General features: G+C 45.6%; 6 protein-coding genes and 1 non-coding gene across 8 annotated transcripts; 3 read left to right on the top strand and 4 right to left on the bottom strand.

Annotated features, from left to right (window-relative positions):
• Positions 1-28,363: 28,363 nt before the first annotated feature.
• Trnat-agu (transfer RNA threonine (anticodon AGU)) lies at positions 28,364-28,437 on the bottom strand. The gene has a single exon. It is a non-coding gene; the product is annotated as a tRNA-Thr (tRNA).
• A 28,183-nt stretch (positions 28,438-56,620) lies between these two features.
• LOC128710303 (transcription factor AP-2-epsilon) lies at positions 56,621-100,192 on the top strand. Of its 2 annotated transcripts, none has more exons than XM_053805354.1 (9): positions 56,621-56,665; positions 85,262-85,291; positions 91,694-91,927; positions 92,018-92,182; positions 95,347-95,554; positions 99,041-99,239; positions 99,448-99,712; positions 99,843-100,010; positions 100,082-100,192. In XM_053805354.1, the coding sequence occupies exons 1-9, from the start codon at positions 56,621-56,623 to the stop codon at positions 100,190-100,192; spliced, it is 1,425 nt and encodes a 474-aa protein (XP_053661329.1). The 2 variants fall into 2 exon arrangements, with proteins under 2 accessions (XP_053661329.1, XP_053661328.1); XM_053805353.1 differs by lacking the exon at positions 56,621-56,665 and adding an exon at positions 67,119-67,664.
• Positions 100,193-104,299: 4,107 nt separating this feature from the next.
• LOC128719878 (mediator of RNA polymerase II transcription subunit 19) lies at positions 104,300-106,021 on the top strand. Its single transcript, XM_053813518.1, has 4 exons — positions 104,300-104,516; positions 104,592-104,740; positions 105,531-105,638; positions 105,731-106,021. The coding sequence occupies exons 1-4, from the start codon at positions 104,300-104,302 to the stop codon at positions 106,019-106,021; spliced, it is 765 nt and encodes a 254-aa protein (XP_053669493.1).
• A 3,789-nt stretch (positions 106,022-109,810) lies between these two features.
• On the bottom strand, positions 109,811-115,325 carry LOC128718769 (polyadenylate-binding protein-interacting protein 1-like). The gene is made up of 8 exons (XM_053812386.1): positions 115,286-115,325; positions 113,315-113,577; positions 111,844-112,305; positions 110,881-111,051; positions 110,592-110,810; positions 110,407-110,511; positions 110,024-110,328; positions 109,811-109,940 (listed from the first exon to the last, which is right to left on the bottom strand). The coding sequence occupies exons 1-8, from the start codon at positions 115,323-115,325 to the stop codon at positions 109,811-109,813; spliced, it is 1,695 nt and encodes a 564-aa protein (XP_053668361.1).
• A 1,777-nt stretch (positions 115,326-117,102) lies between these two features.
• Positions 117,103-119,779, bottom strand: LOC128708408 (dihydrolipoyl dehydrogenase, mitochondrial). Its single transcript, XM_053803384.1, has 4 exons — positions 119,738-119,779; positions 119,276-119,425; positions 117,346-118,518; positions 117,103-117,272 (listed from the first exon to the last, which is right to left on the bottom strand). The coding sequence occupies exons 1-4, from the start codon at positions 119,777-119,779 to the stop codon at positions 117,117-117,119; spliced, it is 1,521 nt and encodes a 506-aa protein (XP_053659359.1). The 3' UTR covers positions 117,103-117,116.
• A 1,297-nt stretch (positions 119,780-121,076) lies between these two features.
• Positions 121,077-124,062, bottom strand: LOC128707672 (myb-like protein Q). Its single transcript, XM_053802630.1, has 5 exons — positions 124,008-124,062; positions 123,867-123,925; positions 123,507-123,792; positions 122,201-123,435; positions 121,077-122,117 (listed from the first exon to the last, which is right to left on the bottom strand). Exons 1-5 carry the CDS (start codon positions 124,060-124,062, stop codon positions 121,077-121,079), a joined length of 2,676 nt encoding a protein of 891 aa, XP_053658605.1.
• Positions 124,063-134,548: 10,486 nt separating this feature from the next.
• LOC128709537 (probable salivary secreted peptide) lies at positions 134,549-134,911 on the top strand. The gene has a single exon (XM_053804542.1). The coding sequence runs from the start codon at positions 134,549-134,551 to the stop codon at positions 134,909-134,911; it is 363 nt and encodes a 120-aa protein (XP_053660517.1).
• Positions 134,912-144,179: the final 9,268 nt, after the last annotated feature.

The raw sequence follows: 144,179 nt of genomic DNA, 5'->3' as shown, positions 1-144,179 counted from the left end.
AAACTCATTTAAAGAAAGCAACAACAAAAAAATACCTTGTTTTTGTGTTGCGCCATATGGTTTACTTCATGCACCTTTTTTTTTTTTTTTTGTTACTAATATTGCCATCGGGCATCGGACGGTGTGCGAATGCGGATGCGTTTTTGCAGATCTGGATTTTGTTTAGGTAGGTTTGCGGTGCTGTTGTATAGAGAAATATGTTTAAGTGCGTCCTATACCCTTCCGGCTACCGAACCGAGTGGCAAGCGAACCGAAGCGGCACTGCAATTTCGATCAACACCTTCGTGCCTTCCGGGGGTGGCTTGCATGGGATCAATTTCGTCTTATTAGTAGCGACCCCCTAATGAATTGGACAGTCGGCTCTTCCCTCTTTCCAGCTCGCTCTCTTTCTCTCCCATTTTCTGTGTTGCAACAAGGAACCTCTCATACTGGAGGCCTGGCGATACCTGACTGGTGACGATTATGACGCTGAAGCGGAGACATTCGATGGAAATCCGATTCTACCGAAATCCGCAGCAGCAGTAGCAAAACGCCCGTACACCGAGTCCTTCCCCGAGGGGTCCCAAAATGATAAAATGGCTATAATAACCAATAATCACTCTCTTAACCATCCCGTCAGACCACAACTGCCGCCGGGCGCTACTGCGAGAGCCGCATCCGAACGTTGGACGCAACCAGATTGCGTCCGTCAGCAACACCGGCATAAGGCTTGTGACGGAATGCCACAAATAATTTTCTAATTATATCACCACACACATACACACACACACACACTCGCTCCGGTGCGCGGGCGCGCGCGCGCCATCGCTACACTGAAACTCTGTTGCCAGTGCGTCGGGGCCGTTGTAAGCCCCCAGGGTGTGGGAGGCATCGCTCCATCGCAGAAGGTCCTGTGTCTACGCACCATCGATGCCAGCTGTCAAACGGCTGTCAAAGTCGACGTCCGCAATGGCGATCCAATTTTCCCACGTGAACCTTCGCAAACAATTAGCATGCCCGGAACGGACCTTCGAATCCTGCATATTTTCGGAACTCATCCCGTCCGAGTCGCCGCCAGTTGAGAAAAGGACTGTAGGCGATAAATTAATAAGTCGAAATCGAGTGGCCGTCATGTGGTAAGTGTTTTTCGGTACACGTCCCATTGACTTCCCGATCGCTTCCAAGAAGCTGATGCTGCGCTGCTATCGCCGATACGATTGCATGCGGTCAAACGCCTCAGGGTAAGGTGCTGGAGGCGCCACCACCGTACCACGCCATTTTCCGGCGACGAATTTAATAAACTCAAAAGTTTAACGAATTTCTGTCACGTGTCAAGGTTCTCTTATCACGTGCTGGTGTTTTTGTTTGGTGGTCGAGCACAAGTGGCCGATGGACATGTGCAGTCGTGTTTTTAACCGAACGCACAAAACAAACAAGGGCCGTTGAAAGGTAGTCCCGCACAATGGGATGTAGTCGATAATGGTAATTCTAGGATTTCGTTCAATTTAAAACGATTAAAATGCTCAAACTGTGCGAATAAAGCAAATGTATTTTTGGATGGTATCCTGGTCACGTCACCAACGATTAAATTAAGAGTCATTTGTCTGTGGACATACAACTCGTACAACAAATTGATCAACAACACAACTCAAATTTCCTTAACTGAGAAAAAAGTAAATCATTGGAATTATTATTAGAAAATCCGTGTTTGACACTAGTCTGTGTAGCAATTTCTAGTCAACCTCAGCATCAATTGGACTGTCATTTAGGACAGGCTGCAAATAAAAACAAAACCTTCCACGAAACACCTCACCTCACGTATAGTACGGCGTACAGCACACGCCATCGGCTTCAATAATTCAGAAGCACGGTCTCGGCCACAAAATTAGACATCAGTATCTTCTGCATATGCGTGTGTACGTCAAGCTGCATTCCAATCCGAAGGGTAGCATTGCTTGTACGGACAACTGTCTGACTGCAGGGAACAGAACTCTGAGCATCCTTTTACCCAAAAACTCAACTACGTCGGATCGACGATCGACAGTGGAAATTGCGTTTCTGATTGTTTTCGGTTCATCGTTCATCGCTCTGTTTTTTGCAGAAGTTATTTCCATTTTTTTGGCGTTTCTTCCTCGGTCGTTGGTGGGTCGTAGAGTTCGGGTTGGCGCTTTCGGGACTATAAGGGCATGGTGGCCAATTTGCAATCAGGTCCGCTTTTTCGGCCGGTTTCGTAGCAGACATCGTGGTGCTGTCCGCGAAGGTGCACAAAGTTCCTGGTTTAGCGGTGGGAGGGAACGGCCGAGCGAATTCTGATTCAACTGCAGTTTGTACGACGCGATCCGGGAAACGATGCGTGATGCTGTCTAGCTGGAAGGAATTTCATTTTAGCGAAGGCATACACTACTGAACCGTGGATTTTGCTACAGCTGCTGTTGCTGCTGCTGGAGGGAGCGCATGATGGAAATGACTGAAAATGACCGACATGACCTCGGTCAAACTTGACCGGAAGCGGTGAATGCTGTCTTTCCGCCATGGCTGCAAAACTGCAACCGTGCCTTGGTTCTCCGCAATCACGTACCACACAGCGCGTACGGTGTACTCGAAATTGGCCCAGACACAAAACCGGAACGGATGCCGCGCCATTCGCTAATGAATAGACACGAATGCTTACAGCGTTTCGCGGGAATCTACCGCCTAGGAACGCTCTCGTGCACGTTGCATCTTCGTCCGGCTGCTCCGGGGTTCGCATAAGGGCTCCGGCAGAGGTCGCCTAGCATAATTCGAGGCTCGCATGTCACGCCATCCACAGACGGTACCCGCTAAATCCGACTCACCGTAGTGCTCTTCACCAACCGACAGGTCAGGTCCGGAAGGAAACAGTTGTCTGCCAATTATTTGCTCAAACCTCGACTGACACCTCATTTGCCGCATCCGCGTCGACCACCGGACGTTGGTAAATTAATGCGAACGGGGCCCTAGATGGTGGTTCTCGGAAATACCACAAGAAATGCACCCAGCGCGAGGTCTCCGTGTTTTACCGGCGGGATGAAATGAACGGATGAGCAAGGCTTTCGATTTATGATATTCAATCAAAACTCAATCACCCAAAATCGGGCAACGTGCACCATAAATCATCTGATCTAGAAGCATGCTGATAATTGTAGGGCTATTTCGTTCGGCTGGAGCATCCTATTCGATGATTGCTCAGCTCCAGCATGGTGTGGAACAGGTGGTACAGCTGCTAGGGATACTAAGGCAATCGAGCTTTATGTCAAGAGATAGAACGAAGAAATTCTTCGAGAAATAAACTTCATTTCTTCGAACAAAACAACATATTCTAATAGCATTTTCGTATGCCATCAACTCCTGATTCCTTCATGTTTAAAATAATATGCTCAATATATCCTTCCCGTACCGCAAAGAGTGAGATTGTTCCCGAAATTTCAAATAAATCCCATTTCGTCGTTAATTTGATCCACCTGCGTTGAACCATCCCAACAAATTCCTCAACCCAAGAAAACATAATATTCGATTCGACATCCACAAATCTTCCCCGGTTTCCCCACGAACGCAATCGAAACAATTTAGTTGTCCATCACAAAATAATTGATTTATGTTTCTCGCCCCAAAAACCTCCGAAATCGCAAACGCATCAAGATCGACAGGGTTCGGTTGGCAAAGGGTTCGGTGCGCTCAACGATGACGACAACCCTCCCAGTCACCCCAGATCTTGCTCTGCAAGCATCTGTAGAGCCATGATCGACGGTTGGTACGTACGATTGGTTTGCGTCTTATGGTAAGATGGTCGAGCCCGTGCCGAGCATGATGATAATCATTATCGAATGGTGACAGCGATGAATGCAAGCGCGGTATGCAGCGCACCAACCGGCCAGCGCGATCTTTCTGCGATCGACGGGGTTATAATTTGTTGGCGAAGATTTAGTTTTAATAATAACGATAATCATTATAATAACGAACCGAACCCGGCAACAAGCGACCAGGGGCGACGATAATTTATCGATATCCAAATTGTTTGGCGTTGGCAATGAGGGGGAAATCGACCGACTGTCCAACCATTTTTTTTCCCGATCGACACTGACGGATGCCTCGGTGATCCGCGGTACACCACGTGGAAACTAAGACACGGAAAGCACGTATGATTTATGTGTCTTGTACCATTTTTCGGGTTTGGATGTTTGATGGCAACAGTGTTCGGTATAGCGGGGATGATTGGTTTCGTATCGTTGCACGCAACCATTGGATGATGTTAGACTTTATGACACATCAAAACCGATCATCGAAACGGATTAGAGACCGAGGGAACGTTTAACAGCCGTAGAATTTCGAAACGATTGCAACATAATAGTGGAGAAATTTGATTCCAAGTGGATAGGAGCTTTTAATACCATAATATAATTTCACATTATATAAAGAAATTGAACCTTTACATAGGAAAAAAGTTTATCTACTGCTCTGTTCATTATTCTATTAATAGGCTGGGTTTGCGTTAATAATTCTCTCAAAAATATTTCATACAATGTGAAGGAACGTGCCATGCTCAACTGTGATTGGGCTAACAAGAAGAATTTGGAGGAACTCAATTTTTATTACTTTGTCAAAATAGTTCTTCAAGGACTTCAGAAGAAAAAAAGGGCAATCAATAAAATAATCTTCAAGTATCTTCGTATCTACGTATCTTAAAGATCTCTCAATTATTATTACAATCCACAATCCTCCAGTAGAATCACTCAAAATTTAAATCGCATCAATACAATTTATATCAATTCTCATTGTTTACTGTTCCTCTCGAACAAACGAAGCTGAATTTATATGTTGACTTTCATATGCCAACAGAGCTGGTTAGACATGGCAAGGTATTCTTTCAAACAACTACTCACACACACGCGCGCTCGCCATAAACAAATGCGAAGAGTTAACTTATCTGCCGACACATTTTACAGCCGACAATATATGACCAATGCACGGTAAACTTGGTACCCCCATTCGATCCGGGGGGTCGTGATGATCGCAATAAAATTAATCAACAACAAAACCGAATGCACCCATTGCCGACCGGCACCGGTTCCGAAAGAGAAAAAGGGTCGCGCAACCTCCATAACGTCGTGATTAATTCGTTGCCCCAAAAGTATGACATTCGTGTCCCGGGGTCCCCTTTGGTCGGTTGGCTTTGGGGCAACTGCTTGGGGCAGATTTTAGCACATACTCACGGTGCGGTGGAAGACGGATAGACACGGGATGTAAACGGGAAATGCCGCCTGTTTGGAAGGTCATAAAGTCGCCTGTGGTGCGTTAAGAAAAACACATCCACACCGGTCCACCGGTAAAGGTCCGGACCTGCACAAAGTCGTGCGCGTGCCGACCCCTGCCGGTTGAGCTTAACTTACGAGTTGGGAGATCGTGGATTCTTCCCGAAAAGGACGACGAATTTAAGATACATCTCGCAGCAGGTCACACACCAGGCAGGTTTTTGGCATGCAAAAACCCATTCATGAGATTGTGAAACGAAATCTCCTTCCATGTGAATGTTTTTTCCACTTTCCCATCCGGTGATATGTTCATTAGTAAACAAGCGCATCTTCCTTTTCGCCAGCACTACACGCGTCGAAATGGAACATTTCATCAATTAAACCGTTCCCTGGCTCCAAACAATCGTACATCGCATTCTAAATCATGCGGTTTTTTAAGCTCCAATGCCAAGCAATAATCAGCCGAGAGGAACGGCATCCACAGACACATTCAAATTAGCCGTACGAATTCCGGTGGCAAAACACTAACAACCACCAAACACACCAATCAAACTGGCACTGAAAACTGAACCACGCACTGGGCGAGTTCCAACGTGCCGCGTGCAAATTATAGCTTTTTGGCATTTCATTTTTATTTCATATTTTAATTGATTTGAAGTGAGCCAACCTGCGTACTGCCCGGGACGGTTGGTGTTTTATTCATTAGTTCACCTAAATGATGAGCATAATGAAGGGGTTCCTGTCAGTCGCACCGTCGCCCTTCCCGCCCGACCCGGTTTGGTTCGGTCGAAAATCCTGCGGAACGCGGAGCCACGGTGCATTGTTACATCAATTGACGGTGCTGATTGCTGTTGCATAAATTATGCCCGAAAGCATGCATTTATTGATTTCTTTGTTTTGTTAGCAGCTTTTTTGCCTTACTTTCGGGTTTGCCCGTACGCACCCTCCAGATAGGTTTCTTAATCAAATTTAATGAAAACTATAGGCTTTGGGCTTTGGATTGTTGAAAACATGTACCGCATGACGATGACGGTATGATTGTCTTGGGCTACTGTTTTTGAGCAATAAGATGACTAATTGTGCGTTAGATTTTTGGTTGCTCAAGTCCTTCATATTCAAACTAACTTAAAAAAGCCGTTTAATAATGTTTTAAGGAACAAAATGGTTTAGAATTTCCTAGCAAAACTTCAAAATATGCTGTACTTCTATTAAAAGCTCACTAATTATAACTGTCTTACTCCTGCAAGTTTTAAACTACGCCCGCAGCATTTTAAGTTGCCGGAGCAACCAGAGCACAAACAATTACCGAAAATTGATACGATAAAATGTATGATTAGAGCGCTGCTCAGTGAATTTTAGCACTTGTTTACAAAAATGGCTGCGAGGCTCGAAGCTTCAACCCCGACAGCTCCGAAGAGCGTCCCCGTGGTGAAGATCGTTTCCTAAAAACTTCCGTTTACGGTCACCGGAACCGCGAAAACTGCTGGGTTTTCTTTCGCTATTTCTCTCTCTCTTTCTCTCTTCGAAAAATCGTCCAGTTTGTCGTGCGAAGCAGTTTTAAAACTTCTCCGAATCGCACCTCCACCGTGTGTCCCGGGGTTGGGGACGAGGTTTACAACTGCATGCGGTGGAAAAGCGCTCGCAGGAAACATCAGCTGGCTGGATAAATTATAGGATAAGCGGAGATTTTAAATTGATTTATCATGTTTCCTCGAATGACCGCCGCCCCCGGCAGCTTAAGCGCCCCAAACCGCCTGACGGAAGTGTCACTTCAGCAGTGGATCGATTCGCCGTTTTATCGCACCCGATGCCCCCAAACGCGACCAGCTTTCGAAGAAAGTTATTTCTCATCTTGGTTTCGCAAACCCCGTCACATTCGCCAGCATCAGCTTCCCAGGACTCTTAATTAGGAAATCGAGTGACGGCACAAAAGCACCTGAACGGAACACGAAGCTGTCAAGTAAAACGTGCCTTTGCCGTGGCGCAACTTCTGCTCGACGAGAGGACCAACATTATTTTGTAACAACAGCTACCAAGGGTGCCGCTTGTTTTGCGTCAACAAACGGGCGACGTCCGATGCTTATAACTCTCACCCCGAATGTCCTCTTCAGCAGCAGCAGCAGCAGCAGCACCAACCCACGGCCCTCGGTGCTTGACGGTTGATCCAATATCAACAAAACCACTTAATTACGGCATAATACGGTCGGCGAAGTTGATGGATTTCAACAAGCAACACGTGACGCACTGAAATCAATATCCATCCGACAGGGATAGTGTTACCGAAATGAAAAAGTAAAACTTCATTTCTTATTACGAAAGGCGCGTGTTAGCATCGTAAAAAAAACGGTGCGGACTGCTCTAAAAAGATAGCTAACAAGCTGATATAACCTGTAGAGTCTTTGGAACTTACTGTATTAGTAACCCTTATGGGTTTATCATCAAGAATTCAAAGCTCCACAGATTCTTGAAGACTACAAAACATCACAACTCAGTAAAAGATTTTGTCGACAATCACAGTTGAAACTCAACTCATCATCAATAATCAACAACTTGTTGAAATATTCGATGATGATCTTCTAACCCATTACTGCACTACTTCATTTTTTGACCAGTATTTCTATTGCTAAAACACCTCCATCATATACCTGTATTTTTTTTTACTATTCTCTCAAATCTTCCTCCTTCCCAACAAAACTCGTCTAAACCAGATCTCCTCGATAGTCTCCGTGTGCAAAACGAAACGTAACACTCCAAACAGCCACGAGTCAGGATATCAGCACTTCAAGCGTCCATCCGTAATGGCAGGCGTAATGTAAAGTATCATTACGTGGTATCGGTTGTTGAGAGTATTTTATGTTACTTCCCATCCGCCACGTGCCATGCTGGCAAAACATGGCCTGCGCAATATTGTGAGAAATGGGTTTGATATTTTTTTTTCTTTCTCAGATATCACGCCGGAGTACTTTTTTGGCTTGTTAACTGATCTGCCTAATTCTGATCCGTTTCTCACCGCTTGTTGGTATTTACTGCTGCTGGTGTTGCACCCACGAGACAGGGATATGATTTTCGCACTTGTTTTGGAAACATACTTATTTTTTACCAGGGAATTGATGCCCCTTTTTCTCGAGTGTGTCTCCTTGCAATAGCAGACCATTTTTTCAAGAGCTGTACATCCTGCTGGTGCTTTCCATTCGCAACAAAAACTGCATACAATACTGGGTCGTACGTTCATTGTATTAATCATTATAATAACCACCTCTCGAGTACTCATCGTGTGCTGCAAGTCCACGATTCAGGTAGTCGCGCACACGTCGATCGTGTGTGCAACACGTCTGTATAAATGGGAAAACTGTTTGAAAAGCAAAAGAAAAAAAACACATCGTACGCCATATACAACCATCGATTAGGTTCAGTTAGCACCAGTGTGGACGCACTCCGGGAGAGAAAAACTACCATGGAAGGATAACGATGGTTGGTAAAGAAAAAATCAACAACAAAAAGTACAGGAAACAGGTAAGCAACAAAAGGTACCGACATCGATTAGCCAATTAGTTTATGAAATTTAATTGGATACTTGCTCTCTTTATGCAATCGGCCGGCACCTAACCTAACCTTAGTTTGTTTCGCAACGTTTGCTTCTTTTAACACGTCTTGCCCAGCGCGTGTGCCTTCGATTAGGGACCCTTGAAGGCTCGGTGCGTTTGGTCAGTGGTGTCAGAACCCAGTTCCTACCCATTCGTGCATCAGTACGTACGTGCCCTTTCATCATCATCAACTCGCAGTCCCAGAATACGTGCACAAGAGCGTCAGCCTCTTGTACGCAGCAGCCTTTCAATGCACGTGATGTGGTAATTCCATGCCGTATCCTTCCATAGATTCTACCCCCAGCTAAGAAAACCGGTGTACAAGTGTAGAGTGAGCGTTTTGTACAATCGTTCGGTACGAAACAGACCGAAACGACCGAAATCGCATCGGTCTCATTTGCATGCGCAGATAAAACCATAAACGAATTCATCCCCTCGACGAATTTCGTCCCGAAATTGTCCCGAAAATCCCCTATCCAAAGGAACCAGTAACAAAGGCGCACCCCTTATTACTATCCCATCAGTGCCGGAACCAACCGGAACCAAATACCCGATTATGAACCCTGCACAATCATCTCTCGTCTGCGCGGCGCGACGTTTGATGGGTTTGCAATGAGATGCCGATGACTCGACCGGTCCACGCGATAAGATACGATAAACCTAATTAAGCACTTAAAAGACCATAAAACCTGTTCCGGGATGGCGTTCGCTTTGTACCAGCGGTACAGATCCACGGGGGCAGATAGGGTGGATTTAACGTTCGACGTGCGTTCTTGACTCCGGCACTATCTGGAGGCCACCATCTTGAATTGTGTGACTTTGTCTACTTTTTTCCTCTGGTGTAATACGGAGGATTTCATATTTAAAATTCTTATCTGGAAAAGCCTATTGTGTTCCGGAAAGCGTATTTTTTTATATGATAAAGATCCCAAAACAGATGCTTCCTAGTGGTTCATAGCTTTTTTAGTACATAATAATTTAGCCTCTTTCAGCGTAGAGTTTGTAAAACAAATTTTAAAACAACATGTGATTGCATGTGAAGAGTCTCAGAATGGTGCGGTTCTCGCTCGTCTAGCACTAATGAGCATTACATCTCAAGTGTTTCTAAATCCACACGGCGCTTTTAGTGCACAAAAAACCACCCTTGGTGTTGAAGCCTGCATTTCGCTTACATTCTATCCTTTTCCTCAGTAAATATCGTGCTGTGAAATACCATTTAACGCCTCGACCATACCATGTACCACCTACCGAGTGCTCCTGGAAGGGTCTTTCTATCTCCCCGGTACAATGCTCACTCCCTCGATGCAGTCAGTGCAATCCTTTTTTTTCCCCGACGTAGCCCTAATATCTGCCGAAGCTCTTCTCGTTCGTTTTTTCATCCCCCAAGCGCTGGGAAATGGTTTGGGAAAACAATTTGTTTTATTATTCATGCGTGAAAATAACTTTATTTACATTTTACGCTCGCGCAACAATGACACAACATTGCTCAAGGTGTGTGTGTGGCTGTATGTGCCCCCGGTGGTATGGCTAACTGTACCTATGTTCGAGGTGTCCATACACCTCTGACTGTCTACCTTTTGCTGAAGCAAATATAATGATGCAGAAAAGTTCGTTGAGTGTTGTTAAACACTGAGGCGGAAAAATAATAACTTGACAATATGGAAGTCGCATTCCAACGGGGCAGCTCCAATAGAAATTCTACGAAATTCTGACAATTTTACACTCATTCTTGTAGAAATAGCAACCAATTTACTTTCATACGTAAGCTGTAATAGCTTGGGTCTCCTCGGGAATACTCCATTTACTGCTCGACCTTATCCGATATCTGCCACACGTGGACAACATCGTAGTACAGGGTGAATACCATATATTATAATCATGGCCTCATGAGTTACCTCAGTGCCCAAAAATTCAATCATTGTATCTGATCACCTGCAAGACCTCCATTCTCCGAATCTGACCCCGGATTCTCAGAGGTATTCCGAGATTCTATTCAATGTGGATTTTCAGAAGTTGCTTGTCTGTTTAAATCCTCCGCGTGCTATAGGATGTCGCCAGAACCATCTGAGATTTAATGTGATGTGCTTGTACCTAACTTGATGAACATCTCATCAATTGATACGTAGAATCGAATAAATTGTGGCATTTCTGCCCGTTGTACAAGAATACCAAGAATATAAATCTGTTTAAATGTATTTACCCAACTCAGAACCCACATTATCAAGATATTTTGAGCATTAACCCCTAAACTGTAGTTCAGCCGGATTGTCTTTTTGTCCAAACTCCAGTTTTTCTTTACTTCAAATGATTTTTTTTAATCATCGAAACCAATTCCAAATATTGCCGAGAAAAAGTTCCTTCGGCTTTCCCTTACGTTCGCTTTCCCACAAACCCATGAAAAAAAAACCCGACATTAGACATCACCATGCATCCCCGCAGGGAGGCAGTGCGCAAATTTCTACGTGAAATTTATCCGCAATTAATGTAGTTCATGACCATTACCGCGTCCCAGTGTAATACCTTTCATTATCCTTGCGCCAGCCAGCGCAGTTTGTAAAATAAAAACTGGTTCAAATTATCCTCCGACTGGCACGACGGCTGAAGCTTGCAAATCTTCCACAATCAACCCATGGCCCTGGTTGGCATGTCGTCAGATCGTACCCTACCGATGGCAAAAACCAATGAACTAACGCTCGAACAAATCGGGTAAGATTGCAGCACCATGCGTCTCCTCCAGCCCTGCTCCCCAGCGGGGGTCAACCCCTACACAACCCGATAGTTAGACGTTTGGAGGCCATGTTTTCCTTCGTGATGGACGCGGTAGCGTGGTGGCTAGCTTCTGCACATGCCTGGGCACGCTCGGTATCCGCGGAGGCAAGCTCGGAGGCCATTTTTCTGGCATTTTTCTCGCACTCCCCCAAGCGCAACACGCAAACTCGTGCTGGTTTGGGGCGAATCGCGCCATCCAAATTGTAGTGCACGGTGCTGTAAACTGCGGACGACGATTGGCGTCGTGGTTCTGCAAACTCCAACGCGGTCATCATACGCACCCTGCTGGTGCTGCTGCTGCTAATGCCGCTCCCGCTATATACTTCACCGCACATCATTACGCACCAAGCGTCAGCTTGATCTATAGGGACCGAAGGATGCTTTCCTGGAATTCTTGCCTGGTTTTCTACTCCCAGTGCGTTCTGATGGCTGGGAAGCAATTCGCAAGTAGAAAGGATCAAAATATAACGAGAGCGTATTGCGCCATTTTAGTCGCACCCGAGGCTATCGCTTAATCGATATGCGTGGGGTTCCCGTGAGCGATTGGCGAAGATCGTCCGTGGTACACTGATCCGTCATACGCAAGGGCGCCCAGCAATCGATTGCACCGAACGGACAACAATGTTCAAGAAGCTAATCGTAGACGTCCATAAAAATGCTGCTGCGTGAGCTGGTGGAAAATTGCAAAACATGTACCACAAACTATCCGTATATTGCACACCAGCACGATCATTATCGTATCGAATGGTACGTCCGGAGAAGAGTCCGTCATTCCGCATCGATTGCAGCAATTAGTCTAGAAGACAAAGTTTAAAGTAATTGTTAGTCTGAACTCATGGTGAACTCACGCTTGCTTGCTGATCGTGGAGTTACATTTGAAATATTGTAGGTCTAAAAAAGGTAAAATAGCCTTACTGCTAAATATAATAAAAAATTGAACGTTGAAGATGACTTTATGCGAGTCTAGCATGTCCGTGCAACTCGCATTCGACTGAGAATATTTTGCATTTTTAAAGCTTCTACTTGATTTTTTAGCTCTACACAACATTTTTTTTACAAATTTCATAACAATGGCAAATGGACAATTTCCAATCGAGAACATATCCAACCATGTTCCAAACAATGTTTTTCCAATACAAAAACCACATAAAAAATTGAATTGATTTTAAATCAGAATATGCAACTGCTTTTGCTCTGGGCAATCGATTTAACATTTGTACGTAGCTGGGTGCACCATTTTTTGTGTGTAATCCCTGTTATTCCCTTGTATGATACGATAAATTATGCTTGCAAGCACCAAACTTGTGATTAATCCCGTAACCCGCAGCCCAAAGCGAGACAGAATTAAAAATATGCATTCGCTCGTCCAAAACCTAAACCATGCACACGGTGGAATGCATTCATTTTTGTTTGCTGCCCACAGCTGTCATCCTACTCGGGCCTCTTCTAGTGTCGGTTCGGCCCAACCAATGCCAACCGCTCGCCGATGATGGCCAACGGCTGTTTTTGGAGCATAACAAATCCATCTTCCCGCGGGACCTGATCTGTGACGAGTCGTTTGGTCCAGTGTCCAAGCGTGTTTGGGATCTGCATGATAGATACAGGCACCTACTCCAGTAGCACGCCACCACCAGGTTCGGGATGACTGTTTTTCTGGCCCCATGTATACCCGTAGGGTCCGTTCGAACAGTATATGTGAGGTAATGTAGCGAAACTCGTCACGTTCCCACGCAGTGATCTCCTACAACAACAACAAAAAACTTCTATCTTGCGGCATACATATTTTTGGGGAATCCGAATTCCGCACCACACCGAGACGGATTTGCCAAAAGCGACACGAACTTGAACCGAATCGGCATGCCATGGGCCCGTCCGATACGGAGGTAATACGGCAACGCTGGAAGGAAGAGATGGGAAAAAGCGAACTCCGGTAGCCTTATTACCGATTATTATACCTACCCTCGTCCTTGCATTTGCTTCCCGAGGAGTTCAAGTTCCTAGCTCTATACGACCGGCGCGTTGGTACGGCGATTCGTGCTGGACCATTATCGTCCGACGATGGAAACGGCTATCGGACGATGAGCATATTTAACGAAAATCACAGCAAATTTCTTCCTTCGCTACTCAGCAGAGGGTTAAACAATTATCTAAAAGTGTAGGAAGAGATTTAAAAATGCACGATTCAGATATTCTGGCGAATACTCACGGGAGAATCGGAATTTCTAACCCAATACCGAACAGGACAACCGTACGACACGGTCTTTGTGCAGCACGATATCTTTTGAGGATGTGTGCCCAGAAGAAGAATGTGATGAAATGTACAATGCCAAGGACTTTGCAAACCACTAACCCATAATTTCACTCGAGGACATTCGTCTAAAATCCCCACAAACCCACCCAAAGCCTGCTCGGATGGTTTGTTGACAAACAGTAACTGACGGGTATAAAACCGTACCGAGCTGTTTTCCCGCTTGGAACGAAAGCAAACGTCAGTTTTTCACCGCACAGTCTACTGCGATTCGTGGGAGAAAAGACCGATAATGCGTGTCTGCATGCGATACCGGGAAGCGTACACCTACAATTTGGCCGTTCTACACAGTCGAAACCGAAACATCAGCGTTACGCCCCGTTTCCCTTCGAGAGCGTTCAGTTGGCTGGCCGGAACGTCTGCTGGACTCGCTTTTTGCTCGGCGACTCGCGCCGGCTAGGTCTAAGCGACTAATGTCTGTCGTGTTGCCGTTTGCCACATACCACCAACCACAGTCCTGCGAACTGTTTGGATTCCCATCGGGTTCGCTCCTAAATTGTGGGATCGCTCGATCGGCGGTGGATCGGTTTCGTGACTTGGAAGCATTTTTGCGACGCGTACGTACAAAAAAAAAACGAACCCGAAACCAGGAATCGTACAAAACACCAGCCGATTTACAGTCCGTTCTGGTTCTGGTGGTCGTTCGATGGGGTAATCAGTGCAGAGTCCGAAAAACAAAACCTCTAAACCATACCAACCGACCTTTGCCGCCGTGCTTAGTGGAGCGAGCGAGCTTTAAGGTTTGATTCGTAACAGCGATCCCACGTCACCCACTGCAACAGGGATGTGTTTGCAAGAAACGAAGCAGACAGAGGGAACGGCGACATGGTCCTGCGCTGTGTTAGTTTCCCAGTTTCTTTTGATATCAAATTATACGTCTCCGAATGTAAAACGGTCCGGCACTGACACTCCCTCGCTTGTAGAATTGTTCCCAAACTCCTCCGTCCGTCAGGAGTCAATCGTTACTTCTGCTCACCGCACAACGAATAGTTGCCATTATTTATTAGCTTCGGTTTTTTTTTCTTTGCTCAGAACTCCGCAGGTACTTAACCAGACACTCCAACACTTCATTATTCGAAAGGTTCGTTATTCTTAACAAAATTCTCTTCCAGAATCGCAAAATCTTGTTCTTTCGCAAACCTTCGGCCGACCGCTTTGATTGGTAGCAATAAAATCATTAATTTAATTTAGCTTTCTCAAGAAGTCTATCATTTTATTGACGTCTCTCGCCGATTGCTCCCAAATGTAAAGTGCGGACTTGATCACGACGATAGTTTTCGGGCGGTATACACCTTCAAAGTTCGCCATTGAAAGAATCGGGCAACATAAAAAAACTGCCCAAAAATGCATCATCTCTCGCATATCGCTCGTTAGCCGATTTTGGCCGATGCCTCCCCTTTGGCACCGGTTCCAACTGCAACCGAAACGTGCGTGGCGTTCGGATGAATACTTTGTGAAGTTAAGAATGGCAATTTATGAGTTATTTGATTTAATTCGTCCGTTCTTCTAACCATTGATTCAATCGAACCCGTTGGAACACTGCGAGTCGAAGGATTTCTCTTGAATTTCGTTGGAATTTCCGATAATGTCTACTCTGAGGAAGGTGAAATGCTTTCTTCTAAACATTCCAAGAAGTCTTCCTTTGATCGTTATTAACCTCAAGGTTTGGAAAGAATAGCAAATATTATGCAAATTGCGTTGTACAAAAGCACAAGCTATTATATTGATTCTTCGGCGGTTTTATGTACTTCTTCAAATGGTAGATATTATTTAGGTATTTAATTATAAGAATCGGAAAGATATCGTAACATATTATTAGCCATTTAAAAAAGTTCATGGAATATCTTTAATAAACACATATTCCATAACAGATCTCGATGTTTTTTTTTTGTTTCCTTTGAAATCCCTTTCACCGCTTAGTCTATACAATTTCTCTTGTTGTATGTACCAAGATTTAGAATCTGACTTACGTAAGCGGTTTCAAAATTGTTGTCTCGTGCAACGAAGTATTCACAATGAACAAGAATTTCCAATAGAACGCATCATTACAAATTATCCAAGTAGAGGTCTCTAATAAACGTTTTCCTCTTTTAATTCCCCTTCTCAGCATCGTACCAAAAATTCAATTCGCGACAATGTTACACGTCGGTGCTTGACTGGTTGTGAAAGATTTGCGACGATGAACGCGAAATGATAGCGGAACATAAACGAGCCCCTCATTATCGTTCCGTCTGCAGCCAAAACACAGCCCAACCAAATGTTACCTTTTTTTTCTCGATCTTGTCCTACAATCAAACTATAAAACGCAACGAATTTCGAATCCTGTATCCATCCGTTGACCGCACTCTTTGATGTTTGCCTGCCCGGCCCGCCGTTACCAGCCGTAACCGATCTAATTATCCCGGCGGGAGGCACTAGCGAAAGGGGTTTCGTTTTTTTTTTTTCGCCGGTCGGTAAACATAAGCATAAAAGGGGTCATTCTTTGTTTTTCGCCTGATAGGGGAAGACATTTGAATTTAAAGTTTTCATTAGAGTTGGTACGGCGCCGGCAGAACAGATGTGGCCACGCGAGCATACGGCCACGGTGACGATAGCAATCAATCACCGGAACGGCGCCCGTAAGGCCGCGATGCAGGTTAAACTGTGCGGATGGGTAGAGAAATGTTTCAATCCCGGCCAGGCAGCTTTGAATTGGGCTCCCGCAGAAGTCATCAACGATCCCTTCACCCTCGGGGAGTGTTCGGAACCAACCGCTACAACGCTACAGCTCGGCCGTAAAATGGGGAGACACCACCAACACCCAAACAGGCCCAAGAAAGTCGTAAAAATCGAACATCACCAAACAACAAAACGCCACAGCATAAAAAGCAAAATCATTATTCATAATTCGAAACGATCACGTGCTAACATGTATAAATCACTACCAATTCCGTTTCGGAATGGTCGAGGGTAGTCGCGTTTCGTACTCCTAGAAGTCGTCATTTCGACGGCAAGCAAACATCCCAAACGCCTCCAGCGAACATGATCTCTTCACGGTTTACAGCTCGCACAGGATCCACCACGTGAAAAGGGGGCCTAGGCCTTCTGGCTGGCTTAATGTGATGGCCAAGAAGCGCCATCGTGCGAGGTCCTTCGGGGCAGAACCGAAACAACCGTTAGCATTAGGATCTGGAACCGTGCGTAGTGAATTAGGACCTTAAAGACAGGTTTCCTATAATCCTATTTCGCTCACAAGTCCCAGCGCCCAACTTCGCTCCGGACCGACAAAGAGTGGGTTACGACAAAAAAAAACAGAACAAACCCACCTTTGACGCATCGGAATGAAACGGTTCCGAATCACCCTAGAGCTAGCGGACAAATTATCGGTCGCCGGGACTCCTGTGTTTCTTTTGTTATTCCTGTGTTCGGTGGTTGTGTGTGTGCGCCTGTCCCTTTGGCTATGACTCGTGCTTGTTCAGTTTCAGCGCAGGGATGCACGTTGGAGATGGACCTATCGGCAGCAGAAGCAACCAAACAGCGAACGAACGACCAAGATACAACTAGCTTCCACGCGAACACACGGCCCCGACAGCGATTTATCATTTTATTTAGTAAATAAAGCCGCCGCCATGGCACGAAGTCGATGACCGAAAAATAAAATTAATTAAATCATGCAGTTCGGGAAAAACGGAACGGCAGTGGCACGTGGTCGCCATGGCTGTCGAGAGGTGGGTCCCACCAGTTGCCGCCGGCGACGTGGGGTCGTGTGCACTTTTTTCCACGCGTTGATTTTTTTTTTCTTTTTGTTTTGGTTTGTTTGCGAATGTGTTTGTGCGAATGATCCGTGCTGATCTGATGCTGCGCTGCACAGATTGACTTGATAGCTTGATGTCACATTTAGCTGATGGATGCAGGGCGAGCATGGAACATCCCGGGGCGGTGCTGGGTGTTGATAATGCTACACAGCGAGCAATTCTTCATCAGTTGGCGGGAAGTAGAACGACATAAACCTGTTGGTACAAAAGGTTAGTACAAAGATTCAGTTGTACCAAAAATGGCAGAATGACTGTGAACAACATTGTTCCGGGTCTGGAAGGTATAGGACTCGATGTTTCAAATAACTTCTGGTGGAACTCGTTGTTGGTTTTGAGTCATTTTTTTTCACTATTCAAGAGAGATGTTATAGACCAGAGCTCATAATAACTAACCTCTAGGTTCATCCCACCAAACATGCAGGTTGTATCCATTAACTAATCAGTCTGGATTGTGGTGCCTGTCGTAAAGCAATATCAGTTTGACCTTCTTTTCACATGAAGCTATGAGCAATGAGTGCTTCCCTCCAAACGCGTACAAATCTATGCAAATGATAGACTGTTCACTGGAACTACAGTTTCACGCTCCTTTTCTGCTTCCAGTCGCCTCTTATATTACCTCATGGAACATTCCGTTCCACTGCGCACATTTTGCATCATTATCAAGCATTCTTCTTTCACTCAGCAAAGCACAGGCTAATTTCCCTACGCGCTTAATCGCGCCATGCATCATGCAATCCACAGGATGGTGTCCAGCAAAACCCGAAAACAAGTCAAATTTACGGCCACACAATCTCCTCCCACGATGCTGGTCATTAGGCTACGGTCCCTTATCGGTCTGACCTCCCAAAACATGCACGCCAAGGCCTTCGATTGTGCCGAGATAAAGGCTTCAAGGATGGTGAGCGCGAGCGAAGAAGAACGTGGCTAATGTTGCACCCATCACACAACACGCACGAGACGCATAAAGCGAAGGCATCCCACAGCAGATCATCGACGCTGAAGGACGCGTGTTTCGGGATGAACAAAACAGAAAGCCTTCTCTTCCACCCAAAAAAAAAAATGTGTAAATGCAATAAACGCGCCGCCATACAACGACCAGTTGACGCGGTGTAGACGTTCGGCAGACGTGCCGTGGTTCACGAACGCCCACACCCTGGAGATCTTTAAACCCGGCCATCGTAGACGATGTACCCTCGTTATAGCCCTTCTACCGGCGCCATAAACATGCGCACACTGCGCGGGACGATAATTATAATGCAATGGACCAACGTTTTCGCTGATCTTTCCCCCCGGACGCTGGACCCTTTCGAACGCGACCCACCAAATGTACCAACGATGCATCCAACAGGTTAGGAGATCGACCCCCTCCCAAAAAAAGCACATGCCAAAACATCAGCAAATGTGCAACACACATTCCATCCACTTGGAACGGTCTCGATCGGCCCCTAATTGTGGGGGTGAATGCATTTTTGTTTTTTTGGGGAAAACCTTTGCACTACACCGAGATCGAGATGCTGTTGGGTTGGAAATTTATCATAGCGTTCATGCGGCTTGATCGCTCCCTCTCCCCGCTTGTTTGGTATTGCTGATATTCTTCGTAATCTGGATCGTTTATTCTAAGCTGACCTAACAGATATACTGCCGAACAGGCTCGTTTTCTGATGCGCATTCTTAAGGGTAATAATTATAGCCTCACTAATTTCTATCTTCAGATCGGTTGTTTAGTGTGATGTTTTGTATTCCCTTCTTCTATTCTTGAGGTCAATTATTCAAAGCAATTTTTGAGTCACACTAAGCGTGTAAAAAAATAAGAATCAGATAAAATTTAGGGACAGTTTTCATAACCTCAGATGATTAAGATACAAATGGTTTGTCATTCTATTCAGAACTTCAAAGCTTGCTGTTATCGAATAGAAGAATTACCTTGCACGATGACGTTATCTATTCGAAACATCATCTTTTCGATCACTCTGTTATCTCTCAAGGATTAGCAGGTTGGCGAAAAACGCATTCACGGTATTTAGCGCTCTGGTTCCGACCACAACTGGGAAAATATCGGGCGGTAACCTGAGCATATCGTACGCGATCCATCCGTGAAGATGCTGTTTGATTAATAGATTCAACCAAAACCGACCAAACGCCGAACCCTTACCGACCGTGTGCGTTTTGGGCTGTTTCGTGGAAATATGCCATAAAATTAGCACGAAAAAACCGCGCCACACGGACCACGAAGTTGTAATGATTGCGAGCTCACGTCGACGACCTCCAAAACCCCACACCGCAGTCCCGTGCTGGCGCTTGCGGGAATCAGGGATCGACCACTGGAAGTCGGGTGGTCCTAACCGTACCTGATTATGGATCCCGAAGACCCGAAGCGGGAAGAAAATCTCCACCGAGTTTCGATACCATTCTCATACCGCTGGCACCGCACCAGCACTAAAGTGTTGTTTGTTTGCCAGCACAACGCAACGAACAAAAAATGACTAAACCTAAACCATCGGATTCTAATTGTCCATCATTATTAAAGCATCATGTTCTGGGGCACGATTATTATTTTATGTCATTATAATGATGACGATTTTCGTGGCGAGTTCGGCTTGCGCGATGAACCCTCGCACGCAGCGCTTTTCTTTCACTTTGCTCAGGCGACGCGCTGATATCACATGCTCGGTTCGCGTTGAAGCGAAGGAGTTTAAGCCGAACCCACCGAATCGGTCTATAATCATGCTGTCTTGCGCACGGTCTAGTGTTTGACGATATCTGACGACGGTTTGCGATAGGATTGCGTGAGGCGCCCTGCATAGTGTACACGGTCCGGGGGTTTTGATACCTGTACATCATCATTCTCCAAAGGGTCAAGTGGGTTTGATTTGAATATACAAATTTAATGAATGAACAGGTAAGTTTTCTGAATGAAGTTCGATCCTAGACGAACGGGAAACACAGATTACACCCGACTTTTGAGATGGATTCGGAACACTTCAAATGGTTGGATGAAACAGTGCGTGATGGAAGCGGTTTCATAGCGTGATGTACCAGTAACAAGCCGCACAGGCTGTATCAATTAAAGGCAGGCAACAATAGAGCTATAAAAAATACACAATACAGGAAGAAGCTGTTGTGATACTCATTGAGCTACACTGTACATTTTTAACTTTATCTCACATACTTAAGTTATAAATGTTCTTAAAATTGTTTTATAAAAAAGATTAAATTTAGGAGTTTATATTCGCTAACTACAGCAATTTCTCGTGAAACCAATTACAGTATTTTCGGTAAGGTAATTTGTTTTTAAGGGCAGGGCGATTAATTTGTTTTTTGTCACCTTTGTCTCTAATCCGAGGTTTTTCACAACCAGCTCGATTCTCTGATAAGCATTCTGTATGTAAAAGTGACGAAAACTATGTCTAATTCCCAATAAACCATGGAAGTTCTTTGAAGAGAAAAGCATTTGCTCATAGAAACATATTAATTCGCATAACTTTTCAATTTCATTAACACCTCAAGAGACTCCCATTTCGATACACCGCTTGGTGTTGGATGTTCTCCAATAGCGTAAACCGTCACCGGAAGTTCGGCACATTAAAACATCTTATGCAAACAACAGCAAAACCCGGCCTCAATATTCATAAATACGCCGGAATATTGCCCTGTTCCACTGCAGAGACGAAAAACTTCATTACACTCATTAACTGCATCTCGTTCCGAGGGAAACGGTCGTGTAATAAAAATTGAAGATGAAACATTACCCATAAACCAATCGATGGTGCGGGAAACAGTAAACTTACAATCCGGACCGAACCGTGGCCGCCTTGGGCTAGAATCTCTTCGTTTTTTTTGGTAGCAACCATACCGACCGTAGGCGTATGTGAAAGAAAGAATTGGAGGTAAAAATATCCACCCTCCCATCACTAGCCCCCAGCACCTCCACAAGCGCCTGGGCAGAAAATCAAATGAGCATCTCCACACATGCACGCACAGAAACTCTGCATAAATTTTTATTTCCTCCCAAAAATCAATTCTGCATTCGTTGGTTTTATGCGAATGAAAATTTGAATCGGGAAAGGAACAGGGGGGTGAGTTTGCTTGTTGTTAGTCGCCCACCATCCGCCGAAGGGATGCTGCTGCGTTTATTTACTGTGCACCCGCAAGCACACCGTCCACCGTCGGACAGAAGACAAAGAGGCAACGGGTTGCATTTTATTAATGCTCCCCTCCGTTCCCTAGCTGTGTTTACAGCTTCTGCTTGTATTTCCTTTTTATCGATCCTTCTTCGCTTGATGCTTCTTTTTTTTCCTACTCCGTTACCATCCTTCCGGATCGCCAATCAGGGAACAAAACTGCAGCACATTACTTGCACATGCACCCGAAAAAACAAGAGCCCGCCCGATGGAAAGAGAGCCAACGGGGCCAACCGGTCATGTTCGATATCTTCCCGTACGGATCCCGCCGCAATCGAAAGCCGCGCCAAATGCGACCGATGCAACACGGTGCGCATAGTGCCGCGGAATGCAATCGCTCGCGGTCCTGCGCTTCGGTTCGCGGCTATTTGTGTATGTGTCCGCGTGCATTCGCAGGGATTGTTTCCACCTCTTCGGGGCCACCGTACGCACGGCCGGGCGCTGGCTCTCTTTCTATCAACGCGTCCCGGTACCCGGACGCCGCCCGGCGTACTGCCCGGCGACTTATGCGTTCGTCTCGCTCGCCGCGCTTAGCTTCCTTTGCTTTGCTTTCATTACTTCGTGTATGTGTGTCTGTGTACATGGAGCAGTTTCATGCTTATTACACCTTCTTATGTACACGCTGCGGAAGATGCGTCGCTACTGCCCTTTTTGTTTTTGTTCAATATCGGTTCAGTGTAGTTGTTTGGGATGGTTGTACACTGGTCGAGGGGATGATGATGATGATGATGACGGTTTGTAAAGCCAACGCTGCTGACGATGACGATTGAGCACCGCATTGGGATGCTGCTGTCGATATGCCGCATGCCGGGAACAAGGTGCGGAGTTGAATTGATTGGAAAATGGAGACGCACACACGGTAGTTTTTGGGCGGTCGATTTCTTTGACGGTCACGAACATCATGGTTTCTGTGATGAGTAAAGAGAGGATAATTTCAGTGTTTCGTTTATTTTTTTATCTTTCATCTCTAGCAAGTAATACTACAAAATGCTTAGAAAAACTCATTTGGCAATTGCAATAGGACTATATGACCCTGTAAATTTGAAAAAAAATTATGCTATTTAATCATTATCTCACATTAATTACCCAAGTTTGGTTAAAACAACGAGTATGCCAATTATATTCACATCATTTAATGAAATTTTTCAACATGGCGGGGAAGTTGTCAGTATTTTTTACAAATTTCTTTATTTTCCTGTTGAAAACGACTTCGACTATAAGCATGTAAAGTCTTTTATTTTACTTTAAAAAAATTACAATGGATAGTAACTTCTTCAAGTAACACAAGTTGTACGTTAAAAAAGGGAGTTTACCTTTGCTTCTTTAACACTCTTCTTTGGGCCTTTGGTTAACAATAATAAAGGTGGTGAAAATCTATTCCTTGTACGCCATTTTGTTGTCACACGCTTGCCACAGAAGACATTCGACCGTCTTCGTGCAGTTCCTTCCGGCACCATTGCAAGGGGTAGTTACAGTATATTTGACAGAATATATTCCCCGCAATGTATAACGCACTAGTAATGCTGGTCAAATTTTGTTGCTACCTTTGCGTCCATTCGCCCCGAGCCATTTTGCTGCAAAAAGCGCACGCGCTATCAATCCCATTTCATTTGCACCAATCCTTCGTAAAATGAGGAGCAAACTAACGGCAAGAATGTGAATTGATTGTCCGTTTTGAGTGTCACGCGCGGGAATGCCTGCAGCTATTTGGGCAAGATGCCTTGCGATTTGATGGTTGCAATAAGCGGATTTGGTTGAAGATGTATGAGCAGTAAAGTAACGATATGAATTCTTACATACTAATGTGGCCATTTATTTTTAAAACAATTAACACTTTGAATGGAATGTCAAACCTTTTATTGTTACCCTTGAATATTTACTGTTGGAATTGATAGTAGTGCTCAAATATCTGCAACACCACACCACCAAACAGCATACACCTCCTTGAATCACGAATAATTCAGTATCTCACCGATGGGACAGATCGTCGTGTGAAGTACACCACCGAAGGTAATTATTACTGGATATTAGAAATTACAACCATTCATGCATATCACAGCACCCAGCTCACGACTCCCACATTAGAAACATACCGTACCAAATGAGATACTCCTGGGAGTAGTTCAAAGTGTTCAAGAATGTAGCATTATAAGTTTTAAAATCCAATCACCCTCAATTGCTCGTGGTAATGATCAATCGTGCTTCGGAAAGAGACTCCCCGAAACTTCAGCTTCGCCGCATCATACATATGGTGAGCTTAACTTCATGTACACAATTTATCAACGAAACATAAACTTCACAATAAGTTAATCTCAACTAAGGCAAACATTCGCCTATACAGCCACTAAGACTCTGAAAGCTGACAGCAGTCAGTAGCACAAGCGTTCCCAGTCTCTAAACAGAGACTCACCACCCTTTTACAGTGGAAACTCCAACTTCAAGTGTACAGTCGTTGGTAATAAGGTATCAATTGCTTCCAATACCAATCGTTTTCCTAGCTTCCACTCCCTTTAGCACCCTTCCTCCCTTTCCCATCACAAGGGAAAATTACTTGCAATCGATTCGTCACTTCAAACAGCTCAAATGTCCAGATGCACTGCAATCAGCTTTGCCGGTTTCAGTAGTGTAAGTATAACCGTGAGCGAGAAAACTTGATCTCCAACTGGTGTTGGAGGCAGTCTGGTTCTAGGAAAAATCATATCCCATACACAAAACCCACCACTACCACTGAAACCCCTTCAGGGTGATGAGCTTATCACGACTTTTCGCGCTCATGCACTACTTTTGCCCTGTCGGTGCTCTGTCGACCGTAAATGGGGAGAATTGCAAGGCTTCGTAAACTATTCCTATCTGTAGTTCAGTTGCTAAACTTTATTTAATTATTTACTTAAACAAACTATTAAAAATAACACTGAACTCTCATATAATGCAATGCAATGTGTTCTCCTTACGATTGTCATTAAAACAGAAGGAAACCTCAAATTTGTATCCCCATATTGTGTACTAATATTTGAGAGGGCTCAGGTTAATTCTTCCCCTTCGCACTCCACTCCTAACCCCAACCCACTCCTCATCCGCAGGACCCACCGCTCATTGCAAAGCATTTAAACAGGATGGCGATCGGGCTATCGGAAGGATCATTAAAATTGATCCGTAATGTGTAATTTAGCAGCGATTGAGCTGTGCGCAGGTTGACTGCGGTCTGTGCCGCGGTAATTGCCGGTGTACCATTCGTTCCCTCCAACAATTTGCAAGTCACGACTCCCGCACCAAAGTGACTCGCCCATCCCACCACATCTTCCCTCCGTTCCTGCGCCACATTCAGCATCCATCCTGCAGGATGACTGCTTTTCAGGAAAAATCATACTCCATTCCGTTTGCTTTGCCCCTTTTTTCTACCGTTGTACCGGGTAGGCAACCGCGTGTGGCAAATTATTAGTCAACCTGCGCCTACCCGTCCTGGCTGCCGTCTCGTTTCTTCACCACCGTCGCACTAATCGCGCCAGTAATTACGGCCCGGCCACGGTATCGTGCACCGCGTGTGCTGGATGGACTTTTTCTAAATTATTGTTTCAGGATAACACAGCGCATCCATTTTGCACGATACGCGTACGCGTTTCGGGGTAAGGTTTCGCAGCCCATGCCACAGCTCTGATCTTGGCCGCCACCCGATTGGAGCATATGGGGTGCGGGATCGGGAGGGAAGTGGGCGGATGGAGGATAACTGATGGGGCAGGACGCTTATCTCTTGGGGCGGTGCTCGGGAACAAGGATCGCAAATAAATCGGCTCCAAACAGCCTCCAAGGCTAGCCAGCTGGTGTTCTCGTGACCGTTGCAGCGATCTTATTGGTTTGTGCTGTTAGTATCGGTGTAGTGAAGAGTTGCGTGTGACGAGGAGAAAATGGCGTCGATATGCTGGTTACACAGATGGGGAGTTTTTAAATAGTTCCCAACGGCACAGCAAACAATCTAAAATTAATATCCTAAAAAGAAATAAACACTACCGTAGAGTTCTTAAAGTCGTGTAATAAAACAATATATTGATTTATTAAAATATATTAGGAAAAAAAGAAAATATAACAGAACAATTATAAAAAGTACTAAAAATTATTAAACAATTTTTTGGTAACTTAGTTTCAACATAATAAACATGAATATCTACATTTATTCTATTTTTAATGGTTGATAGATGCATTTAAAAAAAAAATATTTTCAATTGAAACTTAATTTTTATTTTCCAAATCCACCCTTCTTGAGGAAGTATTTGTACGGGTTTTTATCCGTTTTATCATTGGCCTATTCCTTGTCGGTTCTGTCTAGTCTAAAAGCCCGCCGAACGCAATGGCGTCTGTACAGGAGAACTTTATTAGCGATCGCGGTTCCCGATTAACGATCAACCACGATCTCTAGTCGACACGGCAGACGGTAAAGCGAGCGAACTATGGCAGCAAAGCAACAATCTGCAAACAGATTAATGTGCAAGAAGCGCCAACCGTAGGGAAAGAACGAGAGCACCCTGATGCTGTACTTTATATCGCATTTTATTCTTCCCGCAGTACGCGTTCCGCACACACACGGCTGGGGAGCGTTTTAATTTGTGTAATTTTACTTCGCTTTACCGGTTTTCGTACCGTGCCAAGGATCATAACGTTGGTGGAAAGCAACGTCGGGAGGATCTGCTTGGTGCCATTTCGGTGGCCTATCTGCAGCTAACAAAAGGGAGACGCTAAAAATTTTAATGCCCACCCTCCGGTTCGTGGTCACTCTTCCTTGTGAGCGTCACCGATCACAAGTGTGCCCACCATCGTGAGATCTCCTCCTACGGGAGCATATACCATCTCGGGGCTGCTGTTGCTCCTGCCTAACGCTTTATTTGCTGTTCACCGCAGCCCGCGGTCCAACGCAATTGATGACTCGGCTATTGCTATTTCTCCCTAAAAAAAAAACACACACACACACACACAAAACAAAAAGAAGCAAAACAGGCAATGCACGGCTCAAACGGCCCAAGGAGCCTGATCGTACCAACGGCGCACATAAACGCACACGATTTCTGTTTTTCGCAAAGGGGCGGAATAAATCGGTAAAGACAAGTTCGCCATTTGTCGGACCAAACGGTTTATGCCTGCCGCCGATGAAACGGATTGCCTGTACCAGCCGGGACCGGTCGTACACAGAACAACAGCAACAACAACATCCACCCAAAGGGCAGATCAGCTAACAACGAACCCACTGTTAACTTGTTTTTTTTTTTATGCTGTTTCTTGCAACCAAGTACGACAGGGGACTTTATTTCTACCAATTTACAAGTAATTTTGGAATTTTATTCTAAAAGTTTCAGAATTCCAAAGTAAAAGTGTTTTCAAGATATCCTATACTATTTGCTTTAAAATAAACTACATCAGACATAAGAGAACAATAAATATAATTTAAAGAAGGAAAAATCATCTTCAATGTTTAATAAACTGACAAACAACATCAGTAAATAGAAGTAATTGAAGCGTTGGTGCTTGATGAGTAACCCTGCAATATAAAGCTAACCCCACCAACAGGGCAGCTGAAAAGGGACATAATGCAACGCAACATAAAATCGCCCCAAAACCCCGCTTGATTGCCCAGTGCCCAGATTGCCGTACCGAAACCAGCCCGCACACATGCCACCTTTATTTCCAGCCTAATAAGAGAAAACTAAAGCGAAAACGGAAAAATCATATTCACGAACAGCCCCTGGGGTAGTTTCTTATCCAGCTGAAATTTTTCCTCCCATAAAAAAAAACCCACCGTGTTTGTGCTGCACACATTTTGGGAACACATTCCGTACTGTCGTCTTCGTCCGTTTTGCTTCTCGCCGGTGTATGTCGTTGCCGTCATCAACATCCACTTCGGTCGTACGGTTCCTCCCCCCCATCGCTTCCATTCTGGCTGAGATGCATATTGTGCAGATGCACATTTGTTGCAGCATTAAAAACAAAAAAAAACGTGTGGCCAGGAAGCAAGGGGAAAGCCCCACACTGAGCTGCCCAGTCGAAGGTATCCGGCTACCATAGTGGCAAGGCTACCGCGAACCGGGCCATAAAAATATCGTAAGGACGCGGAGGACGCGAAGCAGCAAGGAAATTGCATATGCTTCGGTGTCGCATGTGAGGTTCGGGACGCATCATTCGATCTGTTGCATCGGCACAGGTAAGACTGTCGTTATCGGCACGTTTGCTTCATCGCCACATTGTGCAGGGTAGTTGCAATGCTACAAAAAGACAATTATTGGAGCGCAGATTTAAAACTTCGTTTTTCCATCGACAAGAAGGGACGTTTTATGAGGCTTGTTAGAAATACTGCTGAACATGCTTCTGCAACGATTAAAACTCACATGAAACATGATTTATTAAACACTTATTACCGGGTTTTTTTCGTTCACCACACCCGTTCTCATCAGTAGGAAAAAAACTTCTAGCGCAAAACTATCCTCTCTCTCGCGCATAATAGCAGGACGTAGTTTCGATCTACGGACCTCAGGGGTTACTAACCCATGCGCGCTACCACTGCGCCATCCTGCTTCTGGTGACAAAAACATGCAACTAATTGATATAAGAGTTTCTAACCAAATGATGCTGCTAAGTAAAATTTGAAACAAACTGAAACACATCACAATCCAAACTTCCTAATCATCCATTGTAGAATTAGATATAAATCTATTCGAAGTTAAAATAAATTGTAAATCTAGTACAAGTCCCTTATGCAATGTAAATGTAAAGGATGTAATTAACTCTTTTGTGAAGGATTTTTCATTACTTCTTATAGGACATGTTCTTCATTTACAACAAATCCACAGAACAACAACCATCGTTCTGATGCACTCTACTACGAATGTTAACATTTTTTTCTCAAACTTGCTAACATTATCATACAATCGTCAACCACTCATTCACACAAGCCTTTCCTTTGATGACTTTTAGTCGGTGGTGCCTTACCAGACTTTATCTCGTCTCCCGCAAAGCCATCCGTACAGTTCAGTCTAACTAGCTCCAGGGCAAAATGACCTGAAACGACAAGAGCAGCAGCAGCAGGTTTTTTATCTGCGCCAGAACATAACAAAAGTGCTGCAACCAAAGGTGCGCGTTGGGTGCAGTTTTGGATTCTTTTTCGTTTTTTTTTTTAGCTTCTCTCCATGGCTTTCGGGGGGACATTGGGAAAAGGACGGTGAAGGGTTTGAAAAATTGCCCCCCTCAAAAACGTTACGTGTATGCAAAAATATTCCTCAGCTTAGTAAACGTACAGAGCTGCAGAAGGAGATCCAAGGAAAGCGGGTGATTTGATTAAGAATGTCCGAGAATCCTTGAGCATCAAGAGGCGTGTACTTCTTTTTGCATTGAAGATCCATCACCGTTTGTATGACGATTTAAAGAAAATGTTTTAGAACTGGCAAATGTTAAGTGTATTGGCATGTCTGCTAAACAATTGAACCTCACTATTGAAAGATATTCTTTAAACAAGAATTATAAATCAACAAGCAAACGTCACATAATACTCTATTACAAATATTCAACAATAAAGAGGAAATTCTCTACAACTACTCGTATTTTATTCGTTTTAGTTACTGCACACATTCCAACATCCACCATCATCCACGTAAAATAACTCACGAGATGAAATATGTCCAAAGTCTTCCACTAAGCTGACGGAGTGAAAAACGGCCCTACCTTGACGCTTGCTTGTCCGTCCATACTTGGAACAGCGATTGGGCACGAGATTATTGCGAAATCTCCTGCTGCACAAGAAATTTCCATCGAAAGCGCACACAAAAATACGTTTTGATGCATATAATTTTGATTGATCATGCGTGCGAGAGGCCGGACATTGGCCAGCACCGTAAAATGTGGGGTCGCAGTAATTATCGTGATTTAGTATCGGCTGATGTTGCACGAGAGCAAGTGCATTGGCGGGGGGGGGGGTTTGAGCCATGATTACAAGGCAAGCGTAAGACAAGCGTGTAAGATAAATCGGCAGGATGTACGGGGTGCGTTTGGCGAACGCATCAAAGTCCGATCCATCCCGTACGCTGCATCCAGGATTAGAGGAGATTGATCGAACGCGACAGGTCCAATTTTCGTGGTTGTGCACCCCGTGGGGCATCGTTGTGACGTCCGTGCTGCAGCAATATGCAGCCGATGCACTTACGATAATGACGTTGGACGCAGAGTGGGGAACTGTCCTGGCGATCCACATCCCGAAACTGTACACTCTTGATTCGAACACCGAAAGCAGGACGTTTTCACCTGCAGGTGTGCTGCGTTCCATCGGTCGCTTTCCGTCACATACCGACTTAGACTTTTTTCCAAGCATCGTTTGCCTCGCCCTGGAAAGGAAATTGGGCATGAAATTGGAAATTTTCCACCTGATTTTCGGCCGCAGCACTGGCACTGATTGGTTTCGCGACCCTTCCTGCATTCGCCGGGTTAGAACAGTTTACCATTCACTGCACGCTAGCCTTCCCTGCCAAACCTCACTCGAAAGCCCAAGCAATGGCATGATCCTTTTTATCTATCCTTTCGCTTTCCCTTTGAGCGCCATTCATCCGTTGCGAGGCAGTTGAATGAGACGGAAGCGAAAAAAGGACAACAGCAAGCCGGCTTTTCGTTTTTCGAGAATGTGAAGCGTATGTGACCTAAAGAAGCCATTTAACGTTCTGGCCATTCGCTCCTTGTGCCCATTGACACGACACAATGCAAAATGCATCTATTAGAGCGGATGCCACAAGGGTGTCTTTTGCTGCTCAACATTGCATGAGCCAATTATGTGCCATTATGTGACAAAAGATCGTCCTGATGATTGCAACTAATAGATCCACGCAACAGATAATGTAAAGGTCGTGTTGAACACGGAACTAAGTGGTATGAACGCTACTGCTTCAAAAACATACATATTAATTTTCCAGTTCGATAAGCAATAAAGCATTATTTTTAAAAATCACACAACCATTTCTACAATGTTGTGTAGTAAAATCTACAATCAATATCTCATTCTCAGTAGCGCATCGATCCGCATCGAGAGGGAGAAAATACATTTCTATTCTATTTGTTTTTCACTCTTTCGCTCAACGTTTTCACACATTCCATTCAGTTTTGACCCTCGCAAGGAACCACATTCGCAACACGGCAAAAGGGGATTAAACAAATAAAAACCCGTAAGGATCAACAATCTGCAAGAAAGTCGGCAAAGTGAAGTGATTTTCGGCAACTATCGTTCGGTGCCGTTTGCAAGCACGCAAGTCTAACGCACCGGTTATGAATATTTATAACATGTTTACACATCCTTCAGCTTCACCATTCTTCCATCTTCCCGAAACTGGAACGGATTGTATCTACAATGGACCGAGACAAGGAATCGATTCCTGCTTGGTGCTCGGTTCAGCAAAATAAAGAATGGAAAGAAATGAAATTACAATCCCACGACGATTAGAAAGGATGAACTGGAGAAGTTTGTGCTGTTCCCTCGCACCCGTCACGGTTCAATTTCTTTAGTTTCGTTTGCAAATGGACTTATCCCGGACTTAGCCCTTCGCCTCCCTTGGTAAACACTTGACTTATTACGAGAACCATCACGACCACCAATCCACCAATGACGCAAACGAAAGCGACATGGTGATCCCGAAACGCTCGCAGGTACGGTTTCTATCTAACAAAAAAAATCCTCGCCATCGTACGCGGGGGGCAGAAGGCGCATTGGTTCGGGGTGGTGGATTTGGCGCAAGGAAATTGGATCATCCTCCCGCAATTATAATTAAAACCATTGTTCCAAAAGTAATTTTCCTTACAAACTTAATCAAAACAACAGACGAATAGAAGAAAAACTCTCCTTCGCACGACTCGCGGCTTCTTTTGAGCTGTGCTAAGAAATAAGCTTTCTTCTGGCCCATTCCTACCGTTTACGGCGTCCGTTTTCTGCTCTCCCGGACACACCGTCCCCACATCCGCAGCGGACAAAACAACAAAAACAAAGCTAGAGAGAAAAGAAAAAGCAAAACGACTATGGCGGACAGAAAACCGCTTCCTTCCGATTCTGGTGGCTACCAGCAAGAAAAGATGATCCCACTTTTCTCCTTGCTCGCCACATCTTGCCCTGCCGTGCGCGAAAACGCGGAAAGAAGCAAAAACCACAAAGCCCTATGATGTGCAACAAAGCAATGGGAGCGAGGAAAACGCACAGCCCCCGACCCCCGACCCACGTTCGTTGGGGTCGTCTCGGAATGGGCAGGTGGAAAATCTTGCGCACAAACAAACGGCTTCCCAGGATAGATAGGGAACTAATTAAATTTTCTCAAATGAAATGAATCGTTTTTCTCTTTCTGTGTTTTGTGTGCCTGCGTCTCAACGAAACTACCGCCATTTCCCCTTCATTCGCAGCGTGGCACAAGTAATTTTCTTCTTCTACCCACCGGTTGCTGAAGGATGTTGCAAAAACAAAACAACAGCACAAAAAAAAAGGCAACTTCACGAAAAGTCCATCGCCCTTTCTGCAAAATGGGGAAGATTTTCCAACCACGAAACATTCGTTACACTGGACGGCTCAGGCGTGATAGGTGCGCTTCTTGAATCGTCCCGCAGGCAACGATGATCTGATGCCCCCGCGTAATTCACCCGAACCTGAGCTACAAAAGTGCGTTGAAAGCAGCGCGCTCTCGGTACCAAAAGTTCTTACCTACCCTACTTACCCAACCGCGCCCAACAAAGCGCCTAACTTCATTTCGTTTCGTATTTGCGATTTTCCATTTCCAGTTTTCCAACGGCAGCCGATGTCCGGTCGTCGGTTATGATGTTTGTTGCACCGGCCAGCGGAAGGTGAAGCAGCTGGGAGCAATACGGCAGCGCTTTCATGTAATTTCTTTCTGCGGCAAAACTTTCCGAGGTGAAGCTTTGTCCCGTATTCTGTTTTTTTCCCTTCCTTGTTTTCCAGTGTTTCCAAAGGAGATGAAAACTTTTTCCCTGCCCGTTTCGATGGGCGAGTGTGAGATAATGCTCCCCCGGGAAGAGAAGGGAATCTTCCCCTTCACAACACCGAACCGCCCGGTAGCTGGGTGGTGTGTTTGTGTATTTGCGCGAGTAGCTTCAGCACATCCTTCGCCACAAGTTCTTCCTGATCCCAAGTTCTACAAATGTAAGAAAAACAGCTAAAACACACCGCATCAGCTTAACTTTTGTGTTTTTCCTTACCGACAACAAAACGCGCTTTTCAATCATTCTGATTTTATCCGGGACGCACGAAGGATGACGCCTCACCGGAAGGCTCGGTGAAAAGTGTGCAATTTAATTACACTTGCAAACTACGCCTGTGGGCAGTGCTTTGAAGATATTTTTGCGTGCGGGCGAACTTTTCATCTGCATCTGCTGGGTGGGAAAAACAATCTGTAAGCTGCGTGATAAGAGCACCGAAACCGAAAAAAAACGGCAACGCACAGAAGTAAATCAGAACAAATGAAGCACGCGTTTAATGTGATGTGGATGTAATCGAGGGAATCAATCGTCAGGTGAACGGGAGGAGCATTACTTACCTAAATTAAGCTGGGTTTACTATGGATTGAAAACAAACTTTTCATAATTACAACACTTCTGATAACGTGCAGATTAATAGATCGTCAACTGAGGGAAATTCCGATTGCTTCCTGTGGAACTGCATTTGTTTACATCGTTTCGTATGTTTACCTTTCCTTTCACTTTTGTAGTGTTCCGCGCTAATGTGTCAAACCGATAAGAGGTGAGGATTTATAATGATTAGTCAACAATAATTCAACTTTTTAATAGAAAAAGAATACCTTTCACTACTTCATTGAACGTACGAACAGATTATGTATAGAGTAGCTACTGTTTCTGGAATTCAAACACTTAAACAGGAATTCATTAGTTTAATCCTTTGCAATCGTATAGGCCAGCCACTCTCACACGACAGGAATGGAACCAAATCTAGCCCTCACCATTTCGATTGTTATTCCGGGCTTGTCCATTTTAAATGAATGTGTGTGAAATAATGTGTGAAAATGTGTGAAAATAAGAGCCAAAAATGTTCCATTTCTTCCGCCTGCTTCTCAAATTCTTTTTTATCTTCTTCAACTTACATTTACTGTTTATCAAATTGGGATTGGGTTGGGACTCCCAACATTATTAAATATACTCTAACTTCTTACAATAGATATTATCCTTAATAGTGGAGACTACTGCTAACACGTTGAACTCTAACGACGTGCAACAGAGATGTCCGAGATGATTTACCAGGAGATCTGCGAGGAAGCAAGCCTTCTCGGTCAGAATTCACTACACTCGATCTGTTCTTCTGAACATCCTAAATGAACTCCAAGTACGTGATTGTCCATATTGGCTCTCATGACATGTCCTTTCAAAGATTAGCCATTTTCAAGGCTCGGACACTTGGTTGTTGGGCACCAGACTCCAACTTGAACGTACTACAGGGATACTGGGATTCATCTTAAGTTATCCACCATCCGGCAACAACAAAAAAAAACTCCCAATTCCAATCGTTAAACTTAACTCGCAAAAGAAAACACATTCTTCCACCTCAACACATGTGTGCAAAGATCAAAACACACACACACACACAGACAAGAACAACCAAAGGCCCAAATCAAGAAGTTATGTTTTTAGCAAAAAGCGAATGCGCCAGATCGCCCCAAGCCGAAGAGGAATGCTCACCTGTTGCAAAAACAAGAACATAAAACGCACTCTTCAACAAAAGTGAAACGATCGCCGAGACGAACCAACCAGGCGCGGTGGGCACAGGAAGCACAAGGGAATGGTTTGGAATAACTTACAACGCGCACCAGCAATAACAAAAAAATGGGCACCCACCCTTGTTCTGCCCCATACGCACATACGGGTTTTTTTTTGCGCAAAAGAAAATGTACGCGTCTAGGAAGGTTGGGTGGATGCCTTCCGCAAACTCAAGTTCCTCGTTTATCGCTTGCGGGCGGGCAAAGACGTGTTAAGGCACGGGCAATCCCGATCCCGTCGACAGCAGGATATGATGGGGTCGTACTTCACCACCGGGCCGTTTTGTTTTCATTTCCGCCACCACCACCACATCACCGCGGCCGACAGATGCCCGGCTTCTTCGAGGTACTGCGAAGACACAATATCTGGGCAGGAAAATAGGGAGGTGGTTTGTGAAGAAGCAGAGTAAAAAATGCGGAATATTATTATTATGCACCTTGATTTTTATGCTGTGCTGGCCTATGTTTTTGTTTTCCCACTCTCCCGCCCCGCACACCCTTCCTAGCAGCCCTGTCTCTCCAAGGCCCTCGATGGAGGGCCGTAGCGCCCTCGCAAAACGCCTACTTTGCCGCTGTGCCTGCCACTAGCCAGTGAGGGTCGCTTCTTTTTCCTTCGCTTTCGCCTCATCGTGCGGTTCCACCGAAGACGAAGGACGCATTCATTAAAATGCGCGCGATTATCTATCAAAACAATGTGCAATGTGTGCGCTTCCAGAGATTCCGGCAAAGGATAAGCCGGCTGACGGTTCGGGTTTTGCTGTGCCACGGCAAAAGGGTGGGTCTCGGGCAACTCGGTGGACTTGCGGTCAGGTGGGCCAGGTACGGAACGGACACACTGGGTCGAACGATCACACCCACCCCGAGGGCTTCGGTTGGTCAGATCGTTCGAAGCTTGGGGTCCATTTTTCTTACCACCCCCTCCCAATGCCCTGCCCATGAGCGAGCAAAGGGTGAGCAAGAAAATCCAGTGTCCAGTTGGGATCTCCGCCTAAGTTGTCCTGACTCCACAGCAACAACAACAAAAAAGGCCATCCCTCCGACAAGGGGAGGATACAAAACGGAACGAAACCTGACTCGCGACCAACAACCGGCTCTTATTGCTATTATCGTTCATATTATTATTATTAAAAGTGTGCAATTTTTTTATGCAATTTCCTGAGTCCCTGTCGTCATCGTTGCAGCTGTATTGCCTCTCCAAAACCCCCGTACCGGCAGGCTAACTAACTTCAGGTTTTCGCCTCGCAAAAAGCCATGCAAAACGGGACGATTCACAAGACTCGCCTCGCCAAAGCGCAAGTAAGGGCAGTTCCTTCATTCGGGGCTCCTTATCGTTTACATATTCACTTCATTCTGCACATCCACAGTGAAATCGGTGGCTTATGCTTACGCTCCACCTCTAAGGGAGTAGGACGGTTCAGCTAATCTTTCGAGGCCAACATTTTTGCATATTTGTTAGTTCGGTTCTTCTTTTATCAAATCGTTTGCATAGCGATCAGGGGAAAAATAGAATAAAGAAGATATTTCCTTCGGAACATGGGCAAGGATCCTTACCGGCTGAAATATGTTGTGCAGGTGCAGCTCAACACGACGCGAAGCAAATCTGCCAGAGCGTTATTAGCTTGCAATTCGAATAAATAATATGCAAAATTGGTTCAAATTGATGCTCTACAAAAGAAAAAGATAATAGAGAAGCGAAAGGAAAGCGGTAATAAGATGTAAAAACCTTCAAACCAATAATTAGCTGTACAAAAAAAGCAATGGTAAAGTTGAACAAAGAAAAGTTAAAATATAAATAAAATTATAACCAAGAAGTTAACAAATCAAACAGAAGTTTAAAAACAATTCTTTCTTCTAGTGCAGTGTTGGAAAATTGGTCTACTCATCTTCATAAAGTTTAATAACCCTATCGGCGCTGTGGGTTCATAAAATAGCCCTTCTAATTGATTACGCCCATTCTCATACATTAGACGAATACATTACCCCGTGCAAACCTTTCGTTCAATCATTTTATACTCATGGCTTTACGGGCAGACACCATCAAGCATGGCAGAAACCTCCCAAACCTCCCGCGTTGTTAGCTAAGACTTTGGAAATTAATTTTCCAGCGCACTTGGCGGAATGTAATTATCTTCCAACAAAATGTATTACAAACATCATTGTTTACCGTTTCGTGGCAGGTTATAATGTATTCCACCTATATTCCTGCCATCCGTCGAAAGAAACATTGAACACGCTTTTCCCCGGAGATATAACCTTTCCTCGGGAAAAGGGGAAAAAAAACGACGTCCTTAAGGAAAACAGCCCCAGCGTGTGCCACCCATCGCGAGCGTTGTTTGGTACCCGAAGCACCGAAGCATCCGTTGCCGATCGGCGTTTCCAGCACGGCACCGGGCAACAATGTTGTTGCCGCTCATTGGTATGCTCTCGGCAGATGGGCTCATATGCCGACAGTCTCGTGGGTGTGGGTAATAAGTCGTTATCATTGCAAAGGTTCGTTGGGAAGCGTAGAAGAATCCGCACGGAACGATGCTGCTGCTGGCGAGCGAATTCCGTAATATTGTATTTATTATTTGACGGTGTGCATAATTTAGCCTTCCCCCCTTCCCCCGTGTAGCCGCGTGAGATGGTGCGGTCTAGGAAAACATTGGTTGGTTGTTTCACATGGGTCTCTGTGTGTGAGTGCACGGACGAGTTGAATAATCCTTCTTCCTAGGCGGGTTGAGCATATCACCGCAGCACAGTTGTCAGCAAAACCATGACGACAGCATCATAAATTAGAAACCTCCCATTTCCCCCACCGTGCCATGCATGGGTCCTGCTCCTGCCATTGCTGCTCGGTGGGAGTGTTGTCGCCCACTGGCATCATTTGTCCACCGCCACGCTATAATCCATAATGCATGCCGGCATGTATGCTTAATGCTCCAACGATTTCACCCCGCTCGCCTTCCAGCTCTCCTTCCAGCGCTAAGAATTACCATTCCTAGAAGATCCTTTCGAGATCCTTCGTTTCAAGACCCCCGGTCAGCCACGCGTGCACGTGTACACTAGTTGTCACTGGCAGAGGGTCGGTTTCGCGCTAGTACCCGGCAGGCATTTCGGTGGCGTTACGCGTTGGAATATGTTTATTAATTAAACCGATTATTATTACTATTCTTGCACGCTTTGTCCGTGTGCTGTTAGTAATTTTACCATAGCTGCCACAAGCGAGAACGCACACTGCTGGGTGGTAGCAGTATATTATGCTGCGCAATGTTTGCCATTGCAATACAAACGATAAATAGGAAGGATCGCAATCGTATCATTTAGAATATAGATTGAATTTGCTCTACAAACTCTTATATTAATATTAATATTAATTCTAACAAAATTATAAATAAAAAAATCATTCAAATGGCATCGAAAATTATTGCTCCTAAAGCATTGGTTTAAATATGAATTCCGCTTGAAATGGTTTCATTAAATATTTTATCGTTTCAATGATCAATACATTCTTGTCAAGATACACTTTTCCCCTTAACCCGGGTTCGTCTTCAATGCTTTACGGCATCCAGCATGGTTACGCAGCGCTCCAGCACCAACTCAATTTGCACTAAAATGTGACAAAATGGTTCCTCGAATCGGTACAACACATAAAACCAACCCGGGATCCCATTCCTCCATCTCCCGTCCCGTTAACGAACGATTCATTAAAGTGCAACCCTTGCAGGAGCATCAGCTAGAGCAAAATTGTGCCAAACGTCCGTGCCAGGGAGCACGGCAAGGACCAACCGACCAAGGAAAAGGGCTGTTTGTCTTTAATCAGCAGTAAAACCCGGTACGGAAACAACCACCCCTAAAGTGCTACCCGGTTAAGGGTGTCGTAAAGCGTCGCTTTAGACCGAACGGCACAAACTTTGCCTTTTCCTCTTGACTACCGCTACCGTGCCAGAAAGGAAGAAATTTTTATTGCTCCGTATTCTGCACAAAATGGAAGCCATAACAATATTTCATCCCCCGATCATCCCATCTCCGCACGAGGCGAATGCTCCGAATTTTCCATCCATGTAATGACACTCCCGTAACAGTGCCCTGTTACGGGGGGGGTGGTGTAGGAAAACCCTGCTGGGTGAAAGTGCAGCAGTAAATTCTGGCATTTTATAGCCTTGCAGATTCTGCCCGTACCGTCCCGCATCGATTGCGCCACTGGTGTGATGAAGATCCAGGGCAATCTAGGAGCTACGCGCACGGGAAGATGCCCGCGAGCACCCGAGCAGTAGAAAGGATGGCGGAAAAGTTTTATGTAACTTTAATAAATCCCCACCTCTTGCCCTCCTGCCCGTTCCGCTTCCCGGTTTATCACGAATACGTCGATCGTAACACTGCTTGGATGGGAAAAAAAAACGAGGAACTAAACCGGAAAATTCTTTCCCGGTAGCTACCATATCCTTACCCTAGCCCTAAATCTCGGCCACACTGCCATCACACACACACACGAATGGGCGCGCGAAGCATGAATTTTCCTCTGGCCGAAAGCCTGGCCATGGCCTCGGGAGTCGCTTTTCGCGCACCTCGGGCATAATGAAAGGGATAGCATGCGGCATCCGGGAAAGAGATCACTAGCGAGGACACGACTCGACTCCTTTGCGAGGGAACATAAGGAACGATATACCCTTCTCCCCGGAGGCTGGCGAGTGTCATCGCTCGGAGCGGTTGTACATAAGGCTCGGCGAGGAGTTCTTCAATGTATTTCCGCGATGCATCGAGTGGGTGAGTGGACGAGACGAATAAGAGGGACGATGAGAGAGAGAGGGATTGCGCATTTCCAGGATGTAAAAAGTAAGTTGCGATATGTTTGCTTCCACCTATGGGCTATATCACATAAGCTGTAACACATTTTTTCCGGGTTCTCAAATTCACGCAATTACTAATTCCTTAAGGAAATGTGTCGTCATATACACCATTAGCAGGATATTTTCTTCACGAATTTCCACGAATCCTCCCTCCTTTACAACAAACCAACGTGTGTAAAAACTCCATCATCACAACTATGGGGAGGTCAAGAATTGAACTCAAGACGGGTGCGTCGTGTGCAGCCGTGCTCTTACCAAGTACACCGCGGTACCGCTCCATCGCACCTAACGTTACACTGTGCCAAAATGGTGCAGGGAGCATTGCTGCTCGTGAGAGTGAGAGCCAACAATTGCGCTTATGGGCTTTTTGCTGCCGTTTGCTGCCACCGTGTGCAGTAGGGATTCGACCTTTTTTTGCCTCTGTTATGCTTCGTCCACCTTTTTTGCTCCCCACTGCCACCCCGTAATGGGTGGGGGTAGGGTGTAGGGAGCGAGCTGGACGCGGCAAAGGGACAGATAACTCGGAGATGATGATGCTCGCAGCATCCGGCGAGTGCAAAAAAGATGGGAAGGCGCATGAGTGAGATGGTGAGTCCGCTCCGAAGCGACAAATAGCCAATAGCCGCGTTTTGCTCCAAGCGATACGGGAAAGAGACGGCTGCGTGTACCATCGTCGAGTAGGCGTTTCCAGCTCGCGAACCGTGCGGTTCTCTCGTACGGTTCTCTCGCTCCCGCTCGCCCTACAGTGCCCGAGGATTTACGGCCCTTTCGGCGGGCGCGCGGCAACCCTGCAGCGAGTCATCCCGTGCAGCAAGGACACAAGGGGATGCTTGGATGGTGTGAGCGGGGGAAACGGCGCGGAGCGGGCGCGCGCTTGGGAGAGGAGCGCACAGCACAACAGCAGGGGGAAAAAAAGATACATACAGAAGGCGCCCGAGCATACCCTGCAGCTTCACCTGAGCACACACTTTCAATCGATCGATTGCGCAGAGCATTCGTGCTGCGCTTGCCGTTTCCGCGGGTTCGTTCCCTGAAGGAGAGTTGGTCCTAACTGTAGCCCTCGCTGCATCATCACAACGCTCGTGCGGCCTGTGCTGTGTGCTGGTGTCGTGCGTGTGCCGTTTGCGTTTGCTTCGTATCCGCGCGACCGCGTGTTGTGCGTTTGTCAGTTGACAGGGCCGGACACGGCGGACAGTTCGAATTGCGCCCTCCGTTCGGACAAACGCCACCAAACAAAACGCCAAAACCGAACGTGGTCGTACGCGGCCTACTACGCGGAAGCTACTATCGCTGGGCAGTAGAGTAACACTCGCGGGTGCTCTGGTTGAATGTAGTACCACGATACTACCGCAGGTGCCGATACATTCCACGGGTGTGTAGCATACTGGTGCTTTATAGTTCCCGGCGTGTGTTTGTGTGCCAAGTGAGAATGTTGCGAAAATCTGGGAATTAAGTGTCAAAATCACGAGGCCACTCTGGGTCATCCTGTTTTGCTGCTATAATAAAGGCATCCAAGTAGACTTACTACGTTTCCGTGCCAGAGAGCACTAGATTGAGTGAAGGAGGCATTAAAGGAAGGATACAAAAAGCTTCAACTTTCATATCACAAGAACCAAAGGTGTATTTTCTCACCAAAAACGGGGAGAGCTGGTGTGATAATCGCTTGCATATCTTGCCAACAAAACTAACCCGCCAAGTAGTGATCACGTGCATGAAAACAATAGTGACGAGCGTCAGAGAGTTGAAATAGCGTGCCAAAGTTTTATCTTAACCCCTTATTCCATCAAACCGTCAAGTGTCGTCTAGTGGACGGAACGCGCGATCTAGAGCATTAACCTCGCTTCTACGCCACTACTCTAGCCAATCTTCGTAATCTACCTTGCACAACCTTAATATCTCACATTTCCAAACTGCATTACTTAAGCGTGATACTTTAATGTGCCTTTTTCCCGAGCCCCCGGAAAACCAAGGGCGCGCAAACTTCAACAACCCATACACATATCCCGTAACGTGCACTGGGAAGACCACATCGGAGTGAATACGGTGCACACATTTTGCCGTATAGAGTGTTGGTGAGTGTTGTTCAGACAAGTACACAACAAATTTCCCACCAGTCAAATCCCCAGAACTACCGGATAGTGTGCCCCATTTACAAGACGTCCGATCGGTGAACGCGATTCTTCGGTTGATGTGGTACACACAGTGAGACTGTTCGGAAGATCTGTTGTAAAAACGAAGCTTTCGGCTGCTGGTTTCTAGCGCTTGAAACTAGCAACATCTCTGCCACGTGTACAGTGCGAGTGTGTTGTTTGTTCGGGCAAGAAGTGTGTGGTGTGCGTTGTGCTAGGGCAAGTGTTAAAGAACTATTCAGGAGTGTGCGTTCCTGAGTGTGCGTAAAAGAATTCGACGGCAGATTCGCCAGCGCAGCGACCTTTGGGCCAGAACGGAAGCCAGAAAATTTCCTGCGACATGATTATGGTATGAATAGTTCAGTGTTTTCACACACAAGTTTTCCACTAGCGCCTAAAGTTATGCTACTTCTCATCACACATGCACCTAAAACATCCAGTCAAATCATCACTTTCTGCTAACTTTGCCCTTGTTTTTAGTGCACATTTCAAGTATCCTGAACTTATATTTCTACACTCCGGAATTCCGTTCCCACGATACGCATAGTCCTTTTAAATCTAACACGAACATAGCTTCCCACGGATAATTATCATTCCAGAGCAATCAGGTATAAGCGGTACAGCACAAAAAAAAATCCACACACCACCACCACAAAAAAATCAATCAGAAAACTTAATATCGCTTCGCATGCAATCGTCAGCGTCCAATAACCGATAGATTGGATGAGCATTTGATCCTGGGATCGGTTGATGCCTTCTATAGCCCTTTTTTTGCTTTAGACTGTGTGCTACTTCAGAAAGATAAACTTACTGCTGAGCCATTGAGAGAGAAAAACGTTTGGAAACGGTTAAGCGTCTAGAAATTATTCAAATTGCTATCGCCCACGGTTATTCGGCATGGGTTTTTGGCAACGTGATGCATTCGTTCGTGCATGGTGTGGTTGGGTGTTGAAACAAATGAGAAGATCAGGGTTAAGAAACTAGCTGAAACAAGTTTATTAAAGGTTAGGTACATAAATTCGCAAAAATACCTTACAAATTGTGAAACGTTCATTCAACAAGAAGATTAATTGTGTCTTCCTTTTATTTTGAATAATGTTGTCAATAATGTTCTGGTTAGAATTGTAAATTTCAAACTGCTACACTGTTTCATTTGCAAGTTATGTGAATTCTCCGCAAACCTTCAGTTTATAGTTAACTATTTATAGCAAAGATAATCATGCTAAATGCTAAGGTTTGGCTCAGTGATGAGGCAACAAATCGTTCGTTAATGTTACTAACTGCATCACTTAGAGTGTCCACAGTAACTTGAAATAAATTGTTAAAATTCTTAAATATATTCTACAAACCTAGGAATTCCCATCAGTTCATACTCTTTCGCGGTTCAAATGTCGTTCGTTTTAGCATCACAAACATGAGCGAAATAAAAGTGATCATTAAAATCTTGTCTGCGATGATTACCGACCCAATGCACGCCATTACATTTTGCGTCCCGCTTCGTACACATACTTCTGGTATGAGTCACCCTCCCCCGAGCACAAGACACTTCCTGTTGCCCGATCAATTTCATACGTACGGATGCCAAACCGAAACATTGTAAGTCACCTCGCCTTGGAAGCGTCCATGTTGTCTGTTCATTTGTCTTCCTTTCATTCGTCGTTTCGAGTGCATCCGTGCAAGATACGTACGCGTCCGTACTTGTTTGCCTTACCCTGTCGGCTCCACCGTTCAATCGTTCAATTTATCACGCATCATCATCATCAGGCGGGCGGGCTCCAAGCTATCGCAGGCGTCATCCCCTGCCGTCGATCGATCCGATCTGAAACGAATTCCGGTTGGCTGTGGCCGTGTGTACAGACGGAGTCAACATTGTACCGTGCGGGCTCTAGCTCCCATTTTTGCAGGGTGCCGGTTATCGATTTGTTGCTTCCACGATTTTTCGGTATGACCGTACTTCGATCGCCATAACCACTTCCCGGCGACCAATCCGAAACCGTTTGCCGTCGTTCGTATATACCCGCTGGAAGGTTTCGCTTATATAATCACTTTGCAGACGTTTATGTTTCGGGCCGGTGGAAATTGGTGGTTGGTGACTACTTGCGGCAGCTCCGATAAAGCAAACACCGACAAACTCAGTCGCGCTGTGGCGCGTGAACATATCCGCAGGAACATGAATCGCCAAGAACTGGTATCGACCAGAGCGTGTCCAAAGTTTGCGGTTTCACCCCGAAAACGCACCACCCGACCCCACCAACGGTTTCCCCGAATGGTACCGAAATTGAGGCGAGGGTGCGTGAGCGTTTCCCTTCCGGTGAGTTAACCTTGCCGGTGGCGGGAAAAACTTCAACCATTCAGGCCCAAAACCCCCGAAACAGGTCTAGCGCAGTGGGCGCGGGTACCATCAATTAGTAGCTGCTGCCGGCGCTGGCGGTAAACTTTAACGAGAAAAACCAGTATCCGGTCTACGGGTCGAGGAAAGCTTTTTCTGTGTTGTTTGCGTACGCACACACGAGACGCAGGAGGCGGTGGGGTGTTGGGAGCATTGAGTGGTTTTAGCAACCCGAGATATGTAGCAGAGGGTTTCGTGGTTTGTAAGCGTAAGCTCTGCGTCGGGTTTGAAGATGAAACATAAACGAAAGCGTACATTTTCAAGTAGACGATTCTTTAATGAGCTCCAGCAGAGGCGTATCGTAGGGTTGTAAGATGTGTAGTACGAACGACACTGGATTCTATTTAACTTCCTTTTAAAGGGGCTTAGAATTTCTAGTCAAAATATGCAATTCATAGAACTCAAAAGAAATTTTTCGCTCATATGGTTTTGGATGTATTTCAATCATCAGCTTGAACTTACCCAAATATATGACGGCTAATTTTAAAGCAACAAAGTAACCATAGCCTAGTAGATCATCTGACAGCTGTGATAGCATCGCTTCGGTTTCTAGCATTCACTCCGGCGTTATAAACGCAAACAGCGTGAGCGTTTGTTCGTTGAGGCTGCTTCGATCGATATGTACATTTTCCGGTGCCGGCGGGTTTGTAGGGAATACCATTATTCCAGGAACTTGCTTCTCGTCTACTTCGTTGGCGCCTGGCGTCATGATGACATTTGCACTGCCGCACGGAACAATGTGCGTGCGAGCATAGTACACTCCTAGCAGTGTCATGGTGAAACAATCATCTAAAGGCAATGGAGTTAGGATTTTTTGTTGATTCTACTCACCGCTCCACATCATTTGCATACCCATCACCCGTCCCATGCTCGAGCCGAGTGTTATGTGTGCGTGCATTATGCGGCCCGGGAGATATCGATCTTACCGGGCTGGTTAGTGGTTGCAGCCGTCGGCAACGAGTTAGCTAGCAATTGTCGCACCGATTAGAGGACACTGCACAAACGCGGCAGACAGTGACGGTGGAACTAATCATACCGACACATGCAGGTGGACATGACAAATGAGTTTTGCTGTGGCGCTTGGAAATGGAAAGGTCACAGGCAGAAGCCTGGGACGCGAATGGCTACGGACACGAGCTGATTGTTTAGATAAATCACACACAACCGGATCACACTTTCCCACCAGCACCGAGCATATGAGGGACTGGATACGGTGCAACGTCATGGTGTAAAAATAATCACCGACACCGTTCGCCCCGTCCGCCATCTGGGACATTGTAACGTCACCGCCACGGAGCTCCATTTTACCACTCCATTATTTAATAGTTTGTTTCCATTGCCTCATTTCTTTCGGTGTAACAGCAAAAACTGCGAGCGTTGCGTACAAATTTAATCTAATCCAAACATGGAATCGCACCACACCACCACCCTGGAACGCACAATGCAAGGGGTCGCGGTGGGGTAATATGTTACACGCTGGGTAATGAACACATCATCCATAAACCACCGGACCAAACGGTACATGATTAATGTCGATCGATTTGTTTCGCCCCCGTGTGTAATAACTGCCGCAACATTTTCTGCCAGAGAAATTGGTTTCAATGTGCGGTGGGGATATTGTTGTGTTAGAGTGTGGTCCCACCAGCTGCCGTCGTCCTTTATTTTTTGCAGGCTCCGGGAGTTTGGCAACAGTGAACATTACACGTATCGATTGATGGGGAAGATCTGGCCTGTTTTTTTTTAACGCTCGTTAGCAGAGGAACTCTTCAATAGATCATCATTTTTTCGTGTGATTCATAGCGCTAGGCGCTGTGGGATGAAGCAGGTTAATAACTCTTTTACCCTTTTTCCGGTGATGAGCATACACCCGCTTTCAAGGCACGGTAATCTTCCGTAAATGTCCATTAGCTCGTACGTTGTTTTCATTCGAAAGCAACAACGTAAAAAAAAAAAGATTTAAGCCCACCTTCCTCCTTGATTGAGAAATAGGTGACCCATCTTCTAGAATGCGTGGTGCACTCGATTCTAATGATTGGTACTCCACCGACGCCGCCAACACCACCGCGGTATGATAAAGCTCATTTCCTGTTGTCAATCATGCGGCTGCGCGCAACTAATAATCAATCTAAAAATCGTTTCACCCTTTCGGGACGATCCCTACCTGCTGCAGCGATGGATTCAGGCGAATGAAAGAAGTGATTAGGGCAGGTCTATCATTGGGCTGAGCGTTTTTCTTTTTTTTCCCGTTTTGCCCTGATGTTATTTTCACCCATAGTGTAAACGATTAAAAGCATGAAACGAAACCCAGTGACATCTAAACCACGAACCGGTCGCAAGACTGGGCATAGTTCAAACGACATTAGGCCCGATCGGAAATGATCGCTCAGTCTCAGGAGGGGAAAAGTTCATTCATTATTAAGTATCGTTTAGGGGTGATCCAGCCAGGCACGATCAAGGAAATTTTAATTCTTTACTTGAGGATTGTCTTTCTACGTGAAAAATTATTACAATTATTATTATTAACAATTATTACAATTATTATTAAGAAAATTTAAGTATAATTAAAAATAGGGGAAAAACGCATTTAATTGTCAAGGAAATTTGAAGACTTAGTGCTTTTCCGATAGAGCAATAATTGACTTACTTCCATTCAAACTGTTTGATGTACTTAAAACATCGCTCGCAAAGTTTCCACCATGGAGTTGTTTTATTTAACGATTTTTATATAATTTTAATTTATTTAATTTCATTCATCGTTAAATGTTTCAATGGTCCAAGAAGGATTGATTGAATATCGTTGACCTATAGTTCATAATACTATTTATGAATGTAATTTTCAATTATGGATAATTTGATAAAATGTTTAATTAGTTATTAAAGTCAGTTAATTTGTTGGGGATTTCTATTGTTAAACATATTACATGTTTCATGTTATTGTTGTTTAAATTTTAATAACTATTTATTTGAAATAAAAAAATTACGTTAAAAATCCCAATTTTCATGCCTACTTTCAACGCTTAAGCTGGCATTCCTGTTAATGAAAACCGAAATATCACTTCAAATTGGCAACAAACCTTCCACTCGTAACACTCTCGCAAAAGAGCACCAAATTAAACCGATCATTAAAAGAAACCGTATCTTACTGTATGGCCCCGCTTTATGTTATCAATTATCAGTACCCTCTGTGTTTTTATTTCTCTTATTGCCCACGGAAAATGGTTGGTCTTTGATCAGCCAAAATCAAAGCCTGCCCAACAATGAGCGATAATTTACCCCGGAGTGGGCGATCGCACACTTTTTGTGGCGATTTTATGAGCCTGTTTTTTTTTTTTGGTTTCGTCCTCCCAACCTTCGATCATCCTTCAAATCTTGAAAGCTCAATCTTTTGGAATTGAAAAAAACAGCAACACACAGCTCAGGAAAAAGGCTTACAGCTTGGAGTGTGCCGAGGATGATGTGTTGGGATGGTTTTTTTTTCCTGTCTTACTGTGTTGCTGGTTTCCTTTTAGTTAGGCATCGTAAAAGCACACCACCAGCAACGCTGAAAAAAGATTGTTGCGTTTGTTGCGGCCTTTTCTCGCCACTTATGCCATCATCTCGCGCTGTCCATACCTTTTAGTCACGAAAGCCCGTCGAAGTGCGGCTCGTCCCTGTCCTGACCGGGGCTTCGAAACACGAACGCAACCGGTCGCAAAATTCCTAAACGCAGGTCCCTTTCTCGTGGTCGGAAATAATGCCAAAAAAGCGAACAAGCGCGCAGAAAAAAAAAACAAACTCACAGCATAAACGAAACACACGAACCATAAAGAAACATCGAAGGTACTATAAAAAAAAAAACCTTCGAACACGCATAGAAGAACCAGCCAGGAAGCACAGGATAAAGACGACGTGCAACAAGCAATTGACCCAAATTGTGTAATTATAAAATTCTTCAAATTCGTTGATGCGCTTCGACAGAATTTTCGTCGCCGGGGCTGCCCTTGCCCACCACGCGCGGCATGCGGAGATTGTACAATTCGCAATCGAAAGTCCGTCGAACCGAACCGGCGATCGGTCATCATCGTGAAGCAGTTGCGTTTCATGCACCACGATAATGTGCGCTTGTCAACAGTTGAGCAGAGTGCAGGCTCTAAGTGAATCATAATGCTGGTAAGTGCATCAAACGATTAGTTTACTTAACACATTACGAAGAGTGGGTAGTCTCCGGTATCCATCACCCTACCAGCGCGAGGAATTAAAAAACACACACACTCACGATTGAGATCACATCCGTGACGAAGACTTCTAATGTCAAACGGATAAAAGAAGATAACAGTGGTGACGCTGGTAGGCAAGCCCTATTCCCTGTCCAGCATATGATCGATAGCTAATTAGTGAGTTTGACTTGATTGCGGTCATTAGGATAATTAATGTGTGTCATTGCTGGTTCTGCAAATGGCGAAGGTAATGCCAACATTTATCATATGGTAAAAACAGTCACATTCGACAGAGATGTAAGATGATACTGGAGGAGTGAAATGAGCACTGAATGTCATTTATTACAGGGTAGTAAAGGGTTCTCCAGCAGTTCTTACGAGTGAGATTGGATCAGTACTTTAGATAGAACGTCATATTGAACGAATATTTCCTCGACAAACCTGATACGCTGATAGTCCATTAAAAATAGCTCAGTTGTCTGTTTTGCCCAGCAATTCTTGAATCTAGAAGATTTTACTTTTTATAGGCTAACCAACCAGTATTACTGTCTATGGCGTGAAAAAGAATCTTAGTACAATAATATTAGCTCATTGAAGTCAGACGAATGAGATAAAGCGTTGGCATGAATAAGACATTGATCTACAGAAAAGATGTGTGGCCATGGCACTGATCGCATTGACTTCGGGGCAACCTGGTGGCATGATGGTACGGCGCCGGTCTTCACACGAACGGACTATACCAAAATCTCATCCGGACCTCATCTCCCGTACTTGATTATCCAGCTAAGGGTAAATAAAGTCACAGAGTGTCAGAAATGGCGCAGGCCAGGCCTCTCTCTGGACCTGTTGAGGTTGTTGTTGTGCCGATAAAGAAGAAGAAGATAGCATTGATTCCATTTTTAATATTAAAATTGTTAAACCTTCACATCTTGACGAATCCACGTTATAAATTCCATTTATCCATTTGTGGAGTTCCGAATGAAGGCTCCACTTAAAAAATCTCGCCAACGTCCAATGATCACCGGTAAAGCTATTCCAAACGCCAGTTAGTAGTAGTAAGGCGATGCCACTACCGTTCATTATCATCAATGGATAACCGATCCGGGGTAGCGACAACACTCCCCACCGTCTATCAATTCCGACAAGACATGTGCCGGGGGAGATGGGGTTCAACTCTCGAATCAATCATTCCAGCTGGAGTCAAAAAACCGATACACACTGACAGGCGGCAACGATCTTGATCCTTGCGTTGACCCCGTTGTCCGGATTCCGACTGACCGTAAAGCAACACCATTCGCTTTCGCTCACAACGTTATTTGTTATACCATAATTATATCGTTAAAGGAAGGCGAGTATGTTTTGGGAACGCAGTCATATTCCAGGCGCTCAAAAGTGAACTCAAAAATAGTTCCAAACGCCCGGGTACAGTTTGACCGTGCAGGAGATGGCGATAGGACGTAAAGCCGACATAGAATCGGTATCATTAAAATGTTATTAGTTTTTGTGCCTTCCACTAGCGATGCTCCAGCGTTAAGCAGAATGCGCAACCGTCTGCGTCCTAGGCGTCGGTGGATGAGCGTGCCACGTGATTGTGGTGGCACCACCCCATAAAACCACAAACTAATAGCAACCGTGTGGTCAACAACAGCAAAAAAATCCATAATTCGTCTAGAATGAAATTGTAACGGCTTGGATGGATGGGGCTCGGAAAGAAGTTTAACGAAAAAAAACCCTCTCCTGGCGTCCATCGAACTCCGAATCGGGGCAACAGAAAAAAAAACACGTAAAACACCCAGCGTGAGCCTCACCGCACCGGTTTGTGGTCATATTCTACAAGGGAATATTCTACAACAAAACAACGAAAACCCGAACCCGATGCTACAACTGTCTCAGCGCAGCACCGGGGGCCGGGGCGAAAGATAAATAAATTAAGTTACATCACGCTCTTTGGCGTGATTCCAGCCGCAACCGCAAAAAGGTCCCATTCAAATTCAACCTCCGCCCGTTCGCTGGGTCTGCCGGCGAACCGTTTGGCCGTGTTACAATTATCCAGCAAGCACCCTGAGCAGTTTTCGTTCAAACGGGCTTAATTCGATTCTTTCATTGCATCCATTAGCACTCTCGGGTCGTGGTCCGTTGCAGCTGGTAGAAAATCATTCCCAGTTTTTCCTCCCGGCCGCGATGTGTAATAATCGTCCGTTCTAGGACTGAACCTGCCAGGCTGTGAATGCCTAATGCGAAGATCACTCTCGGTGCTTTTACATAGAAATTACGAAGCACGAGACATTGCGGTGCATAGATGCACCATTGCAGCACATTGAAAAAAAAACAGCTCATTACGGTCCTCCACGTGCATTCATCGCCAGCGGAATGACCCCAAGCAAAAAGGGCGTCAACCACATCTAGACGGCGTGGTTGCATTGTCGCGCGCGCACAAGAGACGCCCCAAGCGTGACAAATTGAATATTACTCGACGATTTCATTGTAAGCTGCAGTCCCGTCAGGCGAGATAGATCGCTTGGCAAACACCGGTTAGAAGAAGTTTGATAAGAATAAAACCCATTTTGCAATCGGTTCGAACCGGTACCGGGGCCCCGTGTAATGCTAAACGATTTGACCCGTGCTCAACCTTCCCGAACCTAACCTCCATCAGCGCCCGTTAGAAGGTGTTCAGTACACCGAATGATTTATGTGGCTCCCGAGCAATAAACTTTGGCAATCAATCCAACAACTCCGGGGATAAGTAACATATTTGTTTTACCGCTTCGAGCGTAAGTGTGTGGTTTTGCCTCTTTGCTTGATGATTTCTTGCACCGATTCCCGCTGTACCCAATGCATGTTCTGCATTCTTAACCGAGGCCGGAGCATAAATCATGGCATTTCTTGCTGGTACACCAAGCACCAGGCTTTCGTATGTGCTCATCTTCGCCCAACAAATCCATCCCTTCGACCGGTTGTGTTTGTCATCGATGGAAGGCCAGGCCATCTGCCAAGCAGAAGAAGAGGTTCTTGGATAAGCCGTAGCACAATGCTATCCCCTCTTGGGGGCTCTTCAAACTGTTGGTGGTCATCAGGAGATCAGGAAGTTATGGATCATGGCTTGCGTTTTTTGTTTCCTTAACCATTCCTCTTACACAGTGGAAGTCGAAAGTGGAAGCATTTATTTGCACCATTAACTACTGCTGTGTGCCGGACCGGTATGCCTCCCGTATGATGATGATATGCCGGCCCCCAGTTGGCTTCTGGTTGTCTGTTTACTTTGAGATGGATTTTCTTGAAGATTGCAAACAGAGAAAGAGATAGAGATGGAAAATAATTGTAAGGATTTTGGTACGAAGCATTATGAAAAATATTTGTGTAAAATAGTGTAATTGATGAAGAAAAAAGCTCGTGTACATCTAAGAAAGGGGGAAGCTTCATTACAGAGACTCTAACGCAACCTCTTGATAAAATTCCAATTCTATGAAGAAGACGGGAGGACTTGAACTTACAATCTGTCAGACAGAACCCAAGCCACCTTAACCACTGTACTTTTGCGCTCTTCAGGACATTATCGTTCATTTCTCAACAAAAGTCACGGTTCGTCTTAATCCAGAGCTGTGCCCTTTTTTCCAGTACTTGAGCGTTGTGTTGTGTTTTTCCTTCTGTCTCTTGAGAGTTTTGCAATCCTTTTATGTGCCGTCGAACCTTGTATTTATGCAAAAAAGGTAAACTTGTTACAAGCTTTATGTTGGTTTTTTTTTCTTATTTTCTCTCTCCCTTTTCTGTACATAATTAATTTAAAAAAGCGATAACAAAAATGTATTCCATTGCTTCAGGGATTGGCTGAAACGCGGGAGAGAGAAAAAACACATATCGCCAAGGTGAAAACAATAAAACAGGATCAAGCAAATCAGTTTTGCTACCACCATCAACTGTAGAAAGCGTTGTTTGTCAGAACGACAGTCCTTCAACTACGCAACCGTCAAGATGGCAGTAAGAAGCACAACGCTGTAAAACTATTTCGCTTACAAAAAAATACAATTTCCTGTGTTTTGCGTGTTGCGGAGCCCTAGCCTTTGCGGTGCCCACCAATGTTTTGGTGCCATGTTTTGAGCCGGAGCCCTGTCCTTGGCTCGCCAGTGTGACCATCTGGTTTTGGGTCTGGGCCCCGGTCGAAGGCACGGGCCAAACCACACCCGGGAACAGTCCGTGGTCCGAGCGGTGCAAAAGTTATTAAATTGTGAAGTACGAAATTAATGACTTTTTTATTTTGCCTCGCTACATTCGGTGCGCAAAACAAAACTAAACGCAAACGAATGGCAAGCGTTTCGCGTGGAAGTGAACCATCGCTGAACCGAACAGCTGAGCTTCCGCCAGCTCCGAAGACGTTCGACGACGACGATGTGCACGCGGAATGAAATGAAATGGACAACGAACGGAACGAATTGTGCGCGGGATGAATGCAGTTTTTAAAAGACAATCCGTTTAATGGTCGAACCGGGGCAGAAAATGGAAACTCATTAAAATATAGATTAGAGGAATACCACCATTTCGAACCGCACTTCGCGCAATGCCAAATTGGCGCGAGTTTCTGCGATTTAATATTTTTACGTTTTCGCTTTGCGTTTGGAGTTTTACTACCGAATATTATTTTACCCTGGGATTAGATTTCCAAAAAAAAAAAAATGGAACGACCTGAAGCGAGCCCTTTTGCTTTCAACGACCATTGTGAGGCTGTACGGGGAGCATCTTCAGCCGTGCAGCGAACATTTTACAGATATATGATTTATGTGCTCCAGCCAGCGTCCATCCCCGTGCTCCTCCTTCGCCTCCTCATTACAGCATCCTTTCGCTTCCCCGACCGTGGACGGAAATACAAAACAATCAAATTTAAATTTACGAGCTCATTTAAGCACGAAAAATCATTAGTTGACCCACAAACAGAAACCAGAAGGATTCAAATGGTCACCTTCACCCTTATGCTGCTGTCGTTGTTCCAATTTTGCTGCAGTTGGTTTTAATAGCTCTAGCTTGGAATGTTTTGCCCATAAAAAATCTCGGCCCGGCAGAAGCACCATCCCCGTGTCCGTGTATGAATGACATGCGCACCTAGCTTTGGCGAAATAGGAGCAACCACTTAAAACGCTTACAAGCGCAAGCGATCGCTGCAATTGCTTGACGGTCGCGTCGCGTTTTGTCCGTACCGGATTTTCGCATTTTATCTTTAATTTTTACTCCCGTGTCTTTTGTTTTTTTAACTGCTGGTGCATTTTTAATCTCCATAAATTATACCTCGCATACGTCATTGCAGTGCAGCCAGGCAGTCGGACGGTTTCGGCTCGCTCATTGCGAAGCTCCTGCTGCTTTTGCCTTTACGGCCGCTCAATGCGCAGCTCCCAATCATAATTCCCTGGGCGCAGGTTTTGGCGAAAGAAACAAAAGGGATAAGGGCACGCAAAACGCGAAAACAAAACACTCGCATCCCGAGCTGGCAGTCACTCCGGTCTGTCTGGGTGGAATGCAGCAAACATGAAACCGTGAATGAAACGACGGGGTGCAATTATGATTTCCGCACAACACTGGCGCGCACACCTGAGCGCAAAACCTTCAGGAGGTCTTGTGCAGTGGATATCCGCCGAAGTTTCTCTCTCCTTTCCGTTTTCCGCTATCCTTCCGCAGCACCCGCGCGATCCCGATCCGGACTCGACACGATCTCGGCACAAGGGCTAACCACCAACCCTGGCGTTGTTCCCGGGCGTAGTGTAAGCTCGGTAGCATGCTACCACTAATATGTTAGTTGAAAATTACACCCTGCCCAGGTGGTTCCAGGTCGGCCCAGGTTAAAGCGAACGTCCGCGTTCGAATTCCGGTGGCCAAGGATTGCCTGGTTTTGCTCGCCAAAGCTCGAGACAGGCGAATTACATACCACGGCACCATACGTACGGCACGTACCAAAACAAATCGGAAGCACCGCAGCACCGCAGCGGGAGAACTACCGCGAGATAAAACAATTTATATCGAGGCCTGGTTTGCAATTTAACGGAAGCACACGGTGGGCAAACGGTTTAAGGATGGACTTTCCACCCTTCCTAATTCGATCGAACGATGATTTGGGGGTCTCGTTAATTGAGCTGTACGATCGATTTACTGATCTCATCAACATTCCAAAAACCCCGTGGAGCATTCGCGCAAGGTACCGGGCGCGTAATTACGATACTCGTGTCGATTGTTGCACTGGAATGAATTAGTCATACTTAAGATGGGCCTTTAAAACGAAGCTGAAGCACAATGGAAAAATGCAAACATCAGTGGAGGATGATGCGCGAAGATTGAAAATTAATCGTGCACACGCGTAATTTCTTTCAATTAAAACTGTCAACGAACCAAACAAACTGTTTTCAAAACTAGCTGGCTTGTTGATGACAAAGAGGTACCAAACAATGTTGAGGTTTGTTTTAGGATCTCGTCCTGTTTTCGTCTCATTTTAGTCTGATTGGCTGCTTTCGATGACGTGTGCTATTTTGCTTAAGATAATCAAGATAACAGTTAAATTTTTCACGGGTCAGGACGAGTGATAAGTCCATTGTGGAAATCTTCCTAAGCTTTCGGTGCATATTAAACAGTAAATCAAATTTAGAAATAAAATGCCAAGGTCTCTGAGATTGTAGTACAACTGAGCAGCGGCAGTACAAGTCCTGAAAATCTACTAAGTCACATCAACAAGAATACTTGCACGCTGGACCCTATACAGTCCATGGCCTGTTAGACGACAAATCAGACGACTGTTCAAGTTAGATAGTGGATAAACTGGCGAAAAGACTGAGGCCCTACTCAAGGCTATAATCTGTGACAGGTATACCCACTTCCTCCAGTGATAATGTTTAGCCCTTTGGACAAACTTATTAGATGCAAATGATCTGATGAGAGTTCTAAAGGCGATGCCTCCAAAACACAACCAACAGTCTCATTACAATCTTGGTTTACCTTGAAAACAGAGCATTCGTCTGCAGGATGTCTAGGCTCTTGTCTAGTCATTCTGCGTTCCACGTGACGCTCACCTCCAGAAGTCAAAGTCCAGACTCCAACGAAGTTTCACAGTTGTTAAGACAGATACCACCAAAGAAAAAAGCAGACTTTGATCACACCACGAGTTGTTGCTGACAAGATCTTCAATTCCCCGGCAACCGGCTGTCCCAATCAAAGACATACTGGCCGATACTGGTCTCGTTAGAGGCATACTGACATGACATGAGACATGTCTCCCATTTCCTTAGTAATTCAAGTACTACATGATAAACCGTCTATTTGTTTTTATGCATGTGGCATTTCGAGTCAGAAGTTGGACATGAGACAGAAGTCCTAGACTTCTATCCTGAAACGGCAATGAGATCTCATCAGCCGATGGATAAGGGAGGGGATAAGGCAGTTCGTTAGGCCTGCTAAACAACTTCACACCACGACATTCACCACCAAGCTTATGAAAGTGCCCTTCCATATGTTGAGTTTTCCTGTAAATGTATGTACCAAGAGTCCTCAAAATCTCAGAATGATATTGTAATTAATCTATGTATAACAGCTTATGGTGCATGGCGAACTTAAGCGATAGTAATTACTCAGTTTTCTGTTATACTCAGCTACTACTCAGCATTCTGTTATACAAACTAGCGATTAATCACCTTTTTCTCCTTTAAAATCTTGGCACATTTATTCGACCGCTAATCATTCTCTCCATGTTAAGCACCCATAGTTGTAAGCTCAGAACTTGTTACATGCTAACTAAGTGTTTTGTTTGTTCTAGGTAAGCCGGCAATGAAAGCATAATTCACGCACCTGACCAATACCTTTCCCCACGGCGTATGTAACTGCATTGAGCCGATGCGTGATTGGAAACTCGTGCCGCGTGTAAAGTGAGATAGAATATAACATATCCCGCCTTGCATGCGTCATCTTAAAGAGCGTACATCGTTTGGGTCCGATTAAAGTAAAACCAAAGTGTCGGTTAAAGGTGCGTGCGCCATCGGAAACGGAGGCGAAACGCGGGCAGAAAAATCGTGCGCCAAAGAGGAAGGATAAGGAACAAATTGAAACGAACCGGGTAAAGCCAAACGTGTGCGAAGACCACTTCGGGTAATCACTGTAATCGACGCGTGGATTAATGTGTCCAAAACACGTGCGTTTGGAAGAATTCCAACATGCACCGGTGTAGTGAGCGAAGAGTTCATTCCACACATACCACCGTCAGTACCTTTAGCGTTTGAAGCACAATTATCGGCTTCCCAACCAAACCACCAACCGACTGCAAAAAAAAAACACAAAAGTAAGCCCAAACCGCGACTTAACTCTCTCGGGCAGCACGTGACAACAGCATAACTGCCGCGCCCAGCATAAACCGTAGCGGCCGTAACAGCCGCCATCGGTTTGGCCGCCCCACAGGAGTATGACATTTCGCTGCGTTCCTCCGTACGACGCTAGCGCACAATGGGTAAGACATTTAGTGTTTGTGTTAATCAATACTGCTTTCGGGATGTATATTACAGAGATGTTTGCAAAAAAGGAATGCATTAAAGTGTTGTTGTCCTTAGACGATAAAGGGTTTCTTGTCATGTTTTACGATCCCTACCCCTTGACCGGAACATGCAGAGACGTCAGATGAGAGACGCCACAGAAAATAGCATTGCCAATCAAAGAGATTAAAAATATGTTGCTCCCATAGAAAACCCTTTAATCCGCTAATTTAATCAACAAATATCAGCCGACGTTGTGCACGGAACTGTGCGGTTTAGGGCGGCCAAAACGTAACAGACCGGATTGGACGAACCGACGTCTGCGACCCTCCCTCTTTGTGGCAGGGTGATAAAATGTTTTCTTCCCGAAACCGCCGTCAAATCTTGGTTTTTTTCTTTTATCCTAGCGCAGTTTTCACGGCGTCATCTAGCGTTTGATAGTCTACCAACCAGTGATGCTAGCGTCATCTGTACACTGCTAGCGGCAATACGCATTGCTCCTATTGTATGCAATTTGCGTGCCACTGTTCCTGGCGCGGTACGCGAATGATTCAATCTGGAATTTATTTTACTTTCTGATGGCTTTTCCCTCAGGTAAACGGGAGGTGACTGCTACTAAGCATCTCCGAGCGTAAATTAATCATCAAATGCATCAAATGGATTTAGTATCCGATACAAAGTTGAAACTCTTTCCTGATTTCGAGTGATCACCAAGCTACTTCGATCAGCACTATTAGAGATCCCATTCGTTAATGTACTTGTGACGTTGGCTACTAGATAAGGATTGGGAATAGAAAACGATCATATCGAAGAACTTCTAACGGAGCACATGCTAGTTACGGATACCAAATAAAAAAAATAAAAAGCTCCTGCGGCAGGAGAAAGAACCAACCCTCAGTCTCCCGAAGATATTCTAAAGGTGGTGAAAGCAAGAGATGTTATTTCCTTATATAATATCAAACATCTGACGAAGTAGTGGTTCTACGAATGATATATGGTTGGAAGTTAAATCCTCTTTCAATGTATGTATAGATACTTCATGAAAAAGTACCTCAACGACCATTGTATAACAACTAGAATACTGAAAACGATGAAATTTCTTTCAAGAAGATTGACAATAATTCTTGTAGAAAAAAGGATTTTTATTTTTTATAAAAATATAACTGTCATGGGAACTGTCAATGTGATTTAACTATAACATTAAATGAGTTTTGAAATCATTATCAGTTTGTATCTACCTTCTGTTTTATTGAGTCTTTAAAGACGCTCCAGTGTATTGCAGAAGATTGCCGACCTTTCAGCTAAAGAAAAAAAAACAAAATGAAGCTATGAGTTTAAATATTCTCTCCAAATTAGTTCCAACATTAAGACATTCACCCTTTGGCTGGAGCACAATAAAAAAAAACACACACATCCATCCATATAAAGCCATTCTGCTCTTTTGTCACCCGCTTACAAAACTGTCACCAGAGCATGTGCCATAAAATCCATTCCGATTGAACCCACCTCCAGTGCTAGAGAATGCGAAAGTAGCAGGAAAGAAATGTTCCCACCGTGACAGAGAATTCTCTTCCGGTCCTGTGTCTTCGCGTTGAGGAACCAATCTCAAACAAGATGCTACCCGTCGATCTCCAGAATTCCCCAAAAGACAAGCGCGTGTGTGTGTGCGTGTTTTTGTGCGATTTCATGTCGTTGCCGATTGTTGGTGAAATTTTTACGAGAATGACCACCTCGTTAAGATGGTGCCCAGACCAGACCCCGAGAATTGAAACGTTCGCCGGAACGCACCAGGGTTCCGGAATGTATCCCGGGTGCGGTTTTGTGTGTCCGGTCCGTTGGCTCTACGCACCGCAGGCAAGGGTTGGAGCGACGGCGAAGAAGAAGAAGCAGGGGAAAAGCAGCTAAAAGATCTTCATCAGAACCACTTGAAAAGAAAGTTCCGGGAGACCCGGGCACCTACACGTTACCGGAGACCTGCTGCTGTTAGCATTACTGCCTGGGTAACATGAATTTTCGCATCACCACCCTTAATTCCACGAGCGAACGGCCCAATAAAAGCTAATTTACTGGCACATTCGAAATTATTTACAGTGCTCCACTGGCAGTGTCGGTGGCAGTTTCTTCCCACACCCTCTGCGGGGCCGTGGTCCCGCACTGCCGAACCACAACCGAGCAGGTTTTTTTTGTTTGTTTGGATGTCGCGCAAAAACTGTCCAAAAATAACGAATCGGACCTGGGGCCTGGTCGCGGTGTGGATTGTTTTGACATTTCTGATTGTTTCGATCGCTCGTTTGGAAGGAAATAAAGTGAGATAAATGGTCGAGAGTGACTTCTTCCTCACCGTGGTACAATCTGGTCAATTATCATCTCCATTCACCGGGGAAGAAATTCCCTTTTTTGAGAAAACGAACAGGGCAGCTAACTGTTGTTAGCAATAATAGGTACAAACACACACACACACAGCGACACACGTGCGTATATTGCAAATCGCGACCATGCCCAACCATACCGTCGGAAGGAACACACCAAAGATTATATCGCGCACACTTGATCTCGGGGCAATCAAAAGTCCGCCCCGAATGCTCGAAAAGCGAACAAACGAAAAAAAAAACTCACCCAAATCAAACTCCCATCGCGCCCCGGTGTTGGCATCCCTGCTGGGTTTGATGGACCGCCGGTTTCTGGTTTAAGTGTCGTTGTTTTCTGTTGCAGATTGATTGCCAGTCCGCCGGCCGGGTACGGGTTGGATATTGTAGGTTCCAATTTTTTTGGCAGTCAATAAATCACGCATCGATCCGGCCATTCCCTGCCCCATGCGGAAGTAGGGTGGAGGGCGGTTTTATTTGACAGCGACGGAAACATGGCCTGCGAAAAAAACATTCTCATGTCGCGCGACGCTTGTAATTACCTACGTGTTTACTATTTTTCTTTGGGCCCTGCTCGTTCGTCTAAAAATCCTGGCTTGACATTTTGGCGAGCGTGAAGTGGTTACCGGGTCGGGTACTGTTTTGCAGCACGTTTGTACATTGTTGCGCCTAGTGGCACGGTTTCAGGGGGGCAGTTCCTTCTGGGGTTTGGGTGTGTGAGAAGGCTTGAAACCCAGGCATGTCTTGTTAGAGTGAGCCCGAGCAGGAAAAGGTTAGGTGTGCTGGAATAACGCGCGTTCACGACACTAAAAACGCTCATTGTATGAAGAATATGACATAAACAGGTATCGCCGCATCTAGGTTGGATCTGCAAATGGGAAGGTGTGAAGATATTGTACACATAAAACACTTCCAGCGTACTCTTTTCTGAGCTACTTACACATTAAAACGCTACTTACACAACACCTTACAGCTTTGTTTCAACTGAACAAATCCTGAAATACAGGAAAAGGTTGTGGAATTGAAGCTGGTAAAGTGAGCTATTCTAGTGCTTGTTGCTTTTTTATTTTCTGAAGTGTTTAGACATTAATTTTTATAATTTAAATACTAATTTAATGATTACTTACTGAATATATTTTCAATTCATTTTTATCTACTGCAGAACGCCAACAGGGCCACATATTTTAATCTTTCTATTTAATTCGTTATTGAATTTGTTTTGCAAAGTTAAAAAATAATCCAAATGCAACTTCAACTCCTATTATTCGAACTCCAGTTATCCACAAATTAATACTAAATCACATCGTTCCAAAATCGATAGAGTCTGATGATGAAGTACGTGCCTGGAAATTGGTCGCAACGTACGCTCAAGGTATAAAAAATGAATGAACACAAAATAAACGGTATGTACACGGTCGTGCGAATCGCCAAGGTAGCAATGATTCAGGAGTGCTCCAGCAAAACCCTCCAATTGATTGTGGTCACCGTTTCACACCTTCCCAGTTGGTGCCGCCCGAAACGAAATAATAATTTAACATGACTTGTTTTTAAGAGTTCGACCATTGCACCATTAGAGAAAACTGATTTTCCGACCGAGTTAAGCATTGATGAGGGCGAGTCGGTTTGCTGGTTAAACCCCATTCGATGAAGTTACAAAACCATACCGTAACGACAAATTCTTCCACACCATGGGGCAACAACGGAGGTCGGTAAATGGTCATCTAGATAGCAGAAATTAAACAGCCATCCTAATGAATTACGAAGTTTGTCAAACAATCAGCACCTAGAGGTCCGTGAAAGCGTGACACACACGCGCGTGGGTATGGTACCTGCGGTATCTATCACTGGCCAGATGTAATGGGCTTTTAATTCGAGTGTTGACTCCTTTTAAGGGCTCATAAATTATTGCTAGCAAGGCGAGGTTGGGGACAAGAGAGCGAGAAAAAAAATGCTCATCCAAGTATCCAAAGATAGAGTTCGCCGTCTAACCGAAAGGAACTCGCTATGGTATCGATGGTAGAGTGTGTTGCTTTTTCGCACACCTCCACCGTACGTCATCGGGCATGTTTTTATATCGCTCCGCAGCAACAACGTCAAAGATCCAGTTTTAATGTAATTTAGCACCGTTTTTTTTTTCTTAGCCATTCCGCCGGTCGAAGGCATTGGAAGGCTGGGGACACTTTTCATAGCGTGGTGGAAATGGAACCGGGAGCGTTGAGCTGCTCGCTAGTTCATTAAGCATAAAAGCAAATCTTGGCAGATGGCACCATAACGCAGCATGGTAAAACGCTTGCCAGCAGCACAACGTGAGGATGTGTCCACTTCTAATACGCTTCAAAAGCAACCTAACGAACGGTTGGTGGGAATTGGTAAGCTTTCGATCTAGAAGCAATCATGCAGGAGGGCAAGATAGTAGTGAGGATGGTCCCTACCGTTGCCGCAATTACACACGTTTTCACAAATTAAGTTCATCCCCGGTGTACGGTGCTTGGGCGGATGGTGTCGATGGTGTTTGCCACGCATTGCGAGGACAGCGTAGCAAGATGTGGAGTACATAAAAGGAGGTCCTGCTGTTGATTGAAAACAAAATAGGCGACGGAACAGCGCCCATTTCAATTTCCTTGGGACCGTTTTCAACCTCAGAGACCTGTGCAGAGCTTGCTGAAGATTTTTATTAACCTCAACGAAGGTGCTACGAGCAAGTACATAAAATATCTAACCAATAAAGTGTTGTTACTTGCCCGGGTTATGACATCTTCTTCCAGCTCCAGTGTGCCATTTGGAAGTAATCATTTCATCCTACAAGAATGCTTACATCGCTTGGCCAGTAATGATCGCAGCAACCCGCGAGCTCTTCTGTAACACCCTTAAATCATGCACGATCGTTTCCCGTTCTGACGGTACAACCACCAATATAAACACTGTAAACAGCTACTTAAATGAAAGAACAAAACAAAAAACATTACGGTGAAATTTTCGCCACTTACCAAGTGCAAACACCAAACCATTGGAGGTGAGGAACATAAAACAGGAATGCGATTAAAGAAAAGACCTTTGCCACTCTGCACTACAAACGGAGAAGAGCGATCGGAATGAATAGGAAACAAAGGCTAAAAACAACAACCAAAAAAAAACACACGAATCGAATCTTTCACAGGAAACTCTCAAATCTCTTCTTTGCCGCGAGTAATTCTACCACACCTTACCCCGCCACGGCTGCAGTGCCTTTCTTTTTCCGGTGTGTTCACGCGCCCCAAACACACACACACCGCCAATGACCATATTTCGTTGTGTCATATTTATGTTTCATCGAGGTGCGTTTATTTTTCATGTATTTTTCTTTTGATTGGCTTGGGTTTTTTTTTGTTCATTCCTTTCCGTTTTTTTTTTTTTCGTTTAACGCAGGTTCTTTTACCTTAGTTTTGCCTTTAAGATCGCAGGGCGATTGGAAGGAGGGTGCCATTTACCTGTTGTTATTAATTTGAATGTTCGAGCCCGGGACGCGATCTGCGCGAAATAAAAACCGAGCGGAAAGACCACCGAGTGCTGTGTGCGGTTGATGATTACAAAATGAATTTTCAGCAGCATCAAAACGGCGCTGGGAGATAAAAACGCACACACGGGAACGGAAGAAACTGGGGCAGCGGTGGTACCATTCGTTTCGATCCCGACCCGTTCGATGAATGAAACCGGGTGGATAACAATAATTGGCACCAGCGGACGGTGCTTGGCGCACGGTTTAGGGGGAGGGTGAAGTTATGCCGATTCCTGAAAACCGACATTATCCTCACCTTTAAGGCTAAATATGCAACACACACACACACACACACACACACACACACACACACACGAGGCACAGACCCGATCACGGTCGGTCCCACATATCGTGAGCGAATTTATGAATGAAAACCCCGCGCTGGTGCGACTTTGTAGAGATGACATCGCTTCGGGTCACAAACGCGGGTTCATCGCCTGTGCATTTAAGTCTTTTGTTAGAACGCTTTCCGGACACGGTTGAGCTAGTTTCGCGCGGATGCGTTTGCTGGTCGTGTTGCTTAGAGCAAAATCTGCAACCGCGTGCCTTCGCCCGGTGCGACCCTGCGTGATCCCGAGTGAAAACCCCCGTTTTGGTCCCGGTCCACCTTAAATGGGTCTTCCGCCAGCACGAAATCCACGGGTGTTGAACGGGGTTTCTAGTTACGCGGTGACCCATTCCGTTCAGTGTGTTAAGGTTCTGCGGTGTTTTTGTTACCATTGCCGCTGGCATTACGCTTCGCGCTACGATCCGTGTGCAGTGGACGGTTTTTGTGGCGTCCTGTGCATACACACACACACACAATAAACCGGATCGACTAAAATGACCAACCAACTCGCGTGTGCGCGTGCTCGTGCGCTTTAGATAGTTGCCGTTTTTTCTGTTTTTTTTTTGTTTTGTTTTTGGCGTGTGCTTACGGTTGCTTTCCGCACATTCAAGGCATTCTTTTGTTGCACATCTTGAGACCTCGATCGATCGATTTGGTGCTGGGTGGTACCGGCCATATAGGCGAGCTTTTATTTATTTTACCGATTTTTTCCACCTTTCGCCGTGTCGCGCTGTGGTCGTGGTAGCATTTTATGGGTAGAATGCATGCGACAATAAAACCGCAGCCCTTTAGCTTACTATCCTATCGGAGAAACCGTAAAATAGTGTCACGAGCTTTGTGCTCAAGCGATGGAGGTTAAAACGAACCGTAACCATAACGTTCCGTTGCCGTACCCAAAATGGGCTCTAATCTAATCCAGTTCAACTGCCGCACTATCAAGCGTTAATTAAATTGAAATGTCATCCTCATCGCAAAGCGCGCCCGCCTGTATGCCGATGCGAATCCGGCAAACATCAGCCAAAGTGTTGAAACGATATTTCACTTCACCGGGATTATCTTTTTCTCCGGCTTTATGAGCTGCTTTCAATCCACCAAACACGCGGTAAAAAATCCACCCCAAGCTGAGTTTTTTTTTGTCTGTGCGCAAAGCATATAAAAAACGCATCATATTCTACAGCACCACGTTCACGTAATAAGACCGATCCTCGGTCACACCGCCTGGCCGAAGCGAAACGATCCCGCGCCTTATCGTGGCAGCGATTTCGCACGACGTTAAACCCACTTTTAAGCGTCCCGCAAGGCGACCGGAGGCCTACCGTCTTTTGGGCACTTAAATTTGACACTTTCCTCGACCGCGGGCGCGTTTTAGGATGCGCGTGCCGTCCGCAACCGGGACGGGGACTGCGCCCGAGCGTCGAACTTCAATCGCACGTTCAAAGCGATACGATTGTACCGAGCAAACGCAACGGTACGATAATTAAGTTAAAGGAACCACACCAGGCATCGTGAAGCGGTACAGGTAAACTGGCTTATCGCTTTCGCTCTCCTTCCCTCCCCTGGGTTCGGTACGGAATCGCTCCGAAAAACGTAAACTCCTTCAGGTCCAAATATTCTTTTAATTGCGACCCAGTATCAACACGTCCACTGTTTGCAAGAACTCTTAATTAATATAATTTTATTTCGCCACCGTGTTTGCAACCGAGTGAACTGTGTTGAATTTGCGTACCGAGCATCCGCTGCTCGGTGCATTCAGCCGCACACTCACTCCATGAAAATCGCGATCGTTTGTGTGCGTATTTTTAGCAGGCAGAATGTAAAAGGGAAACAGTACCGCCGACACCATATGTAGCTGCATACATTAGCATTAATCGTTTCGCGACTAAAACATTGCGCTTCCTCGCTTAATTTGGGCAGGTTCGACGGTTGACCCACAGGGAGCATAATCTGGAGTAAGTAGCACTTGCATGTACTGCTTGACACTTTATTTGGGTTGGGGATGTCAAGTGCAAGTGCTGTTGTAGGGCATTTATATCAAAGCTCATTCGCTTGTGTTTTATTCTAGCGAAAGGTATGTTTACAAGTCGTTTTTAAATGCAAACAAAAATATGTGTAAAGAAAAATAAGGTGTTTTTTATATGAATTTAACAGATTTCGATCTTATAATAAAAAGTTATATGTGCAACTTTAAAATATTCAAACACCAGCACATGGTAATCCTAATCGGTTCCATTTTTGTATGTGTGTGTATGTGGGGGGGAACCAAAGGTTTCCAAATCGGATACTCTAACGTATCAAAACGCCACACTAATCCCCGTGAAACTCCACTTCAAACGCTTTGAAGCAGTGCCAACACCATCTCAAACCCCATCCAACTCGCTGTTATTTTAACACACATTTTTCTGTCACCTAGACCACCGCCGGCCCCGGATCGGGATCGTACCAGTAACAGCAAAGCAAACGTACTCGGCCCACGGGCCAGACCCGCAGAAGAGTGGTACAGAAATCCACCTCGAGTGCGCTCGTACCACTCGAAAGCATCACTCGAGCCCGACAAATTTCTTCGCGCGCAACAAGTCGCTTTAGCAATTGTATCGCTTTGTACGCCCCACGCGCTATCAAACTGTTTTTGGGGAGTTTGTCTTCCGCTCAGCCACCAAAACCCAGCGCACGGTGCTTCGCTTCACCTTGACCGACCCGTACCAGCTCGCGTACATACCTGCGCAGTGCAAAGCCGGCCAAGAAATTACACCAACAAAGCCGAATCTCTCTACCAGCTCCACAATCGCACACCGCGGACGATAAGTCTTCGATTGGATGTGTATATGTGGGTCACTAGCGAGCCGTGGAAGACTGATCATCGTCAACGCGAAAAAAAAAACCCCGCACGGCCTTTTAAAGCGTATGAAGATTCCCACGATGCCCCTCCCGCGCAACGACCGACACGTTCAGGTTTGAACACAATTGAGTCAATTTGTCACAGGTGAACGATCGATCAAGTGTGTTTTATCGTACCGCGGCAACATAAGCCCGCTCGTGCGCCACATGCGCGCGACGAGTGAATCGAATCTCGCACGCTCGCCCATCTCCCGACTCACCAACCTGGGATCGTGTTAAGTTTCCCTCGAAACAAAAAAAAACCAAAGTCCAAACCAACATACAACACACGAAACCACACGATCGCTAGAGAGAATCGCTGGAAAGAGAGCAAATGCGCAACAGAGAGAGAGAGAGAAGCAGATGCTGTGCGATGGTACGAGAGTCAGATTCCTTCGCGCTATTATGTAGCGGGCAACACGCCAGGGCCAGCATAAGAGCACGCATGAAGAGAATCTTTCCTTCTGCAGAGCACAGGCACGGACACAGGCGACGAACCCGACCCGACCCAGGCACAGGAAAATCGCTCCGGGGCTTTGCGGTTGACCCGACGGCCACTAGTTTACATGCGATCTTTCGATCGTACGCATCGGCGTGTTCGGTTTCGCGTGTTTCGCGTGTTTTTGCACCCTTTTTTCTCTATCTATTTGCACCTGCCTCACAGCAAGACATCGCTTTCCTTCCGTGTCGGGTTAAAGTTTGGCTTATGTTTTTCGTTCGGTTTCAAGCACAATTAGATTTATCATTCTACGATGTTTGGTTGGTGGTTTTTGTGTGTTTGAATCATTCACACTCGCTTCACATTTCACCGGGTCGCTCCTTTCTCTCGCGCTAATAAGTGTTATCTTAACTGCTTCCTCTAACCGATCCGGACGCGATAGTGAAACCATGATTGGAGCGGGGTTCGTCGCTTGATTTTCGATACCCGCCAAAAGCGTTGATGTCTTTCATAGGGTTTTGCTGCTATCGCATGAAATCTTAGTGCCATTTCCGTGTCCGTTTGTGTAATTGGGTTAATTTATTGTGGTGCACAGTTCAACACACATACACGACCATATTTATGTTGGAGAGAACATAGTGGTGCCACCTACTTGCCATGTGTAATGTCTACAGATCGAAGTGAATTAAATGTGCCTTATTATGCTATAGAAAGCTATGAACCGGTGGTTCAATAGAGTAGTTCTAACATGTACCGCATTTTACTGAAACGATTCGCCATTTGAACTATTCACATCTTCTTCCGTGCCTTGATGGAGTCGCATGGTGATCGTAAGTGTTAAGCAAAGTGTAGCACAAACCTAGTGATCTGTGAACTTTGCAACTACACGATGAAGAACAATAACGTACCGCAGCACGCCGAGCTGTCTGATCTTGGTCAGCAGCACCAGCACCAGCAGCAACATCAGCAGCATGACCCGGGTCAGATACAAATCACCGACCTGCGGCACCAGTCTTTGAACGAGATCCTGAAGAATAACATGGAGATCATGAAACCATCCGGCCATCATCATCACGATCATGATCATCACCACACGCTACACGTACTGCACCACGGGTACGATGATCACCATTCCGGCTCCGGCATGGACTGCACCGATCTGGTCGGTGCGGCCGGTGACAACAACAACAATCGCAGAAGTGACAGCAACAACAACCATGCCACCGCGACTACCGTCACCACCAGCCACCAGCAGCACGCCGTCAACCAACGGGGCATGGCTCACGGTGGCAGTCACGCAACGCCGGGCACTACGACCTCCTCCACTGCTGCCGGGACCAACGCCACCTCCGCCAACGACTGTGACGATGACCTGAGCAAAAGCCAATTGATTTTGATTGATGATGAGCGCAGTTCCCTGCACGACGATGACGACGTAAGTTCGATCCTGATCGCGCGCGCACTCGAGCACTCCGATGCGCTTCCTTTCATTCCACGGTGCGCGTTTGGCACTTTCTGATTTATTCCGCGCACACCAGTGACGACCTTTCAACCCGGTCGCCGTGGAGTCTTTCCCTCCCTGGAGGGAAATTTCCAGCGCATTTCGATGTCTTCATCTTGATTTGCATTCGATTTGATGCGGAGCTATTCACGAAGGAAAAGGAATAGCTGGATCACTTGCGGGAGCAACTCAATCTGAAGCGATCGTCTAATGAGGCCAGTCCTGTCGAATGTATTTCTTTGACTCAACCATAACATCACACCAAGAGGGATATTGGTGAACATACCGAGACAAACTTTATCTAACCATTTGTTGGACAAAATAAGTTTACATTCAGGTCATGCGATAGTATCCGTCCTTGTGGTATTAAAACGATCTTCAGAATCACGGTCGGTCCAGTATCATTTTCATTACATTTCTTACCATCATTTGCATTTTTGCAATATATAAATTTAAAATATTTTAATAGTTTATTAAAAGTTTTTTTAAATGCAATAGTCAACTCATTAAGGCCACTCCTCTGTAGTCTATTGTTAACTATTCGACATCTCTGCCGTTTGATGTACTAATTCATGTTCATTTGATCTCGTTGTTTTTTTTGCTTCCATCACATCATTTTCTGCTATCCTTTTACTCTTACTTCTCCGGAATCGGTTCATCTTCTTTGCGTTCTTTTTTCCTACTCTGCCCAACCGGCGCAGGCTCCTTCGGTCGTATGTTTCCAAATTTTCTAATCACTTTTTCTCCAACACAAAACTCCACTCTCCACCAGCGAAAAGTGATCGTCCTTCGTGTTGTTGTTGTTGTTGTTGCTTTGTTTCTGCACATACTTTTGACTTGCTCCCGTTTCTGCTTCCAACCGTCGTCACCCCGTTTATCAGATTCTCGACATTTGTGTAGATCGATCGATTGTCGATGATTTTTAATTTCACCTCCTCCGCTCGCAAAACGTGGAACGTACCATCAGCCACTTTTCTATCGTTCTCTTTCGTTTGCTCGTTTTGGCTCACTCCCATCCTCCATCATCCGATCAGATAGTGTGTGAGGATCGAGAAAGAGTAGCAAAAGGTGTTCAACAAAAACTGCTCCCCTAAAATAAAAGAATCTTGCAAGTAATCCGAGCTACGTCAATCATTCAAGATTACTGAATTAATTATTACCCCCTCACTCGCTGTCCCTCTCACACACCCTCCCTCGCTGCGTTCAGTTTCAAACGATGGTGCGAGTTATTTAGCTTTAGACGGCGAGCCCTTCAAACCACGATTGCGTCCACTATGTCGATTTCACGCAGCATTTGAACGTAGCGTCGGGCGCTTCGCCGGGGCATAGGAATTGAAACTATCCCTTTTCGGGAAGGAAATCGATCGCTACCCCGAACGATCGACTACGCATTGACCCAATTTCTGATGGAGCATTACAGATTACATTTCGCCCGGCAGCCCAACAAACACATCGCCCGCAAGTGAGGCCACGAAACACGGGGAGTAACGAAATTGGGGAATCGTCACGCCACATTCGGTTGTGGCGTTTGTTTTAATTTGTTCGACAACCGAACCGAACTGAACTGCGATTTAATCAAAACATTGTAACCGTTGCGGTTTGGTCGCGTGTTGGAAGGACGAATTATGATTTCTTTTCCAAAGATGGGTGCAAATGATTGTTTCTTTCTTAGGTAATTAACATTCAAATTATTAAACTAAAACATTACAAATCTATTACAAATGGTAAGCTCATAATCCCACGGAACCCTTTGTTTTTGGCATGGCCAAAACATTAAGCTTCCCCACGATTTGTACCAAACCGCTAAATAATTTGCTTCACCACAAAACACACATTGCACGATCCGGACGAATCATGATCGGATCGTGGCGTGTTTCAACGCCTCACGAGACAATCCTGCAAATTTTCTCTACCGGTCCGGTCGCTTGCTTAAACAATTTGCAAACTCTCCTTGCAGCCATGCATAAATTAATATCGAACACTCGCGTGATTTCGCTTAGAAGAGGAAGCGGAGAAACAACGGCAAAGAACCATTTGGACTGACTCCATCTAAGTGATGGGGGGGGGGGGGAGGACATCTTCGACATGCCAAAACACTTGTTCTCATGTAGTGTTATTTCTTTCCGCTTTGCCTGGTTTGCTTCCATCATTCCATTCGATCTTTCGTTTTGGCAACACTTTTCTTCACTTTCCCCTTTCCTCAGGTCGTGTGTGTGTGTGTGTGAGAGAATTATGTCTTTGACAGTGTAGAAAGATCGTCTCGATTCGTGAGGACAGGAAACGTTTTTTTTTCTTGGCCGGGTAACCCTCACTCGACAGTGGATAAACTCTTCCGTTTCGTACCGGTCGAAAAAGCAAACGGGGGAAAAAAGAGCGAAGAAAGGTTAGCAAAATTATGGATCCCATGAACCACCCTCCCCAAAAAAAAACAAGAAAATAACAATATAAAGAATAAAAACCCGGGCGCAACGATCACGATGAGTGGTTCGAAAAGGGAGCCGGAATCCTCCAATTTATGTGGCACCCAACATCATGTCACTCGCCACCGCTAGTTTAACCACGACCTACGGTGGACACAATAACGTTTGGCCTCAAGGTAGATCCGCACACACACACGCACACACGTGCATTTTTGGGGGATCTCTTTTGCGCTCCTTCCCGAACGGTAACCTCCCCGTAGCGCATTAATCGCATCCTACGTAGCGGGAGGCGACATCACATAAACAGTTTACGGGTAATCTCATTACCACCATTAGCTCAGGTTTTTGATTTCTGAACTTCGCGCGGGTTTCTTCCACTTATGGGAGGGGGTTTATGGTTTGGGAGTACGGAGTACGCTTAGAAAGTGTATCGCCTGCACCGTGAATGAATGAAACGTTTTGCCAAACCCCAAAAAAAAAACCGCAAACAGTCCAACAAATGAGAGGGAAAAAAGTGTCAAGTGTAGGATGTCGAACATAATTTCAGTACTTAAACCAGTTCATGCTGAACCTATTGCATTCCATTTCGGAGGACGAAAAAGAAAACATAAATTCTGTAACGTATATTAACGCAGGTCAAAAGATTAATTATGTATTGCTGCTCTTGCTTGACAACAATCGTCACATTGTCAAATTGTGCATTCAACAGTTGCGCATACTCTGACAAACTTGTAGACCTTTTGAATATTATCATACTATGTAATGTTTTTCGAGAATTCATGTGCTATTCATGGTTTCCTTTAGGACAAAATGTCTCAGAAATAGCAAACGAAACGTAAAGGAAACTTAGGTAAAAATACCCTAGAATATTTCTTCGATATTCCATGTTTTAAGACAAAGAATTTTAAAAAGAAAAACCAAAATGGTCTTTTGAAATATTATCACCCTGCTCTGAAAATCATCACCGTACTCAAATAAAGCTGTACTAAAAAATAAAAAAATCACAATCAAAGTCCAACTACGGCTTGCAATTATCACTTTTCGCTGAAGCTCGTTAAGGGATCAGAAATTCCAAACAAATGCCTTCAGCTTCGCCACATAATGCAACCCCGTGCGCGACGATCAATCTAGCGCGAAACTAGGACAGCTAAGCGACGAACCCTGACGCCGCATACGCGACCCGGTGATCGCGATCCACCAGTTAAGCCCTTTATCGCGAGGCGCCGAAAAACATCAAACACGGTACGGCAATGCCCTGTGCCGGTGCTGAAAATTGGACGTAATTTTTATTTCCTTCTCATCCCGAAACGCGAAAAAAAAGGGAACGTGAAAATCACTGAACCACTTCTTCCTTTTTCCAACCCCTGTCCACACGCCGTTTCGCCCGCTTCACAACCATCCCCCTCGCGAATGGCAACATCGAAGTTCTGGTGACCCAAATTTCAAGTGTCGATTCCGGCGGCTCAATTCTTGCAAAGTCCCCCACGGGATTGCCACCGGGAAGGGTTTTTTGTTTCGCGATCGCGATACCCTTTTTCTTCGTTTCGCGTTCGCTTCCACCATGGGATTTTAATGATGAGAGTTCCTTTTTTTTGGGCATCTTAACCACCCATCCATACGTTCCTCATTCCTTAACATACGCAGGACAAAAGGTTCCGCCACATTCCCACACACACACACACACACACTGTTGCTGTTCGATCGGAACAGGTTGCAGATTCGTTTGCAGCTAAAATCAGCTGTAAGTGCTAATAAAAACAAAAATGGACACTTGAGCCCATTCAAAACACATAACATGAAAACCCCTCAATCGGTGGTTCTCATCGGATCGGTTTGGTACGTATGCATGATCGGTTCTTTCTTTTTTGGTGACCGATGAGAAGCGACAGACCCGAACAAAAAAATGAAAGGCACGAACACGACACAAAACACGAGTGAAAAATAAAACTGTCAAATCATTTCTTCTTTTGCGAACCGTCGCTTTCCCGCCGTGTACAACCAGCGGAACAAAAGTTATGACAGGCAGACGGAGCGGAATTCCGCTTCGGCACTGCACTGCGCCGGCCCAACGCACCGGGCATCGAGTCTTTATGCTGATCCTTGCAATGCGATGAAAAATGCGCAAAACCGTCCCGTTCATCCGGCGGTTCCGCCGCTTCAGGTGGGCTCAGCTCGTGCCACCGCGGTTCGGTTGATTGTTCGGGCGCGATACCGCCACCGTCGGCCCATTAATTCGGTGAACCCAAAACGCTTGTGCAAATAAAGCGAAATAAACAATAAAAATAATTACAAGTTAATAATAATTTATTAACCGTCGGTACGGTGTGTCCCCTGTGTTCTTTTGCCGAACAGCTGGAATGCCGGTAACCAGCAAACTCGATTCGCAACTCGATGCAGCTCGCAGAACAGGTCGAGGGTCGCAGAAAATGGTGGAAAGCAACCAAAACCAACAAAACGAATTTGCATCCACAGCCACAGGAACAAGTGGTGGGTCATCACGGCGACAACAGAGATGGCATTCATCGCTTACACATCTTTTAATTGCACAAATACGGAAGAATTCTACACCTATGCCGTCCCTTTCTGTACGCTTTTCCAATCCAATCTATCACGTGCTATCTCGCGAAACGGGGAAGCTTCCCTTAGGCTACCCCGGGGCAAGATTTATGACAGTCTGTTGCATTTTAAACGATGCTAAAGAAATTGATTCAAAGCACACACGCGCACACACAGATTCGGCCAATAAATGCTAATTTGTCTTCCGATATGGTACCGCCGAAAGGTACAACTCGTGTGACAAACACCGTCAGCATGCGGTTGTGATTGAGCATTTGTTTGTTTCTTAAAGCAAACGAAGATCACTTCGTAATGCGCTCGGAGGTGATTGATTTTCCCACAATTATTTTGTTCTTTTTGTTTGGCTTTCTACTTGCTGGGATATTTTTTAAAAGCAAATCAATAAAAGGAAGGCATTTCTTTTATCAAAAGCGAATTAAAAACTTTCGTTCGTAGACGGCACTTGCTTTGCGAAAACAGCACCAGAAGAAACAGGGTCAACTCCCTGGCCACGATCAATACTCACCCTAGAAGGGAAGCGACTTGGATGTAAAGCCAAGTAATTGGATGATCATTTATTTTTCCCTTCGAATGGGGAAAAGTTAACCATTTGGCGCTACTCATGATCAGTTGGGAGGTTTTGTTGTTGTTTTTTTTTTGTTCGAACCCAAGGAAAGGACTAGCCCTTTGTGCTCTTTTTTCGCTTTTTTGTAAACCATTAATTATGCTACTTATACTAGCTCTTGTAACCAATATTCCCCGTGACGTTAATGCCTACCGTTCCGAATGGATTCGTTTAATAATCGAACCAAATTATTTTTTCCCGGGGATGAAAAATAGCTAGCACGCAGCTCTCATTACCCACTTTCAAATGATCGTACCGTGCGCAACTTGTGGCAAGTGACACGAACAATCGTGGTCGAGCGTTGAGCGCGAGCGCGATCACTTTCCGATGCCTTGCATTGTTAATCGTTCGGACACAAAAATACCAACGAAATGGTATGAAATGCATTCGCTTTGATTGATCTCTCTTCAATAAAGACAGTCGATGAATATGGGACAGTGTAAGGGCAAGAGTGCATTCTTGAAAAGTCGAAGAAAAGCGAAGTCGAAGAAAGCAGCTGGGCCGTTCTTTTGTCAGTGTGTGGAAGAAAGTACCCGAAAATCGGAGGGGGGACTGCGAAGAGGGTGGACAGTGGGAGCTATTGGTAGTTGTTGATTGATTAACGTGTAAGTCTCTGCATTATCGCACGCGCGTATTAACGCGCTGCATGGAAAGCGGCGCTTTTTAATCGATAGACTTCCAACTTCAACAAGTGACGAACCTCACCCGAAACGATGGTTTTATCGTGTGCCCCCCTTTAAACCCTTCTCCTCGGCATAGCCGCTACAAAACTGCCTTTTCAAATGAAGTGACCATTTTTCATCGCTGCTCACGAGCAACGGCTGCCGTGCGGAGCAACGAATGCGCGTGCGATCGATACCCAATCTAGACGACACACAACAATGAACCCGGGTCCGGGTGAATCGTTTCAGTGGGGCTACGCTACCCAACCAAATTTGTGGTCATCTCCTCGACTTAATTGCTCGCGATGGTATAGTTTCGACCGGTCCACCAAAATGTTGAAAACATCGCGTTTCGTTGTACTTTATTTTTCGCCTTTTTTTTCCCTTGTTTCGCTCCCTTCAAACTGTTTTGTTTTGCTTTAATTGGTGTACAACAACATACTCGCTAGCGCACGAGACAACCACGATCACGTGGTTGCCCGCACCCAAAACCTAAAGCAGTAAAGAAAAGCAAAAAACACAATCGATGATTTAAATTGATCTAAAACTGCTTCCTTTACATCGATCCCGTGTGTCGGTGAATGGTTCATCACCCAATTCCTCCGGTTTTGCAGTTAAAAATCAGGGAACCACCATACAGAGGGGGGAAAAAAAGCGAAACGGTAAGGAGAACGCGAGGATCGGGTGGCGACAAGGGTGAGCCGAAAACAAAATGTAGCGTTAGGTAAGGCGCTTTTTTAATTGCTGGCCACCTCGCGCAGGGATTCGAATGATTTGAGCGCTTTTAGACTCGTGCGCTTCGCAGCACACGAACCTCCCAAAAGGCGTTTAGTGGTACCGTCGGCTGTGTGTGTATGTAGAGTTTATAGAGCAAAAGTTTCCGATTCGCTTTAATCATCGCCAATCATGAAACGTTAAACTATCATTCCAAACATTCTGCAGCGCACAGCGGCGTCAGCGCATAATTATAGCCATTAACCCGAAACCGAACCGTTTGGAAGGTCCCGCCGGTTGTTTCGACGTTCGCTTACACGCTTTTATTGCGAGCGGAGCTCTTGTTTTTTTTCTTGTACCATACACCGCAACTACGGCGGTGGATTTGTCCGAGCGGGTGTGCTTTCTTCAAACTATTAATTTCATCACAATCACCTAAAGCCCGAACGGGGGGGGCCGACCGAAAACAAGGCACGAAAACAACGGTGCGGTAGATATTAGTTTTAATCGATTGGAATTGTTTAATGTCGACTCTCGTTGTAGCGATGTGATTAGGGTTTTGGGGATGTGTTTCTTTCTTTCTATATCATCTATTCTTGTTACTCTTTTCCTCTCTACGTAGCTATTTGCGTGTGATATTCCACTATCTAATTATCATGTGGGGTTTGGTTCGACTTATTAATTTGTTTTAAGTTTTTCTTGTGCCAATCACCAATAAATTGTTGCTTAAATATAACTTCAATTAGTTTGAAATTAGAGTGAAATTTTGCGAATTTAATTTCCAACACAATAACAATAGATTTGTAAGCCTTCTTATGTGTTTTTTCCCCGTATTTAAGAGTTTTTCTTTTATCGGCCTTTAGTTTTCATTTTGTTTTTATTCCTACAAGAAGTCTATGAAGTCACAATACTATGAAACATCCTAACATTACAGCTCACTTATACCCCTTCCTAATGCAATCGAGAGACCGGATATTGTTGCCAAATTTCATTGCTAATGAGAAAACTGCCAAACATTGCGAATGGATGCAATTTCCTAATTCAATTCAAGCGTGTCCTGCTAAAGCCCGCCCTTTGCCGACATTAAAGGTAGACATTGATTCTTCCCCTCACGTTAGAACTTTCCTTCCTCACTGCGCACTCATCATCTCATCATACTGCGCGTCTATAGAAACCTTGTGCACTTTTAAAACCTCCCGTTTGTAACACAAAAAAAACATACAACAAATATCAGGGGTTTAATGCTGCTCACTTCCCATCCCGATCATGGCGTCAGACCGTCTGCTGCTGGTTTGGCTGTGCTTTGTGTGAACCAGAGTGAGAAAGGTCCATGTTACTGTTCTACCCTGCTTTACCCCATTCTTTACGGGTTTTTCTTGCGCTTCTAATACGTACTATATTTAGTTTGTGTGTCGCTCTGTTGCTTTAAATTACACCCAAATTCACTCCAAATTTCCATCGCTCGACCGTGTGTAGGACCTTTATAGGAAACATCAACTACTACAATAAAAAAAAAATCCTGCAACAGCACCAAACCGGCTTCGTCGGTAGGGTTCTTTACCGAGTAGAACCCCTTCAGCTGTCGGTCGGCTGATGCCTCGGGGGCAAACAGATTCTTTTTTGCCCCCTTTTCTGAAGTCTGAAGAACCACCATTCACAAAACGCTCAGCGCTCGGTGGGTTCTCGGGGACCATTGACACGATCTACGCACGGCGCGGCTAGGGATGCTTCTGTTTGCTTAGTGCGACCGGGCGATTGTTGAAGCATAACTGAAACATATTGCTAATTGTCTTCCAAGGGGAAGCGTAACCGTTTCACCCAGTAAGGGGTTTTGCATTCGCTTTGCCTACTTTAAATGGAATCTCTCGGTTTTTCTCTCTCTCTCTCTCTTTTTATATTATTCCTTTCCACAAATCAGCGAATAAAGCGAATATCGTGCGTATGCGTCACATAGTATTGTCCAGCCGAGGCGTGACGTCTCACTTTAACGGGATGATTCGCTGCTCGCTCGTTGGCGACGCTTTGCAGACAATCGTACTTGACGCACTCGCTCAAACAAATTGCACCTAATGAAGCGCACCTAACCTCGAAAGACCCGGCCCCGCTTCGGTGCCGTGCTTATCCGATAGTTGGGATCCTGCCGGTTGAGATTAGCAATTATTTCGCACAGCCAAATCCCGAACCGCATTCCACATTATGCGCGGGTCTCGCGGGAGATTACCGTTTAGAAGAACATTAATCATCGAAACCCGTGCGCGCATACACGCTAAACCCGTCAACTGGCGGCACAACCGCGCAACGGCAGCAAACACAAACTCCCGTCGGCAAGCACATCGTTAGGAAAAACCGTTCACGGATGGAATTCCTCGTCCTCGTCAGCCGCATGATGAGGCCGTGAGTTCACGATTGTACGAAATGACACAAAACTTTTATCAGACCGTGCCGTGGCCCGAGCACGGTTCAACCCTACCGAAGCAAGTCACACCATCGGTCACGATCGATTCGGTCGCGTAAATCGCGCGGTTTCGGTTGGCTGGATTTGGCCTGGCCTGCCGAATAAATGAGTTCGCATTCCGGGGTTTCTTTTATTTTTAATACGTGGACATTCCGTGCGACTCAGTGATGATGTCCACCGGCACCGGTTGAAACATTCCAATCATTAATCGTTCTTTTTGCGGCTTTCTGCAGATCATCCTGCGAGGCGTACGACACAAATAGTTTCTTGCTCTTACCCGATAAAGGTCACATGTTTGATTGTTGCATGTAATGTGTAATTATTCTGACATAAAAACAAACTTCTTTATGCTTTAAAATTTTTGTAAACTAAACATTAAAACTAAAGCTCCATTCATCAAAGCGATTATTATGTTTTCTTTAAGCCACCAGCTCAAACTTAAACCTTTACAGGAAATTATTTTCAATATCAAATGTTCTTTCTGTCAATAGATGGAAAAACATTTATAATAACTGTAAAAGCTTTGAACACAATTCCGGGTTCGTCGCTTACATTCTTCCACAAGCCTAACAGCGCTGCCCAGCTGATTTTGACTGGGTTTGGCGATTCGCACACTGATAGACCAGAACCGGAAAGATCGAACAGCAGTGAAACGGAAGAAAGATTCAAATATACCAACATATACCGGGCAGTTTTTAACAGACCCCAGCGCCTTGTTCGCGACGCCCCGACGCAAAACTTCAAATAAACTTCACATGATTACGGTTTGACCATTTCTTACGTACCCCACCCCGATAGCGAGTCGGTGGATATCGGCTCACTATCGGCTTAACCTCGTTCCATCCACTTCGACGTACATTTGTGAGTGTGCTAAAGGGGGAACGTAGAGGAAGCGCAGGAGAAGCAGTGAAACATCTTTCCCTTCGCCGGGGCAGTTCGCGACCGGGTGCTATAAAAGTGCAGTCCGCCACAGAATCTGGACCGGAAACCGCGACAACCTGCGAGCTTTCGGGGTCCGGGGTTTGGGCGCGGATTGGACCCGAACGTTTGGAAAATAAAACCTAACCGGACCTGCTGTGCTAAGCAGGAGAGGTCGGCGCGCGTGTGCGCACAACATTTATGGTACCACCGATCGCATCATCATCAGTGCCTGCACGGGTATGAGCGGAAGGTGCGGCGACATCGGTGCGAAACTGTTCGCTCGCAATCGTCCCGCACGGTGTTGGTGTTGGTGGTGGTCATAGAAATTAATAAATTAATTCGGTTTGATTTTTTTTTTCGTACGAATAGGGCGCCCTTTCCTTGAGATTATTCGTAAGCTCATTCACAACCAGGTGCTACTATGCACTCACACATCCGCAACGTAACCGACCGAGTATGAATGGGAGTTTGGGTGTTTGCCTCGCGTTCGAATAGCTTGGAACGATCGGAAACAGCTTCCCAGAATGTCCGCGACTCTGTCCGCCCAAACGGCTGAAGACGACACGGACCAGGGACGGTTTGTTTCACTCCACATTCACCGTCGATGGTTTGGTCCTTCGTAGCTTCGTTCGGATCGTCTGTACGGTTGGAGACGGGATTCTTCTAAAACCCTCCCCCCAAAGCACACGATCAACCGGTCAAAACTCTTCGCATGCAAATGAACCACCACCGGGGAGGAACCGCCGCTGCCACCGGATATCCGATAGCTATTTTTCATGACATTTTTCAGTCGGCATTCGCTTGCTCGCCACCATTCGTTTCCCATTCGGGGCGTTGCTTCTTCCATTCGGCGGACGCAACCGCTCCGCCGTTCGAACTTATCACAACACTCGATACACCACACCGTCAGCACACCATGGGCTCCAGCTAAATTGCCCCACAAAGCAACGCTAATCGATCGAGGCGCGGGGCTCGTTTTGACAGAAAAGTGTTCGAAACGGGATTTTTTCTTTCTTCACGTTTTATTTATGTCAACTCTATTCCCCGGCACCGTCGGCGTCCCGGGTTCGGGAATCGAACGTTATCGAATACGCTGCTCTGGCTGAGCTGATCCTGCTTCCGCTCTGTCTCGGCCGCGTTGCGAACGAGCGAACGAGCGAGAAGCGCAGGGAAACATGGAAAACAAAAATCGCTGTCAATTAATAAATTAATTGGTCACACATTAACATTCGCTGGGAACGCACCGACCTGTGTCGTGGATCATTTCCAAGCGCTCCACCCGATCCGGAAGCCGATTCGTGCGGGATCGTGCGTAAGAATGCGGTGGGAAACCCGCGACCCCCCTGAGGATATGTTGTCATCTTTCAGCGTCGGCTAACGTTGGGCTTTCGATGCTTTTGCTTACTGTGCAACCGTAACCCGAGCCGAGCTGGGTGAGGTTCGCTGGGAATCTCCAGGCTTGCAACGAGACAGATATAGTGAGGGTGCAAACCAAAAATGGTTCCAAGTCCTTGCTTCTGAACCTCGAACTATTTTGATTTACTTTGGAGATTGAATTTCTCTCAAACTATCGAATCGAAGGGCATATATTCAGCATTTTCGTTGGCAACTTAGACCTAGAACAGTATATCATACACAATTTTATTTAATTCACGTTAGAAACTGATAGCTTTTGTCGATATTTGGCAACATTACTGGAACTAAGTAAATGGCGAATGAAGAATTTGAGAACTTCAAGAAGTTGTATGCTTTGCAACGAAATTAAGATACCATTTCCTATTTACTAGAAAGTAATCATCGATTGTAACTAATAATAAACCTGTTCTAATAAGCACTCATTTCTTAAGATTCTCTCCTTAAACCTTAATTACTTAGTCAATAACTACAACAACTCTTTACACGTCTTGAATATTTCTACCTTAAAAAAAAAATACTACAACGTTTGCACTACTCTGCTCGCAAAAAACGTACCAAAACCGATTGAAAGCATCAGATAGGAAATATTTTAATTAAACCATCCTGTACATCGTCTCGTTATAGATGAGATCTCTAAACGACTCCACCAGTGGTAGCTTTCAATACCTTCTCCGTCGGCCTTGTCACACGCCAACCACCACCTAGAAGCGTTGAAATTAATTACACATCCTAATGCGTGGCACTGGCGATTTTTCAATCAGCACCGGGTGCCACAAAAATCCGTCAAATCCGGCGCTCCAATGCGCCAACGGTCCAAAAATCGACAAGCCGAATGGAATCGGCCGGGCCGTGTTGTCCGCGGCCGAACATGGGGTTCACCGCCGCTATCGTGTTCGGGTTCGGTCACCCGTACAGTTTGACCTAGCATTTCATCTCCTTTGCCCGCGTTTCCAAGCAGGGGCCCGGGCACCGGGAGAGGGCATGATTAATGATAGAATTGTATTAAACATGATTTATATTCAAATCTGGAAATGAACTTCAAGTTGTGATTTGGTTGTTTCGGTGAGATTGGGGTTTTCGCGTCCCCGTACCACGAAACACGCGGCCTGTAAACTGCTGCTCGATCGCATTATCTTTGCTCATGTCACCATTCGCCCGGGCCCACGGCTCTGTCGTGGCCGACGGTGGTGATGATGATGCGAGCACATTTTTCCCTACCTACGGAGGCGCGACTGCACGCGTGTCTAGCCACCGCGGCGAACTATGTTTCAATTTATTTCACTTTGTACCGGGGTGGATTTTTCATTTTTCCCGCTAGCTCGGATGGGGCCGCTTGGCCGTACAAATAAATTGGTCGATCAGATGCCACCAAAACGGCAAAAGAAGTCATCATCGGTGGCGTCGATGTGTGTTGGCCATGGCATGAGCTGAATAGGGCATGAGCCTCTTCTACATGCCGATCGCCGGTAGGACTCCCGGAGGGTGGGATGGTGGGATAAAATTTTTCATTTTATGTTTCACTTTTTTGTGGAGTTTGCTCTCGATTCGATTCGATCAATCTGCTGCTGATGATGATGCTGCCGGTCAGTGTTCAGTGTCTAATCGTCCGTCTTGTTTTTATGTTCTTCCTCTCCCCCTCACTATCTCTCTCGCTCTCTCTTTCGAAGCTCTAGATGGACTCTTCACCCGCCACGAGTGATCAAATTAAGTTATTATCCTCTACAAACGAGATTGTTAATGCGTTTTTTGATCGTATGTTCGATGGGTGTAACAGGTCGAACAACTGTTTCTACTGGTTTGAGCGTACAAGCTGAGAGTGATGATTTTGGACGACCACTTTTCACGTTCAGCACACATTTTACTGACACGCCCAAAACATCGGGAAGGACATTACGGCGTGTGCCAGGACAACTGCCACAGGTGCTTCATTTATCAGGCGCGTCAATAAACCTAATTCCCTACGGGGCACTACACATGTCCACCGTGCCTTTCCTAACGGTTGTTGGAGCCAGCGTCTTTGGCAGCGGGTTTTAAAAGTGTAGTGTGACATTTAAGCTTCGGTCGCTTTTATTGTTGCAGTTGCCCCTGACGGCTTATCGTGCAAACCATTTTTTAGTTCTGTGCGTGATGCTCGCAGGAAATTAATTGTTTCACACGGCTCGCTACGGCCAGGCCGAGCACTTGCGCTAGCCGAAAGAGAGTGCCTTTAGCGCTATTAACATAAACATGTTCGCTATGTTACGCGGATGCGTCCTTTACCCATCCGCGTGCTCCACCGTCCAACCCCGTGGAGCCGCAGTGGTCCGCGATTCCGATTGACTGAAGAAGCCACCCCAGCGCTTAATTATCAACCTGCGTTTCGAAGTCGAGCCGGTCCAATCACGCGAAGGAAGCATAAACAATCGACCGACCCAGCGTGCCACTGGGTGGCCACAATGTTACTGTTACCTTTTTTTTCCTCCTCTCGCTTCATTTTATTCGGGGTGAAATTTACGAGTGGGAAAAATCGATTGCACCACCAAACCGACCGAAATCCTGCGATTTGGAAGCTTGGATTTGAGAATTTATGTACGAGGTCGCTCATCTAAAAATGAAGATTTATTTGGCACCAACTCATTTAGCCTTCTTAGACTTCTAGCCGGTTCGCAAAGAAAGTTGCTTCATGTTTGAACATCGCATTGGGGTTATGTTTTCGCAAACGTTTGGCTTACCATTGACCTACGATATTTTTTTTTGAGAAGCGAGCTTCTACCCGAACCAGCCCTTTTAGCCAGAGTTTCAAAATCGGTTCGGCTTCCACACTAGCCCCACAGTGTTCAATACCATCGCCCGAGTTATAAACGGTCTCCAAATTATGACTAATGTCTGGGGGGAATGATATTTCACCGCGCGCAGGCAAAGCAAACGATGCGCCACGGTTGTGGATTCGCGCCTCCTTAAAAGCCATCCGGGTGAATTGAATTTACAATTAATTTTAATCATAACATGCCATTTCCTGTTCCTGATAGCGTTTTATCTGGGTGGAGAATATCGTAGAGCTTTCATTTGGAAATGGAAAAAGGGCGCGTGAGACAAAGCTTTCGCGCATCTGCTGGGACAGTCAAGATGTTCTCACGGTTGGCGGAAAGAAATGAATTATTAGCCATTTCTTTTCTGTACGAATAGGATTAAAAGGATGGTTGTGTGTTTAATTTTGTTTGCTTTAAAGAATTGCTGTGTGTCAAGTGTGATATTTGTTTGAATTGTTTCACGATAGATGGCGCCAGAAGAGTGACAGATACTATCACCACTCAATGTCATCTCAAAGTGTCATTTAAAGGTGTCTGGATAAATATACGTACCCGAAACAGTTCCCGAGATGTCTTCTAGTCCGAGGATCTCGAAGATTCACGCCTCTTTAGTCCGAGTCTATAGAGTCGGTGTCGGTGTAGTAATGAATTTTGATTTGATATCGAATTATTCGATTGTATACTTCTGTAATTGTTGAGAAATTTTGATAATAGTTAGAATTTTTTTTTACAATAATCTCACCGAGCTGTAGAATTCCCAAATCTGCACTCATCGGCTATCTTATATCTGCAAGCCTTGTATACTATGTTTGCTATAATTTATCTATCAAGCATTATTCAACCCTATCTAATATCTTTGCTGAAGTTCAATACGATCGTGACGTTATCACGATGTTTCGCTAAATTGCAGCACTTGTTACCCTTTCCAAAGTCCTTGGAGCTTCACAGAAGACAAAAAAAAACACCTGCAGCGTTGTGCTATAAATGTTATCGCTAAATTCCAAACCAAACGGTTGCTCGTCCTGAACATCTAATCGCACTTCAAACAAACCATCAATTCCAACCCACACGCGCCACACGGGCCCACACCAATTACCGCCACCGGCTCTGCTCCATCATCTCCTCGTCCGACCTTATCTATGACAATTTATCGATCGTTTTGTCTGCATAATATGCTTAGTGATTTTGTTTTATGCTCCGTAGAACCGATGGTGAACGCAGCCAAGAGTGTGCTGCTAAGCGGAGCGCTCGAAACAATGATGAAAATTAATGTTTACGTTTCGCTTTCGACCGGTGGGATTGAGTGACCTCACCACGGTAGGAGTCATCTCCTTAAATCTACTCGTGAAAGCTTTTACACGTCGTACACTGGAAGCCTCATATAACTTCGACTTTAATGTTTAGGTGGATGGTGTTTTTTTCCTTTTTCAACGGTGACTGCCAGGAAGATCTATATGATGGACGGGTTTTTGCGTGTATTCAGTTCAAAACCAACAGATTGGATCTGCCTTTTTATTGAGAAAACAGTGAACCAACGCGGGAATTCAATCCTACATACTCACCCCCCCAAAAAAAACCAGGAGATCCACTGATAGCGAACCATTCCCGTGCGTAGCTTCTATTTCACTCCATTCCGGATCCCGCGATACGATCTACCCGCCACGATCGGTCACATTTTTCACCCGTTCGGAGAAAAGAGCAGAAAAATGCGGGAAATTTATTGGTCATCATCCACCCGCGAAACCCTAGCCTGGAAGTCGTGTGTCTTCGAAACAGCTTCCGAAATACAAGCTACAAGCTGGGAGGGGGGGGTGAAAAAAAACCCCCCTCCTCCTCAACCGTCGACACACATTCCAACCGACGGTAAAACAGCTCATCGCTCTTATCTTGCGAACCGCTTTCGGGGCGAGTGTGTAAAATTGTCTTTAAATTACAGTCCAATCTCCGCAGTCCGAATGGAGTACCGGGGGTAAAAACGGGGGGGTTGTAAAAACTACTACAAAAGCCTTTTATTGAACAGTAATCCATCATTTTAATGGCTTCCTTCGGTGGGGCCCATCGATCGTCCGGCCCATCGTGCTGCACATGTGATAGATCCTGCCAAATGTTGAATGGGTGTGAGAATGGGGCAGGCAAATGTTGTTGATGACGAAACTTACACCACCCGAAACCTACCCCGCCCCAGCACACCTCCTCAAACACCCTGGCCAAATCGCTTTTTTTCTAGAAACTAATCGGGCTTGAATGGGTTCGAATGGGGAAGCCAAATCGATCGCTTATCGCCGATCTAAATAGTCCTGCCGATGTATCCTTCCCTTCGCGTGACGGGTGAGTTTTACAATGCATCACACCCAGCTCGGCTTTTTTGCCATTTTTCACCATACCAAAAGGCATAAAACATGCCCGAACACTGTGGACATCAGCTCGGCGCACAAAAAGCCGAGTAACAAATAGCAACTTTCCATTCAACGCGACCAGAACATCATTTTCGGCTGCTTGGTACCTCGGTACCTTATCGTCACCTGGCATGTCGTCCGGCCGCCAGAAAGGAAAGGACATTATTCATCGCCGAAAGGATTCAAGCGCATCCTGGCTGCTACGGTTTGCGCCAGCCCACACCTCCACCCGGCACGGCCATGTGTTTGGACGTCCGGAAATGGTTTTTCTGTGCTAAGGCGGGAAGACATCGAACACAGGATGCGATACCGTACTCTGCTTCAATGTCCTTCATTGCGCTTTCTCCACCGTATTTTTTTTTTTATTTTGACTTCCGTTACCGGTAGTCTTCCTTTAAGGAAGCTTCACCGTCTATCAACTCGCCTTAAGAAGGAGATGTGTACGTTCATCGATCAGCTTTATCACGCTCCTGAATATAAATACAGATAAATGCATTTAAAACCCAACACATGAACTTTAGTACCAACAATATTTGCTGAATTGCTTCTCTTCTCTTTTTTCTCTTTCTAATTCCAGACACTCACACCGTCCCTACAATCACAGCTGGTAATTGAATTAATTAGTTCCATTTAATTACATTCCCCTCCCTGTTCTGTACCGTCGTATGTCATGTCATTTTTTTTTGTCGTTTTGCTAGTGCAAGCGACCATTTTTTCACACAATATCTTGCCACTTACTCCTTTTCTGTTCGCTTATCACGCACATTTTCAATCTCTATTCCTGCTTTTTGCATCGCCTACTCGGATTTTCAACTGTCATTTTCATCTTTCATAAACAGTACCCAGCCACACACACTTGCATACATTTTTTTAACGCTTCTTCTTCGCATTAATGATGTTTGCAGTCTTTTTTTTCGGGTTTTATTTTCCACACGCTGTTCCCTCTTTAAACATTGTGCCGCCTTACACGCTCTTGCGAAAGCAGAACAAAATGAAAACAAACCAAACAAAAAAAAACGAGCTATGCAACCCCTCCGGAGGTATGACACCGGTATGAACCCTCCGCTGCATTATTGATGCATCGCTTTTTACGCCAAAACCTTCAGAACCACCCTTCCGGTGAAGGTTTTTGGCTCCTCCTCCTATCCGCCGTAAATGTGCGTGGCTCCCTTTTGTGACGATGGTAGCATTAACCACCAACGAACGGCAGGACCGATCGCCAGGGACCTCATTTTCGTGTGTGTATGTACGTGTGTAACTTCATGTAACTGTGGTCGGTACACTCGACAGGAGGTACTTCTCGCACTGATGTGCCTCCAGGGCAAAACGGCAAATCAGACCGAAGTGAAGTTTTTCCTATAGTTTTTCCCCCTTATTGTGTAATCTGCACGCATTTTGTTCTGCACAGTGGAACAGATGTTCTGCATTGATTGTGCTGAAGCGATGATATAACATCGATTATTCAATCATACGATGGGAAGCCATTTTCCATGGCCCATAGGGCTCTCTAAAGGCGGAGTTCTTCCTGTTCCGGTTGCAAGAATTGCTCAAAACGCGCAAAGTATTCTAACGTCTCGGAAGTTTTATAACGAAACTTCGTCGCCTAAGACCACTTCGTTACAAAACCAATTCCAATATCGCTCTCCCAGTGTTCCAATGTCCAACGTCACTTGCAGTTATCTAACGCCCTCTGTACCACCCCTTCCCAAAGGGTTGGATGGCCCAGGATGGATATTCACTTCATAACAGACCCGATACAACCTTACCCCAGTCAAAACAACCGCTCAAACCGCTTCTACTCACCTCATTATCAGCCCGAAGCCTGACAGAAAAACGAGAAACACACCGAAAAACCTAAGCGTCTGGGTGAAAAATGAGCCACAACCCGGGGTCAGCTGCCGCTACGGATCCACCCGGATCCTCCATTAACCCACAATTATATTCGCATTCATCAGCGGCCCCCGGGACCGGGGTTTTGCAAAAGCGCAATTAAACACGCAGACCTCTTGGACCGGATTTTTCGGCCACTGTGGATATACCGTACCGATGGCGGGCGAGGTTTTTGCTGCGTTTTTCCGTGTACCGTGCAGGCCGATTCTGCAGGCCGGCAGAGCAACAGGTTTCCCTCGTGGCGGTCATGGGACGGTGTTGGACGGCTTTTTGGGACAATCAGCCAAAGCTCACCTGTTGCCTCGGTCGGGAACCGTCTGGACGCCTGGGCGAGCTTTCTCCTGCGTGTAAACAGAATGGAACGATCATTATGTTCGTTGTTCAAATCACTGTCACGCTTCAAGATAGTTCAAATAAAATTAAACATTTGCCAGTTTATGGCTGCTAAATGGTATTAAATACGTATTAATTTTACTACTTGATCGAATGATCTGATCTTGAAATGAATATCTTTGCGTTCGATGCTTATCTTGCAAAAAAAAAACTATAAACCCCATAAACTACATCCATCCCGATCTGTGTAGATCATAATTCTGCTAGAAAGTGATCACTAATAATTGGTAAATTATGTCCAACATTCCTGACATACCTTCGAAGCTGCTTCGATTCTTTTGCATCGAACGCAAACCCAAGAGACGCAAACCAGAAGCAAGGATAGGCGTAAACCAAAAACATTCATTCAGGAATGTGGAAGAGGCGCACATATTATTGTGTTTTTTTTTTTATTTTTTGCTCTGCTGCCTTCTGTCTTCTGTGTTACTCTCCTCGGTCACACACGTACGTTCGCCTCATCAGCATAATTTCAGTAGCGCAGGTCTCCATCGCTATGATGCATCATCATCACACGGCCAGAAAAGTGCATACTACCGACAGGCATGAATTAAAATGCCTTCCTTCTTCGGTGCTTTTTGTTTTTTGTCCTTCCCGGCTCGAATCCTTCAGACGGCCGGCCGAGCCGTGCGCAACACGGTGTCCTTTTCCCGCACTGGGCCAGGACGGGACCAGAAGGAACGTTTTCGTATTGCCAAACATAAAACATCCGCAGCAGTTGCTTTCCCTTCTAGACGCCCAGTGCGAAGGGTAAAACAGGGAAGGAATTTTCAAAAATTTGCCACCACGCCGTGATGAGACAGAGATGGCCGTGCAAACGGGACAAAAATGCCACGAAAGTTATTGGAGCGCGAAAGAGAACAACCGACCCGGGGAGAACTGCTAGCAGAGAAAAAGAAATGTCAAAGCACTTTTCGTCACAGGAAGGGGCCTGTGCGTGATTAGCGTGTGTGTGTGTGCGAGAGAAAGAGAGATAGCGAACGAGAGAGCGAGAGAGTGAGAGAGGGAGAGCAAGATGCAGCATATTTTGAGCATAATTTAGTGAGAGCATAGAGCATAAATGCGGGACGGGATGGGAAACGCACCGCGACGGGCAAAACGCAACGCAGCCAAACAAATCGTCGCTACCGATTTTATGCTCAGTTTGCGTTAGATCCCCCGGCTGTTATGATTGATTGGGGGGTGCTTGTCGTATGTCCTAGAAGGAAGGAACCGAATCGGTTCCAGCGCGATCGTACGTTAAACCCACAACGCTGTTTGTGGTGTGATTTTCCGTGTGGCTAGCGACTGGGGGACTTTTCCACCAAAAAATTCTAAAATTTAATAGTGTTGTTGCTACAAACTTACCTTCAAATTGGGCTGGTGGAAAGATACGTCGCGAAAAGCTTCGAAAGATCCTGTTGAAAGTTGTGCCATGTGATTGCAGTGTACTTCTAACTTTCCCATTTTCGTGATCAACTTAACCTACAACCCGCACGCCCAACTACCGATCGTACACGATCAGCACGTGCACGCACCACATTGGTTCTGTTTTCGCGATTTGTTTTTTTTTGTTTGTGACTTGGTGTATTGTGTATTTTGTCGGTTTTTGAAGTGTATGTGTGTGTTTGTGTGTGTGTCGATTTGTAGCATTATTTTTCCCTCAAAGTCCGGTTTTGACATCCCCGTCGGGGAAGTGGTTGGTGCAATTCGTACATTATCCACTTAGTGAAAATACGAGCAGCGGGCAAATACACCGAGAGCGCCAGCCAATGATTGAGCATAATTGAAAAATAATTAGACCTCATGTACGCGGTTTCGTAGCAGCAGGATCGTGTTTCCGCGCGGCCGACGAAGGAGTGGGCAATTATCGAATTTACCATACGGCGGGAAAGAATTTCGGCACTAGTTCCGTGTTCCGTGTGTTGCCAGCGATGCAGAATTGGAATGCCGATCGTATTAGGTGCAGCTTTGAAGTTGATTACCGCTCACTGTTGAAGAGATCCAGCACACTCTTCGCCATCCGGTTCGGCGGGCAAAAGTACCTTCGGAAGGATTCTCGATAACGGTCGATCATGCTTCAGTAAATCATTTCCTGCCACTCGACTTCCGGAGCACCGGGGTCGATTTAATTGCTTCATTGCCGCGAAATAGTAGCACACACACTCACGCTTTTGACACGTTAAATTGCCATTTCGCTGTTGGATTTTTCCTGCCAAATAGAGATCATACCCGCACACTTTGCCCCCGAAATGCCGGCGGGTGTTGAACGCTGTGCTTGGGTGTAATTATTGCATTTATATGCACTTGCCCTCGAGGCGAAAGTGGTGCAGTGGCGACAAACGTACCGGGCTGGCCGGCTGGTGTCCTTCCCGACCGCACACTTGGTAATCACTTAATGGACGGTGCAGATTAATTCTATTAAATTCCAATTTGTCCAATTTCACTTACACATGTGTTATGTGACGTACAAGTTATGCAAACGGGAACGATCTTTCCTAATCTGCTTGATGTAACGACTACAAGTGTTTAATTTTCTGCCAAACAGTCAAATGACAGCTTTTTTTTAAACTGAATTTTGTTAAAATCTTTAAAAGACTTGCCATACAAAGCCGTTTAACCTGGTAGTTTTGAGTTTTCGATAGGGACATCCTGGTCACGGCACCAAATATCAAATATTCTAAGAAACTGATCTTACGCTCTAAACGTCCCTTATTCTTCAGCACTCGTTCGCATATGCACGCTGTTATAAGTGAAGTGATAAAGTATTGTGTAGTAGCATTCACCATGGCGGTGTGTAAAGAAAATATTCACCAACTTCACCACAGTTCGGCGCTTATAAACTGCTACAGACGCAACTAAACCGTCACCACACGACGCAGTTTACGCAAAGCACCTAAAAATTGTCCCGTGAGTGATCGCGCATCTTGAACCAAATTTCGTCGATCCGTTCTCAAGCGCGATCGCAAAGTGATCGCGGAAAAAATCAAACGACCCGTTTTAAGCACAAGCGACGAACCTGATCCGAGATGGCTTTGGCGTACGTGGACATGTCATCCGTTATAGAAGTGCAGGTAATGGTTGGCGCGTTGTATCCGTCTCTTTTCCAACTGAGTGCATTTTTTAGCAAACGATAATTGTTTTAATTAAACACACACACACACCGGGAAAGTAAAAGGGAGTGTTGGACTGTTTCGATCAGTAAACGCATCAGCGGGATGTTCGATACGTGAGTGACCTCTGGTTTAAATTTATCGTACTTCACTGATTGCAAACATTTGTATGCTTTCGCACCACCAAGAAGAATTGTGTGTGTCTCAACCGAGTTCCACAACTCGTGGAAATAGCAATCCCAACACTAGCGCGTTTTGGGGTCTTCGATTTGGTGAGCCATTCAGCAACTCTGTCGCTCGAAGACACACGCCGTAGTAAAAAAAAAAAGCAGCATACCCCCTCCCGGTTTGACCAATTTGAGAGTTTGATTGCAATTTTTATGACCTCACCTCACCGGACCCGTTTCCCTGCGAAAGATAAGCGGCGGGTGGGTTCCACTGGAACATGGTTTTCAAAATGAATATAACGTGCGCCAAAAAAAGAAAAAAACGCAAACGATCACTAACCGAACAATCCTACTGAGGCACGATGGAGCTGTTTCTGGCCCGGCCGGAGGAACCACATTACGGACGGGAGGGAGGTGGGGAGTGGGGGGAAATCACGTCAATAAAACTACTACCACACTGGAGACCTGTAGCTTTCACGATAGATTTAGATCAAACGGGTGTAAAAATGCCAAACGCCCGAAACGTCGGATGAAGACAGATTTTCGTCGGAAATGTGATAAAACTGAGGTTATCCGGCCACCCGTTCACGCCACCATCGGACGGGCGGTTAATCAAACGGAGCGAATCGATTCAATCGCGGAGGACCTCGAGCGCCCCCTTCAATACACCCTCCCCTCTCAATCACACCCCTCAAGGGTCTACAAACAAACCAATGTAAAATAAACAAAATAGCGATTTGGGTTAACAGTGGCTATAAGCCGTAGCCGCTTTGGCTAGCGATCTGTTAAATTGTTTAATGGGTCCTGTTGAAATCAAGCGAAGGAACTCATTTTTATGCATCTTTGCGATAGTTTTTGCTGCTGCCCGTCGATGCTTCACATGGCTGTAGCTGACAATGTCAAATTTGAATAAACTTAGCAATATCTGTTTTTATTTTGACACGTTTTTTTTCGATTCCATATGAAAAGTTAATGTTTTATTTTACTTTTACTTTTACTGCTTCAACATACACTCTGTCGTTGTTGGTTTTCTTCTTTTTTTGGAAGGAATCAAATAAAATTTACATTCATCTTAACGAACGTTCAACAATAAATTTATTGATAAATAATGTTAGCTCCTTCATGTATGCAATTCGTGTTACATTCAATTGCTTTTTTAGTCCAAAAATAAATTGTTCCTTGTAAACTATTCAAATTTAGGCACAAAATCACGAAGATTTATTAAGATTTAATCCTTCACAACAATTCCTATGTATGAAATAACGCTTCTCCCTTCCACTCATTTGTGTCTTTACATAAATAGAGTTTTATTAAAAACTGTTGATTATCTCATGAAAAAATGGCCTCTATGCAACCTCTTTTCGCTATTGTTTACCAAATTTCATATTTTCTTTGAACATCGATTGATTGTAGCTAAACTAATACAAAAACTTTCTCTCTTCCTTCTGCTTGTCTGCGCACTCTACACAGGAGCGGCTCACTAGTCATGGAGGCATAGGACTGTCGAGCGGAAGTCCTGCATACTCAGCGCACACCGGCGGACACACGGGGAGAAACGGACCGGCGAGCGGACACAGCGGTAGCCACGGTGGTTCACACGGTCCCGGTCCCACCATGCATCACCAGACGCTCCAGTCCGACTTCCAACCGCCCTACTTCCCGCCACCCTTCCACCATACCACCCAAAGTCCACCGCAGCAACAGGTACAGTACGGCTGTTTTAACAGCAGCCACTCCCCCGAAAGTAGTCCGACTTTAAACTGTCATGTGGCCATTCTTTCCGCATCTCCACAGAACCACGGTCTCGACTATCTCAGTACGGATCCGTACGGGCAACCACTGTCCTCGCTACATCATGCGCCCCTGCATCATTACAATCAGCTGGCCGGGCTAAGACCATCGCAGGACCAGCTCGGACTACATCGATCTCACCGCGAGTCCGAACTGCAACAGCACGTGGTAAGTAGCCGGACAATCTTAACCAGCCCGAAACGCCAAACGGTACACCCGAGCGCTGTGTTCGGGCACTCAATCAAACCACTCTGTCTCCTGGCCGAACGTCCCAATCCTAAAGCCGTCACAATCCTATCACACGTCGACCAGCGGTGGTCATCACGAGCAATAAAACAAATCAACGGTGATTTCCTTCTCTCACGTTGGTTGTTGTCAGTGCTCCACTGGCATCGCCATCGCCATCATCATCATCATCACCCCCTTCCGGTCACCTACCCCTGTTTGTGCAGCAGGGGTCGTACAAACCGGATAAATGAGAAATAGAAACGAAATCGACAAAATGAGATCACACATTTTTGTTAATTAATTTTTATAAACTGCTGCTGCTGCTGCTGTTTCTGATGCCGTTTTGCCGAACTTTAACATCCTGAACGGTTCGATTCACGGTGTCCCAATTCCCCCGCTCCGTTCGGGCGGCTGAGCCCCAACGAGGGGGCCGAGATGATTAACTTAGCCGCGCGCGCGTACAATTTCGATCGACTCGGTTCGGAATTGAGCCATTTCGGTGAGTGGCCGTGGTTTGATCAAGCCCGTCACCCGTTCGGCATGCGGGAAGCGGGGGGGTACGATGTCCGCGGGAGTGTGATCACGCGTTTTGAACGACAAGTCGCTTCCCTGACTTTGTTGCAGATGGGCGAACAGTTTCGGGCGCAAATGTTTTTGTCTTTCTTTTTATTACTAACATCATTATTTTTAACGCCGTGTGCTGCCTCCTTCAACATCTGCCAGCCCCAGCTTCCGAATATATTGAAACGACCACGTTCTCGATTCCCCACTTACACCCCCCCCTCCGCACATCCCTTACTGCGCCCTCGCTGCGCCACACGACCACTTCGCTTAAACTGTCGCTTTCTCCAAAATCAAAACTTCTCCTTGGACGACTTCTTCAACCGTCAACGGGAGTTCGAGGAATTATGAAAGTCATGTTGGGCTTGTTAGGTCGAATTAATTTCTTTTCTTTGCCCAAAAATAACACAATCACGCGCGAAGGGAAGGACGAAGCGGGCGGGTTACCGGTGCCGGACAGTCGAAGAAAAACCGTTGTCCATAAATTTATGAACCTGCGAAGGGAAAAGGTTTTCATCCTGTGGAGTGCGTTGATGGCCCTCTCTCTCTCTCTCTCTTTCTTTCTCTCTACAACTGCAAACCCTCCCGTACGTACTAGTACGTGCCTCGGTATTAAACTGTGTTTATGCCAAAAAGGGCCACCGATGAAAACAAAACTCCTCCACGTCGTACGAACATTCCACAACCCCGGCTGGGACGGCAGCACAAGCCAGCCAAGAAGAAAATAAACTTCCAGCTAAACTATTTCAGCTTCTCAAGAAAACTTCCTCCAACCAGCTAAACACACTGTGTATTCTACCATCCTGCAGTATGCCTTAAACATTTGCGCTCGGAAGGGAAGCCTCGGTGCCGGAAATTTCCTCCTAACATAGCGCCGAACCCACCGTCAACGGGATCCGTTCGCGAGCTCCGAGATTTTAAGGATAAATAGCTTTGTGTCCGCGTTTTTTTTTTCTCCCTCGCCCTACAACACAACCCAACCAGCAAGCGGGAAAGGGAAATACCTGCCGCTAAACTTTCCACCCCGGAAAAATCCCTTCCCCGCTGCCCAACCGCTTCCGCCTCGGCGCCACATACAGCCACATACTTCCGGCACTGTGCGCGCGGGGTTTTTGACAGGAAGAATGTCAACAATTTGGTATCATAAACGAGCGAAATATTTATCAACTACATGCTCATCTACCCGGGAGGATGAGTTAAGCCATTCGGTTGCAGTAACAACCGATCGATTACGCAACAGCCACCAGGGCTGCTTGCCGTTAGGGTCGTTCGGCCGTTCTGTCCCGCTACTGGTGGGCGATTTAATAAAGTCGATTAGCGGTCTCGGCAGTTTTCTTCACTGTTGTTGCACATGGGGGTGTGTGGGTGTGCATTCTTTTTTTTTCTAAACATAATTTCTCCACATTGCGTTTATCCTCTATCACCGGAAGGAATTTTCATAAATTTCCGATTGACGTTGAAATCGATATTGGGTTGCATTTTGGAGTTTTTTTTTATGGAAAAAAAGAGCGAAGCGTACGATAATAATGGAATAGAATACGCATTCAAGATGTTGTGGGCATGAAGGCAGCCCTTTTAAATAGGCAATAAATCAGTAATCAACCATGCATTCACAGTTGCAGCATCTTAAAAATCAATAACTTCCCCTATTCTTATGTTGTACTCGGTATAAAGGCATTATGAATTCAAACTTTTCCTGTTGTATGAAGAGTTTTAAAAAGTATATTTATTGTAAGAAATTCATGATAATGAACATGGACTAATTTTTAACAGTACTGATTCAAACAGTATCAAAAATCATCATAAAGGTCATCAAACACGAAGCTCGGGATAACATTTATCTCTTCACTCCCCTTGGAAGTTGATTTAATCGACTGTGAAGCAAATAATGAAAAAGTATCAGGACCTGATGAATTTTCTCATCAGAAAGAACCAGTTGAGTCGCACCTGAGCAGTAGACGATCTTCCAGAAGGATTGACTGAAGACTCTTTTAAATAATGTCTCAGTCTAAAGATTGTTGATAACAATTGAACAGAGATAATCAACCGTCCCCAATGGCCCTTAGATGCGACGATCAGAAAATTTTTAACGCTCATCTGAAATCTGCAGTTCTATTCCATTATTTTTCAAACCCCTGGACCCAGGACCCAAACGTTTAAACAAAGAAAAATCAAGAATTGATTGACAAAGCCAAGGAAAATTTTAAAGATTCTGAGCACCGGGCGGAGGAACAGAAATAATATTTCGTTCATGAATTATTAGACCAAATTGCTCAACTACTTAACAGCAAATTATTTACATACCTTTAGGCGCTGTAAGTTTACATGTTATCACAGACACCCATGAGTGCAAAATATTGAAACCTGGAAGGAAACACCATTGCATCTCTAATCTGTTGCATCCTGCTCGAACCATCGCAAGTGGATCATCTTCTGCATTAAGATTAACCTTTCTTATCGCACCGTCGCAAACACTTAGCTCGCATTACTTATCATCGATTACAAATCTCTTTCCGCTTCCATCTCTCTCTCTTCATTTGCAGACGCAACTGTCACACGGGTTCCCGTACTCCGACCGGCGCAGCGATTACAGCGGCTCGATCGGATCCGGTGCCGGTGCAACCCGGCTCGGTGCCCACGAACATGACCCGCTGGCACTGCACCAAGCCCTGCAGAGTGCCGTCGACGATGGGCAGAATCCGGTGATAGACGAGAACGCGGGCTTTATGAGTGATCTGCCACTGCTCAAAAGTGAGTACAGCCTAATAATTAGCCATTCATTCCATCCATCCAGCACGGGTGACACCGAACACGATCCCAACCCCCGGGTATGCACCGGTAGAACATGAGCTGCAACGGACCGGTGTGCCTCCTAGCCTTTTGTGCCATGCGTTGTGCTGCAGATGGGTTGTCCTGGACGCAAACAACGAAAACACGTCACTCGAATCTGACACCTTTCGGGGGGGTGAACCCTCCTTTCCGTCTCGCACGGCATTCGTAGACGATTGGCGGGACTCAGTGGGAAGCATCAAGCAAAACTGAACTGCTCAATTCCACCGCTCAGTGTGGAACCTCATATTACACGTAAGAAGTGACGAGCAGGAAAAAAGCATACCCGGTCGGATAATGGTCCTGGCTTGTTACAGGCTTGTTTTCTCCTTCTCCTTCACATTCATCCCGAGATGACCCGCGAGTGTTGTAACGTTCGGGGCAGGTTAGCTTTTATTAGGGTCTTCAAACCCGGGATCGTTTGCTGGGGAGTTGTCGTTTTCGAGGCGGCTTTGCACATAATAGTCCCATACCGATAAAGACCTCCGACATGTGGCGTTCCGACATTCGCGCGAGAAGGAACTGTGTGTGTGTGTTTTTTTTTTCTTCCTTCTTCGCAACCATTCGCTCTTGTGCCAATTTCGGAATGTTGCTTCTGGCCCGAATCGATGATGTCTAAATTAAGGTACGTTTTTAGTTTTCCACCACGGTACTCTCGCTCCATTAATGCGCCTAGCACCTAGCGCTGGCCTGGCCAGTGCGGTGGTAATTAATGTTCGATTTGATTCATTCGGTACGAGTTCAAAGCTGGTGTGTTAATGGTCTGTTGCTACAAGCTGTTAGATTCCCCCTCCCCGCCCTTCCCTGGGAACTGGTCATGGGGCGCGTGTATCCCGTGCACACCGGGAACCGATGCATCATTGCCGCGTTTGGGCCATTCTCCTGCCTTTCTGCTTATCGAACACCGATCTGCTGTGTGTTGGATCTCTTCCGATGCTCTTCCGTTGACCAACACGCTCCGGGATAATCTGTGGTGCGTTTGGAGGAAGTATCCATTGATCGAGATATCGCGTCCGAGATTCGGTCGACCGAAGGCCCGCTGACACCCAGTTGACAATATTAGTATGCTAATGAGAACGTCCCGTGCTTCCCATCCGTTCCGTGATTCCTGATCAGAATGGTCAAGATAGGTTGGTGTCGTTTCCCTTCAACCGGACCCATATATAAGTCACACGGGACTTCTTGCATGTACACCAACCCCTGTTACTGCACCGAAGCCCTGTCCATCTGGATGCATTCTTCATCTCTTCCGTCTCGGGTAAGGATAACATTTCTGGTCTTATTTATTGGTCAGCTCACCTTGCGGTATGTGTCCATCGCTGACGTACTCATTAGCATTTTTTGTTTCTACTCCGTTCCTGTGCGGAAGAAAGATTTACTGTCCCACTGCAATGGGCGGGGCAAGGGTACGGAGAATCATTTCACCACCAGAAATGGGCCACTGGAATTCTCTTCGATGCGTTTTCGGTAGTCCGGAATGCGGACTACTGTGGACTGTCGTTTGGCCGTTCTGAAGGAATGCTACGCCATGATTATGTGGAAGGTAGGCTTTTGTTTTGCCTGGTCAATCCATACGGGGGGTTTTTCTTCCGCCAGGTCGCGTGGTTCTACACAACCTTAACCGGTCTGCCAATGTAACACCGACCGTTCGCAGCTGGTCAGCTTATCGGAACCAGATTGGCAGATAGCTCAATTGCGATGCGGTACGATTGGTGTACCTTTTTTGCGGTAAGCCCTCCAGTAATGACACTTTTACGACCTGGAATTCTAGGAGGAACTTGACGCAAAGCGCTGTAGGAAAGGTCTCAGTCCAGCAGCTACCGATAGTGGTACAGCGCTTTCCCGGAATGCATCAAATTTGAGGTTTGGCAGGGTCGTCGCTTCCCTCACGTGGATGTTACCCATCAAACACATCCACGTCATCAACTACACCTATCGCTACTTCCACTCGCAAAAGCTGGCGAAACGATACGATCAAAGCTTTCCAAGATCCAAACCTCCGTGCGACGAAACCGAAACGCAATGAGCAATGGTAGAGGTAAGAATTTGCGCGTATCATTGTTGGAGCTCGAAAGCATCCGCACATACATAGCAAGGGGACGGCAGGAGGTACAAACTATCCACAGCCCCACCTAGGTGATATCCACACCCCAAAACGACGCGTAGTTTGTAGCAGACAACCCAGTCCCTTATTCCGGCATCGGGCCGGACTCCTCCACCCGCTTCTAGGGAAATAATCTCACCGGAGCGTTTAAATTAAAAGTGCACGATAAGATCTTTTGCCGCAGAGGATGCCCTCGCCCCGTTCTCCCAGTCCGCCGCTTCTTTATCTGGCTGCCAGAATTGGCTAATCGCCATGCCGTCGGTTGGATTTTATGTCCGTAGCCTTCCGTGGTCGGGACTTTACATAACCCAGACCATCGCGCCTTCTCACCTTCGGCGTATGGTAGCGGGATGTAGAGTGGATCCAAATTGGCAAAACCATTCGTTTGTTCGCAGGGTGGGGATGTATGGAAGCAAAAACATACAGCCAAACAAGGGGAGAGGAACTCGTAACCTCGTAAGCAACGACCACGATGACTCCCTAATGAATCATGTGCATGGGTATAAAAATGGTTTTTTGCCCGAATCACCCAAACGGTTTGGGGCGAACCTGGAGACCGGGTCGTATCCATTTCAGTTGCCAAACCAAAACCAGCTAAACAGTTTTCCAGGTCAAGTCCAGCTGCGATATTGTCATTACTGCGATGCGATCCTCTCACCAACAAACCGGGCGGATTTAGATTCTGTCGCTTATTTAATCTGCTTTCGCGTGCCATTAACCTGCGGCAGCGGTTGTCGATGAAATTTCTGTCGGGTGCGTACAATGTTTGTAACTGCTGCTGGTTCCTTATTTGGGAAGAAGTCAGCTGACCCCCCGCATCCCCGAGGTTTTGTAGGTCAAAGTGAGCTCATTTCGCACAACGGTCATCGTTAATTGTTTGAGGTCTTGTAATGAGTCGTGGTGGTACAACTTGGTATTGATTTGGTTTAAAAGACGTCAATTGGTGCAGTTCAGTGCATAACGTCATTTGGGGGCTTTATTTTATTCTAAACTAATAATTAATTATAAATAAATTAGGTCAAACTGCTTTCAAAAAAGGTAAAAATCGGGTTGGGTTTTTAACTCAACTCTAGAATGTCCTAGGTTGGAATACCTTTTCTCAAATTTTCCTACCCTGCAAATACTTCTCCGCACAATATTCACACAACTCTGGTGGGTTGAAGGGGGAAATTCCTCCCATTTCCACAACGTTACCTAGACCTAGAAGGTTCAATGCCATCGTGCTGTACCGCGTTCAACCCGTTTCATTCCTCAACACATTCTTCTGCTAAACGTCCCGCTTCTCTTCCACCCTTCGTCAACAGACTTCCCCATCACCGACATCAAAAAGGATAGCAGCCAAATCAATCTCGGTTCGCCGAGCGATGTGTTCTGTTCCGTGCCCGGCCGGCTAAGCCTTCTATCGAGCACCTCAAAATACAAAGTAACCGTAGCGGAGGTGCAGCGCCGACTATCGCCACCGGAGTGTTTGAATGCGTCCCTGCTGGGAGGTGTCCTGAGACGGTAAGTACTTCTCGCTTTCTGCCTGCACTTGCCAAGGATGTGAACAAACGCGAATAATTAAACCGATGGCACGAACGAACGTACGTAACGATTGTGTAATTAATCCATCGTTAATGATATCACACTCTTGGCCAAACTTTAAATCCCGACTGGCGTGCGTTCTTCACTTCATTTCTCACGTATTTCTCGTTGTGTTCGACCGTTGCAGAGCGAAGAGTAAAAACGGGGGACGATTGCTGAGGGAAAAGTTGGAAAAGATCGGCCTGAACCTGCCGGCCGGTCGGCGCAAGGCGGCAAACGTTACACTTCTGACGTCCTTGGTTGAAGGTGAAGCAATCCATCTGGCGCGTGACTTTGGTTACGTGTGCGAAACGGAGTTCCCGGCCCGGCAGGTGGCGGAGTATCTATCCCGTCAGTACTCGGAACCGCAGGAGTCCTATCGGCGGAAGGAGCTGTTGCTGAATACGAAACAGGTTGGTTTGCGTCCGAATGTATGCAATCTAACGCATTCGGTGACAAGTAGTGAAATTTGCATACCTTTAGGCGCATAAGTGACACATAGTTGTAGAACTAATAAGAATGGGTTTCTACCTGTCCAAATAGGTCACAAAAGAGCTAATGGATCTGCTGAACCAGGATCGATCGCCCCTCTGCAATACCAGACCCCAGCACATCCTGGACCCCTCGATACAGCGACATCTGACGCATTTCTCGCTGATCTCACACGGTTTCGGTTCGCCGGCCATCGTTGCCGCACTGACAGCAATACAGGTGAAGTAAAACAAACACGACTGAAGTTTTGAAGTGTGTGCTAATCTCGTTCTTCCTCCTCACCCTTCTAGAACTATCTAAACGAATCGATCAAACACCTGGACAAGATGTATCCGGGCAATGGCGGCAGTATGGTCACCTCCTCGCTAGACAAGAACAAAATGGAAAGCGACAAGAAATGACAGTTATAAAATTATCTCTTCACTAAAATTGATCGATTTTAGTGCGTGGGAACAACCGGATGGGTGGAGGAAAACGTACGAAAGGGACGTTTGCTTATCGAACGATGCGTGAAATCGACCTGGTGACTAACAGATCCGGTGTACCGAGTGCACCGGGGCCGAGAACAACTACAAAACCTCCTCACACAGTTCTGAGTTCTTGCAGCTGTACATTATTCCTGGTTCTAGTAGAAGTAGTCGTGTTGCGCGCTTCGCAAAGACAGAACGGACAAAATGGACAAAGTTTGTTGCAGGTTACGTTAGACAAAAGGTACAACTGTGATTGCAGGTGTAAAGCAAAAGCAAAAGGATCTAGAACACGAGTTACAGTATGAGATTTCAACACGCACAACGATCACTCACCGACGAGATTCACCCGGATAAGAATTATGCGGAGCGAGCGAGACAAAAAAAATTGTAAAGAAGGTTAAATAATTAAGTTAGCTAACTTTAAAGCGTGTACCGGACAGGGCAAACAACTCACGGCACTATGTCGGACGGTAGTATTTTTAGTTGTTTTGTTTTTTTTTTATATACATTCCGCCTGGACCCGGTTTGTTTTGGTTCTTGGTTCCATCCTTTATATACGAGTATGATGTAAGCAATAGCATTAGTACGAACGAGTATTATACTTAGGTTTTTTTTTCTGTATTCTTCACATCCCCAACTCCCCATGAAGCGTCCAACCCTATTGTCGTTGATAGTGCTTGATCTTCCTTGTGATAAAGGTATTATTTAAATGTGTATCTAACATAGCTCAAAGATAGTATTCGGTTAATGGAGACCGACGCACCGGAAAGAAGCTTGCCAGAGCAAAACCGAAAACCGAGGATGATGCTGAAGGTGAATGAAGGTGGAACGTGTCGTATTTGTAACGCTTCCACCGAATTGGCCCTCGCTCACGAATTCTCCGTTGTTCCATACGACAAACGAACCTACGCACGTAACGCACACAGCGAAAAGAGTAATTTATTTTTAGTGATAACACTTTTCCGTCTAGCTGAAACTGAAACGGTAAAACATTTGTGCCAAAAACTCGATTACTGCACTAGACCGATCTACTAAATTCTGCGCCATACTGTACCCATCAAAATTCTTGCGTGCCAAAATAGAAACAAATTGAGTTCCCCCCCGCTAGCAGAAGAGAGAGAGCGTGAGAAAGAGAGGACCTTTTATGCCTTTCGCTGCTGTGCTGCAGCGTCGCTAGAGGATCGCGTGAGTGAGCAACTAGAAACCATCGCCAATCGTCATCGAGAAGTGCCATCGCTACCGAAGCGTCCCTCTTCCTTCGTTTTCTATGGAGATTTGTCCGTTTTAGAACCACTGAACAAGGATTCGCAATTCTTTGCCATAAGAACCTGGGTGCTGTTGAACCCGTGCATGCCAAAATCAGATGCTGCGCATATCTTCCAATGCATTCTTCCCGCTCCTCGCTATCTGGAAAGGGTCTTAGATAATTAATCAAGCAAGAACATAAACGAAGCACACTCGGTCGCACCAAAAACAAAAGAGAAAACCTCCTGGTAGCTGTGTACATTCTGGATGAAAGCATAACACTTTGCACGTATGGCTTATGGGTGTTGACCCGTTGACCACCATTGACCATCACAGAGAACGGTTAGGGCGTGTGTGTGTGTGTATGTTATCTGTACAAAGGCAAATAGAATCAAATAATGTAGTCTCTAGCTGTACAGCCACGATAGGGACAGCCAGAGAACGAGAAGCTTCGCAAGATATTATAAAAATGTGCACGATTCAGAGAGAGAAGAAACCGACGAGTTCGAACGGGCTAAATTTGAATCAATAATCGTTTCAAATTTCACTTCATTCCATTTTACGGCATATCCTTAGTAAGATATTTAACGCGATCAGAAACGCACCCTGCATATATCAGTATATACACACGTGGAACATGAAAGCCGTTGCAAATCGAGGTGAAAACATTCTCGACCGCCGTTACGCAATACGGTCAGCTAGAACACAAAAGCGCGTGTATGTGTGTGTGTGTGTGCACATACGCCATTGGTTTTCAAATGATTTATGAATTTACGTGAACATACAGCAACAGACATCACCTTACGATAAAGATAAAAGTCGATCAAATTCCACCTGTCCATAAAGTGCACAAAAAGAGCGTAAATAAAACACAGAGCAAATCCAGGATGACAAAACAACATAAGCTTAAAGGCAACTTGAATGTCCCTGCACCGAACCACGTGGCCAAGCACTCCGAAAGGACTAATTTTGTGTCAATAACAAAACAAACAAACAGTTGAGTATGGTGTAGGTGTAGAGGAAAATAAAGCAAATTGTAACATAAATCGAGCGCCACTCAAAACAGTACGGAAGAATAAAAAGGAAAGCAGCACACACAAACACGCAATTTACCTACATGGACACTACGAGAAGAAGCAACAGCAAGAAACAAAATGTTTATGAAGTACATTTCTGAACTATTGAAAATTTAAATTAAATAAAATATATATTTTAAACTCATCACAACATTGCGTTGGAGATCTTTCTTTGGTGATGAAGTTGTGTTTTTATTTCGAACTTTGTGTCAGGTGTTGGTGGATGAAAAACTCTCAAGCTCCTTTGATACTACTAAGGATCTGTGCCAAGAAGATGGGCTAGCTCGTTTACTATTCAACCTAGCGCTAGCGAGCGCCCGAAGATACTCGAAGATAAAAACTTCGGGATCCAGCTTCCAGATCCAGAGCTAGATCCTGGCAAGAGGAACTCACCTATCGCACAGTGAATTGTGGTGAAAAAAAAAATCCTTGAATTGGCTGGATGTGGTATTAGCAAGCCACCGGACATCTTAGCTCGTAAAATCCTTTCAAGACGTTTCCATGAGCAGATGAGACTTGCTAATCACAAATTGATGGAAATGTGGGATATTGTATTGGCAGCCTTTTAGAGCACACCTGTAGTAGGCCAAGACGTTGAAGACGGCTGCATAACAAATCACAAGTTCACAGTATAGCGTGAAAGTTTCACTATTTTCAGATTTGAAATGTTTCCAGCGACAGAACTGTCTGTTTAGCACCTGTTTAGTGTGCTTTATACAGCTATGGCTACTGGGGGAGAACATTGAACGCAATTTGACAGTTAAACGATAACTCGAAACCCGCTAAAATAATGCATTTTGATTATTATTTTTTGATAAGTTTGTGATAGATTACTACAATAATTGTATTGACAAGAAAACTTTTGGCGCAATCACAAAGACCCACTTCTTTTCCATTCCGACAAAAAAACGTATGTAACCCGCCTTCGTTTGTCAATGAAACGGCACAAATTCAACGTGATCAGGGTTTTTGCTAACAAAAACCTCAATTTAGCAGCTGGGAACTTCAATTTTGTTCGATTTACCTTACTTAACGTGTGTTTATTTCGATTTAGTTTTATTTTCACGCAACAAAGAAACGACAGCAAATCTTTTTTGCGCACAGAGAACGCTTCGTTGCAGTAAGCAACACCACAGCATAAACGCTGTGACAAGCGAAGAAAAACATAAGCCAAAATTTAGCGAAAAAAAAAGAAATACACACTCCGCGACGAAGAAGAAAACGCAGAAGAAGAGTAACGTTTCTGCTGCCTGGTGTTCGTATCCGTGTCTCTTCGTTCGGATAATCGGTGGTTTTGCTGCGAAATTACGTACAATATTAGTCGCGATTCCGTCCCCGTTCGTACACCGTCCACCGTCCGGGGACACTGGCGGTGTTGTGGGGGTCCGTTTTTCCACGGATTGCCACGCTACCCGTGCGCGTTCTGTTTGAGGCCACAGTGAAAGAGGGCCTTGGAACGACGACACGACGAAGAAGTAGGACTGCCCTGTGCACGTCTCCGTGTTTAGCGTACAGATCCCGTAGCTACGGGCGACGGATTCCAATTGCTCCGTGAAGTGCCTCCCATATCCGTTTGCATCGACCGTGAATGTCGTCTGGTAATACCGCTGGCAGTACCCTCGGTCGCTGCAGACTGCCTTGGCTCGCTACTGTGTGACTCTTTGCAACAAAAAAAAAAAAGGTACAGTACGTGCGGGGCGGTTACCAAACGCGCAACATGTTTAACAATTACGGCAACACGATGGCGACGGATCCGTTCCGGAAGGTGGAACAATACTCGCCCAAATCATCGCCCCGTGCTGGAGGGGCCGGGGGTCGATCGCCCGTCGTCGCCCGTCAGGATTCCTCCGGCACATTAAAGACCACGATCCAGCTTGGGAAAAACCCCTCGATACTCCACAGTGGACCGTTTTACTTAATGAAGGAACCACCGGGTAAGGAAGTGGACCGCTTTTCGTGTGAGAATGAGCTAACATATGCGTTTGATTGCGTTTCCTTTTGTTTTGCAGGGGAAGGTGAACTGACCGGAGCCACGAATCTGATGGCACACTATGGTTTAGAGCATTCGTATAGTAAATTTAGTGGTAAAAAGGTTAAGGAACAGCTATCATCATTTCTCCCGAATTTACCTGGTGTCATCGATGGACCGGGACACCTCGTAAGTATGGATGCGAGATAAAGCAGTCTGTTGAAGTGAATGGCGTTACTCGGGGGAAGAGACAAAGGCTGGTTAACCACCTTATTTGTGGTTGTTGTCCCCAGTGGATGAGGATTAACAGTGAATTATGGTGTGAAGGATCTTTCCTACAGAGTGATTGATGGTGCTGAACGATTGTAATACTCGCGAATGTTGCTTATGAACCAATTAATCCCACGATTTCAACATTAATTGTGTGCCAACCGGACCGTGACTAGAAGGTCTTTATACTAAAGTGAAAAATAATGAATGCTCGTGTCCTGGACAACGATATTCCCAAATGGAGTGATCAGTTCAATGTAATGCAATGTGTATTTGAATGGAATCACGATCTCCCATCCCGGAGATAGAACTAGCTATCCATCTACGTGGCACACACAGATCCTGTATGATAATTCTGACTATTTAACAGGTTAAGCCTGCGTGAAAAGTTTATTTGTGAAACAATTTCTCGATCATTACTATTCAGAACTTCAAACTACATTTGATTCAAACGATTTGGTTTAAAAATTATGTAAGGTCCACAGGTCCGTACTAGGACCATATCAAATATCTGGGAGTGATTTTAAAAGAACATATCAAATTTGAAGTGCTGGATTTGAATGTTATTATAAAAAGGAGCTCAATAGTCCAGAACTGGCGAGCTGGTTGTTACTGTGCTCACAGTGTTACAGTGGATGTCTGTTAATCTCATATCAAGTTCACGCTGCCCTCAAACCTATACTAAACATTACGTTTCGCATATTTGTAGGATAATAGTTCCCTTCGAAGTGTGATCGAAAAACCACCGATCGTGGGCAAAGAACTGCTTCCACTCACCAGCGTACAGCTCGCAGGATTCCGTCTACATCCCGGACCGGTAAGCTTCATCTGTTCCGCGCATTAAGCCACACTATCGTCACCACCCAAGCATCCCTAGCCTAACATCAACATTGTGTTTCCATTTCACAGCTTCCGGAGCAGTACAAACACTTAAAAACCGCACCAACTAGAAAGCATAAGAATAAGCATAAGAAACACAAACACAAGGATGGCGTTGCGCCACCGGAACAGTCTGCGCTCGAGGCGGCCGGGCTCGATACGCACGAGAAGAAGCACAAAAAGCAGAAAAGACACGAAGACGACAAGGAGCGCAAGAAGCGGAAAAAGGAGAAAAAGCGCAAAAAACAGCGCCACAGTCCGGAGCATCCGGCCGGCGGTGGTGGGACGGCATCGGTACCGCCGCAAACGCAAGTCTATTAGGCCTGGTCCTGCGGGAAAAGGTACACTTATGCATACACCCACAAACACACACACACCTACAAATACGCATATATTGATATACAAAGATACAAATAACTAGGGCGAGATAAGAGAAATTCGAAACAAACTAAAGGGAGAAACCCTCTTATCAGCTCGACCTTGCTCTTCTGTGTTCCGCATCCACACGCACTACAACCGCCTCAACGGTGGTCCATTGTGTGGTGGATAGAAATATGAAGGAAGATCGCGAGGATCAATATGCGATCGGGCCAAAGTGTTAATGCACGCGAGCGTGTGTTAAGGAGCTATTTGGGGGATGAAAACAGTACGGTTTGCGAGAAGAATGGCTTCCGATGAACGAGGGTTTCGTTGTTTTTTTTTAAGAAAATTGCCTTCCTTCTGCATAACGCCGTACAATCCCGTGACTCAATCACACCCAGGAAGAGACGGCATTGAACCTGTCTCACTAGAAAAACACTCACCATGCAAGGCGAACCTGATGCAGGAACGATAGTATATGCGGCTCCTCACACGAGTTTCGATGCAGCCTATGATATAGTGCCAGGAAAACGAACGCCGCAGAGTGGATTGCGAATCCACGCGAAATCCACTGTTGAATCTTAATCTTAAAGCAAAGCAAGGGCAAAGAAAGTTGCAACGAAAGCATGTTTAAGTCGAGCTGTCCATCTTTCACTTGGAAGCTCACGGAAGAAATGATCAGCATCGTTCTGTTTTATTATTAAAGGGAAACGGGGCCGTTGCCCAAGCGCACGCACTGTCCCATCCTCTCTCGGCACACGTTCGATAATTATGTTTTTTTTTGTTTCCTATTTTGTTAAATATGTGTAATATCTCTAATGTTTCGCCCCCGCCAACCCTCGAGCGTGAATCGCTCTGTCCTTACAGTGCTCTTTTAACTTGTGACTCTCCCCGCCCCGGTTCCAGTTTTACACTTTGATACGTAAACACCTTTTGTTTAGCTACATGTATATTATTGTATAAGACAGAAGCAGCAAAAACAAAACAACGGCAACAACAACAAAAAATCCGATATCCTTAAGGTATGTTGGGAGTGTGTAATATTAAGGGAGTTTTTGTTTCACTTTGTGGCGCACACCTGCAAGGAATGAGCAACAAGGGATCGCGCGCGCGTATGGGAGGATCAAGATTTAGACATATGGGCATCGCCAACCATCCACCATATCGGGAACGAAAGGGAAACAGAATGGGATAGTTTCGTGCGACCGGAAGGAACCAAACAATGGAATGGAACAGATTGGGTGCGATTGGTGATGGTGCAAACAAAATTTAACCGTGCGGTTGCAATATCAGGTGCCTGGACGACGGGTTTGAACTGTGTATAAAGTACTGAGCGAGTGAAAGGTAGCGAGAACGAATGAGAGTGTGTTTGTCCGCGAAAAAAATACTAAACACGGGGGGAGAGGGGGAATTAGTAGGATTGTGGGTGGCGCCATCCCAGACACTCGTACTAACCATGCAAGCAGCATAATGTTTGAAATAGAAAAGAGAAGAATAAACAAACAAACAAACGAGAGTGGAAGGTGATGACAAATAATACCACACAAAAACTGTTACAAAACAATACAACAAAATGTAACAAGTAGGGACACCATCATTTCTCAATAAGGTTGACGCACCCGGTAGCCTTTTTTTCTGGGTTCTGTTTGGCGATGTTTGACACTGACAGGGGGGACGACTCTGAGCGTTATGGGACGCAACTATATTGGCGATTGGAGGAACTTGATGGATTTGAATTATTTATTTAAAATACTTGACATTAAACGTCCAGACAGTCTGAGCGGCGTGATGCTTTGTTGGGAAAATCCTCTGAGCGACACTCTGGTACAGGTTCATCACCAATCTTATGCCGATAAGACCAACGAATTATAGTTCTTGCGTGTTTCAAACTCTTTAACGGTTGTTTGTTCCAGTCAGGTCAGAAACCGTGTAGGAATGAAATACTAAACGGACGGTTCATGTGCGATATTACGTTCAAAGCCAAGCAGGATCTTTAAAGAAACTTTAACTAACGATCACGTGTCCCAATGTGTCGTCCCTCATTGTATGTTAGGCTGTTGGTTGTGTCAAGAATAGATCATAACGACGGAACCACCACCCCCCGGTCGATGGTTGGACATCGCTAAATAGACGCGAACAAACAGCCGGTGTTGCGTCAAACAAAGGAGAAGAGCGTACAATGGAGGTAACAAAACAAAACAAAACAGAAACAAATATTGGAAGCCTCACCTCCGCCCACACTCCCGTTTTGTATTTATAATCGTACTGTGGAATTATTTAACTTTTATTTACTATATTTTAGCAATAAACAATGAACGAAAAACAAACTGACAAAATGATGTCCTTAAAAGGATGGTTTGTGTGTGTGTGTTGGGTGGACATTCTCAAAGCGATGCTAAGTTGTAATATCCGAAATGCATACATTTGGGCAGTTACGCGGAAACAGATTATTCTCATGTATTCCATAACAATGTCTAATTCGGATACATTTGTACAGTGCCAAAAGCACAACAAAGCAGATCAAATCATTTTCGTATAGTTTATTAGTTTTTTTTTCATCGTTTTATATTCCAGAGAACAATTTGTGCATTCCTAACCAAAAAGCGAATTCATGTAAAAAAGTGGATTTGCAGATGAATGGGACATGCATTGCGCAAATTTCATTACGGGATCGTTACGTTAAAGCTTACAAATTTTACCACAATCGAACATTTTGAGCTGAACCGAGAACAAAAATTAACGACAGAACTGACAAAGCAAAAACGTTACAATCACACACACACACACGATCTTTGTATGGTGTTTAAGAGCTGTAATTTAAATTTGGGGTGCTTTGTTTTTCCTTGCTTGCTGAGATCATGAAACGGAGTTTTCGAGAGTAGCTGTGTGTGTGTGTGTTTGTATGTTGGGAGCAAAAAACAATCCTATGTAATATTTCCTGAGCATTGCGGAAGCTCAACTCTTATACGCAAGCGTACGAAAAAAAGCCATACCGTAACATTAAGAAAACCCTTCGAAATCACTATAATCGGGGTACCACTATACACCATACAATTGCTTTCCATCCGTTGCGAAGCTGGTTGACTTGGTGCACCATCTCCCACTCATCCACCTGGGCCGGGCTGATTACAACTGATCACCGGCATCTCGGCATTGTTGCACAGTTTTCAAAAGTTGAACAAACAAATACAAGCGTTGGAAAAGAAATACGTTAAAATACCACTTTCATTTGGGCACAGTTTAAAATGCAGCTCTCCGATCGCGCACAATGCGCTGTTAAGTGTTACTTTTCTTATATCATTCTCTCCATTAGACTAAATAGGTTTTCGTTTCCCCTGTGGCATTTTTGCCTTACTTTAACTCTTCAATGTTTTTTTTTTGTTTTCTTCTTGTTGTATGCTAGCTTTACTCTATTGCTAAGGTTCTCTGGAGGTTTTTTTTTCTTCTTTTGTTTTACCATTCTTTTCATTGTTTGCTAATGTGGTTTTATCTTTTTTTTTTGTTTCTTTGAAGTATCTCATTCTATTCTATCGACAATTTGAATGTATAAGTGTAGAGGTTGTAGCTGGATAAACCTTACTTTACTTCGGTTGCATTTCCTTTCCTCGACGCCCCCTCCCGCATTGGTTGTGTGGTGTGGGGTTTTAGGTGTGATGCACGTGGCCAATCACACGATACCAAACCAACCGAAGAAGACCATTCAGAAGGGAAGCATCGACGAGACAAACTGTGGTGCCCGATGGATCCCCCTTATGCGTCAGGCCGGTTTCGCACTGCTGGTCGCTGCTGCCGGTTTTGGGCATTGCTGTGTTGTAAGAATTCCGCATACGCTTCCTGCACCTCCTGATCGTCATCGACAATGCCGTACTCATCATCATCGCTGAGGAAAGCAACACAAAAATGAAGATAAACATTAGTTCGAGTGTCTCACAAGGGTTTCAGTGTGGTATTTCCGTGTCTTACTCGTAACTGCTGTGGGCATTTTGCCCGCCGGTGGCTTCAATGTTAGTCGCCAGGAAGGAACTTTCCTCCTCCGTCAACATTTTGCCATCGGGACCGTAAAACACCGGTTCGTGTTGATACTCGGGACCGGGCGCTACGGCTGCGGGAGCGATCTCCTCACTACGGCCCCAAGAATTCTTGCGCAGTTCGATCACCGACTTTATCATCGCTTCCGACGAGGATTGTATCGCTGTCAGACTCTGCAGCTTCTTCAGGATCGATTCCAACTTTTCACGGCAGTCTTGTTCCAGTTCGTACCCACAGAGCTAGCAGCCATGGCCGAAGAAGATAATAATGTTTGATTAACGCACAACGCAAAGCAAACCGAATGTTCTCAACCACACCTTTAAACATTGGCAAACACATTTGATGTTTTCCGGTCCTTCCTTGCTTAGCAAAATCTCGATCGCGCTAATGATGTGCTCCGGAATAATCTTATCGAAAGGATCCTGATAGAAAGTGTAACAGAAACAAACACATGAAACACCTTTCCTTTCCTTTCCGCCAAGCCATTTTATCGCGATCGTACCTGCGGATTTCGCAGCTGCATGTACAGTTCCGCTAGGAAGAGTGTGGCGCCGCGTACCTTCACCTGCTCCTTCGACATAAACTGCTGCAGCTCACAGTTCTGGTCCTCCATCTTGAGCTGCAACAGTCGTCGCACGGATATGTCTGGCCCACAGTCCAACGTGTCCAGCAGTTGGCACATACGCGCACCCATGTAGCGGAAGTTGGATTCCCTGATGGACTGGAGTAGGAGCAAAGGTGAACATTATTACACATTGTCGAAAACCATTAACAGTCGTCCATTTCCTTACCTGCTCGAAAATCATCTCGATCGTGCTGCTCAGCACAAAATCATCTTGGCGCAATTCACCCAACTTGCCCGGCAGCTGCTTCTGGACCTCGTCGAACATCCCCGGGTTGTCTAACAGTTCGGCAATCACCTCCGTCAGATAGTCCATTACTTCCGTTTGTCGGTGCGATATCTGAAACGATGGGCGGGGGGAAACAATGATAGAGCGCCGATGATAGCACAGCAAAGCACAGCGCAGACGAGCGCAGCAATGGAAGTGTGCGCAAGCAGGTTAAAGGGTAGAGATGAAAAGAGATGAAAGTGGTGAAAAACAGACGCTAGCAACACAAACCAAACAAACACAAAAAAAGGAAACAAAAACGGTGAAACAAGTGTAACGAAACCGAAAGATTCAAACATACCCACAAAGTGGAAAAGGGAGACACAAAAATCAACCAGAGCAAAACCAAACAAATCCACAGCTCTGTGAGGTTAGTAGCAACATTGGCGTGAAATATACAAATGTAAAGTAGATTAACAGAAAGTAGTGCAACATATAAAACACCCCCAATACAGTACAGATGAACAATAACACACTACAGTGGTATCTTGGCATTCGTTTAACCAGAATTCTTACATAAAGGTATAATCATTAGCGATGTGAGTGAAAGAAGTAGTTAATAAGGCAAATAAAATGTAAGATTTTGTTACTTAAAACAGTTTACAAAAGACAAGTTGTAGCAAGAAACGAATGCAAGGAAAGAAAGTAGCAGGCATGATTCGTTCCGAAGCTGGTTAAATGTGCTCGCTCATGAATGATGAAGAGGATTCTGTCTGACATTCATGAAGATGAGGGCTCATTGGGGTCTTTTGGATACACAAACACACACACACACACATACACATAAGAACTATGGATGGTGTGTGGTATGTGCGTTTTCTTCCTGTAGAGCCCCCACTGCTTCTGTGTCCCCTCTCACCCTACCTGTTCGGGGGCTTCCTGAAAATTGGAATCCCAGTAGGTAGGCACCGCATTGTAACTGGCAGGCCCTCCACCATCCATATAGTCGTGATGATGATTGCCACCATACTGTTGCTGCTGCTGATGCTGATGACGTTGCTGGTGCGGCTGCTGATGGTGATGATGGTGCTGCTGCCGGGAGCGATGGTGCTGGTATGGTTGCTGATGCTGCTGGCCACCATTGTTGTACTTTCGGTGATCACCACCCATGCCTGTACCTCCTCCTCCCTGCTGTACGTAGTGGTTGTTCGGGTATCCGACCTCATACGTATACGGCTGATGCTGATGGTGATAACCATGGTGGCCACCAGGATGCTGCTGGCCACGATGCTGCTGATGGTGCTGATGGACCGCATTATGCATGGACTGCTGGTTGTGATGATGATGCTGCTGCTGCTGCTGCTGCTGCTGGTGATGATGATTGAACTGTGGTGTTTTGCGCGCCCAGTTGCAAGGTTTGTTCCATCCCCGAACACGGAGGGAGGTGAGGGTGGGGGAGGGGGTTAACAATTACCAAGGTTTATGTACACAAAAAAAAACGGGGAACAGGTGTGCGTGCAGGTTGGACGGTTGGCCAAGTAGAGAGGTGTGAGGCAACCAGTATCGGAGTGCGCCATTTTACAAGACAGAATCGAGAAGAATTCATATTATATTAGTACATATCGGGCATTTTTGTACATTCAATATATTGCATTCACGTGTGTATTATATGAAGCAGAAACAGGGACCGATGTACAGTGGAAAGACGACACACAATGAGAGCAATTGGTCGGTTAGAGACACGAGTGTTTTCGGTAGAGCGATTAACGTTCGACAGACATAGGTTAGTTTAAAGATTCCAGACGATAAATGGGTTAGCACAAGAGAAGAAAAGCGTATGTCACGTCACAGATAAATAATAACAGTGAAAAACAAAAATTAACGATAGGAAAATGAAATAGGAGATGGATAGGAAAAAAACAAAGAAAATCATGTATAATAGGATAGAACAAGAATAGAAGAATAATTAAGAAAAGAGAAATCAATAGAATGTAATAAAAAAAACGGAAAACAAAATAACAAAAACCAAATGTCCCACAAATGACACAGAGAAAGCAGAGATGAAAACCACTCAATACAAATACCTACTACACGACAAATCTAAACTGAACCCCATGAAAAGGAGCAGGGTTTTATATTATTTTTCTTATTGAACTTTACTGAGGCTGATGGCCCGTAAGGCAAAGGTCACAATTGAGCTATTTGAGTGAATGAGGCTTAACTGATCGGAACAGAAGCCAGAAGATCGGAAAATATCCTGCCACTAGTACCATCGATCAAACACATACAAACCGATACTGTAGAGAAGGATAGCAGAGGATAGTACTTTCGACACACATACACACACACACACCAATTCTTCGTTCTCTCCGTATCCGGCGGGTGGAACACTTACCTCCTTCCCATTATCAGCAGTGTCCGCAATCTGCATATTGCTTAACCGATTCTGCAATGACGATTGGTTACCGGTTTCGGCGAGATGGACCGGTATTTGTCTGTAGTCATACGTCTGTTCGCCAACCTGTGCCATCGCTAACCGTTGATGCAATTGTGACGCCTGAGGTCCAGGTAACGGGAGCGGATTGTTATGAAGTGCCAAGTACTGGTTGTACGGGATATGCGGTACGAACACGGCTGCATGCGGCGACAGGGTGCTTTCTAAAAGTTAAAATCGATATTAACGTTTTTATTTTTCGTCGATATGGTTTACATTACGGAGTAAAGGTATCGTTCGTTATGCTGGCATGCGTTCTGAGGTGCAGCAGAAAGTACAAACCTTTCCGGTTCGTGTGCTGATAAAGTTATCAACTATTTTTCCTAGATTTTTGTTCGGCGCCAAGAAATTGGTCCGCTTTATAACGCACCCTGTATAGAGACGGAGTTCAAACCCTGCTGTGCAAGCACAGTCCGAACGAAACACAGTCTACGATCGTGTGCACTTGCAGAGTGTTCGACTACACAGTGTCACGCATGATGATCGAGAGGCGCTGACAAACGATGCCAATGACCGTCAAGCTTTTCATCGCGTTACGGGGGCTTCTGCTTGCAATCGGAACGAGTGGGAAAAGTGCAATTTCATCTACTGCACACACTCACACACACACCCTATTTTCTTTTCGATGTTTGTGGGTGGGGGTTCCGGTTTTGCAATAACGGTGAATTATTGAGGTTTTCGGAGCTGTATCCGCGAAATTTAGTTGCGAATTAAACAACACACCAATTCCTGCAGCCCGCAAAGTAATCGACCGCTGAGCATGACTTTCTCCGTAACCCAAAACCAGCTGCCAGGTAAAAACGGAAGCCGAAATCACCTCTTCTCTGCTCGTTCTCTCTTGCAGTTTCTATTTCAAGAAATGTTTTGGCACCGTACACAGCCGGTATGGCGTAGAATTTTGTTTATGGGAAGCACAACCAAGGAAGTGAACTTCATTCATGGGCGATGAATCATGGTGAATGGGTGGCTAAGCAGACACAAAATTAACGCATCGAATAACTCATTCCGAACACGCGCTCCTCATGTGAAGTAATTTCTTTTTTAACCCACCACATTCTATACTTTGCAGTTTGAGTTTGACTCGACTATCTACCAACGTTATCATAAATAACGCATTTGAAGGGTTTTAATTCCATATAATTAAGTCGATTTTTCAGATAGCTCTTCAATCAACAATCGGCAGGATCAACAATACGGATCTGTTTGTTTCATTTCCAACAAAAAAACGATCAGTTGTTTCCTGTTTATATACCCGGGAAACATTTGAAACGCTTTGCTGTGTGATTATTCTAATGCCAAAAATACTACTGATACTGATACTGATTGTAATGAATAAAAATAAGTTCTTTATAACCTTCATCTCGGAAAATTCGGATCAGCAGAAACATTCCTAAAAGGACACAACACATTAAAGTAAGCTATGGAAAGGACCTTCTTTCATGGCAATGAAGCACAGCTTACGGTTGTATCGTGTTGCAAGTCGCCTTTCCATTCGTAGCAACCTGTTTTTTTTGTCTCTCCACCTGAAGAGGTTTTCTTGCTGTCGAATTTTTCTTTACTGTGTGTTCTTATTGTGTCAACATGGAATCAATTGGAACACACGCACGCAACTGCCCACCATCTTTTTATGCACGTATGCAATCCTCCATTTTTCTCATGGCGACCATCTTTCTTTTTTGATTCTCATTTTCCACCAACGATTGTGTTCGTAAAGTTGCTGCTTCTATTGCTTTCGAACGCATTTTGCATTTCCCTATCTTTGAATCGCATAAACGCATTTGTTGTCATGCACAAGTAGCTAAAGCAACAAACAACACTTCAAAACGAACGATACTTTCCTGCGTTGTACGCCAATTCGGCAATTTTACTCACTTGGGGCACGCAAATTGGTATACTTGTCCGGTTGAGCCATTGCGTTGATATCGGATGGTGAAGAATAATCTTCAGCAATGCAGAGAATGAAGCACCGTTCACCCGGAGCGATTTTTCCAGTTAGTTTTCCTGCTTGGGATGATTGTAATGCGGCCTGTGCACTCTGTGTGTGGGTATGGAACTTTCGTTAGGCCACACTCGTTTTTTCCCGTCGCTTTTCAGTCACCTTTTCAACCTTCTAGCGTTGCTTCTTCACAATCCTGCTTTTACGTCGCCGTTTCGTCGCAGGTCATGCAGCCTCCTTCTCACGGTCAATACAACGCAACGACGAAAAAGAACGCACGGGGAAGAAGCGACTCCCGCAATGAAAAACTCTCACAGCACACAATGGAAATGATGCGTTTGCTCCACTTTGTAGAAGGAATATGCGAAAAGGACCTCAAAAAGGATTGGATGCACAAGTTTAATTCACGGTTTACGTATTTATGCTGGGGGACTCTGCATGCGTATGCGTTTGGAATCGTGTGTTATTTATTCAAGTGATAGAATATATTCTTACTTCCGCGTGGACACCCTTGTGTGTGTTTTTTATTTCTTCTTCGTCGTTTGCCCACACAACACACCAACAAACACCGTTCTTTTACGCCTCTATCTACCGCGTGGCGAGAAATGCGTGACGCACTGCGTGTTGCAAAGCGCAAGAAAATATATTAATGATAGTGCGAACCGCCACTTTTATCTTTACACCGCACTGTTTCCTTTTTCTTTCACCAAATTGCACAATTCACTTTTCCGGACTGTCTGACGTGCGTGATTAGTATTTTTTCCACCCTCGATAATTTTCATCGAATCGTTTCTTCACACGCGCATTCACACGCACGCTCACACGGCTAGTGTCAAAGAGCGGTTTGACGTTTATGGTTCGAATTGTCAAAAGTATGCTCGTGAAAACGTTTGTAGCATTGGGTTGAAAACTTGCTACACGCGAAGAGTATGTCACTTCCGAGTTCAAAAATTGTTCAGCGATTTTGAAAATTGTGTACCGCGGAGACTCAGCAAATAGCGTTTATACAGAACCATCCGCAAAACATAGTAAAATCCCAACGACCCCAGCCAGTACCATTTTATCTTTCTCAATTTTTTCTATGATCAACCTTTACTAGTTCGAATCCATCGACACATTTCTCACGGAATTGGTACGAATCCCAACACAAGTTCGCAAGCAATAAAAAAACTCAACTTCGTTCAGTTATGAGCTAATAAATAATGTTGCTTTTGGGTTTCATTTTATTCGCATCGTTTCATACTGCGCTGTTTCCAACAGCAAAAAAAAAAGAAACTAATCCAATGGTTCCAGATTCAAAAAACGCTATATGCCCTTGTTTCATCCCCGTCTGCACCTTGTGATCCCGCCGGAAAGGGTGGCACGGAACGGGCGAATGGCATTCATTGTTATTTATCTCTATCTCGCGTTTCACACTTACAAAGGGACTGTAAGGATTTCCCATGGAGGTTAATAAATTGCTTCGCTATAGCTTCGTTAACGCCCTTTTGCCCATATTGCTGGCTTTCAGCCGGCATCATCAACATTTGTCGTCGATCGTTTTGCTATCAAAAAATCTCTACCGCCTTGTTCTCTTTTCTCCATTCCCCACAAAAGCAGTTGTACATCGAAAAAACTCGGGAAAACAGTAGAGTACACCCTGCGATGTGTTTAACATTTCACACACGCCACACATGCTGCTGATTTACTTCATCAAAACGGTCTCTCCCTCTCTCTCGATGATGGTGGTAGTGGTTGAGTTTTGTTGTTTGTTTATCTTTTTACAAATTAAAAGTTAATCGGCTTGCCGAAGCTGGCGGCCGTATGCGCTTCCCTTAGGGCTTCTGCACAGGTCGGGTGAGCATGGCAGACGCGTGCAACATCCTCAGCTGACGCACCGTACTCCATGGCGAGGACAGATTCGTTAATCAGCTCACCAGCGGCCTAAAAATGTAAATAGTGTCGGTCAAAGGTCAAGCTAAAGCTAGCAATTCATTCTTCCCTTCCACTATCTTACCGGTCCAATGATATGCACTCCGAGCACACGATCCGTTTGCTTATCTGCCAGCACCTTCACGAAACCGTCCGTGTCGTTGTTCGTCTTGGCACGAGAGTTGGCCGCGAACGGGAACTTGCCGACGTTGAACGCGACACCCTCCGCCTTCAGTTCTTCCTCGTTCTTGCCCACCCAGGCCACCTCAGGGTGCGTGTACACCACGCTCGGCACACAGTTGTAGTCGATGTGTACGTGCCCACCGAGCATACCCTCCACGCACACGATACCCTCATCTTCGGCCTTGTGCGCCAACATCGGGCCATGGATACAATCACCGATCGCGTAAACGCTTGGAACAATCGTCTGGAACTGACTGTTCACCGGTACCCGTCCCCGGTCGTCCTTCACGATACCTACATTCTCCAGGCCGAGTCCCTCCGTGTACGGTCGGCGACCAACGCACACCAGCAGCACATCAAACTCCAGATTCTGCTGCGAACCATCCTTCACGTTCTCGACCGTCACAGTAACACCGCTGCCTCCCTTCGACGCACTGATCACCTTCGTGCCGAGCATGAACTTCATTCCCTGCTTGGTGAGAATCTTCTGGAAGTTCTTCGACACCTCCTGGTCGATGCCCACACCGCCGATCGTGTTAAGAAATTCGATGGCAGTCACCTCCGCCCCAAGACGGCCCCAAACCGAACCGAGCTCGAGTCCAATAACACCGGCACCGATCAAACCGAGTCGTCGCGGTACTTCGTTCAGCTTGAGGGCACCAGTGGAGGAAACGATCGTTTCCTCGTCCACTTCGATGCCGGGGAACGGTGTTACCTCCGAGCCGGTGGCGATGAGAATGTTCTTCGTGTTGACCGTCTCTTCGCTACCGTCCGCCTTCTTTGCAACCACCGTGTTGGGGCCAGTAATCGTACCGAATCCGTTGATGTGTGTTATTTTGTTCTTCTTGAAGAGCTGCGCGATACCACCGGTAAGCGATTTGACCGCTTTCGACTTCTGGCCCATCAGTACGCTCAAGTCGAGACGTACATTCTCCACGAGAATACCGCGCGAGGCAAGATCACCCGAATGGGCCATGTGGTAGTAGTGCGAATTGTTCAGCAGTGCTTTCGAGGGGATGCAGCCCACATTCAAGCAGGTTCCGCCGAGTGTGTCATTCTTTTCAATGCACACGGTCTAGTAAGAGAAATGGAATATGAGGAATGTATTAGGAGAGCAAAACGGTTATCGTTTTAACTGCTTAATGCGATTATTCTTCGTTCGTTATCCATAAACAGTGTGAATTGTGCCCATAAAAGATCACCTTATTAATACAATCCACCATGTAGAAAAGAAGGCATATTATCTTCCCCAACGACACGGCTTTTAAGCTTTACAGTCCCTAATGCTTATCGATCTATCACACATTACGTAAATCATAAATTAACCATTAACCAAAACCCGAACGAGAATCACAGCTGACCGAGTATACCACATGGTATGGTTGTTTAATTATAGGCGCACTATGGAACGAGACACATGTGTTGGCAACATGCACATACAGGTCAAAAGAGGACACATATGTACCAGCCATCTCGGCATCCGATACGCTAGGAAGGACTCTTTAAGGAACTATTTATAACCAAGCCAGTAATGTAGGGACATCAGCGATTGTGGCCACTACACTTTCACTTGTTTGTCCACAATGCGTGCGTGCGTGCGTGTCTGTGACCTTGGGATCCACAGTGTATGTTATTACGCGCGTCATAAACACATCTGACGTCCATACTGCGAATGTCCGCAAACAACAACAGCACCAGCAGCAGGTCATGCCTCCACTTTATCACAACCGAATAATCATGTGTATCAGCTCTTATCAGCTGTCCGTTGGCCATAGTCGACGTTCTGCTTCTGGTGCTCTTCTCTCATTCCGTCACGCATTTCTGCTACTCACCTTCATACCGAGCTGTGCGGCTTTGATGGAGGCAACATATCCTCCCGGACCGGAACCGATAACCACCAGGTCGGCATCGTGTGTCGTCGAGTAGTATCGGCCATATAGCGCACCCAGCACTGCGCCATGATTTCGAAGGCTTGCGTTACCCTACAATAAGAGAAAGGAACCGGGATGACGTACACGAATCGAAACCGGTGGTGTGTAATAGTGGCGTGTTTTGGACGGATTTTCATAACATTGTGCACGCTTTCTTGCCGATCCGACCTTTCATCATGCCACTAGGTTGGCATTTGCGTCGTCCAGCAACATAATGCCATCGATAATGTGGCAGCGATGATTGGTGGGGATTGCATAATCGATCCCTTTTCTTCTACCATTTAGCGAGTTGGTACGTATAGAAAAAACCGTCGCATACGTCGCACCACACACCGTACCTCTCTTGGCGCACGCACTACTAACCTTGACGGCAACATTCACCAAATATCGAATGTTGGACTGCATGATGGTATAATGCTGATACGAGCAGCTACCGGGTAGATCCTTCCGTTCCCACTATACGGCGCACAGATTGGAAGAATGCTTTTCTCAGGTGGTCAGTGCCCCGCGAAGGTCCGGTTCGTCGTAGGGTGGTTTCGTGTGCCGCAAAAAGTCCACTTCTCACTCGCGCAATACCAAACGGCAAACTTTTTTCTGATTCGCGAATCTGCTGACAAACGTCAGTGTGACGTTTCGTCATTTTGACGTAACAATGCTTCGTTGAGTTTTCAAACGAACAGTGGGAACGCCACATGTTAAATCCACAGACACACTTGCAGCCATTGGAGCGATTCTCCAAATTTTAAAATGTTTGCTTTGCAATGTTCGCTATTCAACAATCCCTGTAGAAACTTCATGCTCTCAACAATATTCATGTATAATTTATGGGATAAATAAAAAGCTTTTCAATCTAGAAACACGTTAAATTTCCCTTTGCACTCCATACACTACAGAGCATAGAAGATAAAGGAGACACTAGAACGATAGACTTATCGTTTCGGATAGTTCGCCTGCAGTTTTGGAACAACATGAAAGCTTTTACGAACATTGTGCTTTATTCTTTATTTTTACATGTTTCTCATCGATCAATTATAGTTTTCTAGCCACATTGCTTCCATCAGTTTGGCATCGTTGGACGGGGAAGTGTTCGGGAGGAGAAATACATAAAATATGGTGTGGGTACTAGTCCTTCTCGCTACGGGGTGAGTATAGAAGGATATCTTTTCTTTTTTTCCATGCGGCTGTAATCTTGTTGCAATAATAGTAAACTGGTTCATCATACAACGTGCCTGCTGCCTATTAGCTAGAGGAAAACGTAAAACAAACCTACAACTTATAAAAACTGCTGACAGTATGTGCAGTGGACGGGGAAATATAATTTTACCACGAAAGGGAGCAGAAAATGGGGAGGAAATGGGTCAAAAGTACTTTATCAATCTGTACAATTACATCGCTGCACACTCCGCAATGTGTAGCGCGATCACACTAGCGGTATTGAAATTAAATTAAAATAGCATTGAAAAACAAAACACATTACATTAAATTAGCTAATCGAAAGGACAGTAAAATGACCGCGAGAGAGTGCTACTTTTTTCCAATAGAACGCTTACACACTCTGCTTCCGAGAATCGGGACGTACATCGTGAGAAGAGCGTGTATCACGTGGCTTAACCATGACGAGAAGGAAGGCATGAGTATTTTGCTTTGCATCGGCATCACCTGTGACGAAATATTTACAAGCGCGCATACAAGCGTGCAGTGGCTACATGAATCGAGGAACGAGCAGTATGTAACGCTTTCGCCGCGATCGCACTCCTTCATCCAACGAACGTCTGGTTCTGGCACGTTGGCGCGGAACGTCCAGATAAAACGGATCGCTCAGAACGTCACTCTCTTTGTACTCGTCGTACCCTCTGACTGTGGCGGTCGTTTGCGGTGCCTTGGGACGAGCCGTAGTGCTGACCGCTGGGGTGGCAGTGCTCGAAATGGAACCGCCACCGTTGCTGGTGATGGAGTAGTTGATCGTACGACCGTGATTATCCCGAATGGAGGTACTGGTCGTTACGATCACTTTTGGATGGCCGGGCGGCATCGGCGATACACCGACACGAGACGCCGAAGGCTGCACGCGCGGTGGCGAACTGCTACTGTGGCTCTTGTGATGCTCGTTGTTAATGATAAACCTACTAGTGTTGCTGGTGGTTGTGCCACCTCCTCCGTTGGAGAGTTTCTTAGAGCTACGATCGTTACTACTGCTAACGCTACCACTATTACTGCTGCTGCTGCTACCATTATTACTATTAACTCTATTACTGCTAGAACTATTAGCGCTAGGTTTAGTATTAGTTCTATCGCTCTCACTTCTCGTGCCACTGGCAGTTTCCTTCGGGAAGCGATCGTCACCCGTCTTGCCGGGTGATGCATTCTTGGCGATAACAAATTCACTATTGGTGTTAGACTTAACGCTATCTAGGCTAGGATTTCCCGGTTCCGAATCATCCCCCTCGGAACTGTAATCCTCATCGTACTCGTACTCCACCACTGGATCCTGCTCCTGAACACCGGCGACGTGCGTTTGCTGTCCATTGTCGACCTTACGGTCTCCGGCCCCTATCTGCTCCTTGGAAGCGGCCGGACTCTTTACCTGGTGGTGAAACGGAGGATCGGAACGCTTCAGCTCCTTGTGCTGCGGAATCTGCGTCAAATCTTCTACCTCCGTGTCAAACTGTAGCGAGATGTCCTTCTGGTTGCGCAGCTGCTGCTCGAAGGGTAGATGCAACGGTACCTGAAAACGAACCGGATACTGTCCGGGGTCAGAAACGGGACGTAAAGGTCGGGCATGGTGCAAGGTGCGAAACGTGCGTCATATCACTGGTCAACACTCACCTGAGGCGGTGGTTGTCTTCGGTAGCCTTCGAAGCGTTCCTCCTGCTGGTGATGATGATGATGGTGCTGCTGCTGCTGCTGCTGTTGGTGTTGCTGCTGTTGGCGCAATATATCCTGCCGCTGCTGGGGTGACATTTGAGGGGCGACCGATTGCGGTAGCTTGAAACCCTGAGCCCTCAAGCGGAACGGTGTCAGTGGGGAGGCAGGCGAAGGCAATACTAGGGGCGACGACGAGGCAAGCAGCGGTATTCTCTTTGGTGCTTGTGTTTGCTGTTGCTGCTGGCTGGAACCGAATCCGGTCGCTGCGGTAGCGAACGGTGAACGCTGCGTCGGCGGTGGTGCCACGGACTGTGGTGCATTTTGTTGCTTCTGCTGCTGTCGATTGATCTTCTGGGTGTGGAGCAGCAGAAGTGCCTGATGATTTTTGATTTCGGCTTCATGCTGCTGGACTTGTTTCTGCTGCTGCTGTAACGCCTTTTGTTGCTGCTTAACGGCCGCTTCCTGTTGACGTTTTTGCAGCTCCTCGTGCTGCTTGGTGATGGCTTGCTGTTGCAGCAACTGTTCCTGCTGTTGACGACGCTGGTGCTCCAGCTGCTGCTTCTGTTTGTGCGTCAAGGGTGGCTGAGACGGTTGGGATTTGGGTTGCGTAACACTGACGGGTGGCGTTGCGCCATCATTACCACTACCGGCTGGTCCACCATTCGCACTGTTCGCAAGGCCCGTCGTGTGCGTGGTCACCGTGACGTGCGAGTTGGTGACGGTCAAGGTACCACCGTTCTGGAAGTGCTGCTGTTGGAAGGATACGGCAGGTTTGACTCCACCACCGGCTTTGGTCGGTGGTTCCGTTTTTGGTTGATTGCCCTGCTGTTGTTGTTGAAGTGTAAACTTCTGTGGCGAAAAGCTGCCCCCTTCTTCCAGCGCTGGAACAACAACCGAATCCTGGTCGGCTGTCTTCTCGTCTGTATACTCCTCATCCTCATACTCGTAGTCTTCCTCCTCGGATGGCGGCTTGCGAGTAGTGCTCGAGTACGCGTGCATCGGTGTCGCAATCGTTGAGGATGAGATGGGCTGTGTGAAGCCCTTGTTGCCATTGTTGAATACGAACCTTCTCGACGGTGTCGTTGTTGCCGGTGGTTTTGGAGTCGTAGTGGTAGTCGTGGTAGTTGTGGTTGTCGTCGTACTAGTGGTAGATGAAGAACCACCTCCTTCACTACCATCTTCTTCTGAGCTGCCATCTGTAAAGAGTAAGAGTGCGCATCTTAAAAAGACTAATTCCTGTGCCTCACACCAGTGCGAAAAGGTTTACCATCCGGCGAAGGAATGATCGTGTTGCCGTACAGCTCCAAGTTAAGATAGTAGAACTTCTCCGACTTGGAGCAATCGACTTCATCGACACGCTCGCATACGCGCGTCTCCTGATCGAATACCGTCCCGTTCAGGCACAGGAACTTGATGTCCATCGGTTCGTCACCCTGCCCGATGGTGCACACGTGGAACATCTGACAGGATGCCTCCAGATCAGCATAGTATCCACCGATCACTTTGCCCGCGCAGGTAAAATTCGTCTCCGGAAGGTTGTCAAAGTCAAGGTACTAGACAGCAGATTGGAGTAGAGTCAGTCGTATAAGTAATATATAGGAGCAAACGACACCTCAGAATACCATACCCCTGGTTCACCCATACAATCCACGCCGAAGAAAAGCAGCAAAAACGCGATGAACGTCCCTGAGGTGGAAGAAGAGATGTTAAATGTTAGCTGCTTATTTGAGCTGGTTTTATGGAGGTCTTTAGACGTAGTACAACTTACCTTGCGAAAAGGACTGCAATATCTTTAGAACCTTCATTCTGGATCGTCGCCGCATCTGGAAGATACACCGAAACGGAAAGAGAAAGGTGAGAATGGTACAAGAATTTGGATCAAGCGTCAGAATTCCACCATAATTAACATGAAGTGTGTCTTATGCGGAATTCGATCGTTGATTGTGGTTAAGAAATCCATTCAGTACATAATGTGCGTGCAGGTGCCGAGATTAGGAAGGCATTGGTGTGGCGAAAGAAAAAAAAACGGCGAAAACGGAAGAAATTCCATCCATTTCCATTCGTACCACACAGAACCAAATCGAATCTCGTTAGGCTCCCCATTAAAAGTATTGCACCTGCTTTGCCCCACACGGAAGGTTCGAGCCCTACCGCCGGCACATGTGTGTGGAGCGGCGCGCTGAGTTGGCAAGTGACCGAGTCGTTGGTTAATTGAAACCAAGCCCACAAACGGAAAGATACGACGAGTACATGGATACAATTGGTTGCGGTCGGTGCTGGAGTTGGGTTTCGTCTGTTTTTCGCCCTCCCAATCGGTTCCCCTTCCGTACCACCCCACAGGATAAGTTGACCCCCGGCGGGTCTTCCCTTCGCCGCTCCATGAGCGTGGCTGGAGTTGGGTTTTCGTACGCGCGGGGCACCTGGGAAACAAGGGCAAATTTGCGTTTCCCACCCGGTTTCGGTTCATTTGGCTTCCTGTTCTGCGGTGTTGGTTACGATTGTTCAGCGCAGAAGAGTAGGCCTTTTTTTCCCACCCGTAAAACAGCGCTCCCGCCTATTGGGCGCATCAATCCGGCGGTGGGCCGGACATTGAGGTCGCATAAAAGTAAGTTGTCACTCGCCGTACGAAGGGAAGGTGAAAACGTTGCGTGAAGGCGTTTGGAGCTTTAATGCGACGGAAACAACAGCGGATCCGATCTGCATTCATAATCGATTGGATTCTGCGGTTTGTCAGCGGTCGTCTATGAGCGGCTTAAGATGTGCCAGCAGATGCCGTTTTCTGTTCTTCTGAGCTTCTGGGGGTTGTGTCTTACATTTCCGATTCGGAGCGTCTTTTGCCTTGCTCGCTGTGTGTGTCTCTTTCATTCGGCATTTCTTTGTACAATACGTTGCCTCTTTTTTTTGTTTTGACCAATTCCCCTTTTGAACACTCTTCGTACGGTTACAGGTGACGCTAACCTACCGTAACATCCTGCTGCACCTGATACCAGACACATGGCGGGGTTGGGAAAGCGCCACCGCGGCATGAATAGCAACAGGGAAGATGCTCGCACAGGCTCTGTGTGACTGGGAAAGTGCGACTTTTGCTAAAGGAAAACCGCGAAAAATTCCCCATCCCAGCGTAATCGATACCCTTAAGCACAAGAACGAAGCAGGAACGGACTACGCCCCGTTTGGGAGTCCCTTTTTTTGTATCGTTTCTTCCATTCCTTTTCGGGAGCTCCTTCGGTATCGTGTTTCTCCACACACCTCAACGGTGTTGCATGCAGAGATTACGGTCAGAAATTATGAATGAACCGCGCCGCTACATCTTCCTCCACTGAATCTGCCTTTCCTAAGATCCAGATGGAGCAAGTGCACCAGATGATTGTGATGCTGGTGCGAGAGTACCCACGGGTACACGATCGTACTTTAAATCTTGTAAATGTAGAACACAAGGCGGCGTTCTTTCACGCGCGATTCAAAACCAGAGAAAAAAAAAACATATGTTCCGAACGGATGCTTTGGTTCTATTGTTTGCACCCGAAGCTATCTTTATTTGTACTTGTGTCACCGCTCGTTTCCGGCTAGAATTATGCACAGCTCGTGCCCTATTGTATTCCCTGGTGGTGCCTGGTGTCGCACCACGATGATAAACGGTTTGCGCGAAATGTTTGCAAACTGGCAGCAGAAAGAGCTGCGCGTTTTTGGGGTTAGCACGTGCCACAACAACAAGAAGGCGCCTTTTGCAAACGCCTCTCGCCGATCTTTCGCTGCGCTTTTGGTACAATTTATTAACCTAGCGTTTGATAATGCTGAACCGCTTTCCGACGGACGGTGGCTTGTTCGGACGCGTGGTTCACCCATTCCATGGCGATGGCGATTAGCGACGGTGCATACATACGATATTGAACAGTTTCTAGCTCGTTGCGCTTCCCCTTTGTAAGTGTGCACCTGTTGACCCTTGGAGGACGCTATAATTTGTAAACAATTGCATAGACACACGGTTGCAGAGGAATATAAAGATGGTGCCCGACTACTTCAGAAGAATGGTACGACGAAACATGTGCATGGGTTAGTGTGTGTGTGTGTGTGTTTTTTTTTTCTTTATCTCCAACATATCTGCTTGTGAAATGTGCCGTGAAGCTGCTTAATATACATAGATTTATATGTATTATAAAATTCCTTTGGGAACTTAAAACTTCATAGTCGTACAGTGAAGAATGACATTTTAGAATGTAAACAACAATTAGAAACATTTAGGATTAACTAAATTTCTTTTAGAATTTGTGAAGACTTTTATGTAAACATTTTAGAATTAATTTACATCGTGACTTTTTTTTCTTTAAATTAATCTAACTTCCACAACGGTTGTCTCATGTTTTTCTATTTATTCACCCGCTTGTTACCGTCCAACGGAATGATCGACAAGGTCGATAACACGAACATGGCACCATACGGGAGAAAAGGACCCTACAGGATATTCTTCCAACGTTTTTTTTTTGTTGTGTGCCGTCTGTTTGTTTCCGAGTCATGCGGGAAAAGGGTAAAAAACCCCCTCTTAAACGATCGCTCCAATTTGGAGGGAATTCCGAAGACCCTTCGGCTTACAGTTGGCGGTTGTACACTTTCTCCGGGCACTTGTCGGACTGTTGCAATGACAGGTACTTGCTGGCTCTTATGTACTATCAGCCCGTCCCTGCAGAGAGCGTCTATCCTGGGGGCGGGGATCTCGACCAGGTACATAACAAACCTCCAGACACAGTGTCGCACATTCGAAACCTACGATGAAAATGGGATCGCGATCACCGCAGCACACAGTTTTCCAACTGTGTTGCTTCCCAATCCCCTGCCTTAGCACTTGTTCTCGCTCCGTTGCGTTCGAACCCAACGAAGTGTGAACCGTTGCACAAAACTCGACTGTCGGAGTGGTAGTGAGGGGGGGAGCGAGGGGGGATCAAAAAACGCTGGCTAACGCTAACGGAGCACGTCGCTCGGGTGTACAAGAACTCCCGGCATCGGCCTGCAGCGGGTTGCAATAGACAAAATGTAAGATCATTCCTTTCGATTTCGATCGGCTGCTCGTATCGGTCGATCGAATAGAATGTGGAACAAACATTACGAACCATTTTTTAGAAACCTTTCCCAACAGTGAATTAAATTTCCTCGGCGAAAGGGTACTATCGAACAAACAAAAATCTAATCCGAAAAATTTATCCGATTATTTTTATTAAGTCCGAAAAATCATCGAAAAAAAAAGAGTTGCTGTGGGTTGTGTGTGGTGTTTTGAAAGGAATTTATTATTTGTAAAACAGATCAAGAATATCGTTAAATTCAAGGACTATCATGAGGTTGAGAGGTTCTTTTTGTGAAAATATTCAGTGTGATTAAGATAAACGTGATCCATTTTGGTGGCTCAGAACAAAGTGTCGCGAAAAAAAGGAACTTAACATGTCTCACTTAGTTAATGCTTGTTTCCATTCTATACTGCTAGAGTATTGGCTTCAACATGTAAAGCTAAGTTGCGATGTTGTTCCTTTCCTTTAAAAAAAAAAATTGTAAAAATTGTATTTAATCAAGGTTTGTTCTGCAAGCAGATGTTAGAGGTTTGGAAAAATACATTGAAGAATTTAATTTCATTACTTAATAATAAACTTTCAAAACCACATAACAAGAACATTTTTCCAAAGAATAATTACCGGAAATGGAGGCAACATTCGTTGAAAGTATAATTTAAAAAAGGTTTTTTCGTACACCTTGGACAATCCAACGCCCAAAACCGACATTGGCCTTCATGGTTGGATGCGCGCCCGCGAGCTGATAGCGGTCGGGTTCGGTGGGAAAAACAATTTTCAATTGTTTGCAAACCAGTGCCGAATTGCCACGCATCAACCACATTCCGCTGCTTTACAGTTTGTCAAGCAACTGTGGTGCGTTATTTCGATGCGACGAGCAAGCCGTGTTCGGTTGGCTACGAACCGAAGCGCAACGAGATTCACTGTCACGGTAGGCCATTGGGTTGGGTTAAATAAAAAGGTGTGCGGCTTCGCTTGTCGGTGGGTGGATGACTGGACCGTGGCCTCCCCCCCAAAGAAGGGGATGTGGAACAAAAAAAAAACACATTCGGTTCCGGTTCTCTGCCGACCTGGTGTTGCAAAGGTAGGAACACTCGTTCAGCGTTAGTGCTTTTGTCCGTTTACATAGCCGTGCGGTCACGCGTGGCGGGAAAGCGAATTCAAATCCAACGCAAAACCCTATGCCACATTTGTAAGGTTCCGCATGCGAGATGAACGGTGGACAAAGCAAACGAGAAGAAGGGGAGTTTTCCAACCGCACGGTGGCACGGAAGAGATACACACGCATCAGCATCAACACTTGTCTCGATGAGGGTTTAGAACGAAGAGTGTGAAATGGAAGAAAAGGAACGATCCACCTAGAGAGTAATCCATGGGAGTTCGTTTATTGGAGTTATCTGTAATCGTACTACTGAAATGCATTTATTTTACTGACATAAACGTTGTAACCTGAAGCTGCATTTGGAATGCAACTCAGATCACTAGTTTTACTTCAGAAAGCTAGAAGTAAAAATTGCAATACTTTTCCTTGTGAAGGACCATAACCAGCGAGGACACAACAGTCTAGCCAAGTTTACACGCTTTTTTCCCGATCTTATTACTTTGACCCCGCAGCAGCAGGTCATCGGTGACCCGGCCGGTAGCAGCAGGTGAAAGGCCCTACAATAGACGTCCCGAAGCAAAGCCACACCAGAAGCGAATCCTTTAATTGACGGTGCTGATCTAGGTGCGGCTAGCGCGAAGGACTCACCGAAAAAAGGACACTGCAAGGACATTACATCAGTCAGATACACGCACACACGCGACGCGACAATCATAATTATCATTTGCGCTGTCGTTGTCCCTTGCTTACGATAGCGGCGTTACTACATGGACAGTGTATGGATGTCCTTACGGTATGTAGCATCTTCCCTATCTTGTCCTACAGCACATTTGGGGTTGCCGGCAAACAGCTGCTGGTTGGGTTGGTTTTCACTCAAAGTTGCTACAGTCGGTAGGTGCTTTCGCCGTTTTCGATCAAATGTTCCGGAAGGAAGTTTATTGCGCCGCGTACAGTCGGGTCCCTCCTTTCGGCGGGTGTATAGCCCACTCTGTGCGTGTATGCGTCCAATTCCACCGGAACTGAGTCCGGGGGGGGGAGGTTGTTTTTTTGTTTTCGTAGTGAACGAGAAAAAGAGGGTCGAAAGTGCAACGTACGCACACTCATTAGGGAGTCCTGCGGATCCAGGACATTCGCTCTTCCCGCGAGTCACATGTTGTGCCTGGTCATAGTAGAAAACCAGTCCCGTCATTATTATCCTTGCGCGCTGTTCTTTCAGCCAAGGTTCGTCCCAAGGCTGCATAAATTACCAACGTTTATGATCAACGGTATTTAACGTCAGTTTCATTCGTTCCTTCGTAGACATTCCATTTCGGCGGCTCAAGTCGGTGTATTTTTTTTTTTCGTTACCTTCTCCTTACCTCTCCGTTTAGTGTTACTGACGACGTTAAGGGTTGTTTCACTCCCACCCCCTGGTTGCCACCCCCATTCCTTTTCATCGCGTGCCGGTGCATTTCACCTGTTGCACACTTGCTCGACAGCCGTTCCGGTACCGAAGGGTCGCTTTAATTCCCCTTCCCGGATGGTATTATTTATTTGTTTATTATGGAAACAGTAAAACCAGGATTAAGTAGCAACCCACGAAAGAAAGCTCTAGGATAGATCATAAAACTTGTTCACATATATGAACTCTAGGGTGTGTTTTTATGTACCGATTGTTCAGTTTGAGAGTCTAGAATGAAGAACAATAAGCATAAAGATAAAAAAAAACTATTTACAATTTGAGCTTCTACAATAAACCGTTTCATAAATGTAGGGGACATTTGTAAGGTTCTACTCGCTCGAAGCAAAAGCTTTTATAGTTGCGAATGGAAGCTTTTTCGAGTTGTGAAACGGAGCTTTTCAGATGAAAGTTGCACATGAGCAAAGCTGTCGGGTCCGCTCCCTTTTTTCCACATTTTAAATGAATTTCCCTTTTGTTCTTTTAAATTTTTATAATTCTTTCGAAAGTAAGCAATAAATTCCACTCAATTGCAGCACTATTGCTTGATTTGTTGTGACAAAAATTATGTAAATAGGACTTCAGTTTATACTGATCAGTGCTGTCCTGCAATTCTTCATATCATTTACGTGCAATCTGTCAAATCATTATTACAATTAAATATAATTTAATTAATAGATTAATTATAATCGCCGTCCACACGCTATCGTCACGACAAAACCGACAAAACAGATAACAGCAGCAGTAGCGCTGCACGGGTAAAAATAGCGCCCCAAAAGCTCATCAACTTAATGAGTTAATTCATTGCCGCTTGATCGTTACCCTGCAATCAACGGTTTAGCGATCGGCTGCTGCTGCTGCTTAAACGCTCTGGCAGAAGATTAGCCCACCGCCTGTACATAGACACGACCACACTTGCTGAGGTTTATCCGTACCATTACGACATCCGAGATCGGTTTAACGTGGTGCTAATGGATGTACGACGCAGGTGGGAACGGGAAAAATAAGTGGATGGCATAAATGAGGCATTTGATGCGTGATGATAAACGGAAAGGGAAAGTGTTAAAAATGTAAATATTTTTTCAAAAATAAGAAATTTTTGGGGATATTAATATGGGAGATATTGGAGTAACAGAAAATCTTGATATAGAAATAAATATCGCTTTGATAAAATATACTTTTTCATTATACGATGAAGATCGGTTATATAACACCCATGGCCAGTTCTGGGGTCACTTAGTGTAATGGACGGAATTTATGGGTTTCTCTATAAGTAGATCCAGTTTGCAAGTGGGTCTGCATGAGCACGTACACAGCACTCCCCTCCCCCTACCATTCCGTACTGGCTTATCGTTCTCCCCGGACAACTTTCAACCGCGTTGAATCCTTTTTAGGTAACGAGATCAACTATCCGGTCCAAGAAACAATTAATCCACTGATCCTGTGACAGTATTTACAGCAGCAAGGACACGGCGGCCAGTATCGGTAGACGGCTTTAGTGTGTTTTGCTTGTTAAAGCTATTGTTGCACCATTGTTTAATACGCGCGAAGTGACATTTTTCCTTGTGCGCCCTGCAATAACCTCCCCTTGGAGATATAATACACATCCAAAGACCTCCACTCATCTGGTTTTGCAGCGTTCCAGAATAAGTGTCGCGCACATGCCGGCGCACATTCAACGAATGCCCGCGGACATAAATAACTGTGCAAAATCTTAAAATTGTTCCCCGGACGGTACAAGTCCCCGTTTGGATTGCTATCAAAATAATTGCTATTGGTACGCTGGTACGTCCATTTAGAAGAAGCGGAGGCTTCAACAAGAATTTCCCAATTGCCATTGGACCGCCTTCGCCCGGGCCCGGTTCGAAGGTGTAATCTGACCCTTCGCTCTATGTCGGACATCTTCGTACAGCAGACGGCGGTACTGGGGTCTGAGAATTCTTCGCAACCGTTAAACGATGGTGTGTGCCTCGCGGCGGCACCTTAACCCAGTGCGGCGAGGTTCCCTGCGGTATACTCCAGCTTCTAACGGTATGTACGCTACACTCTCTGCTGGGTTTAACACCGAAAACGAGCATCGGTATTTCTGTAATGAATGCTAATGATACTTCTCTTTTTCGCTCGGTGTATTCCTGCGACTTCGCAGCACCATCGGCTGCGAGGTGTGCATTTTTATGCTTAATTTCATGTTTTCTTCGGTTTTTTGCCCTCCACATTGGGATGCTTTCCTGGGGCTTCCACAAACCCAATCGAACGATTCGCTTCGATCGTTGGTCGGTGGCCCACCGGCGACGACAGCACTGAAATGGCGCGACCAGCCGGCTGCAGCACTCTTCTGCCATGCTGGCGATGTTTGCGCTTGGGTGGAAAGATTTATGTGGGAAGCCTGAGCGTGAAGCCCCGGCCTGTGTCGCGAGTTATCTAAACCGCGTCGGTGACCATTGCGAAAGTACGCGAACGCTCACCACCTACGACATGCGCGCTTTGCACGAGCAGGATATGGTCATAATGAGATATTCATTGGACGCTTCGTTTACGGTTGGTATTTAGCGTTCTTAGTCGCTGCTGGAGCGTATCGCGGAGTGGGGAGCGATGTTAGTCTCGCGGTAACCTTTAACCTTCCACGCGAGATTTTCGTTAGCTTCATCAGTCATAATCAAGCACACCCGGGCCGTTCGTCGCTGTTCGGGTGCTAAATGTCAGATGACCCCCGGGTGCTATAAGTGAACCCCAACACCCAACCGATACCAATCAGGATCCAATCAGGATGCGAGGTCTCGGGAATCGATTTTGGAAATGTTCCTTTGCTCATTAGACCCGAATTCGGATGAGTTTATATGAGGGTGCATCATTAGCATTTCCTTGCGGATCAGTTTCACCATCAACCCAAGTCCCGGTGGTCTTATCACAGCAGAAGAAAAAGGTCAGCAGGTATTTGTGTTCTTTCCAAAAAGGCTTACGTAAGCGTCGTTCATCCGTCTAATGCTCATCAGCACAACAATCCTCAAATCTTGACAACCATATCCAATCTTGTCGTGGCGTACTTTCCCCACTCTCGCTTTGCGTTTCATTTAAGGGCAGCAAAGATTTATGTTGCCTATCTCGTCTGGGAAGCATTCAATTAAATTTATTATTATGTCTGTGTTGGTTTCACAATCACAAACATTCCGAGTGCAACAATGATGTGCCGGTGTTGACCTTTCTCTTCATTTCCTAAACTGTATGAGTCGTCGTTTGAGACATTTGCCTAACAGTGGATAACGCAACTGTCAAAAAGGTATCCAAGGAAAGCTGTATCTTGTGTGAAAGTAAACACGTTCAATTTTGAACTTAATTAATTACATTCATTACACGGATATACGCGGGTGTTTGGCAGTGAACTGAGCATTACCAGGTTAATAACTTCACGCTAACTTACGAATCTAGATCTCGATCTCAGTGGGGTTCTCAGCTACTTTTCAGAATATGGACCGGATTGATGACGTGCTCAACTTTGAACAGGTCAACAACAAGAAGCTATAAAAAAGAGAGACCTTATGGAATATGATTGGAATATCCGTGTATGTCTATTCCTTTGATATGAAGGTATGCTAACATACAGGTGTCTTTCAGGACAACAAACCTCAATAAAGAACTCCGTACAAACAAAACAAAGCATAGAACAAGAAGTGCATGACCAAGAAGTTTGTAGGTGAGCATGAGCTGAACTTTTTGTTTGAGATGAAATTGTGTCTACGTCCAATGTTTCTGACAACAGACAATAGCACATGTTAAGTTGAAGAAAACGGTTTGCAGACCATCCTTGAGAATGTATCTACCGGAGTTGTTGCCTCTAAAATCAAATCGAAAAGTCATTTAAAGTATCTGATAAGTGATTAAGCCAGATTCATCATACATACATCCGGGAGCTAGTGGAATCTTCCAGTCACTAATGTGTATACAGGTGTTGTCCATGAAAATTCCAATCGGTCGTCTATGTTTGCTTCTGAATAATGACTGTTTCGTGAATCAGCTAAGATCGCTTTTCGTCGAGTTCCACCTCAACCATCTGGCACACACCTTGACTCGCACCGGTGATCCACATTATCAGCGTAGTGATCATCTCGTCTGATAGCGTGCGGTATCTTCGTCACATCGCCAACACCAAAAGATCCGGCCAGAAGCGGATGATTCACTAGCACGATCATAATCGAGTGTAATGACACGATCGCTTCCACCTGATGTGGTTTCAATTGTCGATAAATGTGTTATCGATGTCCCTGTACAGGAAAGTATCGGTAAGAGTACACACGGTGATTTACCCGTGTGTTAAAACGTGTGAGCCGGTATACACACGCACACACCGACAAATGACAAGCAAATACTTGTAACAGAGAGTGCAATTTTTTGTCCGCTCGGCTCAAGGCAGCGAAGGAGATGAATCGCACTGTTAAAACACTGCGGGTTGTGAAATGCTTTCAAATAAAAACAAAGAATTCGTACAAGGCAAAAACAAACACTCGCTGTCGTCTATGTATCAGCGAGGGTGTTCCACGTTTCTTCACAAGGAACCACCTGCGGAAGATAAGATAAGCGAACGTTGCATATAAACAGTACGGTACCGCGTCTGTCAGTCAGTAGAGCCTGCCTTGCGATCTGTTCGATACTTCCACTTGCGATCCACACAGAAGTGTTCCAATATTTTTTTGTCCGCAAGGAAATTTTAGCAACGAAGAATGAAGTTCGCCACCGTGTTTGTTGTGCTGGCCGCCGTGCTCGGTAGCTGCTATCTGGTCAGTGCGCAGACGCACAACTATTTCTTCGGTGCCCGCGTACCGTACGACACCCTCGTGAATCAGACCACCGTGATCCAGACGAGTTCGTTCCTGCGCGTCAAGTCGCTCAACGTGGAGTACCCAGGGAAGGGACAGCGTGGCCGCAACATTACCGCCATCTACGTGTACGATCGGCTCGGTTCTGGCCGTGGCGGGTTCGCCAGCATTACGAAAGGTGGCATCGGTCAGAACTACACCACCATTCATCTGAAGACGCAGCGCGGCAATGGCATGAACTTCCAGGTGGAAATCTATGGCCGATAAATAAACTGAAGGATGTCCAAGTTGCTTGTGAAATACGTTGTAAAAAAAAACACACACACATAAAAAAGAAATAGATCATATCTGCTAACATGATTTTATATCAAACCTGCCCTCTCGCGCGTAGTATGTGAAGTACAACTGACAGTGCAAGCAAGATGGCGTGAGAAAGATGGTATTCGTTTGTAAACACCTGCTCCAAACTGGTGTGCCAGTGTGCGCGGTGTGACAGTTGCCGCTTATCAGTGAACGCGCTTGGATGGGAAGGTGTTTTCAGCCACACTTAATAGTTCGTCAGTTAACTAAAAACAAAAAGGCCGAGTTTCAACCGTGATGATTTATTTCGGTAGATGCACAAGGTGTGATTGTTTCGCTTGGCTCGACTTTGACCGTGACCACCGCACAGGAAGTTTGATAAACCTGAAACATTCACTACTTAAGTAGCTGAAACAAATCGGAGCTGGCTTTACGTTCGATGAATAAACATCAGTTGGTTTGGATGGTGCTGTGTAGCGTGAAATATATCTGCTGGACATTAAAAATGTGGCATCGGCACCACGGCAACATTGTGCAGCATTTGTGTTTCTTGAAGTTGTTTTTGGTGTGTGTTTGTGTGTTGGATGCTGCGAGCTGGAAGAGGTTGTGGCGACCAGAGCATCGCAAATAGCCAAGACACAAAATAGCGCCACCTAGGCAAAAATGAGGGTACTAAACAAATTGCTAGTTGGGAAGTTTTGCCTGGACACGACGAACACAATCAGTCCTTTGTTCCTAGGTAAACCCAAACTAGCAACCGGTAAAAGCTAGAACAATAAGATCCTTGTTTGTAGGAGAGGAACGAAGGAATACTCGAACAAACGAAAAAACAGACAGGATCAAACACGAAAGGAGACAGGAAAGTTCGAGACATGGCCAGCACAATATAAAAGCGGTGGCATGTCCGAACGAAAGTTAGTTATCGCTCCGGCCTCCGACGAGGAAGACCTTCTGCGAGTTATCGCTCCGGCCTCCGACGAGGAAGACCTTCTGCGAGTTATCGCTCCGGCCCCCGACGAGGAAGACCTTCTGCGAGTAATCGCTCCGATATTCGACAAGAAAATCCTTCTGCCAGTAATCGTAAAGTAGGGAAGCAAAGTTGTCTGGAACCTAACTCCCAGCAGTTGGAAGGAAGAATAAAAATAGGACCCAACTTCGGTTGGACAACTCCTAAAACTGGTGACCCCGACGTGATTCCTTCCACCATCAGCCTTCAAACAGGCTTGTTGGGTACCGCACCACTGGCACCGAGGATCAACATGGGTACTGAGGAACCATCCGGTTTCTTTACTCCACGTACGTGTTAGTGTACAGTCTCGATCCGCACAAGCCGCTTCACCCGACATCGTCCCGTACCAACACTGTTGAGTATGACGCTGGCTCTCCGACGCCGACTCGTACACGCCTAGCCTTGTGTCCGTACACGCCGTACCACCTCAAGCCGTTTCACCGCACGATGAACGCAATCATCACGATCGCTGTGAACGGTGACGATTTCCGAACGCCGCCATTTTCTTTCACCACGTGCTGAACAACGCCACCATAGAAGGACGAACGCAGAAACGAGCGATAACTCCGCAGCCGAGGAACGACACCAGCAGCCACGAAACATCCGGTACCACCTCGTACCAACGCCTCGGCCCGTAAATGCTGCTACCTTACACATCGTCGTGTAACGGCTCATGTCGACAAACACCATCCGTACCGACGCTATCCCGTCCGCACCTTTCCGTAGGACATCATTCCGTTAGACATCATCCCGTTCGACGCCGTTTCGTTACACGTATTCCATCAAATATACAGCGTCCGTCATCCGCAGTGACGCCGTATTAGTGCGCCAAAAAGCACATACGGAGCGCCCCTACACTCGACAAAACTAGACGCTGTAACTTCCCAGGAAACGCTATCCACGCCGTCTTATTGCGTGACGAACGTAGCCACACCATCATCTACTGGTTGTTTTCCTTGCACTGCACAACGACAAACACAACCGCGTTGAGTGTCCTGGGAACGAACGAACTACCATCATCGCTGATGGCACATTGATCCTGAGCCTGACGACATCCATTGGAACCAACCGAATTGGTTTACGATACAACGTTGACGATCATCGACCTGCTGATGGAGTTCCCTGGATTAACCATTCGGTTCCGACACACGACAAACACCGGCACGCGCCTCACGCCCTCTAGATCAACTTTCGGGCCCTCGACCGACTCGCAGCCTCCTGCCCTCATCCACGGGATCAACCGTCATAGTCCGCGATACGACGCCAACGATGATCGACCAGCTGAGGGAGTTCCTTGGATCAACCGTTGCCTGATCACATCACCGATGTGCCCGCCTTCATCACGTCGTGACAACCGTCACCCGACCGAATCACCGAGGCTTAGCAACAACCGTTGCCTGATCCCATCATCGATGTGTTATCCTTCGTCGCCACTTCCTGGCGGAATCTTTCGATCGGTGTTTCCTAGTCACACACAGTTTCTGGTAACACCGCTCTAGGAGGGGAGTACTGTGGCGACCAGAGCATCGCAAATAGCCAAGACACAAAATAGCGCCACCTAGGCAAAAATGAGGGTACTAAACAAATTGCTAGTTGGGAAGTTTTGCCTGGACACGACGAACACAATCAGTCCTTTGTTCCTAGGTAAACCCAAACTAGCAACCGGTAAAAGCTAGAACAATAAGATCCTTGTTTGTAGGAGAGGAACGAAGGAATACTCGAACAAACGAAAAAACAGACAGGATCAAACACGAAAGGAGACAGGAAAGTTCGAGACATGGCCAGCACAATATAAAAGCGGTGGCATGTCCGAACGAAAGTTAGTTATCGCTCCGGCCTCCGACGAGGAAGACCTTCTGCGAGTTATCGCTCCGGCCTCCGACGAGGAAGACCTTCTGCGAGTTATCGCTCCGGCCCCCGACGAGGAAGACCTTCTGCGAGTAATCGCTCCGATATTCGACAAGAAAATCCTTCTGCCAGTAATCGTAAAGTAGGGAAGCAAAGTTGTCTGGAACCTAACTCCCAGCAGTTGGAAGGAAGAATAAAAATAGGACCCAACTTCGGTTGAACAATTCCTAAAAGGTCATCTGTCGACAGCTGGTTTGTGGTGCCTTCCGTGCATTAGGCCACCAAAACCGTGGCACCTTGCGATGTGTGCAATAGGAGGAAAAGGTCGCTACAAGCTTCCCCGGTAGCTTTAATTGCTGTTTATGGAAATCAGAAAACGCGGCGAAACCTTTTGCCCGTGCAATCAAATGTCAGATCTGCACACGTTCTGCCGATCTTTCGGGGCTAAGAGCAGGAAGAATTGAGGCCAACATGCCTGAGATCTTGTGGCACGAGAGGTCTTTCTCGTCCTTAGTGCGATTTGGATCATTCCAGTACAGTTCTAATTTGGATTACAGGAGCTAGTGAATGTAATTATAACACATCGACGCTATTGGAATGTTTACCGGGCAACAGTTTTTTTTACGTTACACACAAAAAAGCAGGTGTTTGCATGTAAACTACCTTCGCTACGATTGCATCACTTTCTACACGCAACATTGTCTGACTGATTGGACGTTTTGGTAATGTCTAAAACTGTCTGAACAAATAGGCACACACCGTGTGCTGGGGATTAGAGCAACCACAGATCGGATTAATTATCCACCTATCCGCATCGTAGGCTTGCTGACCACAGCTTACGTGTGTGTGTATGAGCACTGTAACCATAAAACGCAAACCAATCCCGCACGGAAGCACGTCGACCACCGTTCGTTCGTCGGAGTTCCGCACAACTTGCAGCTGCGGAGACGATAATTGAGACGTTGCGATCGTCCCTGTATGCTTCTTTAGTGTCGTTTGTCGTTTGCGGTCAATTTGTTCCGAGACCTTCCCCGGCTTGGCTTGCACGTTGGTTTGTGTTAGTCTTGCCAGTAAGCCACCGCGTGCTAGACATTGTAGCGCCAAGTAATGCCCGCACACTGTACCGCCGGTAGGAGATCATTATTTGACGTGAAGTTTTGATTGCCCGTCCCGAAAGCTCGTAAAGCACACGAACCCCAGCCGGACATTAAAGGTCGCACATAACGCTGTGCTCTCGCTTAAACACGGCGGAGGGACCCCCGGTGCGGTTGGGTTGGAGATTTATTAGGATCTTTTATGTCCCGCGCGGTGTTGACCCGTGCAGCGGACCCTTTTTCGCTAAGAAGGCTCATTTCCAATTCGCTACGGGTTGTTTGCTGAGGGATATTGGAAGCTTACCGAAGAAAGAAGCCTAAATATCAATTTAGTGTGTTATGCTTTTTTTTTGCAGGAGCTATTGAAACCTCCTCAAGTTTTAAAATGTCAGACGGCACCGAAAAAAAAACTCGCATGATCACAAGGTCAGGTTGCAAAGGAAATCGCGATAAAGTGTTTCGTCTGAATTTCGCCAAGACAATTTTAAGTACTGTTAACGCACACATGCCACACTACCGACAGTATTCTATCGAAAGTTCCCTTTCGGTAGGCCTTGTTGCTCTGCAGCTGATCGGTTTCGGTTTAAACGGGCAAAACCTTTCGATTCACCCCGAAAAAACACAAACCCCACCCGTGTACCGGCTTACGCTCGAATGTACGCGAGGGTATTTGGGTTGGTAATTATCATTCGTAACGCTCATTAGGCACCTTGGCGCGTTGCGGGCTGAAATTGAAAACTAGCCCAGCAGTTTGCAGCAATTTTCAATTATGCGCTTAGCACCTCGCTGAAGGGCTTTCCGATAGATGTGTGTGGGGGGAGGGAGGGAGGGAGGGAGGGGGGGGGGGGGGTGGGTGATTGTGGTACAAAATAGGCAAATAACATAAATCATCGCCTCATGACGGAAACGAGAAGCTGACACGTGGGGTCGAATTTTCCATGCACATCATCCTCCCCATCCGATCGAATCGAAACGAACGTTCGACAGGGCAGGACTCGATACGCTGGGACCGCATTCCATCAATCATCGTTAGGATCGCTGCTACACCTGATTTAGCAAAGAATGTACCCACACATAGTTGCGGATTATTGTCATTAGACGGTCTTGCATCATCGCTTCTTCAGTTAAGCAGCGTCTGATTGAGGCTTTATTGATTTCAGCGCGCGCAGCTAAGACCCAGGATCATTGGAACGCATGTGCGCAAACCCGCCCGAAATGGAAAGCCTTTAACAAACCCACAATTTGAATTGTTGCAAATCGTGTGCACGCTAAAAGCCAACCAACCTTTCAGGCTCTGATTGATTTATTTGCCAAATCGGTACGCGGCATGGAAGCAGGACCCATTAGTCAGCGTTATACACGGCCTCAAAATGCCACTAACGGGGACATCTTCCGAATGCACCAACCCCCAACCAACCAGCGAGAAAGGGGATTGGCCTGAACCTGACCCACTATTACGGGTCGGATTCGGTGGTTTATGCTTCTTCTTTTTGAGCAAAACAAATTCCATCTTCACCGCACCGCTCCCCGTGCGCGGTAACGCAAGAAGAAGCAGCCCCAGTAAAGAAGGTTTTATAGTTTGATCGTTCCGCGCTCGCGGTAGGTCCAAGGTCACACCCGTCAATAAATTGCCCGTGGAGGAGACGCAAGAAAACAACAACAGCGTGGAGTGGTCAAAATCCCGATGATGCAAACTCCATCACCATCGTAACTTCCACACGATCGACACTTTCACGATCATGCAGTAGAAAGGGGTGGACATTTGCTTGCATTGTAGCTTAAATATCTCACCAGCTTCTCCCGGTTTACGCCAAGCCGGGTTGCTACGCAGCCGCTCAGCTGCATCATTATGTAAAAGTTGATCGAGAAACAGAAAGCTACTTGTCGGGTTAATCACGCGCGCACAGTCGGCCACCATTAGTAGAGATGGGGTGGGTCGATACTCCAACGGAGCGGCAAGCAGGCGAGCCGACCACAAAGCCGCAAAATCCGTTTGTCAACCATTTTTCCCTCTTCCTCCATTAGGCTCGCTCGCTTCATCTTTCTTTCGCGTTCACCATTTCCTGCGCCGGCTGTTAGTGTTCTCGCACTTAGTTTCGCGGTAGTAGCTGCTTAGCGGGCTGCGGTCGGTGTACCGTTTGTGTGTTTCTCAATTGAAATTACCAATCATTGAACTGGTGGCGTCGGGGTACGGTCGGCTTCGGTGACAACATTCGGCGCGGTGCCGATGTATTGCTTCTGCTTCTCCTTCGTGCCGTGTGCTTCGCCTCATTTTACGAACGTGTACCGGTTCGAGCGTTGAATTTGGTCATGTAAACACACAAGCGTAAAACGGGAATTCCGTGGTTAAACACGCACACTTCAACTTCTTCGCCGGTACACATGATCAGCATCTGGTTGGGGTTTGTTGTAAAGCGTGTCAGCATCATCATCATCATCATCATCATCCTTTCATATCAACAAAACCAGTAAACTAACCAATCAACCTTGCGTGCGTGTTGCATAAAAGGTGGGCTAATTAAATTGAGCTTAATCATCGCCGGACAAACGATTCGTGTGGGTGGAACAAACAAATTGTTTGGTAATGTTAGCTTTTTTGTTTCTTTCTTCTTTCCCCGCTCACTAATCTGCCTAAAACAGATCTAGATCACTCACCGAGTTGATCGATTGTTAACAATTTTTATCATACGTTTGCGAGGGCGCTATTAAATAAGTGTTACTAATGTGCTTACCAGCGTTACAGCAGGTCCATTAGCTACTAATAGAAAGGTGGGAAACAAACTAGACGGTCGGGTAGGTCTCGTAAACCATCCGGTACAAATTGTGCACACTACACTTCAGACACCCATTCCATTGCGCAACACCCGCACGCGAATGCGCGCGATGGTGGTGGCATGTGGCGTTTTAATTTGTAAATAAAATTCAAACACATTCTTCACAGCTCGTTCAGGATCATCTTTCTGGTCTGTTACTGTGGAGCTATAGACATTACCTTCCCACTTCCCAAAAACCTTCCATCTAACGAGCTGGGTCGTTTCGTTTTCAACCCATGTCTTTCCTACTCCACATCAGGGCAAACCCTTCGACCTCAATAGCATCGGCATGCATCGTTGGCCGTGATTCGGTGACGTTTAGAACGGTGCCGCCAGTGGCACAATTAATTTACCCACCGGAGGACCACAATTTGCGCAGCACTTAAAGGTGCGTCGGGTTGACCTCCTCATTGCGGGGAAGACAACACACACGACGCGTCGCTTTGATGTAGCATCGATCGAGAGTAAGTTCCGCAACCGACTTCGATGCATCTTTGATCCTGATCCGGTACCTGTGTGTCGATCAGGACAGTTTGCGATGGCCTTTTCCAATTCGTGATGGAGCACGTGTCAGTGTTTTGCAAAGCACTTAAGCATCTAGATCGCATCTAGATAGTGTCATAGATATAAAGGGAGACATCAGCGATTTGATGTTCGAAAGATTATTAGTTGCAAAAAACACAGAAACGATCTATATCATGTAACACAAAGTATGCATAAACTACGTTGAATATATCTGTTGAAGTTTAATTGCAGCTTATTACGCTTCATCCAAAATATTGGATTTTGCTATAAATTTGCTTATTTATTTTATTCATTTATTAACTACATAATGACGGTAGTTGCCGTATTATCAACATAGTGTTGAGTTTTTACAATTTTTTCTATTATTACAAGGTATTTCCTTCTTGCGAATTGCCTTATCCCGGGCATACTCGGCTGTGCTATAAATTTGTATTACTAAGAATTTTTGCTATAATTCAACTAATTGGTCATAAACTTGGATTTTCCTTAATGTGATAGATTTTATGGCATCATGACCAATGAGGAATCTGTACATAGTATTTTAAATTATACCATCAGTCATGTTGGGAACCTCATTTAAGTATCTGCTGCTCTATAAGGTTTTCATAGCAATAATTTTACACCGATAACAGGGATGATTATATTTGACTAAATAGACATGCCAAATATAGTCTTCTTTCCGCTATAACTTCTCCATTTCCTGCATCAACAACGGACGTGATCGATGACGCACATGCAAATACGTACATTCGATCAACCTTCCGGCGTCTAATGCATGTTTATCTCCCTCGTCGATGCCTAATGCTAATGCACCTCATTCATCTTCATCCCGCTGGCACGTGGTACGTGATTGTGTCATATTTTATAGCGTCGATCCGATCGAAACCGTACCACCGTGAAGGCGCGTTCAGGTGCAGCAAAATCATAGCCCGAGTGCTGCAAAGGGAAATAAACTATCCCAACGCTCAGTAACGCTCACACGTACACGCGAACGAAAACATTGATCGGGCGGGCGTTACACACAGCAGGGTGACAATTTCACAATTTACACGGGAGTGTACACGGTTCCGTGGCGATCTGCATCCCTCCCCACCCGTACGAAACGAAAGTTGTCTACACACAAATGTGTGTGTGTGTACTGAAAATGGTGTGAAGCATATGCATCATTTCCGTTAACCGGTGTGCCCCGATCTGCATCCTTCCCTGTGGCGTGGAACGATCGCTTCTTCATTGCGTACTGTCACGAAACGGAAGTATCCAGGTCCGGTATGTCGTGGTACGTACTGCACAGCATGGGTCCCAACCGTTGGAAAAACGGGTCGAGGACACGCGGCGCTCATGGACTTCAAATGTGAAGAATTTATTGCAACTTTCCACCGTGCGCGCGTGGAAAAACACCTCCAGGTGTGTGCGGAGGACTAATTGAGCATACAAACTAAGTGGGATGTTGGGCGGTTTATGAATATGCGTCATTTGTCCCACACGGGCGGAAGAGGAAAGTGACCAGTTTAGGTTTTTCGATTTCGACGTGAAAACAAACGAAGCCAATTTATAGCGTTCGACGCATTTGCCTGCTGCAGCAGAGAAGGTTCGTTTGCTGCTTCCATCATCATTCCCAACGAAGGAAAGAAAACTGTGTTGATTATTCAGCTTTCTAAAACCAAAAATATTACCCTGCGCAAGAATTATTACTGTCAAACTTACATGTTAGATCTCTCTTTTTATGCTCCGTATCGTACGAAATCGAGACATCTGGCTTCCGTTTCAGGTTTTGCGGTTAATTTAAGCATAATTTGTAGCACTGTTCAACATCATCCATCCATCGTGAATCCAGTTACCTGCAAAAGGGTAGAGAAAGCGACAAAATTAACTTTAAATCGATATCAATTAAGGAGAACAATTTATCGCCGTTTAATTGATGCGTAAAGCCCGTTAATCATCGAACA

Source organism: Anopheles marshallii, chromosome 2 (assembly GCF_943734725.1).
Source record: "Anopheles marshallii chromosome 2, idAnoMarsDA_429_01, whole genome shotgun sequence".
Taxonomy (NCBI): Eukaryota; Metazoa; Arthropoda; class Insecta; order Diptera; family Culicidae; genus Anopheles; species Anopheles marshallii.
This window is presented reverse-complemented; position numbering and strand designations above follow the sequence as displayed.

Coding starts and splice junctions, on each gene's coding strand:
- LOC128710303 (XM_053805353.1), top strand. CDS start 67,119: ATGAAGAACAATAACGTACCGCAGCACGCCGAGCTGTCTGATCTTGGT. Junction 67,665..85,261: donor CCCTGCACGACGATGACGAC/GTAAGTTCGATC, acceptor TTCTAATTCCAG/ACACTCACACCGTCCCTACA. Junction 92,183..95,346: donor CCGAACTGCAACAGCACGTG/GTAAGTAGCCGG, acceptor CTTCATTTGCAG/ACGCAACTGTCACACGGGTT.
- LOC128708408 (XM_053803384.1), bottom strand. CDS start 119,779: ATGCAGTCCAACATTCGATATTTGGTGAATGTTGCCGTCAAG. Junction 119,426..119,737: donor TGGTGAATGTTGCCGTCAAG/GTTAGTAGTGCG, acceptor CTCTTATTGTAG/GGTAACGCAAGCCTTCGAAA. Junction 118,519..119,275: donor CCGCACAGCTCGGTATGAAG/GTGAGTAGCAGA, acceptor TTCTCTTACTAG/ACCGTGTGCATTGAAAAGAA.
- LOC128719878 (XM_053813518.1), top strand. CDS start 104,300: ATGTTTAACAATTACGGCAACACGATGGCGACGGATCCGTTCCGGAAG. Junction 104,517..104,591: donor CTTAATGAAGGAACCACCGG/GTAAGGAAGTGG, acceptor TTTGTTTTGCAG/GGGAAGGTGAACTGACCGGA. Junction 104,741..105,530: donor TCGATGGACCGGGACACCTC/GTAAGTATGGAT, acceptor GCATATTTGTAG/GATAATAGTTCCCTTCGAAG.
- LOC128718769 (XM_053812386.1), bottom strand. CDS start 115,325: ATGGCTCAACCGGACAAGTATACCAATTTGCGTGCCCCAA. Junction 113,578..115,285: donor TACCAATTTGCGTGCCCCAA/GTGAGTAAAATT, acceptor TTTAACTTTTAG/AAAGCACCCTGTCGCCGCAT. Junction 110,512..110,591: donor TGCAGCTGCGAAATCCGCAG/GTACGATCGCGA, acceptor ACTTTCTATCAG/GATCCTTTCGATAAGATTAT.
- LOC128709537 (XM_053804542.1), top strand. CDS start 134,549: ATGAAGTTCGCCACCGTGTTTGTTGTGCTGGCCGCCGTGCTCGGTAGC.
- LOC128707672 (XM_053802630.1), bottom strand. CDS start 124,062: ATGCGGCGACGATCCAGAATGAAGGTTCTAAAGATATTGCAGTCCTTT. Junction 123,793..123,866: donor ATTGTATGGGTGAACCAGGG/GTATGGTATTCT, acceptor TCTGCTGTCTAG/TACCTTGACTTTGACAACCT. Junction 123,436..123,506: donor GATCATTCCTTCGCCGGATG/GTAAACCTTTTC, acceptor TACTCTTTACAG/ATGGCAGCTCAGAAGAAGAT.